Source organism: Erigeron canadensis, chromosome 7 (genome assembly GCF_010389155.1).
Source record: "Erigeron canadensis isolate Cc75 chromosome 7, C_canadensis_v1, whole genome shotgun sequence".
In the NCBI taxonomy this organism is placed as follows: domain Eukaryota; kingdom Viridiplantae; phylum Streptophyta; class Magnoliopsida; order Asterales; family Asteraceae; genus Erigeron; species Erigeron canadensis.
This window is the reverse complement of record NC_057767.1, coordinates 27,094,425-27,238,603: the sequence shown is the minus strand read 5'-3', so window position 1 is coordinate 27,238,603 and position 144,179 is coordinate 27,094,425. Positions and strand designations below refer to the sequence as shown.

The following is a 144,179-nucleotide window of genomic DNA, read 5'->3' as shown; positions in this document are numbered from 1 at the left end:
AAATATGTATATATTTATACATAATATTTATACATATATATATGGGGATGGTAATATAATGCTGTTAGGTATCTAAGCTTAGGTATGGAACACTCGCATATTGTTTTTTTATTTCATAAAATTCATGGGCCCAAACATTTATTCTTTACGAGTAATAAATAAATATTAAAAAATTTATATTCGAGGGGTTCCACACTTAAGCTTAAATGTCGTACAATCTTATATTCACATTTTCCTGTATGTGTGTGTGTGTATATATATATATAGGTTTTAAGTAAAATAAAATAAGTATTAAAGTAAAACAAATAAAACAATAGGTTTAAAATTCTCTGAATATCACCGTGCATCAATTTAATCATGATCTAAGGGTCAAAATCTTGTCTTATTTGTTTTAATTTAATGTTTTTTTTACAATACCTAACCCATATATATATATATATCAAACAACTTAATATCCATATGAAAACAAATAATTAAAATGAAATTAAAAAAAAAACAATAATCAATGAAGAACAAAAAACCTACCAAACAAAAATCTTTTTTTGTTACTATTCACATTCAATCCAATCAAACCATAGAAGAATTAAGAAACCTAAAAAATATAAAGGTTGACTATGATGATATAGATCAGAGAATGTACACCGAAACTAAACCTGAACCCTAGAAAAATAGAAGCTAAATCATGGTGATTTTGAGAAAGTTTAATTTGGAAATGAGAGAAAGTAACTTTTTTGTTTTATGTGAAGCGAGTCATATGCCTATGCAATGTGACGGTTTAATAAGTCTAGATAACATGAAGTTTGGGAAACTCGGGCCTTAGGATCAGATCAGTGAGGGAAAATAAAGAGTTGTAAAATTCATATCAGATCAGGGGGAAAAATCAGATTCAATTTTTTATATAAAAATTTATAAATGTTTGATATTGTATGAACATGAATAAAAAGAAAAACATAATAATTAGTGTTAAAATAATAAATTTTAAAAAGTTAGATAATCTATTGCTTCGTATATCTTAAATATAAAAAGACATTTTTAATGTAATAATATTAATAATAGTAAAAGTATTTCGCGTTTCCCCGCGTAAGATATAATTAAAACTATCATACTTAACACAAAACGTGAGAATCTAGAAGTTAAAAAGAAAAAAAAAGTTAGATTTATATGCAATGAAGTTATGATTTTTCAGATTAATCGATTAATTGTAAATGTCATTGTTTTTTTCATATATTTTTTTACTTTATTAAATTATCATGTTAAAATAGTAATGTGTTATGAAACTAAATAAATTCTATAAAGACTAAATCGCCATTAAAACTTAAAAATGCTAAGTAGAAGTGTTAACTATTAAGATAGTTGATAGGACAACAATTAACAAAAATCCAGAAGGAAAATAAACCTTTGATTTCTCATTGCCCAATATACTAATTTAGGAGTTATTTTTATGACTCAATTTACTTATTTAGGACTTTGTCTAAAATTCAAAGATCTGGTAAATGTAAACATCCCCAACCCAAGTCCCCAATGCCCCAACCTAAAATGAGATTAATAGATTAGAGTATTTATCTTTATACAATAATTGTTGGGATGAAATATGTGGATTGAGGAGTATCCAAAACCACGCTACATCTTATCCACAAAAAATCTTATCCAACCCCTCACTCTCAATTTCTCTCATCTCATCAATAGTATTCTCTCATCTAAAAATATTCCTTCTATCACTCTCAATTTCTCTCATCTAAATATATTTCATCTGGATATGTATATGTATATATATAAGTATATTTTACATATATATGTATATGTATGTTTTCTTTATATTTTGATTTTTAAAGTTTTATGTGTAAGTGTAAATGTTGGGTCACTGATTTGAAAGCATGATAATGTCAAATTGGTTTGACAGATCTACGCCGCGGCCGCCGCCAAAGCATTGGTGGTTGTTACCGGTGTTGTTTGTTTCGGATGGTGAAAGAAAACCCGTGGCTGCTCCCGTTTATTGTTACCGGCGGTTGTTGTTCTCGGTTACCTAATCCCTTTTCAGCACACAAAATAATGAAAAGATAAAAAGAATAATTCGAAGGGCTGATTGGTGCCGGAGGGTGGCTGCCGTTGAAGGAATTTTTGGTGAAGAGGTTGAACGCCAGCGGTAGGTGACTGGCGGAGGAGGTGGATGGTATGGTGGTATATGAAAAGAAAGATGGGGTAAATATGGTGGTTGTATGGTAGTGGTGAGATTTTTCGGCTGTATTGTGGTGGTGGGAATCCGGTGGTGGTTGGTGAATGTTGTGGTGGTAGTTTGAAATCTGCTGGATCGGCAGTGGTTGTTGGTGGTAAACGGCGGTGGCTGGTGGTGGTTTTAGACGGCGGTGGCTGGTGATGGTTGTAGACGGTAGTGGCTAGTGGTGGTTATAGACGGCTGTAGCTGGAGGTGGGTGTGGACGACGGTGGTTGGCGGTGGTTGTAGACAATAGTGGTTGTAGGTGGTGGTGATTGGAAAGGTTTTGGGGTAATGGTAATTATCTATTAAAGAAGAGGGGTATATTACATAGTTCAAATTATCTTTTCTTAAAAAATAGGGATTTCTGCAATATAATATATTATAAATTAAATCCACTTTAGATCTGATTTATGCATCCTCTCTCCATTCTCTGTCCACTCTTGTTCATTTTCAAAACTCAATAGGTCCGTCCTTCTCTTCAAAAAGCTGAACCAATTTTTTTTTTAATGTATAAATAAATCAAATTTATAACTCATATACACTCACCTACCAAATTCACTATTAAAACACACCAACACCATCAATGACGAAGCATTTTCACTTATTATACCCTTAAGTCCTATGTCATCCCCCTAACTCCTTTAGTATATTAGGGGAATATATCTATATGTTTCTATTTAATATTAACCGTAGAATTCAGACCTGACGTTTAAAACGATGGTAGTTAACGGCCGACCTATAAAACGTATGAAACGACGAGTAACGGGGGATCTAAACGACTTTCTGATTTTTCCGGCCGGCGAATAGACGACATCGGTACCTTTTCAGACCACGGTTAGAGAGTTTTTGTTACGTCACGCGATTTTCCCACCGCCGTCTTTGCTTTTACCCTCATCTGCTGACGTGACAGATACTATTTATGGTTGGTGAACACTGGTTGGTGATGATGTCATCATTGGTGGCAGTGGTGGGGATGACATGGCAGCATTCGTTTGTTTAGATGTGGTTGAAAAAGATGTTGTTAGATCTAGATCTGTCTACTGTGATCAGTGCTGAGTTGTGGGTGAGTTCACTCGGCTTGACTTGCTTATTTAATTTTGACTTTTTTTTAATATTTTTTTCAAATAACTATATATGTATGTTCTAGAAATATCTAAAATAAACCTGAGAGCTTTTTTATTTGATATAAGTTATTTACTAATAATAGTAAGGAAAAGTGAATATAAGGCTGTCCGACACCTAAGCTTAGGCGTGGAACCCGTCACATAACTTTTTTTTAATATTTGTTGAATTTAGTTAAAACATATGCCTCTGATTTTTATGGATTAAAAAAACAATATGTGAGTGTTCCACATCTAAACTTAGCTACCTAACAGCCTTATATTCTCATCCCCATAATAATAATAGTATACTTAGCTAAAAAGTAATGTATTATTTTGTTATTACTCATAATTTAAATATTAAATTATTAAAATATATCATAATAAAGGGATTAATAATATATGCATAAAATAATGAAAGAGAAAGGATGGGTCAAGTGGGGGCATTGACATATGAGGTTAACACATAGTTAGTAACTTTAACGACATTCTTGGGCTTTTAATTTGCTACAATGCTACGTGTTGATCATCAGATGTTATTTTTATTTTTTTAAATATATTGTTTAGTTTGTCCTTCACTGTCAGTGGTTGGACACCCAGACTTTTGTTCAAGAGGTCACATGTTCGATATTCTCGGTATGTGATTGTCCGCCAGGATTTTGTCCAGGCTTTCGTGGAGCTTTTACTGGGTGGGACGGGTGGGGATCGGGTAGGTCCACGGTATCCAGTTCGGATATCCGTGATCCGGCCCTTGCTATTCTATATATATATATATATATATTGTTTAGTTTTTTTTATAAAAATATTATGTTTAGTTAATCGTGATAACATTTATAAGCTTCTAAACTTAATCTCAATTTATATATTCATAGATTCTGTTAGAGATCTTATCATTAGCAAAAAGTGGCTGAGGATGAGTCGGTTCGGGTTGGGTTATGACTGTAAAAAGATTTAGGATCGAAATTTTTCATCGACTAGACTTATTGGCTTTGGTTAGAACCATAATTTCAACACACATTTTTTCTGAAGGAAAAATAACTAGAAAAGTAATTGAATTATGGGATTTGATTATGATACAAACTAAAATTTGGTGCTGCATCTCAACTAAAGCTGAGACAAAAACTTTCATAGTTGAGTCATTGATGAGAAAGAGCTTGAAACACTCGCAATGTTGATTCCCTTATTGCCCTTTTGACTATTGCTTATCGTTAATTCTCACTTGGTTTGCCATGGCTGAGAGAAGTGCTGTTTGAGTAATTAAGTCGTATGCGCCCCTTTTTGTTGCTTAATAATAGGAAAAGGATATATTTAACGAGTAACTGGACCGACTTTTTAAGTTACGTGAGTTATTTAAAACGAAACCCGATTATCTTAGTGGTATTGTATCAAATTAAAACTTTGCATTTTGCTGTAAAAATAAGCAAATCCTAGATCTTAACAATGCTGTTTATGTTATTCTTAGCCATAAGATGAAGAACTTTGTAGTTTGTACGCTGAAAGAGTTGGCTCTCTGGGGAGTTTTTTAAAAATTTTTTTTTTATTAATCTTAAATTTGCATATGCAGGATGGACAAGGAACCAGTATGTGGGAAGAGGTATCATCTATACTATATTATAAAACAGATTTATCTTACATTTTCAATATTGAACTTAAATTTTCAATAATGATTTTTAAGTATTTTCCTAATATGCCCCCTCTATCTATAATATATTTACCTAAAATAGCTATAATGTCCTTTCTTTTTTCTCAAATCTCAACCAATCATTTTTTTCTCTTTCTTCCATAAATCATTTTATTATTCTAATTCATTCAAAAAAATTTTTATTTCAAAAACCGTACATCGATAAATTATAAAAATTATACGGGTGTTCTTAAAATTTCATGTTTTTTCATTAGAGTGGTCAATCGATATACTTTCGACGAATTTTTAAATCCGATGACGGAGCCCGTACGGCTAAGGGCAGAGCCCGTCATGTAGACCATCCCATTATTGCCACCGCCGTCGCTGCCATTACATTACCACCCTGCTATATTATAAAGCAAATTCACTTTTCAACTTTTCAACATTCAACATTCATATAATAATATTCTTAAAAGAAATCTCAACTACTCATTTTTTTTCTCTCTTTTCAAATCAACCACTTATCTTTCCCTCTTTTTCGTAAATCATTTTATTCCTCTAATTCATTCAAAATCTTTTATCTCAAAAACCGTTTATTGATAAATTATAAAAATTATATGGGTGTTATTAAAATTTCATGCTCCTTCATTAGAGATGTCATTCGATATACTTTTGAAGAATTTTTAAATCCGATGGTGGAGCCCGGACGACTATGGCATTTGGCTATCACACTCTATGACCTATCCCCTCCTATGATCAATCATACCCTATGACCTAAAGGGCGATGGGGTTTCCATTGGTGGCTAACTAAGCCGTGTGCTGTTGCGGTGCTTTCCTTCATGTGTATGACTCAAGGCTTGCTGTCACTCTATATCTTCTGTTTTTACCGTATATATAAAAGATACAACAACTAAATTTACAAATGCTAAGTGCTAACTTCTACGTGCTAAACGTGGATTCGATTCCCGGCTCCCTTTTTATTTTGAAACATTTTTTTCCATTTCCCTCCGAATACTTTAATCGTAGATGAACAAATTTATATTATTTTGAGAACCCATATTTTTTTAAGATTCGTGAGAACTCCTACATTTTATATTAGATCACATGTTTTTTTTATTCACATGTGAAACGTTATAAAAATATATGTTGCAGAAGAATTTTTTTTTTTCAAAACCTTATATGTAGTCATTTGTTACATGTGAATGAAAAATGTGAACAAATTCATTCAAAAGTTCATAAAAGGTTACTTTGAAGGTTTTTTCAAAAAGTTTCTTCTACAACATACATTTTTATATCATTTCACATGTGAATGAATAAAAAAATAAACATGTGAACAAATATATAATTTAAGAGTTCTCATGGTTATTAAAAAAAATGATTATATATATATAAATTTACAGAAAATAAATAACAAATATTTACTTAGTTGAGATGGTAATAGGCCATACTTATGACCTTTTTGACGCGGGTTCAAATCTCGTTACCCGCTTTTCTTTTGAAACATTTTTTTTCTTTCTACTTCTTAAACATGTTATTAGTTCACAATAGACTCCTTTTTTTCTCTATTGTTTTCCAAGTTGTTTTTGAACACCAACAATATATTTTTTTTAAAAAAAAAAATCTTTTTAGATATAATAATTTATATAATTTCAAATTTATCATTGTGATTGCTTCAAAAAAGATTTTTTTTTTTTATAACAAATGGTTTTGTTTTTCAAATTAGTTATTAACACCAAACTTTAGTTTCTCTTTAACATCTTTTAATATATAATAATCTGATAAATTTTAAATTTATCATTATAATTGGTAATTTTTTTCTACATTTTTTCTTTTTATTAATGAATCAATGTTTTTAAGTGGTAAGAGATCCATTTATGCGTAGTTAAATGATTTTTTTTTCAAGTTATTTTTGAATACTAACATTTATTTTCGTTTTAGTATTGTTTAAATATAATGATTTTTAAAACTTCCAATATATTATTTATGTGCTTACTTTTATCTATGTTTTAATATAAATTTCATTCAAATAATGAACATGGTCTTACATAGTATGTGTGCCACTTTTTGTGTAGTTAATAATTATTTATTATTGACATTGTCAATTTATAACATTGTTTGTGTAGTTTTGTTTTATTAAAAGTTTCGATCAACCTTATAATTACGACTATAAACACGAAAATCTTAAACATAGAATGTGCATATCACAAATAGAACATCTCTTTCGGCAAGGTGAGGTAATATATCTCGTTTTTTAGAAAAAAAAATGAAAGAAAAAGGGTTGATGGGGAGGTTCGAACTCAAACCCCCTTCCAACACAAACCCCCAAGAAAATCATCGTTTTATTAGTTCTCCAAAGGAGGTTGTACCCGAGGCTAAAAAATGCTAATTTAATGTTGATGTCAGATTTCTTTTATTATAAGTAAGGTTGTGAAACTCGGAACTCGGGATCGGATCCGTGAGCAGGAGAGTCAGGAGTTTTTGAAGACTCGGATCAGATCGAAAAAAATCAGATTGAGTTTTTTATATGGTAAGTATATAATCTTTAAAAGTATTATGTAATGGAAAGGTAAAAAAATATAACAAACTTCAATTAGAAAGAATTCAAGTGTACTTATACATAATAATAAAACTGAAAGTACAGGAGTGCGTGCAAATCATTGTAATTGCATTTAAAACCGTATATATAAAAGATAAATCAAATAATATAACAAATGCTAATTTGGTTAAGATGGTAAGAGGCGCTACCTTCTACTTGCTAGACTCGGGTTCTATCGTCGACTCCTTTTTTATTTGAAACAATATTTTTCATTTCCTTCCGAATATTTTAATCGCATAGGAACAAATATATATATATACAAGGTTATATGTATAAAAATAAACTATAAACATAAATTAAAGTAAACATCACAAATATATTATATAAAAATAATAAATTTTGTAACTCATATAACATTTTAAACAAGATTTTACAAAGTTAGACATTCAAAAAAGAGAAAATAAACACTTGAGGGTTAAAATGAAAACATTGTCTTTGAACACTACAAAATACAACTGGTGGCCTCTTTTCATTTCCAATCAGATCTATCTATGAATCTATCTCTCTATATTGTCTTTTCTTTTCTTTATCTTTTGTTTGAACAACTCTGTATGTTTATATACGTTCATTTATATGTATCTTCATCTTCTCAATCGACTATCACCTCCACCGGCAAGTGTAGATAACATGTTTCTCTATAATTTCTCTCATTCTCCTTTTATCTTCTGAGTTCCGACGGTTTATAGTCGTTGACCGCTGTTGACAGCCATTGACTGTGGTTGACCGATTTTTGAAGCCGATCTGACGGACTCGAATCGGCAGTCCACCGATACACGATCCGATTATGGGAAATCGAGTGTATCGGTCGATTTTCACAACCTTATATATATATAATATATATATAAATCTATAGAAAATAAATAACAAATGTTTACTTGGTTGAGGTGGTGATAGGCCATACTTATGACCTTTTTAAAAAGGGTTCATATCTCGTTGCCCGCTTTTCTTTTGAAACATTTTTTTTTCTTTCTTCTTCTTAAACATGTTATTAGTTCACATTACACTCTTTTTTTCTTTATTGTTTTCCAAGTTGTTTTTGAACACCAACAATTTTTTTTTAAAAAAACATCTTTTTAAATAAAATAATTTATATAATTTCAAATTTATCATTGTGATTGCTTCACATGAGATTAATTTTTTAAATACAAATGGTTTTGTTTTCCAAATTAGTTATTAACACCAACATTTAGTTCTTGTTGCTGCCTTCCTCTCTGCCACCGCCCCACCGGTCCCTGTTGCTGCTCCCCTCTCCACCTCCCTGCTGCTCCCCACCCTCCTGCTCCTCTCCCTGATGTTGCCGCCCCACCCCTCTGGTCACCTTTCTACCATTACCTCTTCCCCACTGTCCACCTCGCTGTCGCCCCCCGAAAATTTCCATGATGCCCCCGCCCACCACCTCTCTAATGACCTACTTTTAGCTCCTTTTTGAGGACCTCATCAGGGCTCCGTCTTATATGCGGAATCCGGACCGCAACCCGCGCAAAGTAAGGCCCATCTAATGGGTCCAAAAGAGCTGCCTCTTCAACATTATTAAATTTTCATATAAAATCCCCTGGGATATTATACGGATACTAGCGAGCCTCATCATAAGGCTTTTTCGCTATTAATGAAGACTCAGCCCAACTCAGGGCGGCATCCATCATTTCATTGCTAATATGGATCCTTTTCTTGATGAGTATAGTCTAGAAGTCTATATATAGGCCTCGAGCAAATGGAAGACTGCCCATCCTCACATAGAGTGACAATAAATGTTTGGAGAGCCATCTTGATAATACCATTGGTAGCATCGGTAGGCTTTTTCCTCCACAACACTTCAAACTGGTCGTTCATCGCTTGGCGTCCAAGACGCATTTTGGTCAGGTTTTCATAATCGATACCCACTGGCGGCAATTTGGCGCCAACGTCGACATGTTTTAAATACATATAACTCTAATCGGTTTTCTTAATGGTGCTGGTTAGTTGATTAGTTTTTTGCCTTTATGTTTTTGCCTTTCTTAGTGGTGCTAATTGGTCTTTTGCTTTTCTTCCTGGCTGTGATTGCTATTTTGCCTCTCCAACTTCAGTTCTTAGACGGACTAAGAATACAACTCCGCTATTTGATTGGGTATCAATTTGGCAATGGAAAAATAGCGGAGTTGTAAAGTCAGTCCATCAAAAAACCTGAGTTGGAAGGCGAAGAACCAATCATAACCAGTAAGAAAGGCAAAAAACCAATCAACATGAGTAAGAAAGGTAAAAATAGAAAGGAAAAAAACCAATCAAAGCTGAAGAACCAATGAGCACCATTAAGAAAGCCGATCAAAGTTATATGTATTTAAAACATGCCGGCGTTGGTGCCGAACTATCGCCAGTTACTATCGATTATGAAAACCTCTCCCAAACCCGTCTCGGACGCCAAGCGAAGAACGACCAGTTTGAAGTGTTGTGGCGGAAAAAGCCTACGGATGCTACCAATTTATCAAGATGGCTCTTCAAACATTTATTATCACTCTATATGAGGTTGGGCGGTGTTCCATTTGCTGGAGGCCTATATATAGACTTCTAGAAAATACTCATCAAAAGGATATTCTTACTAGAAATGAAATGATGGATGCGACCTTGAGTTGGGTTGAGTCTTAATAGCGAGAAGGCCTTACGATTAGACTCGCAAGTATTCGGATAATATCCCAGAGGATCTTATACAAAAAGTTAATAATGGTGAAGAGGCGGCTATTTTCGTTCCATTATATGGGCCTTACTTTGCGCGGGTTGCAGTACGGATTTGCATATAAGTTGGAGGCCTAATGATGTCCTCAAAAAGGAGCTAAAAGCAGGTCATCGGATGAGAGGGGCCGGGGGTATCATGGAGGTTACCGGTGGGCAGGGAGGTGGACAGAGGGGAGGGTGCAGTATTAGCAGGGAGGTGAGTAGCAGGGTGGGGCGGCAACATCTGGGAGGGGAGCATCAGGGTGGTGGACACAGCAGCAGGGACCGGTGGGGCGCGATAGAGAAGAAGGAAACAATAGGAACAGAGATGGGACGACGGTATCTTATATCCCTAAGTTCTTAAAACCCTCCAAAACGCGTTTTGGACGCCAAGCGATGAATGACGAGTTTGAAGTGTTTTGGAGGAAAAAGCCTACGGATGCTACCAATGCTATTATCAAGATGGCTCTTCAAACATTAATTGTCACTCTATGTGAGGCTAGGCGGTCTTCCATTTACTCGAGACCTATATATAAACTTCTAGAAGATACTCATCAGAAGGAGATTCTTATTACCAATGAAATGATGGATGCCGCCCTGAATTGGGCTGAGTCTTCACTAATAGTGAGAAGGCCTTACGATGAGACTCGCAAGTATCTGGATATTATCCCGGAGGATCTTATAAGAAAATTTAATAATGGTGAAGAGACGACTATTTTGGACCCATTATATGGTGAAGAGTCTGGAGTGGTTAGGAGGTCAATATAGTCCTCACCAATAGTGGGATCACCCAAAAAAAAGAGTGCCACGACGAGTTTCCTAAAATGGGAAATACTTCTCATAGCTAGCGAAAGACATATTCTCATCGGGTGACACATCCTCATCCGCACAATTTACCTTAGAAGGATTAGGCACAACATTTACAAATCTTCATTAATCACTGTATTAACAATTCCATCAATGTCAAAGGAAGAGTCAAATGTTGAAGGACCACTTGCACCCTCAATAGCTCTTTCCTTCCCAGAGTTGACAACAATATCATTAGTTTCATTAGAAGCAGAGAACTTCTTATCTTTAGAAGTGAGGAGTTTCTTTCTTCTTTTGTTCAAAATTTAAGGCATATAAAAAGCTACTTGATTTTGCATGTTAAACTTTTGAATGTTTATAAATCAGACGAACCATTATTCTAGCCAAAATGCAATACAGATATAAATTAAGTATGTTTGGCAAGAATGAATCATTCTGGGCTAGTAATTACAAATAAAAAAAATAATATTTGGTTGTTTTTTTTTGATTTAACTTCTCAATATTTGATCGATGTGCAAGGTTTCAAAAGTCGTACTTCCATTTGGATCAGCCAGGGTCCTTGGTAAGAGTACTTGACTAATCGGGGAGTACTCGGATATGGAGTTTTTAAATCAACTTAATAAGTTTTTGTTGGTATGTGATCACGTTATGATAAATGCATGTCCGGAAATAATTTAAGCCTATGGGGTCACACGAAATGACACAGTAACTCCATATTATTAATTAGTATATTGAAGAAATATATTAATTAAAATATAATCACGAATTAATTAATTATGGATTTAATTAATTAAAGAGGAGGTGTTGTTGTGAAATTAAGAATTGGAATTGTTTCCTAATTCCTATAGGGGGCCGAAAATTAAAAGGTTTCCTAATTCCCCTCAAACTTGGTCACCAAGTTATTAAAACCCTAATAATTAAATCTGTATAAATAGGGGTTTAGGCTTAAGGGTTTTGTATTCCTATAAAATTACATAAGCAAAACTCTCCTTTCTCTCCTCTCTTCTATGTCGACCGAAACCCTTTAAGGGTGTTCGATTTTGTGAAGTTCGAATATATAGAATCTTGTATAATTAATGCTTTGCATTATTTGCAATATGTTGTAAAACTAAAGAAACAGAACAATAAAGAAGACAAGGGAGAATTTCATTCATTAACATTACCAATACAATGTTTATATAGATACATATAAGAGTCTTCTCCAAAAAACAAATCTCGCAATACAATACAAATATCTAGTTACCATATATGGACATCCATCTAATATTTATTCATAATACTCCCCCTTGGATGTCCATCTATTAAAGACATTATGCCTCGTTAAAACCTTACTAGAGAAAACCCAATGGGACAAAAATCTAGTGAAGGGAAAAGAGTACATAATTCTTTTGATACGCTTGGGGATGTTGCCTCGTTAAAAACCTTGATAGGAAAATCCAGTGGGACAAAACCTTGCTCAAGGGAAAAAGAGTGTAATGCGTATCTTCTCCCCCTCATGATCACAACACTTAAAATACTTATCATTCCTAAACATATTCGATGTTTGGCATATTAAGTGTCTGAATAGAATAATTCTCTTGCTTCAATTTCACTGCTTCAGTGACACTTTAAACTCAACATTGTGATCATTATCTTGAAAATCAAAAGGGGCATTACAGTATCATTTGACCTCATAAGCATGAATGTCATTTATCACTAAGATTCATAAACAAGGCAAACCTTGTCTTTTATTTCACATTTAATTATTTAATCATCATTGGACACTCTTTCAGAGTACATTAATATTCAAATAATCAAAATACATGAAACTTATATCATACTCATATCCGGATTTCTTTATAAGTTTCAAACATAAAACTTTATATTCTCGAGAACTTTTCACACGTGTTTCAATCATTCTAAATCCTGAGACATGCTTCCTTCATTTTGTATCTCTTATGGAATCTCAAAATCAAATGAGCTCTATTTTTATACTCTAGACGCGAATCAATATTTTCTCAATTTTGCCAGACTTTTAATTTAGTTGCTTCCACCATATAATTTCTGCACTTTCAAGTGCTTGGACTTCGTGTCCCAAACTACTAGCGTCTTTTCATCTTGGCCAATCATTCATAACATATCAATTGATGTGCATGCATGTTTTCAAGATCCTCACCATTATACATACTCTTAGCGCTTTCATATTCAATCAATCACGACGTCGTTTTTATTTTCGATTCCATAAGTCTCTAGACATGTCACAAATCATTGAGATCTCATTACTTCCAGGTACCCGGGGTTTCTCACAAACCTCCATGTCTAGGATCTTATCATCAATCTCTTTTTTAGGGTCTTTGTACCTTGACTTTGGCCATCTTAATTTAATGCTCCTTTTCATTCGAGGGTTTTTAATTGGAATCGACTTTTTCTACCACTTTCAAATAGGAGCATTAGCAGCTTATTGGTCAGTTAACATTGCTGGCAATTACAACATACTAAATGAATTATCTCACAAACTTTAAGCTTATATTCATTGGTGTGAGGATCTTTGATAATTCATTTTTACTTTCTTTAGCTGCTTTCCACTTTCCCTAATGTTGGGAACATCTTCCCCTAGTGTTGGGAAAACTAAATCATGTTAATGAAAAATTTAAGCCATAAACAATATTCCAATGATGGCTTTATTGAATACATACACCTCTTTCATGTTCCAACTCATACCCAAAACAGCCATACTAATGTCTAGTCTAATCAGACAGTTTCGAACTGAATCAAAGCATAAGCCTACACACTTCCAAGGCACGTCTATTTTCCCAACATTATTTCCAACATTATTTGAAGTCTCATCTTTGTGCATTGTGGTGGAGCAACTTAATCATATATTACACATTCAAAATTCTGATGAGACATATGTGGTTTCTGACCATAAACCAATTTCAATGGGGAGGAAACACAATAATCTTTTGGCATGATGCGAATTCAACATATTGCATGTTAAATAACATGGCCCCAACTATAAGTCATTCATTATGCTCCCAAATGATCATTTGCTTACAACAAACGGAAATACTTAATAAGCATTTCAACAAAAGTAAAAATCCAATGATCATCATAAAATTATTCATTATCTCCAATAAAATAGCCAAATATATAACATGCTCGCAATCTTATAAGATGAGCAATCAATCATGAAACTTCATAGCAAATTTTGTTACCCATTTAGACGATGCATCGATTTTAAACACTAAATGGTCTTTTTAGGATGATGTATAGGCCTACCTACATCTCCTTTGCATATGTTTCATCATAATAAAAGGATTGAATCCTTATCGCACTTGGCATATACTTTCCATGGAGCAAATGACCTCAAAATACATAATCATTCTGAAGAATCTCTTAGTTTATCTTCAATTTGCACATCATTATTGATCCGAGATGGTCCAACCGGTCATGCTAATCAATTAAGTAAATCTTGATTCAGAAACATCTAGTTTATGACCATATGTGCTTCAATTGCACTTGACATTTTAAATCACATTCGAGAATATTGTACATCGGCACTGGGAAACTTTAATTCTCCTTCAAATCGATATTAGTCTCAAGCAATATCAAACAAGAAAAATGTTTTATAACGGTAAAATAACAAAATTTGCTAAGCACGTATATGTCATTAAAAGATGTGTTGTATAAGCATATATATAACCACGTAATTTACACATACATGCAAAAGTCAAAACAATTATAGTCAATCAAGATATATTTTTCTCGTATTTCATGTATCAGTCATTCTTAGCAACTTCATTATATTTGATATACACATATATCATTTCCGTTATTCATGATTTGTGATTTGCATATTCATGATCATAATGCGTATCGATATATTGACACCTTTAACTTTTGCATAGTGTCATTACTATTCATCTTTTCACAATGAATGACATCTCGTCTTATCACCTTAATAATGTCACTAATGCAATAATCAAGGTCTATAAAAATATAATATATGGGTATAAATATGTGCTTTGATTTCAATCACAACACCAAATAGTCAGTGCCTAAACACTTTTAAATATGTGTTTTTTTTAATGACAAATCTATAGTAGCTCATCTAGAGCCTTTAAACAGCAACGCATTTGCCTCCAATTAAGCCATATAAAGTAAGCATACAATTTAGTTATATCAAGTACACATATTTTCTCTATGAGAACATGATCAAATTTATAATCAATATCATTCGATATATAACATATCATGAAGTTGCACAACTTTATCATTGATCAATTAATTAACGAAGCATGATACATCGAACTTTACTTAATTGCTATCATTTAAAGCACCAAAAAAAATTCATTTTTAATGGTGTATAAGCCATACAGTCACGGTGTATAAAGTCACAGTCATGTTATATGAAATAAAGCTATAGTATGATCACCATATCCAACAACCTATATTTTTATTTTGTTTATAACATAAAAGTTAAATTTATAACTGACTGTTTAAGGAAAAATCCACATCCCCATGTAAGCACATAACTATTTATCCGCTACAATCCTTAATAGTTTTCGTAACCATTTAATGAGCTTTCTAACAATATTAAATCACGCTAAACATGATCTATGGACGGTTTCTTTAGATATAATGAATACTTTGGTTATAAAGCCAACAATATTGAAAGAGTTGTGACCAATATAGATAAGATATCACAACTACCGTAGCATTCTACTCTATTCATGTCCGTATGAACTTTTAATCCCATTTTTTTTTCTTTTTAAATCCAAACTCACCTCACAATCGTTTATCAGTTAAACCAAATCACATCGAGCTAGAAAATATAGTAATTAAACTCAACCATGATCATTTTTAAGGGTAGATTTCGAAGAAAGTAAAAATATCTTCATAAAATCGATACATGTATACATTTATTAATGAGTTAAGTAAGATGCATGTATACATTTGTTTTCTTAAACTCGCTAGATTGGTAAAAATGTCAAACATAGTGATCTAACAAAAACTTTGTATAAAACGTGCATCTATCATCTATATATGTTTGATTTACTGGAAACCCTTATGCAAATAACTTCGTTGAAAACATACATACATAGGACTATTAGTTTGCAGCATAATACATCAAATAAGCACACATGGAACAATCAATTAATAACCTAATAATTTACCACTGGACCGATGATAATTAAAAGTTTCGTAATTTTATCCAAAATTTACTTACCTTATGTTTATTGTAACTCAAGATCGTCAGAGCCAAAAACTCTTAATTAATCACAATATAAAATATAAATTAAATATATCAAAGTACCATACATATATATTGTTAATTTTACTATATACTTTGTAATACAAGTAGCTAGATAAATATAATGCGCTATAATAAATTTAAGGCCGTGAATATTCAACAAATAGTCGATCGAATATACATATGTCAATATTCAAACTGATTCAATGTGCACGCATATCCGATTACTATTATTTTTCCTGATAAATCAAACAGGTATGAGATATAAGTGGAATGTTTTACCTGAAGCGTATCCGAATATTTTCTATTAAAGTCATCTGCTCTCCACCGGATCTTGGAACTCCGTCGCCAAGAACGAAACAATACAAACCTTGCAGAAAAACGAAACAAACTACTCCAAACAAACTAGAAACTACATCTATGACCATGGCGTAGTATCCTTAGTTCCCTTATGTATATGTTGCTTAATGCTCATCTAAGCAATCCGTTAATTCGGAGAGTATATTACTTTAACGGATGATGATAATTTATGTCACTAGATGACTATCAGTGAACAAACGACATGCGGTCTTCAAAAAAATAAAATTTTTTGTATACATTATTAAGCATTAATTCTCCCAACTTAGAAAAAACCATGCTCATTTCCGCGGAATTCAAATTCTATAGAAATTAGTTGAACCATATATGAATTTAAATGGTATTAAAATCAAATAGTTTATTTGGTAAACTCAAATCGATCGGTAAAACAAAATAATTAATAAAAAAAATCGAAGATCTTATAAACAATGTTGATTATTGAATAAAGGTATATAATAAATTAAACTGTACCTTCACGGAAAAATTTTTTTCTTCTGAATGGTAGTTTAATCAAAAGAAATTTTGTAGACCAAACTATATAAAAAAAAAATTATGGTTAGAGACTCGTGCTGATAACGTGTCGTAAAACTAAAGAAACAGAACAATAAAGAAAACAAGGGAGAATTTCATTCATTAACATTACCAATACAATGTTTATATAGATACATATAAGAGTCTTCTCCAAGAAACAAATCTCGCAATACAATACAAATATCTAGTTACCATATATGGACATCCATCTAATATTTATTCATAATACAATATATTTTGTTTCATAGCAACAAATAGTATTCGGTTCTAAGGGGTTTCGAAATAAAGGAGATACACAACGGGTTTGTGAGTTCGTGATCAGAGTACTAACATACGGTATAAAGGTGTCTAGTGTGCGATCGTAGAGGGGTTTACTTTAACCCCTAAATAATAATAATAATCTTATTAATAATATTAGAAGTTTTACACAAAGATATACGTTTCGATTCTCTCTTTGTTCAATAGTAGTATTGCATATACGTTTCTTTCTGTTGCGTACTCGTGAATTGTTATATGTTTATGTGCTCATATTCTAACCGTTTTGAAATTATATGCATAGAAATAGACTAAAACATAGATATAATTGTTTAGAAACACAAACATAATCCTTGTAATACTTAGATCCTTTAAAATAATAAAACGTTTGACTAATTTTGACCGAGTTTGACCCGCTGAACAATGTTTGAGTTGATTTTAGCCAAATCGCCTTTGCCACTGAACGAGTTAGAGTACTCTCCAATATGTAGGCTGAGAAAATCCCGAGCTTTACAATACCGTCAAAGTGGCATGTTACAAATGGCAATAACATGAAGATTGTTGATAGAGTGGAAATCACAGAAGAGATAATTTAGAGAAGAAGTTTTGTATCAAATCATGTCTGAGTATTTCTTCACATATGTATCGGTATATATCGTATACAACAACCGACTCACACATTTCTTTCCTATCTTGACACTTTCAGCCCCTCCTATATCATTTATTACACTTATAGCTAAACTATATTTTGATATGTAACAATACTCTCCCCTTATAGAATTTTTGCCCTAAAAATTTGGCTGTCTCATACCCAGCTTCCATAACCAGCATCGAGAAAGCGCATCCAATTCCAAAAGCCACATATACAAGAATGAGATGAAAGCCTCCATCACGGCTTTATTACTTCCTGATGTAAGAGAAGCCCAAGTCATCATGAACTTCGTCGATATTTGAAGTCGCTCAAATATATCTTGTGCTGACTTTACCAACGGAACAAATGCCCCCCTTGGATTCTGAAATCTCGCGGTAGTGGAAGTCGACACCAGTTTTGTATTCTCATTTGCTATAGGAGAATGAGATGAGAGTTTATCTTTAGGAGGCCATAATTGTTCAGAAAGTTGCCCCAACCTTGACTTTTCCGATTCTATAGCAGTTCGTTGTCTCTTACTCGTTGACATCTTTGCTTCTTCTATCAACAATTTCTTCTCAAATGTAACCAGTTTAAATTCCTTCATCATAGCTGACAAAATTTTGTCTATTTTCTCCCAAGCCTTGCATGTTTAGAAAGGTCCATTGACCATGTTTGTGTTATCAAAACATCATGTTCTTTTTTCTCTAAGACTGCACCAATCAGCATAGCAGTTCTTTTGTTGGTATCATTTTGGCAGACGGAATTTCTTAAGTATGCCCACATCCGTCTGGAGATGAAACGCACCTTCAAGGTTGACTTAGATGCAGCACAACCCAAAAGAGCACTATCAACATCGAGATATGTAGATGCCACAATGTCCAACAAAGTTTTGGAACCTGCTTCTATGGCTTTTAAGATGGTATACCCTCTATATCTCATGTTCTTGAGATACTCACAAAGCATATGTTCTGTATTGAATTCAGGACAACCTGGATCCACTACCATGGCCTCACCCCGAGGAACAAAAGCAACACTCTTGGAACTGATGTCATTTTTCCAAGACAAGTTAGGAAGCAATTTCGATGAATCTAAATGTAAACCTTCAACAACTAAAGGCCAAAGACGATTCCCACTTGGCTTTACACGAAGAAGCAAATCGAGACACCTTTTACTGTGATTCCTTTGACAATGATCTTCCAAAATCCCAACACTAGATACAAGGTCTCGTGTAACATAAACAGCCCCAACAAGATAACCAGGTCCAAAAATTGGTTCATCAACAACTTGGAAAACTTCCACTCAATCTCTCCAACTGATCCAAATCCAACTTGTTTCAAAATCTTTATCTCAGCAGGTCGTATGGAACATAGGATCCCAATGCTGTTCTCTTCTTGATCAACCCGTTCGATCTCAAACGTCACAATCTTTTCAAAGATTGCTGAATAGTTCTTCTTTGTCAAATCCTGATGAAATAACTTCACATTTTTTGTCGAAAATAACTTCTTGTTAAGTCCGAGAATCAGAGCATTCCAAGAAGATATTCCTTTTTTTTTCTTCGGCCATCAAAGAAGCCTGATCAAACTCTTCTTCACTAAAAACAAACACCTTTTTCACCATCTCATATTTACTCAACAATCCCATACTTTTAATAGTAGAATAAAAATTACCGACTTCCTCTATACCCCTAACAGTTTCTAATTCATTGACTACTAAAATATTTAAACAAGGTAGCCACCCCGGTTTCCAACCAAAAGTTTCAATAAGAGAAGATTCAGCCAACTTGACATACACATCTCCATAAAAGCCCATCATTTTTAGGTAATCAATCTGCCCAAAACTAACATTATCTCCATTCTTCTTATCCACAACACGTCCATATGAATCTATATGCATTTCATTCATCCATGGCCTTTGATTCAAAACAGATTTTTGAAACAAACACCAACAACTCTTATCAAAAACCAATGCTTTCACAATATCTTTACTCTCCAAACTCATAGACAAACAATCAACCCCATTAATACAAGACCTCATAGCAGAACTCCACATAAAACTCGTGTGCACCCCATTACCATTTCTCGTAAGACACATCCAACCTGGTTTCCAACCAAATTTTTGCATAACCATTTCCCTAATGCCAAAACCTCACCAAGACTATTCTCGACTTTTTTTTTTTGAAAGGTGAATTTCGCTTGAAAACTTCGTGTCGCGATTTGACAGCGGGAGGTCTAACATACGTTGTCTTAATCGGGTCCGCATTAGAGAGCTCCCTCGAAGTAGAAATGTCTATTTCAAATACCCGATGGGGGAAAACCCCCTACTAATCCGCCCGAAGGCACGACGATCAATAGTCAACACTATTCTTGACTAACACATCTAAACTTAAACTGCCCAACTCATCCTTAAACTGGCTAAAAACAAAAATCTTACTATTATCCATCTCAACAATCGCATCTGTAGCCTTATGAATTGCAATTTTCTGTGTAGGACGTTCACTTAAAATACTCTCACAAATATAGATATCACTAAATTGAGCTTGAGTTTCATCCCTAATTGGCTCAGGCATTTCATCAAACACCTTAGGTGCATTATTTATATTTTCCGATTTATCAATTAAATCTTCAACAACAGTCCTCTGTTCATTCTTTTCTAAATCTGTATCATCAATTACCTTATCTATAATGTTTTCTTGAATCATCCCATTCCTAAAAAACTCATTATTTTTCATCAATTCCTCAAGAGTAATATTAACATCAAACACCAAATCTTTGTTATAAAAAGAAGAACTAGAATCAAATGGAGAGAAAGAATCTTGCAAGCCATTAAAATCAATTTTTAAAGCCAATGAAATCACATCTTCAACCCTATTGCAACTATATTGATGCCAATCATCAAATATATCCTTAATTTCAGGTTCTAACCCACAGATAAAAAGATAGACACCATAAAAGTCACTAAATCCTTCAAGAATCTGAAGGAACCCGTTGGAACCAATCTTGAAAAAGATTACAGTATTTCTTCACATATGTATCAGTATATATCGCATACAACAACCGACTCACACACTTCTTTCCTACCTTGACACTTTCAGCCGCTCCTATATCATTTATTACACTTATAGCTAAACTATATTTTGATATGTAACAATTGTTGGTGTGCACAAAATAGAATTTGAATTATTCCCTTTATTCGACTTTTGGTTTCTTGATTGCGAATTTTTTTTTACAGATGTGACACAAACATGGTGTTATGCATCGTGATCTTAAACCCGAGAACTTTTTATTTGCGAACGAGAAATAGACCTCACCCTTGAAGCTATTGATTTTGGGGTATCCGTTTTCTTCAAACCAGGCACGAACTTTTAACATGACATAACTCTATTTGATATATAAGTCATTTGATGGTGCTTTTTATCTCTATATCTTTGCACTAAAGAAGGTCAATCTATATATATGCCGCAGGAGAGAGTTTTAATGAAATTGTAGGCAGCCCATACTACATGGCTCCTGAAGTCCTGAAACGAAATTATGGTCCTGAGGTGGATGTCTGGAGTGCTGGAGTAATCTTATACATATTGCTTTGTGCTGTCCCGCCTTTTTGGGCAGGTCAGATTAATATAATATCTTGATTAGAGGTGTTAAAGGCGGGTTTGGCGTTCATCCTGAGTAATGGGTCAAAACAGGTTTGATCAATGTCCGGGTCAAAATTATAGTCATAAAATACTTACTGACTATTTTATTACGAATGCTAATCGAAGTACTCTTAAATTGAATTTTAATCATATATATAACTACCTTTGAAAATGTGATTGTAATTCTATATTATTACAATGCCAATCAAATTTTAAGATTATAAAGAACACCATTAGCCCTAGGGAGGTTCTATGTATCTGAATGCACTTTGAATAACTTTCAACCCGGTTTCCAGGGTTTGCTTTTTGTTCATTGTTTTAGATTCAGAAACTACATTAACTTCCCCATCAGACGTGCTCTTCTTCACCTTCACATAAAAAAAAAAAACCGAGTTGACACGAACTGCAAGATTACGTGGGAGAGTCCATGGGGTGGCGGTTCACGCAACAAACGCGGAACCATGAAAGAAAACATAACTTTAGGATCCACAACTTCATTATAAATTCGAATGAGCTTCAAAAATTATACAATGCAGTCTTGTTTTCATTTGTGTAATGGGAGACACAAAAGATATACATATATATTTGTTTATGTAGTTTGTGTAGTTTCCCTGTCAACAATGCCTCTTAGTAACAAAGTTTTTGCCGTGTCAAGATTGTGTTCGGTGGGAGGACATATTACCTGTTTTACTTCAAAACAACAATTTTTGAAAATCACGTAACAAAATAGCGACTTTCAATTGTGAGTCGCTAAATTTGTCTCTAAACAACAATTTTCTTGTAGTGTGTACGGGTTCAGCCATCTTTCGGAAAGAGTAAATATCTTTATATAGCGGTTTAGGGGGGAACCTTTGTTAAAGGAAGCCACAAATCTTTGAAAATCACATAAGTAGGAACATCTCACATTTACCTTCTTCTCCCACTCTTGATTATATAGATTAAAGACCAATGGTTTAATATTTAATTGGTTTCACTGTTTTAGTAATGAGTACTGGAATGATATTCTAGATCAATGTTTTACCTTGTGGATCAATGGTTTAATATTTTTGAAATAGGGAAACTGTTTCCCTTTTTGAGGATGGCATTAAGAAATAAAAGGGTCGTTGACAATAGAAAGACCCTTGTGGAAAAGTATAAAGTTCAATCCCACGAATGGGATATATTTCATGTGGTTATTACCTACGGATGTAATTAACTATGACAAAATGTCTATGTTATGTAAAGATCTTGTAAAATGTCTATGTAATGTAATGAACTTTTAAATATTGTTATTGGCTGTATCCGGGTACATGTGGCAACCATATAATCTGTCACGTGTAAATTTGTGATTCGTCTAGTACATCAAATAATCGAGATTTGGAAGTTCATTACATGACATAGACATTTTACAAGATGTTTACATAATATAGACATTTTGTCATAGTTAATTACATTCATAGGTGATAATCCAATATTTCATTTCAAAAAAATAAATCAATGTGGTATATGGCCTTTGGTGCCAATAGATGACAACACAGATCTTAGGTGCTCCAGCTCAGTTACTACTTCTTTCATTGTAGGCCTGTTCTTCCCTTCAAGATCAAGGCAGTTAATTGCTATTTTAGCAACACCTTTTACCACCTCAGCATATACCTCACTCTTAAGCTGTTTATCAAGAACTTTAAACAATGTGTTTCTTTCCAACAACGAAGTAAGATATGCTGCAGCTCCCCTATATATATTTAATGAAATCTCTAAGGAATGAATTTTTGTTCCAGTAAGTAGCTCTACAAGAACAACTCCAAAACTATAAACATCACTCCTCTCATTCAGTTGCCCGTACAAAAGTACTCAGATCCACTAGCCTATAGTTCTTCTACATATGTTGATAGATGGCTTTGACCAAGAGGGACAAATCTTGAAATTCCAAAATCCGAAACTTTGGCAGAGAATTCATCATTTAGTAGTATGTTTGAGGGCTTGACATCTCTATGGATAATTTTTGTTGCCGAGTGCATATAAGAAAGAGCTTGAGCAGTTTCTGTGGCTATCTTTAATCGTGTTTCAAAGCTCATCATCGCTTCGTTGTGTATGTGGTGGAATAAGGTGTTATTGGTTATATACTCGTAGACAAGCAACGGAACGTGTGTCTCTAAGCAACAACCAATGAGTTTTACAATGTTTGGATGATTGATTTTTGATAGAATGATCACCTCATTCACGAACTGATTAATTTGACTTTGATCAATTAACTTAGACTTCTTGATGGCTATAGTCATCTTGTTTGCTAAGATTCCTTTGTAAACAACACCATAGCCACCTTGGCCTATAATGTTGGTCTCGCTGAAGTTGTCGGTGGCCTTCTTCAGTTCTTCATTGGTGAATATCATCGCATTATTGTTGACACGATTTTTCCCTGAAAATAATGCTTTTTGTAACATGATTCCACCATTTTGTTTGAAGAAGTCCTCTCTACCCTTGATTATTTTCCACTTCTTTATTCCGCAATATGTCAAACCCATGACTATAGTTGCTACCGCAACACCAAAAATTGTTGTCATAACTTTACCTGCAACAGCTAAAATGTTTCAGTTTTTGCCAAAAAAAATTGAATCCCTGCCAAATGCCCTGCAGTCCTCCACAATGGTCAAGACTGAGTAATGTCTTTTTTACTTACAATTTTTTTTGTCCTATCATTACCTTTGGTGAAAAATGCACCATTCGTACACGCTTCACCACTTTTTGCATCACCATGAAATCCCTTTGGACAAACGCAATTATAACTCCCTTCTGTGTTCTTACAATTATATCCTCGCGGGCACTTATTGAGTTCTGGAGATTCACACTCATTTACATCTGATAAAGAAAATGAGATAACATATTATACAATTTAATACATTTGATTGACGATTAACAACATATATAGCTTTTGCATGAAAATAAAAGTGTCAAACAAACCTTGACATCCATCATTGACGTATGGGTTTCCACTATATCCATCAGAGCATACGCAACGATACCCAGGGTGACCGTTTTCCCTTTCTCCATCTTGGCAAACACTTTTCCCAATGCACAAGTAGGTTGAATTGTCCAATATTGTGTCTTTACAAGAACTATTGCCGGCAAACCATTCAAGAACCACCGGGAAAGATATGTCATTGCTCATAGTGCTAAGATCCCCAACGTTGAAGTTATATTTGGTCGGGTCTACCATGAAACCATGACCACATTTACTATAACTGGATACCGTGTAATCACTAGCTGTATAGATAACTGTTGTTTCGCCTTTAGGAAAAGATGATGCTATGCAACACCCAGAGCCTTCGCATGACCCGTTTTTAATATCATTGTAGTGGTCACAATTCGTCACGCAACTTGTATCCATTGAGGATTTTCCAAGCCATATATGTGCTTCCATGCCACACCCGACTCCGATGAACTTGTTTTGCGTGCTTGAGAAGGGGAAATTAGATGTTTTAACTGATATTGTTGTGTACTCTTCGGAAAATAAACTTCCATTCTCTGCAGGGCAACCATACGCAGCTGGTAGAGCCACTATTAGATGGCCGTCAAGATTTATCTCAAAGACTTCTAGATAACCACTACTATCAAACTCTCCGTTTCGATACATGGTGGAGTTAGATATGTTTAGGCGGGGAATTTGTGTTACACTGTCACATTGTATGTAGTAAGACTCGTCAAGGTAGCAGTCATCTACAGTTGAAAAGGGATAAGGTATGATAACATTTCCACATTTATCAACCGTAGGACAGCTAGGCTTTGAATATGTATCATCTATAAAACTAAAGAAAACAAGATTCAGTAGCAAAATTTGTTGAGAAAATTTCTTCATGGATTTTGCTTCGTGTGGCAAAGTAAATTTTGGAGTTGAATCACAAGAAAATGGTATATATTCATTGATAGTATATATGATGAGGTACAAATGTCTATGCGTACATGACTCCTCGTCACGTATGTTTGAAAGAAACAACGTTTTTCTTTGGAAAAAGAATCCATGTGTTTATGTAACTTGTTTTCAGCTACTATTGTAAGAAAGAAGCTTTGTATTGATTCTTTTCGGCTACTATTGTAAGAAAGAAGCTTTGTTTTGATTCATTGTATGTAAGTTTGTCTCAAAACTGAACGAATTGTGTAAAAAATCGGCCGGATACTAACATGGCACCATCAAACATCTGATACGTGGCCCAATGAGAGACCACCACATAAACATTTATCATATTATTTACACGATTCGTTCAGTTTAGCAGGTTACTTATATACAATGAACCAAAACAAAGAATCTTTCATACAATAGTAGCTGAATACAAGTTACACACACATAGTTTTTTCCCTTTTTCTTTCTTCCTTTTTCTAAGTTCCCGTTTTAATCATTTTGTTTTACATTCTTGGTTTTGTTTCCACAACCGTCTTATAGCTAGGTGACAATCACTGACAAAAATATACTAACTAAAACAACTGCATATCAACTTTGTTTAAGAACTCCTTTGTTTAATTCACCATTTAAACATAGAAAAAAAGATGCTTGAAAAGTCCAAGAAATGTGTAGTAATGCTCTTTCCGGCACAACATATTTGTCGAAAGAGTACTTATCTTCTATATCTATATGACTATATCTATATACGTAGGAAATAACATATTTGGATAATGGGTTTGTTGATCCATTGCCCATTGGTAAGGTCTTTGATCTTAGGATGATCTATTTTGGTTCGAATCCCACTTACTACATTGTGAGAGTGGATTAATAGGGGATTTTTCAAGAGTCTTGGTTCCATTCCAGTGTAATTTAGGAGTAGATTTAGATTAAAATGTCATTAAAAAAGAAAAAAAACTATGGAGCCAGTTGGGAGCGACCAAAATTAATGATGATCGGGAGTCTCTCAGGCACAAGCTTGACAAGGTTGAAAGAAGATAGGAGGCTAAAATTAACCACCACTACCATCACTTCAGAGGGAAAAGTATAGTAGGTTTTTTCCAAAGTTTAACTAGCATACTATATGTGATGATCTTTCTAATAGCTATTAATCTTAGAAAATTTATATTAAATACAAAAATTAACAAATATTTATATAAGAAAAAAAATGTAATTGCATATTAACGATGACAGTGGACTGCAGTTGATATAAGAGAGGAGTAATGTGTGACCAATTCTTTGAACAGATTGAAGTTTTTTGTGGATTTTTAATTGGTTTACAGCAGAATTACATCCGCAAAGGAATTGAAAAATGAAAAACAATTGACTACTCCGAATTAAAACAACTGTCCCTTGTTTCTTTACAATTATTCTGATTATACTAATCCAAAAGAACACACTTCAATCGGTATACAATAGTTCATTTTGAATGGATTGTTAGTTTTCTAATACACATACGATATGAATATGGGGTGTTGGGGGTTGGGCCATGGCCATTCCCACATACCTCCCCTCTATATAACATACACTTGCACATGGTGAGTGAAACGGAAGGAAAGAGAGAAAAATGTATGTATAAGAATTCTTCTTTTGGTTTTTTTGAAAATCTAACTCATCCCTATACAGATATATACATTTAAGAGATTAAGTATAAAAATAAATAATTTCCGAGGGCTAAAAAAGCATTTGAAAAGTTAACTAGTTAAGGTTTCGAAAATAAGGTACAAAAAGATATAATTAGTTCACCAATTGTCTTTGCAAGAACAAGTACCACCAACAAATCTATGAAACCGAACTCTATCCCTAACAACAATCTCTCGCTCATATAACCTGCTGATAATTTTCGTCACATCATGGCAATCCCCACAAACTCTAAGGTTTTTCACTACTCTAATAACGACGGGCGCTTTAGTCTTCAAAATTCCATAAGCAATGGCTAATCTTTCACTATGCTCACAAAGAGCTTCTTCCTTCAATTCATGGCTTATATCATGTAGAACTTCCGAGACATTTGGTATATGGCCCATAGAGTTCACACGTTTTACAATATTGCTCAGTACTTCCCTTATCTCATTTAACTCGGGGTGAGACCAGTCCCCTAACACAAACTCGTGTATAACCCCATCAATTTCTATGGAGCTACACCCTGGTACAGTTTTTAACCCCTTGTCTCTCATTTGTTTCTTGATATGACCCATTTTAGACCATTCTGAACAAGTTGCATAAAAGCTCGACAACAAAACATAGTTTTCTGGGTTAGATGGTTCTAATTCGAGTAGTCTTTGACCAGCTAATTCTCCTTTCTCCATGTTCTTGCTTTTTTTGCATGCAACAAGAAAAGTCCTCCAGATTGCAGGGTCAGGGTCAACGGGCATGTTTTTGATGAATGTGCAAGCTTCATCAAATAAGTTGGCACGGAAAAATAAATCAACCATGCAACTGTAATGCTCCATTGATGGTTGAATTCCAGACTTGAGCAAGATATCCCAATGTCTTCGCCCCTCCGAGACTAGCTGAGCATGCGCACATGCTAGTAACACACCAAGAAATGCTACATGATTTGGTTTCACCTAGAAAGAAAAAAAAAATGGACTTCATACACCAGCAATAACAACTATACGAGAGAAATTCAATCCAGTTACTGATTAATTAGTCAATTTCGTTCTAGTTTATCGGTTTATCCATGACAGGTCAAATAATAATAATTTGGTAGCTGGGAAATGAGCTAAATGGGGCGCCCAGAAACAGAGGTCAGTCAAAGTAATTATAAGTCATCCAGAATTTCCAGATACAAAAAACTAAAGCATTCTATTTCCAGAAATGCAATATTAGTATAATAACATGGTTTTTCTTATCATATATAATGATTAACTATTCAAACAAAGGAATGAAAGATGTCAAATCAGGCCCATTTCAACTAACCTGTTTGGACCCTTTATCCATCCCATCTTACCCACCCATCTTGCCCCTCTGATAAGTACCGCAAAAAATGCAGCTAAAGGATAAAACAATAATTTTTGGTCTATATGATACCTTGGATTTTTCCATATCAGCAAATACACTCACAGCATCATCAGCATGCCCATGAATCGCAAACCCCACAATCATTGAACTCCAAGCTCTTGAATCTTTAGCAGACATTTCACCAAAAACTTCTTTAGCTTTTTCTATACTCCCACATTTTGCATACATATTAATAAGTGAAGTACTGAGCTTAGTATCCATCACAATCTTTCGCTTCTTAATATACATATGTACCCACCTACCAACATCAAGCGCGCCCAACCCACCACAAGCAGAGACCACACTAGCCATTGTCACTTCATCAGCAACAACACCCGCCTTCTGCATATCCCCAAACAAATCCAATGCCTCATTAAACATATCAACTTTCGTATATCCACCAATCATTGTACTCCAAACAACCATATTCCTCTCCTGCATGTCATCAAACACTCTCCGTGCAAATTCAATCTTCTCACATTTCGCATAGAAATTAACCAAAGACGACTGCAAGAACGAACTTGAACAAAACCCAGATCGAATGACACAAGAATGAACCTGCTGGCCTTCTAGAAAAGCAGGCAATGTAGCGCAGGCTTTTAAAACGAAGGCAAAAGTGAAAGTATTGGGGTTTGGGTGGCCTTTACGGATTAAAGTTTTGAAAATGGAAAAGGGTTGTGTTGGAGATAAGATTTGGGATTGGGAGAAACCTTTAATGACGGAATTCCACGAGAAAATGTTGGGGCTTGGGGTTTGATATAGCAGTTTTTCAGCGTATAGGATGTTGCCGAGTGGGGAAAGAGCACAAAAGGATATAACTTTCGAGAGACAAAAGCTTAGAGTCGAGATAGGTAAATCTCGAGTAAGGATATATGAATGGATTTGATGGAGAACTCTCATATTGGGACATTTTCGAATCAAACAAGCAACTCTCTCCTCTTCTTCCAGTGCTTTTGTTTGTCTTTAAATCTAAAAAACCTACGGATTAACATCTACTTATTATCATTTTCATTCATTACCGACTTGTTACTTAAAAACGTATAGCACAACCAACATATGAAAATATATAGAGAGAGCATTTAGTTACTAACCATTCAACAAAAAGCAAACCATACATCAAACCTTTCTGCTTTTTATGAACATTTCCGTGCCGATGAGAAAAGTGTCCACATGGAACACATTTACGAAAAGATTTTCATGCCGATGCACCTTTTTACACACCATGTAAAAAAGGTTCATCTGGCACGAAAATCCTTCCATAAGCACACTTTTCTCTCGAACCTCGCCCATATATAATTATAATACTAAACAACTAAACATCAATCACTATTTATTCGTTTCGAGCTTGAATAACTTATTATAACTAAACATCAATCTTTAGCTTGTTAAATGGTCGACTCGTGTTGGTTTGCCAAAATGCACACCAACTGTTTGTTAATATGCGAATGACATGTTATATACTCGTAGTAATATCTATATCTATTGGAGAATGTATATGGCTTTACATAGCTTATTATTATAAGTAAAAAGTGTAATTAAAAGTAATTTTAATTATGATAATAATACAGTAATAATTACCTGGTCGTCTGAGAACAGTGGTCACGCTGTCGACGGAGGATTAAGCGGGGAGTGATTAACTGTAGTTACTTTAACATTCTTAATACAGTTGAAAGATAATCTCTATATACATCTGTATATATATTTTTGTTAAATGCCTCTATGTTTTTTTTTTTTAAACAGCAACCTCTATGTGTTATCAGACACCAAACACCCATCGTAGAGGTCAGTAATAACAAACGGTAATCATATACGCGGTGGTGGGGATGGTGATGGCGGTGGTGGTGACGGTGATGGAGGAGGCATTGGAAAAATAAAGTTTAAGAAAAATTATTTAGGGTTGTCCGTGCATCGCATGGGGTCTAAGCACTAGTATTATATATATATATATATATATATGATATGGAAGTTTAAATTAGTGAATAAAGGAGAAGGATTTTTTTTATTTTTAAAATGTAGAACGTTTAAAATTATGTTTAACACATTTAATAAAAAAAAATATAGATGTCACTCATTCTTTTCTTAATCTCCACCTTTAATCATGTCATATGTTATCACTAGATTTTTAGGTATATCTTTAAGCCTATTATTTAAGCATATCAATCATTTTTCATAAAAATAACCAGTATAGCGGTTGTTTAAGGTAGCCTTTAATTTTTTTTAATTTTTATGCTTGCATATTTTTAGTATAGGCTATGTTTATGTTTTAAAAGTTCGTTTCAAGAAAGTAAACTTTATATAAAATATTTTGAAATTAAAAATTCACTTATAAAAAGTAGATTAAAATAAATAAGGATAAACAACTAAGTCATTCATAAGTTTTTATGTTTATTTTTATCATTGAAAGTTTGGATAAATTTTGTTCGTTGTAATATCATAATCCAATTAAGCATCTAATAACTTAATAATAATAACGGGTTAGGCATGTTAATAACTTCCACTTTTTTCTATTTTTGGGTTTAGATATCTTTAGTTTTGGATTTATGTTTACATTCTGGATTAAGAATTAGAAATATATATACTTCTAAAAAAGCTAGAAAAATATATTTTATATAAATATTTTAAACTTATTTTTCCACTTACAAAAAGTAGATAAAAAAAAAATAACTTAGTCATTTATAAAATTATTTTGTTCATTTTTGTCGGTCTCAAGTCTAGATAAATGAATGGGTTTTATGGTAGACTTTAAAACTATGCCCAAAAAAAATTAAGTCGGCACTGCCATCATACGACACAAATCGGTCAATACGCGGCGTTTTGATATTCTACCATGGTTTGACCGTATTTAGTGCCATCTGAAACACCTCCCATAGGCCTTGTTTTGTTAAATACGGATCATATACGACACGTCTGTATGTGTGGTGCCCGATAGAGGCCCAATGCTACTATACGGAGGGTATCAATGGTTAATAATTATCATATGTTCAAATATCTAGAGGTTTTTTTAAACGGCCAACCAGCCCTTTTTGAGGAGTGTCATTAGGAAATGAAACTAGTGGTAATAGAATGAACTTTGGGGAAAAGCATATAGTTGAATCTTTATCATGTATGATTTTAGTATTATTTGGGGTAGTATAGGAGTATAATAGATTTACCAATTAAAAAACACAATTGAATGCGGTATATATGCTAACTTGAACAACTTCAACTGCAGGATATATGGCCTTTGGCGTTAATCGATGACAACACACATCTTAGGTGTTCCAACTCTGTTAGTACTTTTTTTATTGTAGGTCTGTTATTCCCTTCAAGATCAAGGCAGTTAATTGCTATTTTAGCAATACCTTTCACCACCTCAGCATACACCTCACTCTTAAGCTGTTTATCAAGAACTTTAAACAATGCGTTTCGTTCCAACAACGAAGTAAGATATGCCGCAGCTCCCCTAAATATATTTAATGAAATCTCTAAGGAATGAATTTTTTTTCCAGTAAGTAGCTCTACAAGAACAACTCCAAAACTATAAACATCACTCTTCTCATTCAGTTTGCCCGTACAAAAGTACTCAGGATCCACATAGCCTATAGTTCCTTCTACATATGTTGATAGATGGCTTTGACCAGGAGGGACAAATCTTGAAATTCCAAAATCCAAAACTTTGGCAGAGAATTCATCATTTAGTAGTATGTTTGAGGGCTTGACATCTCTATGGATTATTTGTGTGGTCGTGTGCATATAAGAAAGAGCTTTTGCAGTTTCTGTAGCTATCTTTAACCGTGTTTCCAAGGACATCATCGCTTCCTTGTGTATGTGGTGGCATAAGGTGTTATTGATTATGTATTCATAAACAAGCAACGGAACGTGTGTCTCTAAGCAACAACCAATGAGTTTTACGATGTTTGGATGATTGATATTTGATAAAATGATCACCTCATTCACGAACTGATTTATTTGACTTTGGTCAATAACTTTAGACTTCTTGATGACTACGCTCGTCTTGTTCGCTAAGATTCCTTTGTAGACAACACCATAACCTCCCTGGCCTATAATGTTGGTCTTACTGAAGTTGTCGGTAGCTTTTTTCAACTCTTCATTGTTAAATATTAGCGCATAACGGTTAACACGATCTTTCCTTGCAAATAACAATTTTTGTAGCATAATTCCACCATTTTGTTTGAAAAAGTACTCTCTATCCTTGATTATTTTCCATTTCTTTATTCCACAATATGTCAAAGTGATAACTATAGTTGCTCCTGCAACGCCAAAAATCGCTGCCATAGCTTTACCTGCAATACCTAAAAGGCTAAAATCTATGAGTCCTATGTTTGCCAAAATAATTGAATTACCTCCATATACCCCCCACAGTGGTCTAGACTGAGTAATGTCTTTTTACTCTCATTTCTTAATTTGTGTTCTGTCATTACCTTCGGTGAAAGATTTACCATTCGTACACGCTTCACCACTTTTTGCATCACCATGGAGTCCCTTTGGGCAAACACAATCATAACTCCCTTCTGTGTTCTTACAATTATATCCTCACGCGCACTTATTGAGTTCTGGGGATTCACACTCATTTACATCTGATAAAGAAAATGAGGTGAAACAATCATGATGATGATAACATATCTCACATTTTAATACATTTTACTATTAACACACACACACATATATAGCTATGCATGGAAATAAGTGTCAAAAGAACCTTGACATCCATCGTTAACATACGGGTTTCCACCATATGCATCAGAACATGTGCAGCGATACGCAGGATGACCGGGTTTCCTTTCTGCATCTTGGCATACGCTTTTCCCTTTGCACATGTTGGTTTCATTGTCCATTTTTGCGTTGTTACAAAAACTATTGCCAACAAACCATTCAAGAACCACTGGGAAAGATATGTCGTTGCTCATAGTCATAAGATCACCAACGTTGAAGTTATACTTTGTATTGTCCACCATAAATCCCTGACCACATTTACTATAATTGGAAACTTGGAAATCATTAACTACATACATAGCTGATGTTGTGCCTTGAGGAAAGGATTTTGTACAACACCCAGAGCTTTCGCATGATCCATTTTTAATATCATTGTAGTGGTGACATGCCGCCCCACAGGCTACCTCCACAAGGGAATCTCCAACCCATAAAAAAGCATCAACGCTGCAACCGACTCCTATGAAATTGTTTTGCGTGCTTGAGAAGGGGAACCTAAATGTCTTAACTGATACCTCTGAATACTCCTTAGAAACTACGCCTCCATGCTCGTCGGGCAACTATATGAAGCCGGTAGAGCCACTGTTAGATGGCCATCTAGATTTATCTCCAGAACTTCTAGATTACCACTACTAATCAACTGCCGGCCGTTTTGATGCACGGTGTACTTAGATATGTTCAAGCGAGGAATTTGTGTTACACTGTCACATTGTATGTAGTAAGACTCGTCAAGGTAGCAGTCATCTACAGTTGAAAACGGATACGGTATCGTAACATTTCCACATTTGCTAACTGTAAGACACCTAGGCTTTGAATATGTAACATTTATGAAACTGAACAAAAGAGAATTTAGTAAAAAAATTTGTTGAGAAAATTTCATGGATTTTTTTTATGTCAAGGTAATTGTTTGAGTACAATTACAAGCATTTGATATTTCTATATCTGTACTTTATAAAGCAGATTTCTCTAGATTTTCAACATTTAACTTAAATTTTCAATATTGATTTTAAGTACTTTCCCAAAATGTCTCTTTTATCAATTCTATTTTTATGTAAAATAACTATAATACCCTTTCCTTCTCCTCAAATCTCAACCAATCATTTTTTTTGTCTCTCCTCCATTAATCATTTATTCCTCAAATTCATTCAAAATCTTTTATCTCAAAACCGTACATCGATAAATTATAAAAATTGTATGGGTGTTCTTAAAATTCCATGTTCTTTCATTAGAGATGTCATTCGATATACTTTCGACGAATTTTTAAATCCGAGGGCGGAGGCCGTACGACTAAGACATTTGACTATCATACTCTATGACATATCAACTCCTATGACCTATCACACTCTATGACCTAACGATCACCCCCACAAACATCTCACCGCCGCAACGCGCAGATACTTACTCTCGTATTTATTAATATATGAGGTACAAATGTTCCTTGCCACCTATGATTGAAAGAAAGAATGTTCTTATTATCCGGGTTTGTAACATTTTGTTTTATATTCTTTGTTTGATTTCCACAAACGTTTTATGGGTGATGATACTTACAATAAAGATAGACTAATCAAACAACTGCATCTTAACTTTATTTAAAAACTCCTTTGTTTTGTCGTGTATTACTAGGAAATAAGATTGTTGAAAAGTACTAGAAATGTATTGCTCCTTTCTGACACAACAAATTTGTAAAAGGAGTATATATCTATATCTATCTACCTATCTATATAATTATTAAAAGAGTAGTTAACCGAATGATTACAGAGCATCTTCAACTTAAACTACTTTATAATATTGCCACATATGATTTAATTTTACATGACATTTCCATATTTTTTTGACATTATTTATCTATCTTATTTATATATATCCCAAAAAAAAATATTAAATAAACATATATATAAATTTTAAAAGTCATATCAAGTATAAAATAATATTAAATAAAAATAAAGACGTGCTATATCTTTGAGAAATTATAGCTACTTACTTTTTAAATATTTGTAATAATTAATAGTATTAAAAGAAAAAATATGTTTGTTATGCTTTATGAAGAAAAATACTTTTACTTAGAATTAGATCGAATTTTTAGGCAAAGATAACAATGTATTTAAATTTATAAATACATGTGTAAATTGTAACTTACACACCATCATGATCATCTCCGACCACCACCATGATTTTCCGGCGACGGGGACCACCGGAAAATCATTTTTAGGTTAACTTAGACATGTGTACGTAAGTTAACTTACGCATGTGTAAGTTATATACAACTTACACATGTGTTAGTTACCTGAAACATGATTTTCCGGCGACGGCGGTGGTCGCCGGAGCCGGAGTTGGAGATGATCATGGTGGTTGTGGTAGTGGTCGGTGATGATGATTATGATGTGGTCCTAATTGGTCCTAAAATAAGGGGTGGTCCTAAAATAATTAAAAACCCCTCACATACTAATATTTTATTATATATTGTATAATGAATAAATATCTCGGCTCCCATGATTTTTATGGTTTAAAAAATTAGTATGTGAGTGTCCGACATCTAAGCTTAGGTACCTAACAGCCTTATATTCTCATCCCCTATATATATATATATATATCAAGAGTCAAAACTAGTCCCTTGACTTCCTTATGACTCATATTAGGCTAAAATTATCTATTGGGAATACTTACAACACATTAAACATTTCAAGTACCTCTAAAGGCATTTAAAATAAAGAGATAAGTATCTTGGAATGTAACAAACTTTGAACGAATGTCTATAGTAGGAAATAACTAAAGTTGTGTGTATTGTATGTAAACAACTCGAAAAATAATGTTTATTATATGTAAGAAAATGTATTCAACCAATTATAATCAAACAAATGGCACCTCTATATGGTTGCCACGTATGTTTTCTTACATACAATAAACATTTTTTAAAGTTTTTTACATACAATACACACAACTTTAGTTATTTCGTACTATAGACATTTTGTAACAACCGCCTTAGAAATAATTTAAATAAATCCATGATATGTTCTAGTTTCGAATATGTGCTCACATAAAAGTCTATTCAATCTTAAATCTTAAATTATAAGACGCGTCTATGGTCTATTGTGATAAGAATATTAGGTTTCAAGATGTAAGCGATTGTATTCAAGAAATTCTAGTCCGAAAATGTTCCATTTAGACCCTACATTTATTAGAATCATTAATTATGGGAGAACTATAAAAGGGTTAGAAAACCCCATTTTCCATTTCTTCACCATTTTCTCCCCATCTCACTTCTCTCTCTCTCTAAAAACACACAAACATACACTCACCATCTTCACCCACAAAAATTCATCATTTGATTTTGAGTTGTTAAACCAAGATTTCTTGCATTTTTAGCTTCCTTGTGATAATCAAAACATATTTCTAGCATCGATTTTCAGGTAACCACAACAAATTTTGAGATTTTCATCAAAATAAAAGTTTACTTTTCAAGTGTATGTTGTTGATGATTTGGTCCATTTTTGGTGTAAAAATCGTGTTAAAAGTTAGTGAGGTTTGTGTCTAAAAGTGGTTAGTAACCTTTTCATGATCAAATTTGGGTCATAAACATGTCTTAATCTTCAAAACCCTCGTTTTTGTTAGAACAGTCCCAAATTCGTCCTAAAAACACTTAAAACGAATTTAGTATCCTAGAAACGAATTTAAGTCTTCCAAAACGAAGTTAAGCTTCAAAACGAACTTAGCAAACGAACTTAAGCTCCAAACAAACTTAAGTCCTCAAACGAATTTAAAGTCTATCTTCGTTCAGATACACCTTACGAATTTAAGGTCTATCTTTGTTCAGATACACCTTACGAATTTAAGGTCTATCTTCGTTCAGATACACCTTACGAATTTAAGGTCTATCTTCGTTTAGATACACCTTACGAATTTAAGGTCTATCTTCGTTCAGATACACCTTACGAATTTAAAGTCTATTTTCGTTAGTTGTAGAAATCAGATTTTTATACTTAGTTGTAATCCAAGTCTATCATGTACAAGGAAACCTTAATTAAGGTATAATCAAGACATATTCGATCTTGTTTATCAAGTGCGAGTTCAAAGACGTTCATTACGAGTCTAGTGTATGAAAAACACTGTTGAGTCAAACGTTTAAAGATCTTTAGTGAACCAAATCATCAGTACATCAAGGACACTTAGTGAATAAATAATCACGAGAACTAATACATGTATCCATCTATGCTCAATGGTTTGTGATTAGGTTGACATCAAGACATACTTGGATTCAAGTAGATATATTTTACTATATCTCTGCTTATACTCTGTGCTCGTAGAACTACGTTGTAGCAGATCACTGTGAGTCTTCGTAGCCCCTTTTTCTTTACTTATTTCGGGGTGAAAGGAATACTACTCATGCTTTTATACATGCCGTAACTACTTTTACTACTCTTCGGCTATTTGACTACTTGATACTACTAACTGGTCCTATTGAGGATTGTGTGTGCTCTATTGATACTATTAGCCAGTCCTATTGAGGATTGTGTGTGCTCTATTGATACTATTAGCCGGTCCTATTGAGGATTGTGTGTGCTCTATTGATACTACTAGCCGGTCCTATTGAGGATTGTGTGTGCTCTATTGATACTATTGGCCGGTCCTATTGAGGATTGTGTGTGCTCTATTGGTATTATTAGCCGGTCCTATCGAGGATTGTGTGTGCTCGCTTACTTATGTGCAAGTTGGTCACTAGCCACTACATACTACTTTACACTTGAGATCTATTGACGGCATAAAAATGCTTTTATACTACTTGTTTATACTCAAACCTACGAACTCACCAACCTTTGTGTTGACTCTTTTAAGTATTCCTTTCAGGTAATCAGGCTAATCGTGGCTAGGAGTGGTAGCATGGGACTGTTAGCAGACTTCAGGATTTAGGGTTGGAGTTTGCATGCTTGTACTTTGTGGTTGGTGGCAATATGCCCAATCGTATCCCCTGCGTGGGACTTTTCGTACTTGATTTGATCATCTTTGTTGAACTTGTGTGTAATAACTACTACTATGCTTGTTTGGTTATGAAATTGACTATTTATGTTTATTCTAAGCACTCATTTAGTATTCCTATGTAACATCCATGTGTGCGTGTACTTTATCTTACATCCCGAGTTTTCCGCCGTTTTCGGGGTGTTACACATTTGTCCAAAGTTTGTTACATTCCAGGATACTTATCCCTAAAATAAACCTTAAACACCTTAGCACATAAATCATTAAGGCCTTAAAACCTTACACATAATGCACATTAATCACACATAAGCATTAAATTTCCATGAAACTTAACGGACACATAGTGTTGACTTAACGACTCAAGTCAACCTTTAATTTAAAGTTTGGGATGTTACATTTACCCTATTTTTAGGTGATGTGACATTTAGTTGATAATAACGTGGACTAATAATAAGAAGGTATAGATTTCGAATCACCAAAGATGGGGGGCAGGAGGATATGTTTTTTTTATATATATCTTTGTTGATTCTCAATTCATATCATATTTTTAAATAGTCCATGTCATTTTCTAGATCACCTAAATAAATATTGACCGATAAATATGTCAACAATTGATGAACCATGTACAGAATTTACAAGTTTGTTGGGCAACCATGTACCAATGGACAAGTTTAAAGGTAATCTGGTGCTTAAGAACTTTAATTTTTTTTTCCATGTAATATCCACTTCACAACTTTATTAAATGGAAAACGCATTCAACCGACTATGAAGGTAACAAGTTAAAAAAATGGTGAACTATGTACAAATTTTACAAGTTTGTGAGAAATATATATCAATAAAAACGTTTAATGGGCAGCCATATACACAAGGAAAAGTTCGTTGGTCATCTAATGATTAATCCCAATTTAAACTTTTTTTTTCACTAACAAAAAGTCAATTATAATTTTTTTTGTTTATTTTTGTCGGTCTCAAAGTCCTGATAAATAAGGTTTTACGGGGGACTTTAAAATTATGCCCCCAAAATTGGTCTTGCTTAAGCCTGTCAAAAAAATTAAGTCACCACTGCCATCATACGACACAAATTGATCAATATGTGCCGTTTTGATATCCTACCATGGTTTGATCGTATTTAATGTCATCTGAAATCTGAAACACCTCTAGGCCTCGTTTTGTTAAATGCGGACCATTTACAACAAGTATGTTTGTGTGGTGCACCATAGAGGTCCGATGCTACAATACGGAGCGTATCAATGGTTGATAATCATCATATGTTCAAATATTTGTATGGATGTAATTGCAAGTGGGGCTAGAGGTTTTTTCAAACGGGCCAACCTGCCCCTAGTGAAGAATTTCATTAGGAAATTAATAAAAAAAGGTGGCAATAGGAGGACGTTTGGGGAAAATACAGTTAGAATCTTTATTATGGATAATTTTAGTATTATTTGTGGTAGTATAGGAGTATAATAGATTTAGCATTTATAGAAAACAATTCAATGTGGTATATATACTAGCTTGAACAATTTCAACCACACTACATACGGCCTTTGGCTTCAATTGATGACAACACACATCTTAGGTACTCAAGCTCTGTTTTTACTTCTTTCATTGTAGGTCTGCTATTCCCTTCAAGATCAAGGCAATTAATTGCTATTTTAGCAACACCTTTCACCAACTCAGCATACACCTCACTCTTAAGTTGTTTATCAAAAACTTTAAACAATGTGTTTCGTTCCAACAGCGAAGTAAGATATGCCGCAACACCCCTATATATATTTAATGAAATTTCTATAGATTGAATCTTTGTTCCAATAATTAGCTCTACAAGAACAACTCCAAAACTATAAACATCACTCTTCTCGTTCAGTTTGCCCGTACAAAAGTACTCAAGGTCCACATAACCTATAGTTCCTTCTACATATGTTGATAGATGGCTTTGACCAGGAGGGACAAATCTTGAAATTCCAAAATCCGAAACTTTGGCGGAGAATTCATCATTCAATAGTATGTTTGAGGGCTTGACATCTCTATGGATTATTTGTGTGGTCGTGTGCATATAAGCAGGGACGGCTCCACAATGGGGGCAGTGTGGGCAACTGCCCCCATTCCAATTTTGGTACAATGTAATTTTTTAATGGTATATTTGTAATTTTGTTCTTAAAAAATATAAATAAACAAATACATACAAATGTCACCATCGTTGTCATACGCCTCTTCTTTGCAAGTATGTTACTTATGTTGGAAGCATTAGTTTTAAGATAAAATCCTCTATTAATAAAGTAAAAATCTTAAGTTATTTTGATTTTTAATAAAGTTTAAAAGGAGAAGTTGAAAAAAGTGTTGATTTTTAATAGTGTTTAAAAATAGAAGTTGAAAAAGTGTTTTATTTGTTTGAGTTAATGTATCATACATTGATAAATAATATAGCTATTTGTGAAAATGATATTTTATTTTCAAATTATTATATAATAGTAATCACAATAGTCAGGTGAAAATTTATGTAGAGGCTAAATTACATATCATTTTATGTTGTTTAATATAATGCAACCCCTCTTGCACATTTGCCAAAATTGCAAAGACCAATGTTCAAGTTCCCATAACTTGTACTCACACGAAATTATTTTAAGAGGCCATATTTTCTAATTCTCATGTGAGGGTCAATTTTTTTTTAAAAAAATTTCCTTAAAAACTGACTCTAATAAATATAACACGAGACTTTTAAATTTGCCCCTGTACAAAATAAGTTCGGGCTCTGTCCCTGCATATAAGAAAGAGCTTCTGCAGTTTCTAGAGCTATCTTTAACTGTGTTTCCAAGGTCATCTTCGCTTCCTTGTGGATGTGATGGCATAAGGTGTTATTGGTTATGTATTCATAAACAAGCAACGAACGTGTGTCTCTAAGCAACAACTAATGAGTTTTACGATGTTTGGATGATTAATATTTGATAAAATGATCACCTCATTCATGAACTGATTTATTTGACTTTGGTCAATTACTTTAGACTTTTTGATGGCTACGGTCGTTTTGTTTGCTAAGACTCTTTGTAAACAACACCATAACCCCCCCCCCCCCCCCCCCCCCCGCCTATAATGTTGGTCTGGCTGAAGTTGTCAGTAGCTTTCTTCAACTCTTCAATGGTGAATATCATCGCATCATTGCTGACATGATCTTTCCTTGCAAGTAACAGTTTTGTAACATAATTCCACCATTTTGTTTGAAGTACTCTTTACCCTTGATTAGTTTCCACTTCTTTATTCCACAATATGTCAGAGACATAACTATAGTTGCTCCCGCAACACCAAAAAACGATGCCATAGCTTTACCTGCAACACCTACATTTATGAGTCCTATGTATGCTAAGATGTATGAGTCAAAAGAACTTGACTGAGTAATTTTATTGTGTTCGATCGATCATTAATTACCTTTGGTAAAAGATGCATCATTAGTACACACTTCACCACTTTTTGCATCACCATGAAGTCCGTCTGGGCAAACGCAATCATAACCCCCATCTGTGTTCTTACAATTATATCCTCGCGGGCACTTATTGAGTTTTGGATATTCACACTCATTTACATCTAGTTAAAAAGAAAAAAAGATAGAAACAATATATCCCACATTTTAATACATTTGAATAACATATATAGCTTTGCACGGATTTAAAGTGTCAAAATAACCTTGACATCCATCGTTGATATACGGGTTTCCACTATATGCATCAGAGCATGTGCAACGATACGCAGGAAGACCGCTTTCCCTTTCTCCATCTTGGCATACGCTAGCTTTTCCCTCTGCACATGTAGGTCGTATTGTCCATTGTTGCATCTTTGCAAGAAACATTGCCGGCAAACCATTCCAAAACCACTGGGAAAGATATGTCAGTGCTCATAGTCCTAAGATCACCAACGTTAAAGTTATATTTGGTATTCTCCACCATGAAAGCATGGCCACATTTACTATAATTGGATAACTTATAAATAGTGGTAACAAATTGAATCGTTGTTATGCCTTGAGGAAAGGATGTTGTGCAGCACCCGGAGAATTCACATGTACCATTTTTAATATCATTGTAGTGGTCACAATTCGTTCCGCAACTTAAATCCGTAGAGGAACCTCCAACCCATATAAGAGCTCCAATATCACAACCAACACCGATGAACTTGTTTTGCGTGCTTGAAAAAGGAAAACTAGATGTTGTAACTGATATTCTTGTGTACTCCTGGGAAGATGAACTTCCATGCCCCTCTGGGCAACCATAAGCAGCCGGGACAGCCACTATTAAGTGACCATCTAGATTTATCTCCAAAACTTCTAGATAATCACTGCTATTCAAACGTCCGTTTCGATACACGGTGGAGTTAGATATCTTCAGACGGGGAACTTGTGTTACACTGTCACATTGTATGTAGTAAGACTCGTCAAGGTAGCAGTCATCTATAGTTGAAAAGGGATAAGGTATGGTAACGTTTCCACATTTGTCAACTTTAGGACAACTAGGCTTTGAATATGTAGCATCTATGAAATAGAAGAAAAGAAAATACAGTGGCAAAATTTGTTTGAGAAAATTTCTTCATGAATTTTGCTTCTTGTGGCAAAGTATATTTTGGAGTTGAATCACAAAAAAATGGTATATATTTATCTACCAATATATATATAACAACGTGCTAAATTTATTCCTAAACAAATAAGAACCCTTGGATAGATTTTATCTTTGATTTAGAACCATTAGATCAAATTTAATTATTTCATCTTTATTAAATGACAATATTAATACTTATACTTTTTATAACTATACAAAAAAATCCACCTTTATATTTAATTTACACTTTTTGATTTTCCATCACAAATTTACACTTTTTACCTAATAAATCTAATACAATATATTCAATAGATTAATAACTAATATATATCATAATAATAAAATAATACTATCTATCTTATATCTTATCCAATAGAATAATAGTTAATATCATATAAAAAAAACAAAGCATATCTTTGATTTAGAACCATTAGATCAAATTTAATTATTTCATCTTTACTAAATGACAATTTTAATACTTATACTTTTTATAACTATAAAAAAAACCCCTTTATATTTAATTTACACTTTTTGATTTTCTATCACAAATTTACACTTTTTACCCAATAATTCTAATACAATATATTCAATAGATTAATAACTAATATATATGATAATAATAAAATAATACTATTTATCTTATATATTATCCAATAGAATAATAGTTAATATCATATAAAAAAAACAAAACATATCTTTGATTTAGAACCATTAGATCAAATTTAATTATTTCATCTTTACTATATGACAATTTTAATACTTATACTTTTTATAACTATAAAAAAAAACCCCTTTATATTTAATTTACACTTTTTGATTTTCCATCACAAATTTACATTTTTTACCCAATAATTCTAATACAATATATTCAATAAATTAATAACTAATATATATCCTAATAATAAAATAATACTATCTATCTTATATATTATCCAATAGAATAATAGTTAATATCATATAAAAAAAATAAAGCATAGTCAATAGTCAATAATGTTTAATAAAGGAATAATTGCAAATTTTCTTATTTTTATATATGAAGAATACATAATCAAATAATGCAATAATAAATGAAAATGACGCAATAAAGTAGTTCCACATTGACTATATATCACATATATGAGAGAAATTGACAGGAGAATGAGAAATAAAGTTATAAATATATTAATGTATTTAAAGCTCTAAATAGATATGATACAATCAACTTTTCATTTGCTTTACACCTTCAAGCTCAAGAAATGAATTTTCTTTATGAAAATTGTTACGATATTGTCTAAGAGGAAAAACCATTATTAAAGCTAAAAATCTTATAAAATACACACAAATTTATAATTATATTCTTTTAGTTAAGCTACAATTTAAAAGAAATTAATATTTAAGCTACATAATGATAATAATTAATAACTATAAAAAAAAATCTTGGCATGAAATTTGTAGTACGAAGATTTGCTAGATTTGTCATTTATGAGAGCTATATTAGTTTGAAAAGGATTTAGTTTCCAAATTAAATTAAATTATAAAAAATCAAATGAAAAAAAAATCAAAATGAATTATGATGTCATGATTTTTTAAAATACTTGTAGGAAATAATATGAATTTGACACATAAAATTTTTATTTTAAAAAACTTCTAGAAACAATCTTCTTTTATTTATAGAAGAGATAGTAAGCTATATTTTAAACCATAATAAAATAAAATTAAATATTAATAATGTTGTAATACTCTGTATCTACAATAATAATAATAATAATAATAATAATAATAATAATAATAATAATAATAATAATGTCGGGATTATAAATTATCAACGATAGTGTTGAGAAGACGGAGTTTAGCTTCGGTGAGTGACAAATTTGGGAATGTCAACCTTTAACATTGATCTATAATTTTGGAGCATGTGATGACGGAAAATTTGCGCTTTATTAAACAACATAAAATAAATTATCGAAATTAATGATATATAAATTAGCTTCTAAATATGCATGACTATTGTGATTACTATTATAAAGGAATTTGAAAAAAATATAACGTTTTTACATACAGTACATTGATAATATAGTTGCAAAAATATGTATTCTTTATTTATTAATATTTTGTAGAAACAAAATTACAAAAATACCATTAAAAAACTTTACATTGTACCAAAATTGGAGTAGGGACTCCATTCATGAGTATATTTCATAAATTTTGCAAAGTTATTATAGAAAAAAAATCTAAACTCAATACTAATGCGTTGTCAATGATGGATTCTAACTCGACAATTCAAAGTATTTAGGATATATTATTTTTCTCTATTTCGATTATTTCTATTTCACAATAAGTGTTTTTGAAATTATCAAGGTAAAAAAAACAAATGTTAATAAAGTGAAATTGAATATTTTAATTTGTTAACTATTAATTAAGAAAATAGTATTTTAGATATATATAAATATAAAAATATATTTACCTGCGTATTACGCGGGACAATAATCTAGTTGATAATATATATGATGAGGTATAAATGTCTATACGTACATATGACTCCTTGTCACATATTTTGAAATAAATAATGTTTATTTTCCCCTTTTTCTAAGTTCACGTTTTTAATCATTTGTTTTTTGTTTCTACAACCGTCTTATAGCTAGGTGACGATACTTGAATAAAAATATACTAATTAAACAACTGCATATCAACTTTGTTTAAGAACTCCTTTGTTTAATTCGCCATTTATACATAGAAAATAAGATGCTTGAAAAGTCCAAGGAATGTGTAGTAATGCTCTTTCCGGCACAACATATTTGTCAAAAGAGTACTTATCTTCTATACATATGTATATCTATATACATAGAAAATACGTAACATATTTGGCCAAACGGAGTTGGTGATCAATTGGTAAGGTATTTGGCCTTATGATGATCTATATTTGTTCAAGTCTCACTTCCCACATTGTAAAAGTGGATTAATACGGGATTTTTCAAGTGTCTTAGTTTCACCCCGTATAATTTAGGAGTAGATTTAGATTAAAATGACGTTAAAAAAAGAAAAAAAATATAGAGCTAGTTGGGAATGACCAATATTAATGACGATCGGGAGTCCCTCGAGCACTAGCCTGAAAGGAGATACGAGGCCACCACCACCATTACCTCTAGAGGGAAAAGTAGGCTTTTTCCAAAGTTAACTAGCATACTATATGTGATGCAATATCGAGCGAATTTTTTAGATAGCTATTAATTTTAGAAAATTTATATTAAATACAAAATTAACAGTGTTTGTATAAGAAAAAAAATTAATTGCATAGTGGACTGCGGTTGATGTAAGAGAGGAGTGATGTGTGACCAATCCCTAAACCCTAATCCAAAAGAACACACTTTAATCGGTAAATAATAGTTCATTTAAACTGGATTGTTAGGCCGGAGCCAACCCCGGCGTGGGGTTCTCGGTGTGGGAGCTCCATGCTCTTCTTGGGATGGCAGCATGCTCATCTTGAGCTCTTCCTTCCCCTCCTTTTCTTTGTGGCGCTGAGCGAAAATGAGAGAAAGGAATAATGTGGGGTCCGGTTTATTTCAAAGAAAAAAAAACCTTTGGGTTTATATAATATTTTTTTGGTGAGGAAGAGGTGAAGAGGAGGTAGGGTTGGTAGTAACTAGTAAGTAGGAATAGGTGATTTAAGGAGAGAGAAAAGCTGACGTGACAGTAAGGAAGAGTCAGAAAAAGCTACAATGTTGATTGAGGCCTTACTTTTCTAAAGTAATACATGTAACATATGAATATGGGGGGTGTTGGGGAGTTGGGCCATGGCCATTCCCACATACCTCCGCTCTATATGACATATACTTGCACATGTATAAGTGAAATGAAAGAAAAGAAAATGAAAGAAAACTCTGTATAAGATTTTTTTTTTTTTTTTTTGTTTGAAAGAGGTGTACTCAATGTGACTCATCCCTATACAAATACATACATTTAAGAGATTAAGTAAAACAATAAATAATTTACGAGAGCTAAACAAGCATTTGAAAAGTTAAGATCTTAAAACTAAGGGTACAAAAAAGATATAATTAGTTCACCAAATGTCTTTGCAAGAACAAGTACCACCAACAAAGCTTTCGCTCATATAACCTGCTAATAATCTTTGTCACTTCATGGCAATCCGCACAAACTCTAAGGTTTTTCACTACTCTAATAACGACTTGCGCTTTAGTCTTCAAAATTCCATAAGCAATGGCTAATCTTTCACTATGCTCACAAAGAGCTTCTGCCTTCAGTTCATGGCTTATATCATGTAGAACTTCCGAGACATTTGGTTGATGGCCCATTGAGTTCAAAACTCTAAGGTTTTTCACTACTCTAATATCGCTCAGTACTTCCTTTATCTCATTTAACTCAGGGTGAGACCAGTCCCCTAACACAAACTCGTGTATAACCCCATCAATTTCTATGGAGCTACACCCTGTTACAGTTTTTAGTCCCTTATCTCTCATTTGTTTCTTGATATGACCCATTTTAGACCATTCTGAATAACTTGCATAATAGCTTAACAAAACATGCTTTTCTGGGTTAGATGGTTCTAATTCGAGTAGTCTTTGACCAGCTAATTCTCCTTTCTCCATGTTCTTGCTTTTTTTTTTTGCACGCAACAAGAAAAGACCTCCATATTGCAGGGTCAGGGTCAACGGGCATGTTTTTGATGAATGTGCAAGCTTCGTCAAATAAGTTGGGACGTCGGCAAAATAAATCAACCATGCAACTGTAATGCTCCATTGATGGTTGAATTCCAGACTTGAGCAAGATATCCCAATGTCTTCGCCCCTCCGAGACTAGCTGAGCATGGGCACATGCTAGTAACACACCAAGAAATGCTACATGATTTGGTTTCACCTAAAAAGAAAAAAAAATGGACTTCATACACCGGGAATAAAAATTTTATGAGAGAAATTCGATTTGATTAATTAGTCAATTTGGTTTTGGTTATCGGTTTATCTATGAGAGGTCAGATATAGATAACTTGGTAGTAGAGCAATGAGCTAAAGGGGTCGCACATACACAGAGGTCAGTCAAAGTAACTTGAAGTCATCCAGAATGTCCAGTTACAGAATCCTAAAGCATTCTATTTCCAAAAATGCAATATTAGTATAATAACATGGTTTTTCATATCATATACGAAGTATAAGGCATCAGATGTGGTTGTTCTATGCAGAACCATCCAGAATACCACCTTATATCAGGTTTCACCATTACATCAATTTTGAACCGTTACAGATGAAAAATGACACAGAACACAGAACACCAACTATTTTAATTATTTTATTTACTTTTTATATATTATATAAATTACTATTTTTTAACTACTTTTTATTTGATAATAACAATTAAATAAATATGTTAATAAATATAAGCTACTTTGTTTTCGCAATTTAAGTTCCGAATGTCCATTAAAAAAAGGGGTTTGCTAAATACAGCCCTTAGGGCTGTGTTTAAGGTGCATAAATTGTTTGTACATTTATCATAAAAATCAGGGGCGGACTTTTAATATGAAAGGCACAAGTTTTTTTATACACATTAAATATGATCCTAGGGACTGTATTTAGCATTTCCCTTAAAAAAAAAAAAAATTAGTTTACTGTAATTTAATAGTGTTGTACCCATACACCTACTCACCCAAATCTATTTTTCCTTTAAAACTCCCAAACGGCACATTAACTCTCCGATGAATCCAACACCACAACCACCATCATCTACAAAGCAGTCATCGCTACTAGCTTCTTCTCCAACATCTATGCTGCTGAGTGCTGAATCTATACTTTTTCATCTCTTCAAATTGCTTCACACCATCACTCTACCATCTATCATGGTGGCGCCACCGTGGAGATCCGGTATCTTCAAATCGCTTCATCTTCTTCTATCTAGCATTCTAGCTTGTCGGTCAGTTATATGTCTAAAATACAGAGAACACATTATAATATAGATATATATATATATATAGATATTGATATTAATAAAACAAAAATAATAAAGATAAACAAATGATGTCGAGCATCGGCGTTCAGACCAAGAACCCGGACCAAATGTCGGCGTCGAAAACGATTCTTGGTTGGGATTTTCCTTCCATACCCCATGCTCTAATGATTAATTTATGCAAATTCACTTTTCAACTTTCAACATTCAATTTCAACCATGTACACAGGATAATGCATGATATACCGTACATCAATGCATACAACTTTCTCTCTCCTCCATAAATCATATTATTCCTCTAATTCTTTCAAAAATTTTATCTCAATAACTGTACATCGATAAATTATAAAAATTACATAGGTATTCTTAAAATTTCATGCTCTTTCATTAGAGATATCATCCGATATACTTTCGACGAATTTTTAAATCCGAGGACGGAGCACGTACGGCTAAGGCGTTTGACTATGACACTCTATGACATATCACCTCTTATGACCTATCACACTCTATGATCTATTACCCTCATCATTTTACCGCCACATCACGCGGGTACTTACTCTCGTCATTTAAAAAGAAGGATTGAAAGATGTCAAAGTAAACCATGCCCATTTCAACTAAACTGTTTGGACCCTATATGCATCCTATTTAACTCGCCCATCTCGCCCCTCTGATAAGTGATAATATACCTCAAAAATTCACCTAAAAAAATAAAACAATAAATTTTGGTCTATGCGATAACTATCAAACTTTAGCTTATTAATTGGTCGACTGTGTAGGTTTGCTAAAATGCACACCAACTGTTTGTTAATATGCGAATGACATGTTACAGTATATAATATCTGTTAGAGACTGTATATGGCTTTACATAGCTTATTATAGGTAAAAAGTATAATTAAAATTAATGATGATTATGATATAGTGATAATAATAATATATAGTAATAAAGAATTACCTTGGTCGTCTGAGGAGTGTGGTCGCGCTGTCGAGGGAGGATTAAGCGGGGAGTGATTAACTGTAGTTACTTTGGCATTCTTAAAAGCTGTTGATAGATAATCTTTCGGGGTGAGTTATTTTGAGAACTTACAAATAAAAAATAATAATTCTGGGTCACATATTAAAAAGTCCTTAACACTATATCTAATTGCATCTCTAATGAAACAGGATGAAATTTTAAAACTACTCATACTTATGATTTGTGAAATAAAATATTTTAAATAATTTGGATGAATTTTCTTATTTAATTGGAGAGAGAAAAAGGTGAGGAAAATATGTGGCCTATAATTGTTCTCGCGTTCTTTTTTATTTTTGAATTCTTAAATAACCCTTCCTCAATCTCTATAAAAATATACATCTTTATATATATTTTTGCTAAATGCTTAAGAGTTATCCTTTATGCGTTCACAATTAATTACATATTTGTTCTTTGCTTATTTTGTTCGCCGTAGTGTTAGCATCCAATTAAGCATCTTTAGGATCAATAATAACGGGTTAGGGTTAGACTGTTGCTTAAGGCTTCTACTTTCTTTTATGTTAAAAAACCTCCACCTTTTCAATTTTTTCGATATTTTTAATTTTGGATTTATGTTTACCTTTTGGACTAAGAATTAAAAATAGGGTAATGATCAATCCTCCTAATTGTTTGACATGTGGAGAATCAGGGGGTGAAATTAGGAAATAGAATTAGTGGATTACATGTGTTAACAAGTGGATATATTAGGAGGATTTTTATGAGGATTGGTTAGGAGGATTTATCATTTTCCTTAAAAATATGCTTAGAAGAATAAAGTTTATGTAAATATCTAAAACTTTTTTTTTTCACTTACGAAAAATAGATTAAAAAAAAATAATAATAACAATAAATAACTCAGTCATTTATAAGTTTTTTTTGTTTAGTTTTCAGTTTTAAGTCCGGATAATTGTGGAGGTTTTATGGGAGACTTTAATACTCTGTCCTCAAAGTTAGTCTCGTTTAAGGTCACCAAAAAACATAAGTCGGCACTACCATCATATGACACAAATTGATCAATACGGGCCGTTTAGATATTCTACCATGGTTTGGCTGTACTCAATGCTATCTGATAGGCCTCGTTTTGTTAAATACAGACCATACACGGTAGGTATGTTTGTGTGGTGCACGATAGAGGCCCGATGCTACTATATGAAGCATATCAATGGTTGATAATCATATGTTCAAATATTTGTATGGATGTAATTGCAAGTGGGGCTAGAGGTTTTTTCAAACGGGCAACCCGCCCCTTTTAAGGAGTGTTATTAGGAAATGAAACGGGGGAAAAGAATATAGTTGAATCTTTATCATGGATGATTTTAGTATTAACTTAGTATTATTTGGGGTAGTATAGGAGTATAATAGATTTATCAGTTAACAAAACACAATTCAATGTGGTTTATATACTAACTTGAACAACTTCAACTGCAGTACATATGGCCTTTGGCTTCAATTGATGACAACACACATCTTAGGTGCTCAAGCTCTGCTTTTACTTCTTTCATTGTAGGCCTGCTATTCCCTTCAAGATCAAGGCAGTTAATTGCTATTTTAGCAACACCTTTCACCACCTGAGCATACACCTCACTCTTAAGTTGTTTATCAAGAACTTTAAACAATGCGTTTCGTTCCAACAACGAAGTAAGATATGTCGCAGCTCCCCTATATATATTTAATGAAATCTCTAAGGAATGAATTTTTGTTCCAGTAAGTAGCTCTACAAGAACAACTCCAAAACTATAAACATCACTCTTCTCATTCAGTTTGCCCGTACAAAAGTACTCAGGATCCACAGCCTATAGTTCCTTCTACATATGTTGATAGATAGCTTTGACCAGGAGGGACAAATCTTGAAATTCCAAAATCCGAAACTTTGGCAGAGAATTCATCATTTAGTAGTATGTTTGAGGGCATGACATCTCTATGGATTATTTTTGTGGCCGTGTGCATATAAGAAAGAGTTTCTGCAGTTTCTAGAGCTATCTTTAACCGTGTTTCCAAGGTCATCTTTGCTTCCTTGTGGATGTGATGGCATAAGGTGTTATTGGTTATGTATTCATAAACAAGCAACGGAACGTGTGTCTCTAAGCAACAACCAATGAGTTTTACGATGTTTGGATGATTGATTATTGATAAAATGATCACCTCATTCACGAGCTGATTTATTTGACTTTGGTCAATAACTTTAGACTTCTTGATGGCTACGCTCGTCTTGTTCGATAAGATTCCTTTGTAGACAACACCATAACCTCCCTGGCCTATAATGTTTGTCTCACTGAAGTTGTCGGTATTTTTCTTCAACTCTTCATTAGTGAATATTATTGCATAACTGTTGACACGATTTTCCCTTGCAAATAACAATTTTTGTAACATAATTCCACCATTTTGTTTGAAGAAGTCCTCTCTGTTCTTGATTATTCTCCACTTCTTTATTCCACAATATGTCAAAGCCATGACTATAGCTGCTATTGCAACACCGAAAATCGCTGCCATAGCTTTACCTGTAATAGTTAAAATGTTTCAGTCCTATGTTGCTAAAATAATTAATTAAATCACTACCAAATCCCCCAATGGTTTAGGATGAGTAATGTCTTTTTACTCACATTTCTTTGTGTTATGTCATTACCTTTGGTGAAAGGTGCACCATTCGTACACACTTCACCGCTTTTTGCATCACCATGGAGCCCTTTTGGGCAAACGCAATCATAACTCCCTTTTGTGTTCTTACAATTATATCCCCGAGGGCACGTATTGTGTTCTGGAGATTCACACTCATTTACATCTGATAAAAAAAATTAGATGAAACAATCATAATGAAGATAACACAACCCACAATTTAATACATTTGACTATTAACATATATAGCTTAAAGTGTCAAAAGAACCTTGACATCCATCATTGATGTAGGGGTTTCCACTATATCCATCAAAGCATACGCAACGATACGCAGGAAGACCGTTTTCCCTTTCTTCATCTTGGCATACGCTTTTCCCTTTGCACATGTAGGTTTCATTGTCCATTTTTGCGTCTTTACAAGAACTCTTGCCGGCAAACCATTCAAGAACCACTGGGAAAGATATGTCGTTGCTCATAGTCATAAGATCACCAATGTTGAAATCATACTTGGTATTGTCCACCATGAAACCATGACCACATTTACTATAATTGGATACTTGGAAATCATTAACTACATACTTAGCTGATGTAATCCCTTGAGGAAAAGATTTTGAACAACACCCAGAGCTTTCAAATGACCCATTTTTAATATCATTGTAGTTGTCACATGCCGCCCCGCAGGCTATTTCCACAAGCAAATGCCCAACCCATAACCTTGCATCAATGGCACAACCGACTCCGATGAACTTGTTTTGCATATTTGAGAAGGGGAACCTAAATGTTTTAACCGATACCCTTAAGTACTCAGCAAATATACCTCCAGCCTGGTCGGGGCAAGCATATGCAGCCGGTAAAGCCACTATTAGCTGACCATCTAGATTTATGTCCACAACTTCTAGATGATCCCTATGTTTCAAACGTCCGTTTCGATGCAAGGTGTACTTAGATATGTTAAAGTGGGGAATTTGTGTTACACTGTCACATTGTATGTTGTAAGATTCGTCTAGGTAACAATCATCTGTAATTGAAAAAGGATAAGGTATGGTAACATTTCCACATTTGTCAACTGTATTACAGTTAAACTTTGAATATATTAAACTTGTAATTGTATTTATTATTGTTTGTGATAATAAAAGATTACAAGGACTATATATAGATAATAAAGTTTCACCTAACTTCCTCAAATATAACAATATATATTTTTCTGTCTAAAATCCCCCTTCAAGCTAAGGCCGTGGAGTGACTAGTAGCTTGGATCGAAGAAGAAGAAATCTTGGTGTCGATAGAGGCTTTGTGAATACATCTGCAATTTGATCATCAGTCTTGATAAATTGAACGGAGAGTTTCTTTTGAGCTACCTTTTCCCTGACAAAATGAAAGTCAATCTCCACATGTTTCGTTCGAGCATGAAAGACTGGATTTGATGAAAGATAGGTGGCACCAAGATTGTCACACCACAAAACAGGAACATTTGTCATAGAAACATGAAGTTCCTTAAGAAGCGCCTCAAGCCATGTTATCTCAGCAACTGTGTCTGCCAAAGCTTTATATTCAGACTCAGTAGATGACCTAGAGATAGTACGTTGTTTACGAGCACACCATGAAATGAGATTGGAACCAAGATAGATGGCAAATCCCCCCGTGGATCGACGATCATCAAGGGAGCCAGCCCAATCTGCATCGGAAAAGGCTGTGAGAGACGTGCTAGCAGCATCAGTGTAGGCATGAAGAACAGCAGCTGATTTTTGTTGAATTAGCAGCCCGAAGTGAGATGTGCCTTAAAGATATCGAAGAATTCTTTTGACCGCTGACCAATGATTTTCTGTAGGCGAGTGCATAAACTAACAAACTTTGTTAACTGCAAAGGTAATATCTGGTTGGGAGAGAGTGAGATACTGTAAAGCCCCAACTGTTTGCCTATATTTCACCGGATCAGTAAATGAAGGACTATCACCAAGAGCCAGTTGTGAGTTGATTACCATAGGTGAGTCGACCATTTTAGATTGGGAAAGACCAGCTTTAAGAAGAAGTTCAGAGACATTTTTTCTAAGATAAAATCAAATCAGTACCACGTGGAATTACCTCAATACCTAGAAAGTATGAGAGCCAGCCCATGTCCTGGATTGCAAATGTAGTACTGAGCCGTTGAATGATGTGGTCAATGAACCTTGGATTGTTGCCGGTTAAGATGATGTCATCCACATAAACAAGCATGTATAATAAATTACCATTTTGTGAGTAAATAAATAATGAGGGATCTGTTTTGGACCCGTGAAAACCAAGTTGTAGCAAAACCCCTGAAAGACGATTGAACCAGGCCCGTGGAGCTTGCTTGAGGCCATATAAAGACTTGTGAAGCAAACAAAGATGATTTGGTTTTGTTGGTTCAATAAAACCTTGTGGTTGACGTAAATAAACTGTTTCCTCAAGGTCACCATGTAAAAAGGCATTTTGAACATCAAGCTGACGAAGAGGCCATTGTCTAGTAACAGCAAGTGACAGAACCACACGAATAGTTGTTGCTTTAACCACGGGGCTAAATGTCTCATTATAATCAATCCCCGGTTGTTGGTTAAAACCTTTGGCGACCAACCGGGCTTTGTACCGTTTTATATGTCCGTTTGCATCGCGTTTCAACCTGTACACCCACTTACTATCAACAACATTAGCATTAGAAACAGGTGGTACTAAAGTCCATGTGCCATTTCTCAATAAGGCTTTGTTCTCATCCATCATAGTTGCACGCCATTCAGGACTCTTGTTGGCAACAGCAAAAGTGGAAGGTTCAAAGGTGGAAATATCAGTAGAGGTGTGAAAAGCAGAGGCATTGTATGGAGTTCTTTGCTTAGGGTTTGGGCGAAGATTGGCTGGGACGGGTACGAGGTTGAGTTGTAGTGGTGGAAGTGGTTGAGGAATTTGAGAGTGTTGTGGTAGTGGGAGAGACATGGGTAGGTTGTCGGCGGCTATATGTAAATTGTATGGGTGGAAGTATAGAATTATCGGATTGGGATGGTGGTAACTCATTGTTGGATGGTGGCTGGGCCGAAGAAGAAGATGGTATGGTCTGGTCGGGTGGTTGTAAGTCCGTGGGCAAGGTTTGTAAGTGGGGTGACGGTGGTTGAGTTGTGTTAATAGTATTTTGGGTCATTGATGCGAGTGAATTAGGGGGTTCGATGGTTGGGCCAGGAGAAGGATAAGATGAGTAAGATGGATCAGGATGGGGAGCAGGGGAAGGTGGGGTAGATGATGAAGGTTTGAGTAAAGGAAAATAGGCTTCATTAAATCGTACATGTCGGGCAGTGTAAATACGATTGGAGACAGGATCAAGACATTCATAACCGTGATGAGTTCTGAGAGGAACTGTATCCTAAAAAAGATACATGGGATAGAGCGAAAATCCATTTTGTATGGATTATATGGACGAAGATGAGGAAAACATTGGCACCCAAAGACACGTAGAAAAGATAGGTCAGGTTTTCGTTTAAAAAGATGTTCAAAGGGAGAAATGTTGAATGAGGTACGAGAGGGCATGCAATTAATTAGATAAGTAGGAGTTTCAAAGGCAAAGTTCCAAAATCGCATTGGAACACCAGATTGAGCCAAAAGAGTGAGGCCAGTTTCTACTACATGACGATGTCGTCGCTCAACAAATCCATTTTGTTCACTTGTATGAGGAGTGGATAAGCGATGTATGATCCCAAGAGTTTTGAAGAAGGAGGACAGATTCCGAAATTCTCCCTCCAGTCTAATTGAACAGACTTGAGTTATGTTTGAAATTGTCGTTCGACCTTTGCATGAAATTGTTTAAATGTACTAAATGCATCAGATTTATGTTTGAGTGGAAAAATCCACATGTATCTAGTATAATGATCAACACAAAGTAAAAAATAACGATGACCATAAAAAGAAGTAACTGGTCCGGGTCCCCAAACATCACAAAAAACCAAATCCAAGACATGTGTACTCCTGTAATTGGAAGAAGACAAATGTAGTTTTGAAGATTTTCCCATAGGACATGAATTACAAAAATGAAAAACAGAATTTCTTGTAACAGGAAGATTATTTTGTGAAATGATAGGCTGTAAAAGTTGTTGATGTGGATGTCCAAGTCTTTGATGCCAAGTTGTCGGAGAAGCTCTAACAGTAGAAAAAGCAACGTTGGAAACTGGATGAATCTTTGGCAAGCAGAAAGAGTAGAGACCATCATTACTTGGACCCATGAGGAGGATAGTACGGGTAGCCGTATCCTTCACACAAAAAAAGTTAGAGTGAAACTCAAAGAAAACATTATTTTCTTGACAAAAACGTTGTACAGAAAGAAGATTCTGTTTTAGTTGAGGAACATGCAGAATTTTGTTGATGGAAAGAGATTTTGTTGGTGAATGAATGGATTTAGAAGCAATATGAAGAATAGGTAAACTGTTACCATTACCAACAAGAAGTGTGTCCTTACCATGATAAGGTTCAAAGTTGTCAAAACCATTGAGATCAGGCCCCGCGTGACTGTTTGCACCGGTGTCTGGCAGCCAAGATGATGCTGATTGTGAGTGATAGTCAGCAAAGTTTGCTTGTGGAGTCTGTCTTAAAGAGCGAACTGGTGCTGGATCACGCTTAGGACACTCCAATGGAACATGTCCAATGCCACACCTGTTGCAAGAACCATAGACGGTATTCTGATTAGATGCCCATGCAAATCTAGGATCGGTACCTGTAGTAGACCCATTGTTTCGGTTCTGATAGGATTGGTTGTTGTAGTTTCCACCATAATTTCGGTTCTGATAAGATTGGTTGTTGTAGTTTCACCCATAATTTCTTTTGTAGCTTTTATGAAACTAAACAAAAGAAAATTCAGCAGCGAAAGTTGCTGAGACAATTTCATGGATTTGCTTGTGGCTAAATAAAATGTAGAGTTAAATCACAAACATATGTTATATTTATTTATATATGATGTATAATAACACCTTGTCACGTGCGTTTGAAAAAAAGAATGTTTTATTAACCCCATTTTTTTAAGTACCTATTGTAATACTATTGTTTTATATTCTTTGTTTGGTTTTCACAACCATTTTATGGGTGATGATACTTACAATAAAAATAAACTAATCAAACGACTGCATCATGCATAAGTTTGTTTAAGAACTCTTTTATTTTTCGTTTATTCTTAGGAAATGCGATGTCGGGAAAGTCTTTCTGGCACAACATATTTGTCAAAAAAAAAGAGTATTAGAACTAATGCACGATGATTCATTACGAAGGTTTTCATGATTTTCAGTTGAAGGAGAATTACAAAACTAATAAATTTATAAGTTGAAATACAAGGAAGACGTGGAATAGATCGAGCAATGAATAAATTGTTATAACGTTAAGGAACACAGTAAACAACTTTGAATAAAAACATCTAAAAGTAATTCTTTTTCTAACCGTACAAAATATAGTATTAAAACTAGCATTGTACCCGCACAATGCGGCGGCGGTGATGGCGACGGTGGTTTAGTGGTGTCGGTGACAGGTGGTGATCGACAATTGGTGTCGAGTGGTTTAACCGTGTAAGTTAATACAATGGTGATAGTGATAATTTAGAAGATAAGGGTTTAAAGTGTAAATTAATTCATTAAGGGTAATTTTGGTAATATCTAATAACCATTTCCTGAAGGGTTGTTTATTAAGCGCAATTTAGAAATTTGTCATATAACTATTTTCTAACTCTTTTTTAAAATAGGAGGTGAATAATCATTATAAAGGAGTAGTAGATATGAAATACTGTATTCAAATTATCCAAAAGGCTACGTTTATAAGTTATTAAAAGGAAAAAATAACGTGAAATCATGCATACTAACCTATTAACAATTACTTAAAATCAGCTAACAAAGTCAGTTGAAAGTTACACAAAAACTGGATGTTTTGATTAGATGGGAAATGTACATCATGACTAGAGTACTTGTCGTTTATTTATACGTCCCCGGCCGGTTTGATTCGTGTTAAGCGTATGATTTTTTATTTTTATCTTGTTAAAAAGATAATCTTTACAATAATGGAAAAATAGATAATAATTGTCAAAAAAAATCACATATACATAACAAAAGAAAAAGAAAAAAGAAAAAAAAGGAATAATCACAAATGTTACTCTTATTATTTACGCACTTTTAGATACTAAATGATAATGAAATGCGCAATTGTCTAAAATAGTAAAGCCATTACTTAGAAGTTTGTACAAAATTTCTACAATAACTAATTAAGCTGATTTTTATACTACAGAATTTTATTCTTATATACTATAAAAGATTTGTTTTAACTTTTTTACCCTTAGTCTAACTTATTTTTAAACTCAATAATTGATTATTATATCCAATCTTCCCATTCAAACAACTTTAGATAAAGGGCAAATTGCACCGAAAAGTGTAGATTTCTTAATTTAAGGTATTCTATATAAAGTATTCAACTTTTCAAACATTAAAATAAATCCTTTTTTCTGACAATTACTAAACGTAGTTTTTGTTAAGATTTTCGTACACGAAGGAACCACAAGGTTGTTCAAAACTATCCCTAACCGAACCCGTATTTTAATTCGATTTTATTCGAAAACTCAAATATCCGAAGTTTTAAATATTCAAACTTCAAATATCCAACTGTTTGGATTTGAATTAATAAATAATCACAAAAAATAAAGTAGGATTCCTAAAACTTAAAATGATAAAGTCAAATATTTGAAATTTCAGATAATGAATTTCAATATTTGGATATTTAAATCCAAAAGTTGAATACTTAAAGTTTGGATATTCAAAATTTTGGTTAAAACAATTGTCAAAAATAAGGTTTTATTTTTATGCTTTAATAAGTTTGATATCTTTTATTAATGATAAAAAAGTTGAATGCCTTAACTTTAAAAATCAACAAACTTGAATACCATTATTTGCAATTTATATTTTGATAAAATAACACTAATAAGTAATTAATAATTACTTTATACTTATGATATCGAATATAATATAGTTCATTCAAGAATGCCTACCCATAATACGTTGCCCCAACCAACATTAAACTTTATATTGCTCACGCTGAATAGGTCCTTACCATGTTAGGTAAGGAGTGCGTCGGCATTTCTGTAATGTTCACGTGTAAAAAAAAACTTACTTCTATCAATATATCTTTGAACTAAAACCAAAAACTCTCTCCATTTATTTTGTTTTTTGTTAAATGATATTTATGTCCAGGGGTTAAGGATGAGACGTTTCCATTATTTGTGTTTGAAAATTGAATGAAACCAAAAATAGTCTCTCTAGGACTTCATCATTTCAAACTCCGTAATTGGTTACGGGCAAAATAGTCAAAACAAATCTTAGTATAGGAAAGAAATAAAAATCTCTAGTAAAAAAATCAGCTCCCCTACAAACATTTACTGATGTGAATTCCTAAATCCACATGGAGCAATCAACAATATCTAACCTCTAGCTTGAAGTCCAAACCTGAAAAGGCATATCAATCAATTAAATTGACCTATTGGATAAACCAATAAACAATAATGTAAAGGGCAATTTAAACCAAACTTGACTTGCATATACCAAGTATAAACACCTTAATTAGATCCTAGTTACGACTTACGAGTAATAATTAACTTAACGAATAACACGTGCCCTTTAGCCCTTATACGTTATGTTCATGTGTTGTATAACTTATAAATTGTAAATATTGCATGTAGTCGTAGCTTCTCGTTATATTCGTATAAAAACTGTAAAATCTCTTTTGATGTTCAAAAGATACATTATTTTTTCCTAATTATAAGAGTACTAATTAATGATTATGATTAACACAATATGTTTTATATGACAATGATAATTACTTATTAAAGAATCCGGTTATTTGTATGAGTTACACGAATTAATGATAGCTCTATATGATTAGCGAAATTCAACTTTCAAGTAATGTTCATATTTATCTATAATATTTTAATGGTCTATAATCAACCTCTTAAAAACTATGATTGATTAAGCTTGTAACATGAACATTATCTTTTACCCAAAAGAATCTGTGTCGACATTTGTTCTCTTTCGTTTTTGTCCATATCATCATGTTTCCCAACATTAAATTAGTTTAAAGTGCATTAATGTTTCTTTGTTCAATATTACTCTTTAATCATTACTGATCATCAATAAAGAAAAAGGATTCATAGTATTGATCATATATTAGTATATTAGTATGGTTTTCACTAGTTAATAAAATATTACCATACTATAAAACTTTCGGTAAATTAGTCTACCTGTTTACATAAAACATATCTTTATACAACAAACAGATCGACATGAATACAAATATACAATCATTCAAAAAATCGGATTAAATGGCATATAACTAACTAAATAAATCAGAGAAACAAATTCTTGCTATACATCAATAAATTAATTCCATTTAACCAATAAACCCTTAAATACTTTGAATCTGAAATTAAAGAACAAGAAAAAAAAAAAAAAAAAAGAACACCACATTATACAATTACACCTAAGCTTACTCACCACTTGTCTTAGTATTTCTTCACTTATTGGCTTCATCATTTGTTGGTTTTACTTCTTCCTTTGCTGATGGTGCCGGCGCCGGAGCAGATGGCACGCCGGAATCAATGCAACTTCTACATTTACTCTCAATCCATCCTTCAAGTTCATGATCTCCACCATGTCCACCATAATGTCTTCCACCACATAACCTTGCAATAAACCCTGCTATTACTACTATAATAATTATTACAGCCAGTACAACCACCAGTGTCTCAATAGACCGGTGTGTTGTGCGGCTTTGTGCTATCGCCACTGGTGATGGCGGATTCACCACCAGTGGCGGTAACTGATCATATTCGTCTCTTCTTTTGAAGGACATTAGTCTTAATGTGACCATCACTAGCTATATCAAATAATGTGTTCGTGTGTGTGTGAGTTTGTATATGTGTGTGTGAGACAATAACGTTCAAAAAACTAGAAAGTGGTAGTTGGTAATAAAGAGTGTTTGACTACTTTGGTCTTAAATTACACAATCAGCCACGTACTTTCATTAAACAGAAATTCTAAAAGAAACCAATTTAATTATTATTGTTAAAGAAAGTATCGACCTTCAGTTTCCTTAGCAAACACAACATATACGTCGTCGAATATATTTCTATACTTGGCTAGTAGTACTGATGGATTTGGAAAATCGTATTAGAGTAAGTGTATTTGCACTATTACTTTTTTACCGTAAAATTAATGCTAGTATTTGTTTTGGAAGGTAAGCGCCTCATTTGTTTATAAACTAGTTTTTTTTTTCTCGGGCATTGTCTTGGAAAACACAATGATACATAAAACTTATAATGTATATAAAGTCGATGATACATATAAACGATAAACGTACATTATTACAAACACCAACCCATTGTTTTCACTGACCAACTCACGTGGCACATGTCTTTCGACCAAACCACCCCACTAATTCCAAATTTCAACACTACCCATCTCCATTTTCGACACCGTTTCAAGAATGACACACACCACCTATGTATGTGATAGATAGATCTAGATTAGTTGCTTACTTAAATGAGTTTTACTCACTAACAATCCTTCAGTCTCACTCAAACACAAGTACCTATACATCCACATAAAACTGTATTTATCTATACCGATATCTTGGTGTTTTCAAGCTTTTACCTCAACAAAAAAAACCCTATGAAGATCCAAATTTAGTAATGGAATTTCTTAGTATCTAAAAGCATGAAGAAGATGGAAAAAAAATGAAAGCAATACATCTTAGGAACTTGTGTAATTTAAGAATGAAAGTATAATATTTTACCGTTAATAAAAATTCTGAGTACAAGGCCAAAACTAATTTTCTTTTAATTTTAGGAAACCAAATATAAAAATGTAGGTTGCCTAGATTGTGGCGTCTTATGAGGAATAAACCAACACAAAAAGTGAAAAAGCCATTGATGGATACGAGCACAACTTTTGAAAAGACTAGTGTGGGAATTTGACTAGTTTTGCTAGCTTCTTGCCTCTTTGCAATGCAGAAGCCAGTCAGCTGATCGTTGTTGGATTAAAATATTTGATAATTCGGGCATTTCAAATGACTAAGAATTTTTAAAACTTGAAAAGCAATACATTATCACAAAGATTAACATAGTGTTATTCATGTACAACTTTTTAATAACTGAAAACTAGTGGCTCGCCTTCATTGATGAGGTTTTTTCTCGTGTTTCGGGCAATTATAACTGACACTAGATTTTTTCAACCTTTTTAAAGTCTTAGCAATTAAAGTCACGGGTAAGATATAAATGTGTAAGTTTTGAATTCTAGATTGTATATTTGTACTCTTGACCGCTAACATCTTGTTAAATGGTCTGTAATAATAATATTTTTTTGCCGTTCTAATTAAAAAAATCAATTAATGTATACAAAGTTCAAAACTTCATATTTGCTAGAACTTTTTCCTGTCTGATACTATAACATTTGTACCGGTCTTTGGTATGGATGGCAATGGCATCAAAGATCACGAAACTGGCGTCGTGGCTGGTCAGTTGGCCCGACTTCGTGGAAACAATGACAAATTAATGAGTAAAAAACTATTTTGTATAATAATGAGTCATAATGATTAGAATGGTTTGCTGTGATATAAAAAGTTAATATATCTTTTTAAGCGACGGAAAAATAATATGTTAATAAAGTTCAGCTAGCAAGGTACTAAAGGAAATTAGAATGTACAATTACAATTACAGTATTCTAGATAACTAGTAGAAACAACATCTAAAATATACCAAGTTTGAGATATATCACGCACAAATTTATGCTTTATTTTTAAGGTTATTATTGAAAAGCCACCATGATACCGATATTGGTAAAGTATGTGATAACTAATAAGTACTTTGTCTATTTGAGACCCGTGTGGGTTTGGTGGTGATAATTTTGTCGAGTTATGTATGTTTGGCAAAAGTAGTTGTAGCTAGTAACTGTAGCGTGTAGTTAAAGCTGTAAGCTGTAGCTTTTAGTTGAAACTGTAAGCTGTAGCTTTTATTTTTTAAAAGTGTTTGGTATGGTAATTGTAGCTGCAACCTTAAGAGGCATTTGTGTACTTTTAAAGAGTAAAAGCTTCATCGAAAAGCTAAAGCTCCTGAAACGCTATTTCAACTAGCGTTTCATTTTGGAGCTTTTTCTTTTAAATAAAAGCTAACGCTAGTTGCATTCAAACAAAGCTTTTAATATTTTAGGAGATTTTAATTTAAAATGAAAAACTAAAACTCCTGAAAAACTTGTACCAAACATAGCCATGGTAAAAGACTAAAAGCTGCTAGAATTGACCAAGTAAAGTCAGGTTTCCATGATTAAAATATTATCACATCAACTCTCTAAACATGTAGGGCATGTATCTAGGATGTTCATCGATTCGTATTTGAGTTCTCTCAATTACTCGTACTTTGTTTTGGGTTTTCGGGTTGATAGCGTTTTCAAAACAAGTCAAAAAACAAACTAAGAACCGAATTTGAATTCTATTGGATGTCAAATTTAAATCAAATACCCAACTATTATCATTTACATTTGTAAACCAACATGTAAGCCACTTCTTATAGGAACCAACATCTTTCCCTATTCGTCAATTATTCATTAGTATAGGACGCGCGTCCCGTGCTAATAGCGTCTTCCCCCTCCTTGACGCCGGACAGCGTCGGGAGCGGGAGAAGACGCCCTATAAGACTATAAGTACCGGCCTAACATCAAACAAAAATGACATGAAAATTTCTCCTTGATTAAGGCCATTAAATCTACTTTTTCTAAACTTTTGGGACAAACTAATAGTACATTTCATTTAATAAAACTTTTAAGATTTAAATTCGTAGTAAAACACGAGAAGTTTACTTCATTTTCATGAGGTTGTTCTTTACAAGGTTCGTCCTCTTATGCACATGACTACATGCAAGGTCTTCAGTCTTTGGGTGGGTCTGAACCACATAACATAAAATCAAGCTCAACCTAATCTAAGCTAAATTTTAAAATCGGGTATTTCGTTTGGTGAACCTAAATTAATTTATTAAATTGCTGTACGGTTTGCTTTGGTTTACTGGATCAGGTTTTGGGCTAACCCGAATTATATATGAGATAGCATAAAACTTTTAAGCCCATTTATAAACCTTGAAGTTGTATCTGTAATCAAAGTGAGCATTTATTTTGTCCAAACTTTTGATGTAGTTTTTTGAACTTATACTATTTTGGTACTAGAATCTTTTTTGATAGTTAACAAGTATGGTTAAACTCTAAACATTTTACAAATAATGTATAAGAACAATTTTTTAATTCAAAAGCAAATGATACGTTGATTTGAAGATCAACTAGATGGATAGCACCCACTTAGATCTATATTATACTATATTATAAAGCAAATTCCCCATGTCTAAATTTTAAGTTTCAACATTTACTTTCTCAAAATACCCCTATCTATTCAATATTACTTAAACTAACTACATTACTCTTTCACTCTCCTCAAATCTCAACCAATTATTTTTTTCTATCTCCTCCATAAATCATTTATTCTTCCAATTCATTCAAAATCTTTTATCTCAAAAACCGTACATCGATAAATTATAAAAATTATATGGGTGTTTTTAAAATTTCATGCTCTTTCATTAGAGATGTCATTCGATATACTTTCGACGAATTTTTAAATCCGAAGGCGGAGCCCGTACGGTTAAGGTATTTGGCTATCACACTCGATGACCTATCACCCCACAATCTCATCGCCGCAACGCGTATGTACTTGTTCTCATTATTACAAACACAAATTTGTTGAACCTACAACAAAGAAATGTTTGAACCCAATATTAAACTTGAAAGCTACATTACTTCAATTGAAAACAACTTCAACTCATTTTGCATCCTAAATACGCTCTTTGATAATTGAAGTGTAGTGATAAACAATTAAACACCTAGTGTATGGATGAAAATGGATTGATGTAAATCTAACCAGGGTGGACCTTTTACCCAAAAATGGGTTGATGTTTGTAAGTCGAATGAACTTAACTTAACCCCTTATTCACTAGATATATATTAAAATAAAAAAAAAAAAAAGAAGATTTCTTGGTAAAAGTGTAAAACATATACTTGATATAAGATTTGAACGTATAGCCTTAATTTCCAAAACAAGAGCGTGCTACATCTCTACCAACTTGTCTTTTAAGTTAAACTTTTCAACTATCTTATTCATACCCGTTCATGTATCACATAATATAGAGAGAGAAAGAGAACAATTTTACTAATTTGATTTGACTGGTTCCGGTAGAATCGTAAACCACCTAACGGTTCGAGTTCCGGTCTAGTTTTGAGAACATTGACTCTAGAATTTTAAATAAAAACAAAACCTACTATCATAAATTAGTTATCATCTTTGTTAAATATATACAAGAAATTCTAACATTGTCTTAATACACGACTAGAAAATAAGAAATTCAGAAAACCATATCCAACTTAATGGACAGGCCAACCATTTACAACATCCAGCCCAAAAAAGCCCAATAAAAAACCCTAACCATTTCCAGCATATAAAATCCTCCATATAATATCTACTAGGGTTATCCCATCTCTATTTTCCATCTCTCTATCTCCCAAACCCTAAACCAACCAACCATGGCAGAAAGAGGTACAGGTGGAGACCGCGGCAGCTTCGGTAGGAGTTTCAGCGACCGTGGACGCGGCCGTGGTGACCGTGGTCGCGGCCGCCGTCGTGGAACCCGCGGAGAAAAGGAGGAAGAAAAATGGGTTCCGGTAACAAAACTCGGTCGTTTAGTAAAAGAAAAAAAAATCTCAAAACTCGAAGAAATTTACCTTCATTCTTTACCAATCAAAGAATACCAAATCATTGACCAAATCTTACCAGGTCTAAAAGATGAAGTAATGAAAATCATGCCTGTTCAAAAACAAACACGTGCGGGACAACGTACGAGGTTTAAGGCTTTTGTCGTTGTCGGTGACAGTAATGGGCATGTGGGGTTAGGTGTCAAGTGTTCTAAAGAAGTGGCGACGGCGATTAGGGGAGCGATAATTTTGGCGAAGTTATCGGTGATTCCGGTGAGGAGAGGGTATTGGGGGAATAAGATTGGGAAAGTACATACTGTTCCGACAAAGGTGACCGGGAAATGTGGGTCGGTGACTGTGAGACTTGTGCCGGCGCCACGTGGAGCTGGGATTGTGGCGGCGAGAGTTCCGAAAAAGGTGTTGCAGTTTGCTGGGATTGATGATGTTTTTACTTCTTCTCGTGGGTCTACCAAGACACTTGGAAATTTCGTCAAGGTCTATTGCTAACTTTTGTTTATCTTTAATTATATATATATATATATTTATGTATGTATAGGTGTTTAGATATGTTTGTTTTGGTGATATTTGTTTCTATGTTTTGGAAATGAATCAATGATTGTAGAGGTTTATTTTCATCATATTTATATTTATGTATGTATAGCTGTTTAGATATGTCTGTTTTGGTGATAATTATGTATATGCGATGGAAATGTATGAATGACTATGGGGATTTGTTTTGGAATGGATGAATGTATGCATATTGAAATGTTTGATACTAGTTTGTTTCTTGTATTTACTTGTCAAATCTATGTGTCTATGTATGTATGTATGTATATCGCTAAATGGTATAGCTGGTTAGATATGTCTGCTTTGATGATAATTGTTTACATATGTTTATTTTGATCATATTTATGTGTATATGTATGTATGTATGTGTACCTATTTAGCTAAGCCTGTATATGTATATTGGAAATGGATGGCTGACTATGGGGGTTTGTTTTGGAATGAATCCTTGTACGAATTTTGATATGTTTGATTCAAGTTGTTAGTTTCTTGTATTTACTTGGAAATTCTATGTGATGGGGTTTCTAAATGATATTCTGACCCAAAATAATGCAATAAAAGCTTTCAAAGTTAGCTTAATCGAACACCTTTTTGGTTCTTAAAATGTGATTACATTTATTAGATATCTTGTTTGACTGCTGATTTTGCAATCATATTTTTTGCTTTTGCTAATTATGTTTAGTCGGACTTTTGTTTGTGTATGTGTTACTATTTTTTGTTGATTAAATCTTACAAAATGTTTTATCCAAGTTTTTCTTCAATTGTTTTTTTTTTTAAAGGGAGAATGGTATGTACCATCCAAGGTTTGTTATTTTGTTGTTAGTTGGTGAGGTTTATATAATAAAAAAATATAGACATTTGAAACATTTCTGCAATTTCTTTACGGATTTTCATGTGTTCCGCCAAATCCAATATGTATCTTTCTATTTTTGAGGTTAACTTCTTTACTATAAAGCAGTTCTATCACTTCAATAGTTTGATATCGATGAGGCTGCAAGCGTGGGATCATTGTTGATCTGTTTTTAACATGCACTTGTGTTTCAAGAACCTTTATGTGTTTTCAGTTTGGTGGAAATTGTTGTAGGATTCAATTTTATTGAGAGGTTTAATTTTGGAAGAAGTTTTGGAGGTCATTTTTTGTTTTGGTTTGAATGATATATCAAAATGAAAGAATTTGAAAGTGTAGTTATGTTTTCATTGGGCTTTAATGATTTTGATTATTTAGGTATAAACGGAATTTGCAGAATTATGATTTTAAATATGTAATTTCAATGTCAAACATCATAGAAGTGCTTTTTTAAAAAAAAATAAATATATAGTACTATCCTGTCCTTTTATGTTTCTTTTCATGAGTTTTTTCAAAGACAGTATTGTTCTGAACAGCATAATGTGATAATGTATATATATGTTTTGCATTTGTTTTTTTGTGGCTCATAGGTCTTTTTACTTCCAAATGTACATTCTGCTTTCTGTATGTTATTGTGGTATGTTTGCAAAAAAATATTTTTTCCCTTAAACTATATATACGAACAGAGTTATCACAGATTTAAAGAAATTGCATAAATTAAGTGTAATGTTGATTTGCAGGCAACCTTTGACTGTCTCCTCAAGACCTATGGTTTCTTGACCCCTGATTTCTGGAGAGAGACAAGGTTTTCGAGGTCCCCATTCCAAGAGCACACCGATTTACTACAAAAGCCAACAACAAAGGCTATCGCCTATGTCGAGGATGCTGCTGATGTCGTTGCTTGAAAACTTTTAATAATTTTGGTGAGTATGTTCTGTTTTTAGGATGTTTTGATACAGATTACTGGTTTAATGTTATTTATTTTCTTTTCAGAGTATTACTCTTTTGGTTTTGGCTATGCAAGTACAATTTCTTATAATGCCATGTTTATCTATATGCTATGTTTCATGTCTCATAATTAGTTTTTTGCTTTTGGATGACATTACAATTCATTTCTTTCATTCTTTAATCTGGTATGCTTAGCTACAAAGGCAGGCATCGTTAAGTGACTACAAAAGTCTAAGATGCCATGTCTGACAACTTAATAAAGCACGTTTATTGTGTGCTTCAATCGGTTTTTGGTGAGTATGCAGGTTGTGTAGTATCTTGGGTTTTAACAAAGGTTGGTGTCTTGTAAACACCTGGTAGTTGTTGGTTTAAACTGATTATCTAACCTTTCTTTTCATTAAAAGTGAGGATTGAAGATATTGTAAACAAATGTATTCAAATGTATCTTGCAAATTTGATTGGTGACATTTGTGTATTAAATGTTATCTTTAGCAGAACCAAAATTTTATAGTTAGAAGGCTCACAGTTTGTGTGCTAATTGTGGATAACCTGTATAAAGAGCCAAATTTCACAACAAAACTTGTTTTGTTATAATTTATATGCCAGGCTAGTAAGCGCTGTTAAGTTCTTTTCAAATCTCTTTTTAGCGCCATGTATTAACATGGTAACTGAGTAGAACTAATCGATTCTGGTACCCTTTTACCTTAACTCTGCGGCCGTTTCAATCATTTCGATAAGGCATTAGACTCCAGTTTATGAATGAGTGTTTCCAATGTCCTCAACTTTGTTGAAGACCAGTGGTTTTAAAAGCTATTTATCATAGCCTTTCCACACATTAAATCTTTACAAGGGGTCTGGACGCCTAGTAATACTTTTCAACGTAAACGTCCTATTGATCATGTTTATTCAAAACGATAATTGATTCCATGTCTGATCATTCTTTTCAAAGTTTCATGCCATGTTTACAAGATGTGTCGAAGAGAACTCCTAGTCAAGTAGCAAGTATAATGTTTATAAGGTTACAAGTAAATAACTTCTTTGATTAGGAGGCAACTCATCTTAATGATGACAATGACAAACATGAAATTGATTCAAATAAAACAGTACAAGCTGGGCTAATGATTAATTGATTAATAACAAGTAAAAAACAAATATACATAATTAAGGCCTAACAGTATGTTGCCAATGAGGTTGATGATTCGTTGATAAGGTTTGTGACTTCAAGATCTTAACGATAGTAAAACCTTTACTTAACAATATGTTTAGTTAAGTATCCTGGAAATAATTGATTCAAATAAAACAATACAAGCTGGAAATTTTGACCTTTTATAAGTATACAACGTAAGTGAAATGTATATGTCCTAATTAGATGATCATGTTTTAGTAACAAACAATAAATCCCCAGTCACTTAATTTAACAAAGTTAAGTAAATGGTCACAAAGATTCCCAAATTTATTAAATAACCTTTTAAAACATGGTTAGGGTTATAAGATAACAATTAAAGTTAAAACTATCTTTTTTTTTTTTTATCAATGCACAAAGATATTAGAATATGATTATAGTTAAAATTTTGGACCGTAATATGAACACCATTAGTCAAAAATGTAATTTTTTTATTTGTTATTTTGGTAATATGAGAGTTGAAAAAATTCACAATTTAAACAAAATATATTAAAACGAAATCCATATATTTCAGCATGGAACACACTTTTCTCGTAAGAAGAGTCACGATTAGTATTAAGGTTAGCCAGTTGTTTAATCGAAAAGGATCAACTAAGTTTTCTTTTTGTTGCTTCAATCACGAGATTGAAAATTTAATTATAAAAGCCACACACACCCTTTAGTCCGTACTAATACTCCCTCTATTTATGACACTTATACTAAAAAACATTGCGTTTGATTTTTTTATTAAGTTTGGTTGTATAAAAAATGAATGAATTGTAAACATTTCCATCTGGTAAAATTTTCTTTGATTGTTGAGACCTCTATGAAATAAAGGTTAAGAAACGATAGACCACCTACTCACGGCTTGTACTTTTTCAGCAGAGGTATGAAATTCATGGTGCAACATCTCACTTATCTTCGCGTTTTCTACTCATGAATGTTCTCTCAGACACAAGACTAAAGATAATGACTGCATTTTCTCCAATAAAAAATAAAACCTGAGATAGGCAAGAAATAAAAAATTTAATTTTTGTGTTCATCAAGATCTAAGTTAAATAGTTTAGACATAAATAAACAGATTTCTTTTCTAGTTTTTCCATATATCTTATATTTTAACTCATATTTGTACTATCTTAGCTTTTTACTAGCTTATATATACTTCTATATCTATACCTTATTATAATAAAAACTAGGTATTTTAATTTTGAAATCTCTTAATTTCTTGAAACCTTTATATCATACATATTTTATCTACTAAAAATTACCTTTATTAACACTTTAAATCACATGAATTATTTTACATCAATTATCTATCTTATTTACCGCCGTTGCCACTACAAGTCGTCACCACCGCCACCGACACGCCGTCACTTACACCGTCACATACGGTATTCGTCTAGTTATCAATAAATATTGCCGTTAATTAACTTTTATATTTTTTTCCCTTGGGGTGTAAAATTTTCATTCTTGAATATTCAAAAGAAAAAAGAACATTCGTTTAAATTTAATTTCCTCAAATTCCAACTATTTTTAGCTACAAAAACACCGTAAACTTGGTGGTTTATAAGAGGCGGCTCAAGTGAAGAGGCGTATTATATAATCTTCGTTTTTTCCGTCTGTTATTGTATTCTCCAAAAGAAAAAAAAAAAAATTAATTCAAATTTCCTCAAATTCCATTTTTTTTTTTTCTTTTTCCATTCCAAAAACACCGTAAACTTGGTGGTATATAAAAGGTGGAGACAAGGAAAAAAAAATCCTTAAAAAAAGTGAAGAGTCGTTGAGTTTCGTTGACTTGAAGAAATGGGGACGCCGGCGATACCAAATCTTGGAAAACAATGTTGTGTTGATGATTGTAAACTTATTGATTTCCTTCCTTTTTCCTGCGATTCTTGTCACAAGGTCTAAACTCCCTCTTTATAATCAACTTATTTTAAATATTATATTGTTATTTTTTTTGTAATGTTTTTGTGTTGCTTCTCGATAATTAGCTACCCTCCGTCCCGTCCCATTAAAAGTGTCCAATTTTATTTTGTCAAAGTCTTTATTTTGTATCTTTGACCATAAATATTTTTTGTTATATTTTATAATATTTGATGAAAGTTATACTCAATAAAAACATATCGAAACCTCTATCAACTCATAAAACTTTCATCAAATATTACACATTATAAATAAAAATATTTAAGGTCAAAGTTGCGAGACAAAGACTTTGAAAATTCAAAAGTGGACACTTTTGATGGGACGGAGGGACACTTTTGATGGAACAGCTAATGTAACTTTGATGTTAAGTTGATATTGAATATGAATTGTGTGTATGAGTGTATCTATGTTTAGGATTTAAAAATGGGGAAAAAAAAAGGTTTCTTTTGTCCTTGTTTTATGGGCTTACCGGCTTATCGTAATTTTGAGGGTGTTCTGGACTGTTGATTACGTTTCATAGGTTGCGTTTTTCGGAAGCTAAAATGAAGTTCAAAGTATTTGGCTATTAGGTGTGTTTTCACTTTATATGAAGGGAAAAAAACACACACTTACTACAAGTGATGCTATGTGTACTTATGAGTTTAACTTGATGATATGGGCTTTAGTAATAAAAAACAAACACAAGTTGATAAAGTTATTATCTGTTTCGTTTAATTTAGTTGCATAGTTTGTAGCTTATTGTGTTATCTAGTTACAATAAGTACCTTTTTATACTCAAACAACTTAGAGCGTTTTTAGCGTAGTTGGGCTACATAAGCTGTTTAATCAAAAGCCAAGGTTGATATGTGTATCGAAAACCAAGTTGTCTAAAGCGCTTTATAACGTCATAAGCTTATAAGCCCTTTGAATTAACAACTTGAAACGATGGTGAAATTTTATAGCAACTCACAATTTGAAAAGGGTTATGAAGTGTTAAACGTTTGACCATTGTATTTATTTAGGACATGTTTTATAAGCTTGCATTTTTCCTTCTTACTCTTTTATGCAGTTGGGACCACTTGGTATATATAATCTTAATCTAAAATGTATGAATTTTTCTTGCAGGTTTTTTGTCTTGAACATCGGGGTTACAGTACGCATCAATGTCCCAATGCCAAGAAGAATGATCTCACGGTGGTTGTATGCCCACTCTGTGCAAAAGGGGTGCATTTAATCCCTGATCAAGATCCAAATATCACATGGGAATCACATGTTAATACAGATTGTGACCCGTCAAACTATGCGAAAGTCACCAACAAAAAGAAATGCCCTGTTCGTGGGTGTAAAGAAACCCTGACGTTCTCAAATACAATTAAATGTCGGGAATGCACCATTGATCACTGTTTAAAACACAGGTTTGGACCCGACCACAGCTGTCCTGGCCCTAAAAAGCCGGAACCAACTTTCCCATTTTGGCAGGCCTCAAATAACAATAAAAAAGACCCACCACCAAAGCGTGTGACCCATGTGTCTGGGTCAGTATCTTCATCTTCCTCCTCATCAAAATGGGCTACAACTTTCCTTAAGGCCGCCTCCTCTGTTAAAGCGTCGGCAGAGGCTGGATTAGCCAAATTGAGTGGTCCCAGCAGTGGTCAAGGTGTGAGTGCAGGCACAGGGGCAGGCACGAGCACAAGCAGTCAAGTGGAGGTGTGTCCAGTGTGTAGTGTGAAGTTTTCTCGGGTTGGAGATTTGATAGATCATGTGCAGAAAGTTCACGAGAAGAATGGGGTGATGAAAGCGACATTAGATGTATGCCCAAAGTGTAGTAAAGGATTTCGTGATCCGGTTGCACTTGTAGAGCATGTGGAAAGAGAGCATAGAGGAACTTTTAAAGCTTAATTTGTGAGTATTATTTGTGTTATCGAACTGTTCTGCACAAATTTTTCTACTCTTCCTCTTTTTCCCACATCATTATTTTGTGATTGAAACCTTAAAAATGAATGTATTTGTTTGTCTTTTTAGTTTTAAAAATGTTTATTGTTTGAATGGAAAGTACATTACGCTGACATATTAATTGTTCTCGTCGATATGAGACCTTTACTATTAGTTTGTGATACTCGACACTAACATAATTGCACAGTTAGCTATATATGACGTATGATAATGATAATGATAATATAGCTCATTTTATCATTGCATTTGTATCCAATTTTTACGACATGAAGTGCATTTTCTGAAAAAGTGAAAAACATTTGGTTGAGCCCATTTCAAATTGCAAATTGAACTTGAACCAAAACCGGCTCAACACATGTAACAGGTTAAGACGGTTATACAAAAATGCAATTAGAATAAATCCCTCTCAGATATTTCGTACATGTCTTAAGTATATATTACAATATAATCTTGTGAGTATGAAATTGCTATCAATATTATATAGGGTGAAAAATAAAATGCAAAGAAGAGAGAGAGGGAGAAAATTGAGGAATGGTTTGAGGAGAAAACACATAAGAGGAATGGTGGAGCAAATTTTGGAGATTTGGTACACCATTGTTGACATTCTTTAACCTTTTCCTTATTCTGTTAACCAGCCTTCTTGCCTAGCCTCTCTCTGTATAGGCTTTGACTCGAAGGTAATAAAATGAACAAAAAACAAATCTGTTAATGTCAGGTTACATAATTCAATCACACATTTGATTGAATTATGTTTTCTGACGTAAATCATGAATCTTTTTTATGTTTTCTTTTTCTTCTTTTGTTTATGATGTGAATCTGATTTGTTGATTCAGATCTTCTCTTTTTGTATTGCAGGCTGGTGGGGCAATTTAAGAAGTACCCCTCTTTTTGTTCCATAGCTTTTCTTCCCTTCTTGAATTACGAGAATATCGTGGTTTGGAAGGGAAGGAAGCTGTTCAATAAACAAACAATTCTAGAATAATTTGGGAAGGAAATTGTTATTATTTTCTTTAACTTTGAAAATGAGTGTTGTTTCCGGGGTGATATCAAGGCAAGTTTTGCCGGCATGTGGTAGCCTTTGTTGCTTCTGCCCTGGTTTAAGAACAAGGTCTAGGCAGCCAGTTAAGAGGTACAAGAAGCTGATCTCCGATATATTTCCTAATTCACTGGTTAGTGCTTTACAATTTTTCTTCAGATTATAATACGTGTATGTTATTAGCATTGCATTATTGATTCTGTAATTTGTATCATGAGACAGAAACTTTGTTGGTTTATTAATTTCTTGTTTACGGCTGATGTGGGGTTAGCCTACTTTGTAGAGGTTTATGCCTCTTGTGGAGAAGACCAATCTTCAAACCTTCGCATAGACATATTTGGGGTAGTTTTTGGAGTAGGAGTAGATTTGGTGTAATATTTAGCTGTTAAAAAAATATAGATATATTCTTGTTTACGGGTTGAAACTAAAGTTTTTAGTTAACTTTATTTGTTTCTCGATTTTCATAAAAGAACTGTGTCTTCTTGTGAGGAATGCATTCCACCATGCTTCTTAACATGTTCTGTTTTGGATTTTAATATAGGATGAGGAACCAAATGATCGGAAGATTGGCAAACTATGTGAATATGCTGCAAGAAACCCTTTACGGATACCTAAGGTATTTTTTTTTGCTTTTGATGTAAATGACGCGTTATTAATGCTCAAATTGATGTGGCTTTATTCTGATCCTTCAATATTTTCAAAATATTATAACTTGCATCGCTTGAAATGCAAATATTCACACACCACATTATTATTCACACATTTTGACCCAAATCAGAACCTCTTGGTTGTTAGGACTTAAGACACCGAAAATACTGCTAGACTAAAGGCTCTTTGGTAAATGTTCTTTTGTTAACTTTCAATACTGTGTCCAGATCACAGCCACCCTTGAGCAACGCTGTTACAAGGAATTAAGAAATCAAAACTTTCGAGGTGCAAGAATTGTCATGTGTATATACCGAAAGCTATTGTTTTCATGCAAGGACCAAATGTGAGCTCATTCCTATTATGCTCATCCAGTTCTTCAGTTTTATGTATATATATTATGTAATCCTGTTTTTTTTTCCATGGCCAGGCCCCTTTTTGCTAGTAGTTTGCTAACTATCATGCATACTTTGTTGGATGAGACACGACAAGATGAAATGCAAATTATAGGATGCCAAACACTATTTGACTTCGTAAATAGTCAGGTTTGGAGCTTCTCTTTTTTTATTTATATTCATGACTATACTTTCAGTTTCTATATCCTTAACCTGTCGTGATCTGCAGAAAGATGCGACTTATATGTTTAACTTGGAAAGATTTATCCCTAAACTTTGTCAACTAGCTCAAGAAGTTGGGGATGATGAGAGAGTGGAGCCACTACGTTCCGCTGGGCTGCAAGCTCTTTCTTCAATGGTATATTGATTCTTCCCATCTACCTTTTTTTCTTCATATTTCATAATAAAGATATGAAATATTTCATTATGTATTTGCTATCTTTTCTGATGTAACCCTGTTTCGTAGGTTTGGTTCATGGGTAGATATTCTTATATGTCACCTGAGTTTGACAACGTAAGCATAGTTTCATCTATTTTTTTGAGAGAATGACTTCTTAATCGGTACAGAAAATATACAAGTTAAAACCATACTAATGACTGACTTCATTTCCATCTCATAGATTATATCCGTGGTATTGGAAAATTATAGAGCTTTTGGGAAGGATTCAAATAATCTCAACCAGAATCGATGGGTACAGGAAGTGCTTAAAGATGAGCGTAATATCTCTCCAAATGCTTTAATGAAGGTTCCGTCATGGAGATCAGTTGTTAATGAGAAGGGTGAAATAATAGTGACACCGTAAATTCCTGCTCCAAAAACTGTATTGTCGACTTCAAATTATATGTGTTACAGATAATAATATTACAATCGTTAATGCAGGGAAGATGCTAATAGCCCTTGCTTTTGGTCTCGTGTGTGCCTTCATAACATGGCTAAGTTGGCCAAAGAAGCTACAACCATGCGGCGAATTCTTGAATCGTTGTTTCGTTGTTTTGATAATGAGAATTTATGGCCTTCTTCACGTGGGGTTGCATTCCCGGTACTCAAGGACATGCAGACCATTATAGATGAATCAGGTACTTCAATTTCATAATTTGTTCAGTGTTATTTCCTTATTGTGATTTTGGATGTGCCATATATAAGTGACTATCGATTAGGTTTTGGTAGTGGTCAATCGACTGACTAATATTCCTCTTCTAATTTTCAGGAGAAATTACACATTTTCTGCTGGCTGTGTTAGTCAAGCATCTTGATCACAAAAATGTCCTTAGAAAGCCTAACATGCAGCTTGACATTCTAGAGGTTACCACCGCACTTGCACGAGAGACAAAGATCAGGCCATCTTTTGCAATAGTTGGTGCTATAAATGATATTCTCAGACATTTGAGAAAAACATTCCACCATTCACTAACTGATGCAGGCCTTGGAGATGACGTGATCAGTTGGAACAAAAAGTTTCAAGAAGCAGTTGATGGGTGCCTTGTGGAGTTATCCTCAAAGGTCTCCAAGAACCTTGTCATCTTAGTTTAGAGCTTGCAAAATGGGCATTTTAGGTGGGTTGGGTAATGGCTCAAACATTTAGATTTTTGATATGGGTCGTAACTAATAGGGTTAGGTTTGATGCATAACACGTTTGATCCAGTTTTCAGTAATAAATAGTTAGTATGTCAGATGTTTTTACCAGGATGTATCATTTCTATATATGTATGTTTAAATGAAAATGATTCAACACTCAAGAGAATTTATACGTAAAATAACAGTTTTGTTGACTTTCAACGCCGTATGAACCATTTGACCTTTTTCTCTTTACCTATTTCGTTCTATATTCTTTTGAGCGTTCATCCATTAAAGATTACTCGTAAAACACAGCCCGAATCAACCCATTCCTAAGTAAATGGGTTGACCTTTCCACATTCTGTTGTAATTCTCCTTTAGTTTATATTGCTTATAAATAGTCTCTCTTGATAAATCAGGTGGGTGATGCTAGCCCCATTTTTGACATCATGGCTTCCATGTTGGAAAACATCTCAAGCATTAAAGCTATAGCACAAACTACAGTTGCTGCTGTTTACCGTACTGCTCAAGTTATAGCCTCATTGCCACATATGGCATACAACAATAAGGCAAGAACACACAAACTATATAATTTTGATAGCTTTACATGAGATTAATAATGTTTTCAGTTATTTTTCTCTTGTAGTTACTTACTAATGTTTAATTCTTGACTTTCCTACCCTAGGCATTTCCTGAAGCACTATTTCATCAGTTGCTTCCTGCTATGGTTCATCCAGACAATGAAACTCGAATTGGAGCTCATCGTATCTTCTCTGTGGTTCTTGTGCCATCTTCTGTTTATCCTCAACCAACTCCAGATATAGTCATTGATCTCAAAGATATTCCACGATCGCTGTCAAGAAACGTTTCTGCATTTTCTTCCTCAGCTGCCCTCTTTCAGAAGATGAAAAGAGACAAGTCTACTTTCATTAAAGAAAAAGCTCATAATGAAGGGGAACCGAAACCCAATAATGGTGGGGTGATAAACAGAATCAAGTCCACTTATAGCCGAACATATAGCATAAAAATTCCAGTGTCTCCAGCTGGAAAAAAGGATAATGTAAGTTCTTCGTTGGATGACTTTTTCTTTGTTCCTTTCGTATCATGTTTAAATGTCTTTCTCTTTATGCTTCAGGAGGCGGTTACACTTAGGCTCAGCACTAACCAAATATCCCTCCTCCTATCCTCAATATGGGCACAGTCTATCTCACCTGATAACACACCTGAAAATTATGAAGCAATTTCTCACACATATAGCCTGGTGTTGTTATTTTCTCGAGGAAAGGTATTCAATGGTTCAATCATGTTTGATGAAATATAAGGAATTATGGTAGATGTAATATAAGGAAGTGTTGACTGATGGTGTGTTGTCGGGGTGGCAATTTCAACACGTTTAAATTATGGAGTCATTCAAGGTTATGTTAAAGTAAAGAAAAAAGATTTTAGCTAAAAACGTATTTCAAAGTGCGTATTTGATGCATCTAACCTCTTAAATCATGTTATTCACAAACTAGATTATTGTTGAATTACTACATATTTGTAGTCATATTTGTCACTAATTATATATTAAAATTACAAAATTCTATGACCAGTTTCGGATCATACAGAAGTTACCCGCTTCATTACCCAACCCACCCATTTTCCGATCACGTTGTACCTAACCAAGGAGATTAATGAACCCCTATCCTCCGGATGCATATAATAAGCATATCTTTGAAGAGGTGTGCATTTATGCTATGTAAATCTTTTTGTGATTCTATTATTCTTTTGCCATATTGTGCAGAACTCTAGTCGTGAGGCTCTAATTCGAAGTTTCCAGCTGGCGTTTTCTTTGCTAAATATTTCTCTTACTGAAGGAGGTCAACATGCATACTACATTACTCCGTATTATACACAGATGGTAATTAAATTTATAAAAGCACACTGAGAATCTATTTGCATGGTATTTTCAGGCTCACTTCCACCATCACGTCGCAGATCTCTTTATACATTGGCAACCTCTATGATAATCATTTCCGGGAAAGCCTTTGGCATTGTCCCTCTTGTTCCGCTTGCTAAGGCTGCACTTGCTAATAAGATTGTATGTGACTTTTTTTTCTGGGCTCTATTAAGATTATTTTCCTGTTTTCCTTTTAACGGAAATATCGTATCATAGCTTATAATTTGTTATGGTGGCAGGTTGATCCATACTTGTGTTTGGTTGATGATTGTAAGTTGACTGTTGTTGCATCTGGTTCAGATCATACCAATAGTGGTTATGGTTCTAAAGAGGACAATAGAGCTGCCTTGAGTTCCCTTTTGGAAATAAAGCCCACACAAGACCAGTCAGCACTGGCTGCTGCAGTTGTGAAACACTTGGAAACCGTCATAGGGGTAAACTTGTCAAATAATTATCTTGTAATTTTTGAAGAAATATTTTTATTAACTCATCTTTACTCTAATCACCCTTGTCTAAATGCGGCAATGTCCATCCATCCTCACTCCAATCACTCGTCCACTTGGGGCAATGTCAACCCATCTACTTGCCTAAAATTGGGTGGAAGTTGCTCAAAGTGTATCAGTTGTCTTCAACCTCCTAAAGAACATATTAAATTTGATTTTAATATTAGTCAAAGTTAACACCTTAATATATATGGAGTATTAAGCTATAACAGAAATCGATTAGCAGGTCGACCCAGCCTGATGCACATGACCCTTTTGAACCAATTTAGTAATTTCCTAATTTGACCTGTTACCCAACCCATCCAATTTCCAAAGTGCTCATTTTTGCCTATTATACTCCTTTGGATCAAGTTATACATATCATTTGTTTTTGCTCATTTTGACACAAATTTTGTACTTGCGCAGTCTGAAATAATCAGCATAGAGGAGGAGTTGTTGCATAAATTTGTCCCTGATGATGTGTGCCCAATAGGCTATGGGTCAATAAGTACATTACTAAATAAGGGTCACCAGAAAGATGACGTAAGTGCTCTTAAATACTATATGTGTGTGTGTGTGATTTTTGAACTTCTAATTCACTCAATCTTCTACATATTTGATGTTGATTTTCTCCAGGTTTCTCCACTCTTTTCACTCGATGATGACATGACCAAACCAAATTCTGAAATGGCACTTGAAATGTCCGACCTCTTAAGTGTTGATCAGTTGTTAGAATCTGTAAGTGTTCTGTCTTGATGCAAAGTTAATTATGAAAATACTTTTACTACACTCGCAAAAATAATGACGTAAAAGTTCTGTATTCAAAGTAGTGTGTATTTCTAATTTCTAATTGTGTGCAGGTTATGGAATCGGCACAACAAGTTGGTAGAATGTCAGTATGCAATGCACACAATATGTCATTCTTGGAAATGACTAATCACTTTGAGGAGCTTGGAGTGGGAAAGCAAACAAAAATGTCCAATGTCATGGGCATGCAACATAAGGCTGTGTACCAAAACGTTGGAGTCCAATCGGTATCTTTCTTCTTTAAAGTATCAACTTTGAACAAGAGATATAAATATATAAAATATATATGTTTTCTATGTGCTTGCATATCTATTGGTTTTATTCTGCTACAAAGTATCAATTTAAGTAGCTTGTTAATTTAGAAAATGGACAATCTACATTGTCCATTCAAGGGTATTAGAATCTTAAAAAAAAAGGAATTTCTTTTTTTGTGAACAATTTGATCCGACCTCATCCATCTCTCTTTCTTCCCTTAGCAGGGTGGCAATCCTTATATGGAACAAAGTGCACCTGCTGCAAGTAAACCCGGCCAGGACGCATCTTCATTTAGGCTACCGGCAGCAAATCCGTACGATAACTTCTTACGAGCAGCTCGATCTTAATTTATTAAAACCATGACATGATTTTATTCTTGGATTGTATGTTATGAGGTTTGAGCAATGTGAGTTGTTCTTTTCGGCTCTTTTGTTGTAAAAGTTTTTGACCTTCTTTCTTCAAGGTAAGTGTAAATTGAGATTGTAGCTAATATAAACAAGTCGTGTCTTATCCTTTTTCAGTCTTGAGAAGATTTGAAGTCATTTCTAATGGCTTTGAGATATATTTCTTGATGTAGATGAAAATGCAAATAGCATGAGTATTGCATTAATCTTGTAAATACACCCATGGTAGTTTACTAGACAATATCCAAGTGTAAGAGTCGAACCAATACCTCTAGCTGGTGGCATAATAGGCGAGTTGGGTTATCTGTAGATATGATCAGGGTCAAATTGAGCCAAGTCGGGTGAAAACTATCTTTTTGTCCATTTTTTGGATTCGAAAGAAATAATGTCTTGTTGTAATTTTATTAATTAATTCACTTGTTAAAATATTAAATTATGATTAAAATCCGTTGGAGTTGATTTCTTTTAGCTAACTTAGTATTGATATTTCAATCTGATCTTCATTAAAATATAAAAACATAATAAAAATAGACCTTTCTTAAGAAATTATTGAAACTCGTCACCTTTCTCTATGGACAATTCCAAACGTTAACCTTCCTCATTACGGTTATTTCTATTTCTCAAATATTCTCGTATCAAATAAGTGGCATCCGTGGTCAAATTATCATTCCTACAAGCACACCAAAACTGCACATTGTGATATAATGTTTAACATAATAGATATGAAAGAAGGAACCAAAATGGTACTCGGGTTGATGAATAGTATAACCTTAGGTCGCGTTTGGTTCTCAAAATTTGATAGAATTTGATGGAATTGAAATTAAATTCCAATCCTTATAACGTTTGGTCTTTCAAAGAAAGAGGAATCACATTTCGTAGGAATATAAACATTCTATCATTTGATGAAATTTCTATTCCTTGGCGATGTCACTTGAATTTTCATAAATGCAAAAACATTCCTTCAAATTCTAATTACTTTGATATATTTCATTCCTTCAAAAAAAAAAAAATCTGTGAACCAAACGCGCACAAAATTTTGTAGGTTGCAAATTTATTAAAATTATCATGGATATAATGATGTCGAATTAGGATAAAATCATAAAAACATGTTCGCTTATGAAGTTTTTCATATTCGGATTAGTGGGGCCGAGTCTTTGACTCAGATAAACGAGTTTGAGTTCTTTTTTTCATCCTTATGACATTTTAAAACACGACCAATTTAATGATTTGGGGATATCTAATGAAACAAAAGAAACACAAAGTGCATATTAACAACATACAAATAAACAAAGGGCGTAACTGAAAAAACTAATCTAGGTTTATATCTCCAATTTCAACCCCTCCAGATCTTCATTTCGCTGTTATTTTTCGTTGCGTCTCATTTCTACTTCTTTTACGATCTACACCAAGAGGTATAAACTTTAATTTTTCCCAATATATATATATATATATATATACACACTCTGCAATGATATCATGATATTTGATTGGAATAGAGGTAGGGTTTTTCTGTCTCACAAAATCCACGAGGATAGAAAAATTAGGTATTTGAAAAATTGGTCAACACCGACAAGAACCAACTAACCCGCTCGAAACTCGGGCAAAATACTTTTAGATATAATTTTGGAATATATACGTAAATTTAGGATACGAGTACTCTCTGCCTAGGCCGATTACTCGCTGCAAGGTCCCAGCTGGTTGAGTATTGATTAGCGAGTTTTACAGCGATGCTAGTATTAGAACCGCCTAGGGCATGTTTAGGTGGTTTAGTTGTAGAAAAAAGGAGGCGATTGTTTTCGGAAAATTTTTTATGAAAAACACGGAAAATGTGTTTTGTCGATTTTTATTAATTTAAACTGTTTTGAAAACTCATTTTTATGATTTTCAACAGCTCTCTTCGTCGGTCCGTCTCAAAACAAATGTACAGTGGACACAAAGTTTAGCAAATGCATTAAATATTGCTTATTGTAAATGACATTTTTACATTTCCTTTGTAACGTATTTATAAATCTAGTTTGTGAATGTATAATACGGTGAAACGGTAAAATATTATTACATTTGAAAGTAGACAATTATCCGGGACAATTAAAGTGGAACGGTGGACATTTGATTTAGGACATGGGGAATGTTTTCCATTTCAAACATGGAATGACTAAATGCGTTTTCAAAATTTCAAGTTGTTTTTTACAAGAATTTGTCTTTGAGTGAACACACTTTAGTAAGCTCTTCTTATCATTCCTATTAAATGGGGCCGATGTTTACACACGGGTACCATTGCCAAGGGAAAAAGAAAATACAAATAATATATACTTTTGACCAGGATTGACAAATCAACGAATATACATTTTTACATATATTGTGTCTGATTGCAAGTTAAATCTTTATGCAGTTGTATGCAGTTATTGATATATGTAATATCTTCAGCAGATGCATTAAGTAGTTCATGTTAAGATGTATAGTACATGACTGCCAAAGTCTTAATTTGCCAATATTAGGGCTAAAATCACAAATTCACGTGATTTGTGAAGTGCTTTTTAATTTCAGATGAGCATTAGGCTACAAGTAAAACAGATATTAGTATAGACCAAAATAATTTGAGTAAGACACGGATGTGATTTTAGCGAGGATCAAAATCTCAATCCTGGTCTAGTTGGGCGAATCGTGTTTAACCTACTGATTAATCTATGATCGGTGTCTAATTGCTGGAAATGTTTTTGGATGCTGGCCTAGTTGGCTGAATCATGTTTAACCTACTGATTAATCGATGATTGGTGTCTAATTGTTGGTAATGTTTTCTTTCATGTTTCAGTTTAAAATATGACAGCAGGAAAGATTGTTGGTGCTCTTGCAGGAGCATTTGTGCTTGCATTCGGTTGTGACTATATTATTGCTGACAAAAAGATTTTCGGAGGCAAGAATTATACACACTTTTAAAAGAGTCATCTTTTCAAAATGTTCCTAAGCATAGGTTTAATATGTTATTTACATGTTTGAATAGGTACTACGCCATCTACGGTTTCAAACAAGGCATGGTGGGAAGAGACTGACAAGAAGTTCCAGGCATGGCCTCGCACTGCTGGACCACCTGTGGTCATGAACCCAATCAGTCGTCAAAATTTCATTGTCAAGTCTCAGGCCGAATCTTGAACATATCAAGCTGCAGTCTTTAAAATGCCCACATAAGGTGCTGGTTTGCTTTTCTTTTTTATTGTTGCTGTTAAAGGAGTAATTTTGTGCTGCAACTTTAAGTCAAAACTCCATAAAATCTTGCATTGTATGATCAGATGATCAAATTCTATCTGGATTCTACTTTACTGTTTATTAGTACTTTATCAATGCCAAATAAAAATTTCAGTTGGTTTTTACCAGCAAAAAGTTTCTTTTATTAAATGAACATACATAATTAAATTCTGACTACATATATATGGCAAGAACTAGACAACTGACTGCTGTTGCACCCCTAAGAGCATCTGGTATGAACCCTGAGGTGGCCTGGAATACCTCACCATGATGGTTTGCCTAGGGTGGCACACTACTTTTGTGAGGTGAATGATGCTCATGGTGTGATTATGCAAGGTTTTGTTTATTGTTCAGCTTTACCTTTAGTGTTATGTTTAGGTAGTGTAAAAATAAAAATGTGGTTCACGATTGTCCGGGGTGGAAATGAACCACAACAGGGTTACTTTTAGTGTTGAGAGAGAGGAAATGATATGACATTGATGTAGCATCTGTGATTTTCCCTAGCACAACTAACACTACTCTTTAAAAGAATAGCCTATAAGTCATTTGTTTTATGACATATATAAAAATAAAATAAACCCTTACTGGAACATATTGATCATGTATGTGGTTAAGATGTTTCTGTTGTAACCAAATCATGATAAGTATGGTTTTGTTTAACCCACACTTATCGGTCATGTATTAGGTAGGTTTGGAAAATCCTTAGTTTCTTGGGGCTTCTTTAACCCATACTTATCAACTTCAAACAAACACTGTCAATCACTTAGTCAAATTTTAACTATCCCAAACACGACTTTATGAAATGAAGTCTTACCTAGTTGTTCAACATCTACATATCTTATGCGCAACACATTACTCTTGGATTTAGAGGCACATAGTGGCCCTGTCTCCACTGCCAAGAGGGAGCTGCCGATAAATCTTTTGCCCCATTTACTCATTCCCTCATACGGAGATTTTATCAGAGTCATCATTATAGACGTGATTTAGTGATCAATCAATTAAGAATTCACAAATACTAAATGAGGAAGCTATTGAAAGTAGGTTTCATCACTTAGAGTACATGATCCAATTGTAGTAAGACATATAGTGATTAAAGATCTTCTAATCAAGGTAGCCATGAATCGTCCATTGCATTCAGAAACAATTTAAATTTATTTAGCACAAATTTAATCAAGTAAAAACGTTGAAAACCAATCCAATACAATTCATGATTTCTTATATATGGTTTACATGTGCTACTTAGTTCTAATCTAACTCCAAGAAGAAACATCCTTTGATTTTTTCTCTCGTTGCTCAATTATATTTTGCACATTTAGTGAGAAATAGGCAAAACCTTGACATCATCTAGGACAGGGCCACAAAAGTGACCATAGTCATTAAGCTTTGTATGATAAAAAGCACTATAGAATGTGATTCTTGTTCTAGCCGAAACAGCTTGAAACTTGAAGCTTGCAGTTTTAAATCCTCCATTTCCTACAGATTCAAATTTTACTTTTAGAGTTTCCTTTGCTGCAAAAGCCTCAACCATCATAGATCCATGGCAGCCATTCTTTGCGTCTCCAATAGTGAATGATAGTTTGTACAACTTCTTGGGGATGGTGCGAATGATTTGCGCGATAGCAGTTTCTCTCCCGCCAACCAACTCAACGGCTGCTAGCCCGTGTGGAACTTGAAAGTGTCTCGAGTCTATGTATTTTGCTGGTTTCAGCGACTCAATGATCCACCCGGGAAGTGGTGATATTATGTCATGTAGTTTGGGAAGCAGGAGGACTCCTGTTGAGAAGTTCTTGAACACATGAGGTCCAATCTCGAAACCACCATTCTTCACCAAGTTTTCTGCATTTGTGAATGCAAAACAGATTATAGACTTTGGGGTTTATTGAACAATCCCATAATAAGATGGATACATGCAGTAGACTTTGACTAACATTGAATAGTTTCTGTAAAACTCGTCATTTTCCAATAATATTATGGGAAAATGCTAGATGATGTTAACATCATGATGTTACACTCACATCATTTTTTATTATATCTATGCATAGCTAAAAAGTTTCTAACTTTGAACCATGCATGTAGGATCTGGGATATATGTAAATCTCATGAGAATTTTTGTAAGTTCTCTAGAAAGATGAGATTTTTACCCCGAGAATGAAGACAAGAAGTGTATACATACATATTATTAGTATATATATTACCTTTAGTGTATCTTAGAGCCAGCATTTCTTTGATTGCAATGGCATCCAATAGAGGTCCACAAGCAGGGTCCTCTTGAACACCAGGATTGTGGAAAACAACCTTTACTCTCTTATAACTTGCCTTGAATGCAAAAGCATAAGTGTCTCCTCCATCAGTACTATACAGAGTTTGAATCGGAAGGTCACCAGACCGACCAGAAGCCGAGACTCTTAGCACCTCATCTTGAGCACAAGTTCTTGTTGCAGCAAATGTGAGTGAGTAGGTTGACCCAACCTTCACATCAATCACTTGTGATATTGATGCCTCGTTCCCTAGCCTTGCCGCATGGGCTCCACGAGGGATCGCAAAGTAGAACCCACCTGGCTGTGGTCCACCAGAAACGTATTCCACCAAACCGGAGATTTCCCATTTTGGCAGTGAATACTTTCCTATGATCACTGTTTTCTGAAGGTTTGATGGTTCTGGTGCTTGTTCAAAGTTACCATTTGCAAGTAGTCCTATATTAGGAACAAATCAATAGATTAAAAAGAGTTGTTACTATACAAACCAAAGGTTTTGCAATATACTAAAAAGTACTAATTATGGGTGGAGTTTAGTACCACCCATATCCTATAGGGACTGCAGGCTATCTAGAGTATCTGTGTGTTTTATGTGCTTGAAATTGTATCTAAGCTACCTAGAATCTATAATATTTTATCAAACTACTTTTTGTAACAATCTTTCCAATTTATACTGTATATTCATTAATTGTTTGTTTTTTTTTTCCTTTCATATTAACTTATATGGCTGTCATGTCAGTAAAAATATAACCAAATACATACAATATATCATAAGTTTTTTCACACACAAACAAACAATAGAATCTATGCATATCTTATTTAAGCTGAAGTTAATTGAGTACACGCACAAACGCTATACTAAAAAGTTAAAAGTAAACTTAATTACCGTCAAGATATGGAGTAGTAGCTTGAGAGTATGAGAAGATGCAAAGAAAGATAAGAGATGTTAACAAAGCCATTTTTGTTTATGTCGAATGTCACAAGTAGTAAATCTTATTATATAAGTGAAACATTAACGTATGGAAACTTAAAAGAAGGGACAAACCACGTTAAAGTGACACAAAACTAGGAGCAAAATGCGTGTGTTGGGGGTCTAATTTGCTTTGGGTTCAACAAGGCTATATAGTGAGTGTTCATTGGTTATGGTGATTCTCATCACTTTTTAATGATTGAATTTAATGAACTTTGCCATTGATCCCTGATTGTTTGTAATTGATATGATAAAATAATAGTCACTTCTGCTTATCTATAATTGTATGGAAGTTGCTTTATGTAGATTTCAAAGTGTTGTCACTCTGTTATTCACGTGCTATTTAATAAAAGCACGTTGTGAAGTTAGTCAATTTGAATGGTCGTGAAGAACTGTATTTAAAAATGATGATACACAAAGTTTAACTAACGGTTAGATAACTTTTAGTACATTAATGGGCTGTTTGGTTCCTAAAATATAAGGAAGTTTGATGAAATGGAATTTGAATATTCCTATTTTTCATGTTATATTAACATAAAAATTTTAAATTCTATTTCTGTTCCTACATATTATGGAAACTAAACTAAGTATTCGAGTTGACTAGGGAATGATAAAATGTGAATTGATCTATTGTTTTTCTCTGTGTTGTCGAGTTTAAGCTTGGCTTAATTAGTTGAGAGTTCAGTCCTGATTATCTAGTTATTCTGTAGTAACTTGTATCGTGAAAAGGAAAAAAAAAACGTAGATGGATTATCTTCAAACATTCTTCATATTATATAAACTCAAATTAGAGAAGTATACATACACACTCTACATATGAAATGTACAATTCTCTTATCATCACGACATCACATTAGATTTATTGTTCTTTACTTATTTTTATTGGCAAATATAGACCTTTAGACCTAGTAAAACCAAACCTTAACATCATCTAAAACAGGTCCACAAAAATGACCATAATCATGAAGCTTTGTGTGATAAAAGGCACTATAAAATGTGAGTCGGGTTCGATTTGATATTGCCTTGAATTTGAGAACTCCTGTTTTGAACTCACCCTTTCCTTGAGACTCATGTTTCAATTTTAGCGTTTCCTTAGCGGCAAAGGCCTCAACCATCATTGAGCCATGGCAACCATTCTTTGCGTCGCCTATAACAAATGTTAGCCTATAGAATTTGTTAGGAATGGTTCGTATGATTTGTGCAATGGCTGTTTCTCGGCCTCCAACTAACTCAATGCCGGATAACCCTGATGGCACTTGGAAGTGCTTCGAGTCTACATATTTAACCGGTTTGAGAGATTCAATGATCCAACCGGGAAGTGGGGATATTATGTCGTGTATTTTTGGGAGGAGGAGGACTCCTGTTGAGTAGTTCTTGAAGACGTATGGACCGGTTTCAAAGTCACCATTTTTCACCAAATTACCTGCATTCATTGACATAAATGGATTATTACAAGCAATTTAATTATATTTTAACAGGTACCTACAAGACACACGTTTAAAAGCATTAAATGAACTAAAAAATTTTATGGATAAAGATAAATAATTTTTTTATTTTTTAGACATTAATGAAGTACAAATTTTATCATCTTACAGTTTAGGAAATATTAAATTCACTTAATGCTTTTAAACATGTGTCTTGTAAACAAATGTTAGAAAAACCCAAGTACTTATTAGAGATATTAAAAAAGAAAAACGTCAGTTTTATAAAGGAGTAAAGATGTATGGATATTGACTCTCTATTGCAAACCAGACATTTGAGTCCATTACATATGGATACATTAAGCATTGTGGTCTTGTGGATCCTATAAGTGGTTTATCTGTATGTCTATGTCAATTATGCTTTCATACCTAGACAAAACAAACGACATTTATAGTGAAACATGCTTGATAAACCTAAGAAAGATATAATACCTGCAACGTATTTCAAAGGTGCCATCTTTTTTATTGCGATGGCATCTAAGAGCGGACCACAAGTGGGGTCCTCTTGGACCCCACGATTACGGAATGTAACTTTCATTGTGCTCTTAATAGCTTTAAAAGCATAAGCGTAAGTGTCCCCTCCATCTGTACTATAAAGTGTTTGGATGGGAAGCTCGTCATGTATATTATCCACATGAATCATAAGCTTTTCGTCTTGAGCACAAGTTCTTGTAGCCGAAAATGTGAGAGAGTAGGTTGACCCTACCTCAACATTCACGTATTGTGATATAGAAGCTTCGTTCCCAAGCCTTGCCGCATGCGTTCCACGAGGAATCGCAAAGTAGAATCCACCTGGTTGTGGCCCTCCTGAGACATACTCAACTATGCCCTTAATTTCCCAATTGGGCAAAGAGTATCTTCCTATGATCAATGTTATCTTGAGATTGGATGGTTTTGGACTTTGCTCAAAATTGCCATTCGGAAGTAGTCCTATAGAAAAACAATGTACTAGAAGATCAAAATTTTGCACTAACTATAAGAAAACAAGATGTACATAATCTTTAATTTGTAGATCAACAAGCTTCAATCACACCTATGACAATGTATTTCCAAGAAACAGATATTAGCATAGCTGAATTGGAATTGGTTAGTGATAGTGGTACATCTCTATTCACGTCTCATTGACGACACAATAGATGGTTATGATTGCAATTTTTGCATTCCCAAAAGTTTGACAACGTAGTTCTAAGCGCCGATCTACACATGGCATATATAGCGATAACATTGTATAGGGAAATTATAAAAATTCGATTAAGCTACATAAAATAAACGACAACGCAAAACATTTAAATCAGCATACCATCACGAATAGGAACTCGAGGCTTGGCAGCAGCAGCAACAACAACAAAGGTTTGTGAAGATATATAACAAAAGACCATGAAAAGAAAGAATAAAGAAGGCAAGAAAGACATTTTCGATTGTAGTCCCAACAAATCAAGTACAAAAGGAGTACGGTTGAAATACCACCCCGCCTAGTTTTCACCATATATATATATAAGTATTTGTGCCTATCACCATTTACATTATTTATATTGATTAAATGTTTGTGAGATTACGAAATACGTACGTATCCTTTGCTAATGACTAGATTGTCCTTAATCTTATATGTGGTTTAATTTGATTAATGAAGTCAAACATTGAAGTAAACTCATAGGTTAGCACATGATGTAAAGAAATGGATTGAATTAATGTAGATGGAGGTGGTGAAAGAGCATTAATTAAAGTGGGATGGGTTGGCAAGAGCAACAGCCACGTTACGGCATAACATTATACGGCATATGTGTGGGTACATCATGTGCTTTTTGTGATAAGCACAAACTAAGGATTTTTCACTTATAAGGTTGACTTTAATCTCCAACCAGCGTGTGTAAGCGAGAGAGGAGTGGTGTTGTGAAATTTTCTATTCCTCTCAAATTCCATCAATCAAATATCTCAAACTCAATTTTCATTTTTAATCTTTCCAACCAACTCTTTCAACCATTTTCAATGACTTTCATCACCTTCTCAAATCTTCCTAAATTTTATTTATTTCTTTTTCATTTAATTTAATCAAAACATTTACTTCTTTTTTAATAAAACTAAAATATTTCATTAAAAAAACCTAAACATTACATAAACATAATTAAAAAGTAAATAACAACATATTATAAATTTAAATTCTACATAATAATAAGGACAACTAAATCAAACTCGCAACTGATGGTGGCTGCATCGCTAGATCGTCAAGGTATGATAAGTCTAAAGCCGATATATGCACCGTGAGATCATATCGGAGTCGGTGATGCACGTCCTCGTCCTGTAACTCCCGGTTTGCTTCCGGGTTATAAACTCTTGGCACCGATGGATCCATAATATGAACCGGTGATATTGTCCGTCCGTTGTCTTTTATGATCATGTTGTGTAGTATTGTACACGCGACGACTTTTCCGATCTTCTCTTTAGTCCAAAGCCGGAGGGGATGGTCCAAAATCTTTCATTTTCCCTTGAGAACACCAAACACCCGCTCAACATCCTTTCTTGCAGCCTCTTGTAGTCTTTTAAATTTCTTTTCATCTTGTTCCACTGGATGCGGATAAGCTTTAACAAACGCAGCCCACCTAGGATAGATTCCATCAGTAAGGTAGTAATCACGTTTGTAATCTCGTCCATTTACGGTGAATGAACTGTCTGGCGCGAATTTATTACACTCGTTTTGAAACAATGACGACTGCACCAAAACGTTGACATCGTTGTTCGATCCAGCAGGACCGAAAAACGAATACCAAATCCACAAGTCATAGGAAGCAATACATTCAATCATAATAATAGGTACCTTGTGATCAACCCTCTTGTATTGCCCTTTTAAGTGTTTAGGGCACATCCTCCATTCGATGTGTGTACAGTCGAGACTACCAGGCATTCCTGGAATGTGGTGTCTTTCTTCATGAGCTTGTGTAATGAGAGCAATGTCATGAGATGTCGGCCTACGTAAGAACTCCTTTTGATATAAATTGGTGACCGCATCACAAAAGTACTTCATGCTCTCGCGTCCCGTTCGGGCAGCCATACATAAATACTCATCATACACGTCTGAAGGTTCACCCATAGACAGTTGCTTGATTGCCGATGTGCACTTTTGAATAGCGGTGCAACTTTTTTTATCCCGTGCGTCGTACCCCTCTTGAAAGTAAGTAAATCTAGCTTCAATATCACCAACAATCTTCAAAAACAACCTCTTGCTCATGCGAAAACGATGACGAAAAAATGGTTCGTCAAACTTTGAGTCTTCAACGAAGTAGTCACGCATTAGTATCGTGTGAGCTTCTTCTCGGTCTCGATCAATATACTTACGAATGTCAGAAGAGGTGCCGGTATCTTCAAGCTCGGCGTACACTTGTTTAAAAAACTCAAAAGTTCTCCCCGTAGAAGAATCATCTAAGTCCGGTGGAACACAAAATGAAGAAAATGAGGAAGAGGAATCCATTTTTTTTTTAGTAAAGTGGTGTTTTTTTTGGTGAAAATGTGTGAAGATATGTTTTTGTTTGGTGATTTTTTTTGTTAAAAATGAAGTCTATATATAGGTAAAGAGTAGGGGAATTTTTTTTATTTTTTTTAATCATTCAAACGATCAAAACCACCTGGACCCCACTTCCCCACGCTCCTTTTAACGTTCAAAAATTCCCAGCCCTAGGCTGGCTTTAATCCCGCCCACATTCAACCCGCCTTCAAGCCGCAGGGATGGCGGCGATGTTCCTTCAACGGGTTGCTCAACCCGGCGGCCATGCCGCTGCCACTCCTCCCCCCCTAGTAAGTGTTATCGAGTCGGACTCACTCTATTAAATGTCTCAAAAATAATACCTTTTAGCATCAAATGGGGTTAAATTGTTGGTTACTTTTTTTTACGCCCTGTTTCGAATCAACTCTAATCTACATACAAATTAAGTTGATACCATTCATTGTAAGCTACATTGCTTTGATCGGGTATATATGCCTCATAAAAGTAAAAGTCTCCAGAATGCGTCATCAACTTACATTTAAAGAGAAAACCTTATGACTTAACTAATTAGGTTGGAATCATTGTTAAATTGTTATAAAAAAAAAAAAAAAAAGTAATATCCAATGTCATCTTTTACGGAAATAAGTCCTAATACCATATTCAGCTTAGTTAGACATTAAACTCGAACTTTTGATATCTGTATTTAGAGTTAAAGATTTCAGCCATATGATTCAACTCACATGATTCATTTTCAAATTGTTGGTTATAAAATTCCTTCTAGGAAATTAATTGTGGGCAGTGGAGCATTCAAGAGTCATGTTATTAAACAGCAAAATACGGCGCAAGATATGTCTGAGTACGGTACTTTGTACATCTTTGATAGCCACAACTACAAGTCTATAATCTATTCTTTCACTTATAATATAACGCTTGACCGTACTTTTACTATTATTTGTTCGGAGTGAACATTAGTTTTGTATAGTAATAAGTTTAAAATCCACGATTTTAACCGAATAAAAGAAACTGGTACGTCAAAACAAAAACAAAACAAAAACAAAAAAAAACAAAAAAAAAACTTTGCCAACGGTGTCTTTAAAGTGAAGAAAAGGGATGATCAAAGGTACAATCCAAAATCTTTAAAATTGTCATGCGTATAAAATCATTCTTAACCATTTATCTCTTTCATTTATATTTTTATATCGGAAGTCAGTTTCACCTACTCAACACTGACTGTTCATCTCTTTTATCTATATTTTTACATGACAAGACAGTTTTACCTACTCAACACCATTGCCATTTTTTTTCTTTAACCATTCACCTTTAAATTTACCTATAATACTTTAATATACCGACAATACATCACAATATCCAATCAAAATAAAATAAATAATATAAACCAAAAAAAAATGAACCCACACTACCTTAAGTGTACACATTCACATTTTTCTCATTTACTCTTTTCACCCAATAACCCAAACCCTTAAACCATTTTACCCACTTCACCTTCTCACTTTACCTTTCCTCTTTACTTACCTTCAATAATGGTCTAATAGCTTAGTATGTTTTAGTGTTTCTTAATATGTATCTACATTTCAAAGATTTTTAGACATATATTTTTACAACTTACCAATAAATATTTTTATTTTTAAAAAGAAAAAAGATGTTAACCATTTATCACATTTCCCTTAAAAAAAGTATCATCATATAAAAGAAGAGAAAATGATCTGTACTACAGACTTTACCTAAGTTTGGGTATTGTCATTTTAAAAAATGTTACAAATTAAACCTTTGAATTTGATAACATAGCCCCTGAATTTTACATAACCTCCCCTGAATTTTACATAATACTCCCCTGCTTTATCTAAGATAGGTACTACATGTTTTACCTAACCTTTTCCCATAAAAGAAATTATTTGGTTTCTTTTGTAAATTATCATGTATTTTTCATTTATAAAATGTCTACTTTTTGAAAAAGCCGCTCGAAAAATATGGGTCTGACTACTGAGTCCAATTGATCCTAAACGGGCCTTTGCTTATTCATGGGCTCATGGCTTTTTATAAGTTATACGAGTAGTTCTCAATGTTTCGTTTCTTTCCCCGTTTAGCACTCATCTTCGCAACCAAACGTTGTTATGAAGATTAGCTTTGATCTTTTAATCTTCCAAATCATCCTACTAGAACTATTTAATCCCTTTGCGAATTTGCGATATCTTGATGGACCTATTAAAAATTTCTAAGTTATGTTTTTTGGTGTTAGCTCTTTTCTTTTTTGCAATCAAAAGAATATATGATATCTTAGAAGGCAACATTTATAAAAATGAACCGTAGTTGGTGAAAATAGTTTCTAGTTACGAATTTTTCTCTATCTCTTTCGAAACATTTTTAATCATTAATTCTATGATTAATTTGTATAGCAAATTGCACATCAAAAATAATCGTTTATTAAAAATAAGGGTCATTAGGAGGGTAATACTTCGATTAATTATAGAAATCACAAGTCGGACTCCTAACTCACATGTCCCCTTGGTCTAACGGGACAAGCCCTGAAAAACCAACGAGTGAACAAATAACAAAAACAAAGTTAGATAAATACAATGACAGTTGCTCAAAATTTACTTTCTAAAAATCTTGAGGGAAACTCTATATCGTCATCTAATCTAATTTTGAGAGCTAATTTCACCTTTTTTTGATTTATGAGAGATTCCACAATTCAATATCTAGTTGCTTCGCTGAGTAGTTAAGTGTGAGGCTCATAAATATAAGTCGTACCGCTTGGTGTATGAGTTTTTTAAATACCTTATTTCTTGGTCTATGACTATTTTTATGCAAATATAGATTATATTTTTAATTGTCATATGTCATAGACCATGGGTGCAACAACCAAAATGACCCATCACGCTCCAAAGATATTTATTTTCCGATATAGCTTGAAGGCGGCCATAATGGCATTCAAATCTTTTGTTGTATTTTCCATCTTCACAAACTTCTTGAATTTGTTTCAAACCTTTTTAAGAAAATGCAAGTGAGAATCTGATTAAATTAGTAACTATAATAGAAGTGGCAGTTTTCTACATCATACGCGACACGACTCACGATATGAGATCGACATGACAAACCTCTTTATTAAATGGGTTAGATTTTGGTTCAAACTTTAGACACGATAATTAAATGGATTGAGTTTGGCTTGAGATATATGAACCCACAAATACGTCAACATGTTACAATAAGATTGCACAACGCGCATACCAATAATTTTAAAGTTAAAGTTTTTTGTTTAACTTTTAGGATGCGTAAATTATTGTATTTTTTTAGATTTAGATTTTGTACCTTGTTACTTTTCTTAATCTAGTTCCTTGCTAGAGGTTATTATCAATATTACATTTTTGTTGCCATTCGAAAAAAAAAAAGAAAAAAAAAAAAAAAAAAAAAAAAACCTCACTAGTGCTTAAACAATATATGAAGGTTATGGTTGACAAGCAGAGGCGTGAGGAGGACATTTTAATAGATGATGAAAAGGTTCAATATGTCCAATGTTGGAGAAGTAATGAAATTACGCTAAATTAAATAATTTCAAATAAGGATTGATGTAAATCAACACTTCGATCGAGCTCAACAGAGTTTTAATTGTGTTAACCACGGGTGGATGTAGTATAGTAATAATGGGGGGTAAAGCCCCCTATGGGCTGTCAAAAAATTTGTTATGCTAATGTAAAATTATGTGTCAAAGCCTAAGAATTGTTAAAGTTCCCCTCGGCTCAAAATTTCAATGCCCTCATTTAGCACAAGCAAATCTAATAAGAAGAAAGATTAATCTAATACAATCAAAACTAGAACAATACTCGTGCGTTGCTCGGATACACCAAATAAGACAACATTTATAACGTATACCATATATATCTTATATATCTTTCATCAACAATAAAAAAAATATTTACAGCATTTACTTAACGTTTAACATAATAAAACAATTCAAACAAATATAATTCATTGTTAATATGAACTCTAACATAACCACACTAAAATATATTTTAACTTAATCTTACAATACATTTAGCCACTATATTTCAATCCCATAAAATTCAAGTGTTACATTACGATAACTTATGAACACTTAGAAGCAGTTTTTGTAATACATTGTTAGTTAACTAATCACACTAAAATATATGATCTATAAACATAAAAAATTAGTTTCCATATTCAGTGGGTTCAGTTTCAATATCACATGTATGATATACACGTATACAAATCTTTCGCTACATGTTTAAGTATGGCAATATTATAGTATATACAACATGATGAAGAAAAAAAAGTTTATTACATCTATAAAGATAGACAAAATGTCAAACGAAAGACCCCCTAAAATTACTATATCTCAAAATATAGATAGTAGAATAACTAAACCCAAATACGTATTGAAGAATGATGAAAGAAATAACATCACAACATTTTATTCACCATCTTCATCAAAGATTTGATACATTCGGTTTTGACCTTGATTTTTTTTTTTTTGTGCTGCTTAATTTTTTCAATTAGAATTTCATCATCAACAATAAAAATCACCTATATAGCATATAAAAACAGAAAAGTTAAAACACGTAGAACAAAAAGACGAGCAAATATTGTAAATACAAATTACTTGATTAAGATTATCTTCCTGATGAATTGATGATGAACATCATTCAAGAGAATAATGTCATCCAATGGTCCAACCTTGATTTTATACACACTCTACTTTATATAAGGTAAGCAAATATCCTATCTCATAAGTGTAATCTATTAATTACAATTGTTTATCAACAGTTTTTTAAGCTGTTTGTACTGTTTCGAGCTAATTTTTGTTGTTGCAAGCTAATTTTTGCTCCTGTTTTTAGGTTGTATGTTGTTAATGATCATAATTTTATGTCAGATTGAGGTTATTTTGAGACTATTTCGTTGCTGTTTTACAGCCTTTTTATGTTATTTAATGGCTTTTGTGATGTTCATCACTCATCCTCAAGTTTTTTTTCCCCTAAAACAAATTTAATTTTTGAATCCGCCTCTAATGTATTTAAGTTCATTTAAAATTATGTTTTTATGATAATGATTGATTCTATTTTGTTATATGATGGAATATGCATTCGATACTACCATCTCAATATGAAAACAGAGAGAATATCAACATATAATTATGGTAGCTACGATGCCTAACACAAAACGTCACTAAAAATCTAATTTTGTTTCAACGTGGATTTATATATACACGTATGTTCTTATAAAAATATTTCATTTAAGATCTTTACTTATATGCATAAAGTTTGGTTGTTACAAAACAAGTATTAAATTAAAATAAATAAGACTTTTAGATCATGATAAAATTGATTCATGAAAATCACAAAACACAAGTATATCTATTGATGCACGATAATTTTTATGATGCATGGTGATTTTCAATGAAGAAAAACGTATTGCTTTATTTTAATACTTGTTTTATTTTTTACTATAACCTATATAGATGGTACCCAAGTACATAACACAATAGTTTTTTGTTGTTTTTTTTTCTAATAAAGTGAAACCTTTTCCAAATTTAATGGTGGCTAACATAATATTATTTATTTTTCCTTTTTATTCTTTCGTCTTGAGTCTTCGCATCAACAAGTTCAACGTCAATTGAAAGTGACATCCTTATAAAATGTAAATATTCCAACGAAATTTCTTCCTTTTTTCCTTAAAGACTCTTCTTATTTTATATCCTTTTACAGTCAAACACTCAAACATACGTTATTTTGAAATTTTGAAGATATCATTATTTTTATTACTGGTAAACATCATAACCTCTATAGATAGAATATGGGCGCAGCTATATAGGGGCGGGGAGGGGCGCCCGACCACAGTATTTTGAGTTTTCCGGCAAGTGTTGAATCTGAAATCTTTTGGTAATGATTAGTGCGGAAATTAATTTTGAGAAGTTTGGTGGTGGTTTCACGGTCTAATTCGAGGAAACGAGTGAGATATCGGCATTTTAAGTTTTCCGGCGAATTTTTCGGCCACTCAGCCGGAGAAGATGAAGATGATGATAATATATAAAGTACATTTCAGTTTTCATCCCTGAACTAGTCACCTTTTGCACTTTTAGTCCCTTACGTGTTTTGCACGTGTGGGACTTAACGGTTGAAACTTAACGTCATATGGTCAAGGGACGTCGATTGCAAAATTATGCCAAGTTTAAGGTCAAAATTGTAATTTTTTCACTTAACGAATGAAAAATGCAAAACGTTCCAACTTTAGGGATAAAAAGTGTAATTTACTCTAATATATATATATATATATGGTAGCTTTCCAGTAAGAACAAATTAAAAATAAGAACAGTGAGAACAGTTTGTAACTGTTAGATGACAAAATTGAAAGGCCAAGATGAAAGTGGGTATTTTTGAGATATTATACACAATGCATGAACTTCTATCTCCACATGTTTTGGTATTTATAAAAAAAAGCAATTACCAAGTTAGTGGTTTCAAACCACGTATGTACCACAATAGATGTTAAAGAAAAAAGATAATTAAAGTTAAATAATCAATCTCACATTTATTAATGTATATTAATAGAAGATTCTCTATATATGATTTTCGGGAAGCCATGTTTTACGAAAAATCAATGTATAAGACTATAAGGAATAGAAAACTTGAATATAAGAATCACTTGGATGCATAAAAACTAATACGACATGGATGCATAAAAAATAATTTGGATGCCAAAGATTTGACATGACTTGGATACATGAAAGATAATTTAATTGCAAAAATAAATAACATGAATTGGATGCATATATATTAATCTTATCTGGATGCATACAAATAAATTTGATACATAAAAACTAACATGATTTGGATGCAATAATAATTACCATGACTTGGATGCATAAAAGATAATTTAAATGTATAAGTAATTAACATGACTTAGATGCATATAAATTAATCTTATTTAGATGCATATAAATATATCGAATGCATAAAAACATGGATTAAAAAAAAGTCTAAAATAAACAAATGAGGATGTTAAATTAAGTAACTAGCAAAGAAAAAGATCGTTAAGTAATATTGGATAGAAACCAAAAAAACGTGTGGTACTAGTTTTGATGAACTACAAATTAAATAATTTAATATGATTGGATGCCAACATGTATGGTTACGTAGTGCAAATTGTAAAGTGAGAACTGAATTATGGTTTGTTTTGTTGGTGAGAAAATAACTGTTTGATTAACAATATAAATTAAAAGAATTATAAAATTGTCTAAGTTATCCTTTTTAATACTTAGTGATATGGAAGTTTTCTATTGGTTATTATTTGTACTTATTTAAATTTGGTTCTCATTGGATGACTCCCCTATATATATACATATATATATGAGTGAGATATTTTGAGACCACCTCTTATTTTAGAACCAACTAGGACCATTGATTTTTGTACACCATCACCATCTACTAAGTTAACTTTAAGTTAACTTACACATGATTTTTTGGTGGGCCCGTCGCCGGAAAGTCTTAGTGTTTTTACAAAAAAGTCTTGTATATCGTAGTAGATGATAATGGTGGTGTGTAAGTTACGAAAATCAATGGTCCTTTTTTGGACTTTTTTTAGTTGGTCTCAAATTATCTTTCCCCTATATATATATAGGGTAACTTTCTCGTACAAACAGGATTAAAATGAGAACCAGTACGAACCAGGGATACAATAGTAATTTTCGTCCTTTTTCTTTTTCTCTTTCCTCTACCACGAATCTGTCAAAACTTTTACCCCAGATATTTTAGATTCAACATATCATACAAATGAAAGCATTTGAATTTTAATAAAATACATCATTAAACTCAGAGTTTGATACTCTTTAATTTGATTACCATTTCATTAAGTTTTGAGAATCATTGAAATGGATGCACAAAATTATACTTGGGTGCGATATGCATTATTGCATCCATACAATTTGGATGCACAAAAAAGTGAAAACACAAATAACTTGGAACTTAATTGGATGCACAAAAAATACATACCATATATAGATGATTAAACAAAAGAACATCAATCGATATAATTTATATACAAGGAACTTGGATGCATACAAATTGGAAACACAATCATAAAAAGGAATGGATGCATATGCATCCATAAAAAATAAAGAATTGCATGGATAACCATCAATACATCAAATGAAAAACCATGAGCAACAATCTAAGAATATTTTTTATGGATGCTATTTTCAATATAATGTCCAGAGAGTAGATTCAAGAAATCAAACCTCCAAGCCACGGATGCACTTGTTCATTCTGGTTAAAAATCCTTTTAGTTTTTTTTATTTTTTCAGCTTTTCGATTCACAGAAAAAAAAGAAATAATCAGTGACTCGATGTCGTATTCGAAGCATCATCATTAAAACTGGATTTGTAGGATGCATCACTAATCAAAATCCAGGATGTGTGACCGTAAATCAAAATCATTGTTTGTTGTGGATTTTTATTTGTATTGTTGTATTTGTGTTAGTTGGAAAGAGAGAAAATTAAAATAGAATTTTGGGAGAAGATAAAGTTTTTGATAGAGAGAGATATTTGAATGAATGTCTGGAAATAAGATAAAGTTGGGATACTTGGGGAAGAGGGTAAAAAAAAATACGTGTGGTACTATAAGTTTAATTCCAAGTGTACCCTTTTAGCTATTTTAATATTAAAATAAAATATCAAAAAGTCTCAACCGTCGATCTAATTTATGTATGGATAAGATCTGTTCTTATTTGTTCCCATTTTTAATGTGTTCTTATTGGATGGGAAGCCTATATATATATATATATATATATATATATAGGATAACACTCCGGTGAGAACAGTCTTAAAATAAGAACGACGAGAACACTTAAAAAACATCATTTTGATGCATTAAAAGTCCACAAAACTAACATAGTGCAGAACTAATTATCATTATTTAAGTGTTTAACAACATATTGATCCGTCAAAATCGAAATAATCACGTTTTTTGTTTTGTCTAATCTTAAACTACTAATTATGGTATTTTGAAATTTTATCATGTTTATCTCGCGTATTACGTGGAGAAATAATTTAGTTTTATTTTAAGATAATAATAAAAAAAAACAACGTATTAACTTATTATGTTATCTATCATTTAATCGTTTTATCAAATTTGATTGTTAAAAACATTATTTACGACGACTTACGATACAATAATCCAAAAAAGTCACGAAATATTAAAATCTCTTTTAAGGCCAATTTCTCTATAAATTTCATAAACATCATTCTTTTCACAAAAACCGAGTCACCCCCTTCCACAAGCCAAGAATCTCTGAAACCACCATGGCTGCCGGATTACAAAACATGGGTGATGACTCGGCGGTGACAGAGATAAGAAAACCAAGAACAGATAAAAGAGAATACAAAAGAATTGTCCTTCCTAACTCTCTTCAAGTTCTCCTCATCTTTGATCCTGATACAGATAAGGTATATATATATTATTTGTTTAATCATATCCCAATTGATATTATGAGTAATAATTTTGATTTTTGTTGGTGGGTTTTCAGTGTGCAGCTTCAATGAATGTTGGGGTTGGTTCATTTAGTGATCCTGATGGTCTTGAAGGCCTTGCTCATTTTCTTGGTATATGCTATATCTATATATTGTGTGTGTGTGTGTATATATATATATATATTTTTTTTTTGTAGTTATACTCATGGGTGTCCCAACCGGTTTCGGGTAATGAAGTGAGTTAGTGAGTGTATCAAAGAAAAAAAACTGGGTATAAAACTTGCCTGTACTAAAGCTTAGACACTCTTTTGACTTAAAATTCATCTTAAAAGTAAAACATAAACTAGTTATCGATGGCACCGCACTGAAAAAGGTACATTTGTGTGTGTTAAGATAGTCGGTATGCTCAGTGGCGGAGCCAGGATTTGTATTTTGGGGTCGCCAAACAGTTTTCATGATACTAACAAGTGTAAAATTATACTACAAAATTGAAATATACCAGTCTGGGGTTGCCAATTACCTTTAAACTGGAAAAATACATAAAAATAGTACTAGAAAAATAAAGTTTTATAGAAATTGCGGGGTTGCCATGGCCACCCTTGACCACCACATAGCTTCGCCATTGGGTATGCTGCTTATATGGCATCGTCGTCGATTCAATCACATAATGGCAGCACTATACAAATACTTTATTTTGTTGTCTGTATTAAACCTAGGTTCGCCATGAGATTTTCTCATGCAAGTAGAGAAGCATAATTCTTACCTGTATATATTGTAGATTTAGGTGACTTGGATTGTTGTATAGCTTCCAACTTGATAAGACCATGAAGTTCTTCACAAATATTCAATCAAATAGTATACATAACAGATATAATACACTCGAGAAACATCGTTGATAAATTATATTACATTGTAATTGGACTTTAAAGTAATAGATCTCACGTTGGAGGTTGGTAAATTTTTAATAAGATCGCAAAGATTCTCTATGCTAAAAAGTTGTTTGACTGGCTTTTACATCTTTCTTGACGCGGTGTGTGTAAACATAGTTTGTTACTCATTTCTGAGTATGTATGATCACTTAAATAAAAGACACATTGTTGGAGCCCCTCACCAACTTGAATAGCTAAGGATGTCTCTGCAGTTTGAGCTGTAGCAAAGTTGGCAAAACTCGGTATTGTTAGCCCAAGCCAACACACCCTTTTAACGACATAATAGTAATTTTAGTTCATGTGATATATGTTCTCTATAATTTTTCTTAACTTATATATATATGTACTCAGTCATAGATTTCTTAGAATGATCTGAGACTTATGACTTTATGAGTCATGGCATCGTTGGTTCATTTATATTTTGAAGCTCATTTATTTCTTATAATTTGCAGAACACATGCTATTCTATGCAAGTGAGAAGTATCCTTTGGAGGATAGTTATTCTACATACATATCCGAGGTACTAGATATAGTCTACTTTTATTGTTTGTTTACTCAAGTTATTACATCAAAGATCAATTCTATGGTCCTGATCTGTTTCCCCGTTGTATGGCTATTGCAAATCCTTTCCTCAAAGATGTATTCATTTATAAATTTATTTCTAAAATATTTTGCAATTAAATGTCATTTATATATGATCTTGTATTTGTTACTGTTGTTGAACCTCTTTGTTATTTTACCTTTTAAAGTTTTTCTTATCTGATCAATCGAGGGAAATCTGTTAATTCTGAAACTTCTCTAATATACTGTAGTGTTGAATCAAAGTATTTCTCTCTTGTGTCTAACCCTCATACCACCATGATATTTTGCTAAACCTGTTTCAAATGCATGAGAGAATACAAAATGATCCAGTTAATTCTATTTAGTTTAATTTGGATTTTGAATTATTAGTAACTAGGTAGTTTCAATGGGATTAGAGAAGACTAAATGATCCAGTTAATCCGATTAGTGTGAAGTAGGTGAAATGACAGGGATGAAGTTGTTGTTGGAGTTATGTTTTACGTTTCTTTTCATTCTTTTTGTTACTAGCTAGCTATAACTTTAACTTCAAGAAGGAAAACAAAAGAAAACTTAAGAACTCCGTTTTCTTGGTGTATCATGTCTAATGCTGTTTAACTTGCACCAATGACCTTGGGTCTGTATGAAAAACAATATTGATTTAGGCATTGATAGACTTAAACATAGTCAAGGGATTGATAAATTTGTTCAAATTAGTTGTTATTGGTGCAAGACTCACCAAGACTAGAATATATACATGTACAATTTTCTAATATGCATATGAAGTATTCTTTTCTAGCTCGGTATTTGATCGAACTTTTACATTTTCTCATATATATATATATATATATATTACCAACTTCTAGCATGGAGGCCATACCAATGCCTATACATCCTCCGAGCATACCAACTATTACTTTGATGTTAATGCTGACTGTTTTGAAGAGGCTTTGGATAGGTACTTCTTCATTCGTTCTTGAATATTCTACAGATTTAGTATTGTGAAATATTAGTCATCCGTTTGGATTCACAAGTCTTTTCTTCTATAGATTTGCCCAGTTCTTTATCAAACCACTGATGTCAGCTGATGCAACTACAAGGGAAATAAAAGCAGTTGACTCTGGTCAGCATCATTTAATTATTTGGGTTTTCAGCTACTTTATATATTGATTGATAATGATGTTTGAGTCATACCCTCCTTCTACTTTTGTTATATAGAAAATCAGAAGAATCTACTCTCTGATCCTTGGAGAATGAATCAGGTAATGTTAATGGAATCTCTTTAGCCTACGTATTATTAAACACATTATTTGCACACACACAATATGTGTTTGTGGCGGTAACTGTAGAAAGTATCTATAGGTGTCCGACACAACACATTATTTGTAATGCCGCCCCAAATATATATAATCTGTATTTCCAATAAATATCGTTTATCTAACTTCAGCATTTGTATCTTTATCTAAGCTCAACATTTGTGTGTTAAACCTTCATTTTACTATCATTCTGCTGGTATTTGCGTCATTGTCTGCATGTTTTTCATTCTTCTGTAGGCTTCATATCATTTAACAGAAACCTTGACTGATTCCTTACATCAACTGTTTAATATGTGATAGAAGCCTAAAGTTCTAAGCTCTTTCTTTGGTTTTACCATTATTCGCAGCTGCAAAAACATCTTAGTGCAGAAGGTCACCCTTACCACAAGTTCAGTACAGGTTAGTATTTCAAGTTTTGTCTGGTGTTAAAGATTGTTGGTCTTATTTGTTATACTTGCCCTGGTTAGTTTTGTTCTCATATACGTCAGTTTTAGTTCAATTTTACCACTTCTGGTTTCAATTACAGCTCTGTTATCACGTTCCAAAGCAACCTACATTGTTTAAAGAAAATTGTTTATGTATTCTTAGTAGATGAATGATGCTCCTCACCGATTATACTTATTAACAAATTTTATGTCACAAAAATCAAGAACACTAAGAGTCTGTTTGTTTTTTAATTCATTAAGTGATGTGTGGATAAAGTGACGTTATCTGGATAAATGTGGTCTATGGCGATGACTTGATGGGTAACGAACTATACCTATGACTTTTTAAGCTAAGTTATTCTTTATGGATTACTTCTTGCGGTTTACCTGCAGAAGAGTGCTACCAAATGGTTGCCCACCTTAACTCGCACATCCTACATCTACACAGTACTAAACTACAATGCTTAAGCTTCAGTAATGCAACTGTCAACAAAACATCTTAACTGTGAACTTAATTATTGAAAATTACACAACTTGCATTGGATGTTCCATAACACATAGCCACTTATTTTTCAAGAACTTCATGATCTTTTCGTTCCACTTTTGTTATTAGTATTCGTGTAAAGCATAGCTTTTGTGAGACATTGTATGGTATCTGAACTTAGTTACTAAGAGGTTCTCTTCTTTAGATATATATCGGACTTTTTATCTGAATCTGTATAAAAAACGTAGCTTTCTGAAAATGCTAAATAGCAGTTGTTTTGTATCTTGTTGCATCAATAGGGAACTGGGACACTCTTGAGGTAAAACCAAAAGCACGAGGGGTAGATACAAGGGATGAACTCATCAAGTTTTACACAGAAAATTACTCAGCCAACCTCATGAATCTAGTTGTGTATGCAAAAGGTACGCTTGTGTTAATATAGCATTATTAAAGATTAATCATTATCAGCTCATTTAACCCATTGTTTTTAATATATAATATTTTTAGAAAGTCTGGATAAAATTGAAAGCAGTGTGCTGAGCAAATTTCAAGAAATTAGGAATATTAACCGCAAACAGCCCAGTTTCCCTGGCCAACCCTGCACCTCTGAACATCTTCAGGTATTTACAAAACTGATGTTTATTTTCTTATCTCTTTGATCTACATTTACAATAATCATCCTTCCTCCAATTTTCCATGTGTTTTAAGGATAGATTGGATATGATTATTGTCTAAAGTATAGTTTTGTTACCCTGTAAACATTTGTGTTTGTTATTTATGTGCCGTTTTGTATTTTCTTTTTCCAGTTTGAAGACTTATTGTGATATCTGGAATCTGGATAGAATGATAGAAATTATGTTCTAATCTTCTTGCACTTGTTACCCAGGTTATTGTCAAAACAGTCCCTATAAAACGTGGCAACAAGCTGAGAATTTTATGGCCGATTACACCTGGTATACATCATTATATGGAAGGACCATGCAGGTATCTTGGTCACTTGATTGGTCATGAAGGAGAAGGATCTCTATTCTATATCTTGAAGAAGCTTGGTGAGTTTTCAGCATTTTTAGAACTTTTTGCACATCTCATTTTTCCTTCATCTTGTGTGTATATGTTTTCGTCATGCTGCAGTATGTCGTTATACTTGTGCAGTAGAATTATCAACACATAGCTTTAATTAATACGAGCTTCTATAAAGTTAGGAAGTCTTTGATTTGCCCTTATGTAGCGTACACTGTAGTACTGTACAGTGTGAGTTCTATTCCTGTTAAGAGTGTTCAAATGAAGCAAATGTTAGAATGTACATAAAACATATTAATTCTTACCACCTTTCATTTAAGTTGTCCCAGAAAACCACAACATTTACTTTTTAGTATTTCGAATTCTCACATTTATTATCTTTAATAGTTACATGATATAGATGATATTGATTTTTGCCCACAAGCTTTGTCAAGCTTGTCTGTTGAAGGGCATCTTAGGAATTTTACTATCTACAATATGCTAAACTGCGAATTACATTTTTCATGTCTTTTTTGCCACGGAGTTGACGTTAGTTATTTGAAACATGCGTGAATTGTCACATGAAATGGTTGCAGGTTGGGCAACAAGTTTATCTGCTGGTGAATCTGACTGGACTATGGAGTACTCTTTCTTTAAAGTGGTTATTGATTTAAGTGATGCTGGTCATGGTCAGTATCTTTAGTCCTCTGTATATGTATGCATGTTCACTTCTTCGTTCCTACATTCCAGCGATTAATATTGTGGATAACCATGTGTTACCTAAAATCTGGCTATGGTTTCTTGTAAGTGTATTAGTTTTTGACTTTATTTGTATTGTATGTTTCATGAAACGCATGGTGGAACTATCTGTTTTCTCTGCAAAACACCAGAAAAGGTTGAACATATTATTGGGCTTCTGTTCAAGTACATTTCACTCTTGCAACAATCTGGTGTGTGCGAGTGGATATATAATGAGGTAAAGATGCAAACTTTAGAGCTATGTTGTTTCTAAAGTATACTCCTGCATGCAGGTCGGAATTAACATGATATGCTGAGATATATGTTGTTGAATAATGACAAAACTGAAATGACTTTTATATTAACTGGAACTGAAATTAATAGATAGCATTGATTTCATGCTGTATCAGGAGACTGTCTTTTCTAATGACCTATGAGGTACATCCACTCTCCAGAAGAGTTGATGGACAGAAACCCTAATCAAATAGTAATTTAAGCCCCTTATACTAATAATCAAGAGTCACATAAATATCCAAAATGTAATATAACCTAATTAATAATAATTCCTATCTGCCTTCAGATGAAACCGATATGTAGGATTAACAAATAACTTGTAGATAAGATTAGTTGCAACCATGTATCTGCTTCCAGTTTAGTTACTAGGGCATAAGTCTTGGTTGCAAACATAATTTACATCAAATTTTATTTATAGGCCATCAAAAGGGTCTTTGGCCTGGCGGTATTTTGGTGTCCCATCAGCCTATGTGTTGTGGGTTCAAGTCTTGCTTCATGGAATACTATAACATAATGATAATCCACTTCATGTAATTGCATCACATGCAACAATTTCGACGATCCTCACTTGTAGATTTTTTTACCTGGATTGTAGGATTTATTCACCTAATACCTTTAGAATTATAGATGTCCAGTGATCTGCTGGGTCTTGATCTAATTCATATATTATAGTTATATTGGGCTGTCATATCATGTTACATGTTTCTTCAAATATGTAGGTAACTCCTGGTATTTTGAGTCCTATATTTTTTTATTTACCTAGTTTTATTAAGGTCATCAGATAAAGGTGCATCATTTTCAATTTCTAACATTGTTCTTTTGATGTTATCAATAAAGCTTTCAACAATCTGCGAGATGACTTTCCATTATCAGGATAAAATTCCCCCAATTGATTATGTGGTGAAAATTTCATCAAATATGCAGGTATTTTTCACCTGGTAATATAGTGATTCTTTGCAATCAGTAAATTTTTATTCTCATAGCTATTCTATATAAGTGTTTATGATTGATGTGCTTACTAAAAACAAATTAAACACAATAACAATGTGGTATCTTATCACAATAAAGGATGAGTTAGACATGGAAACCAGAGCGTAAAAATGAGATGTAGTGTTGATGAAGAATGTAATTATTGTTCCAATGACCCGATATTAACTGCATTTTTTTTTATCTAAAGCGAAGAATTTGTTATTCTTTATATCCAAAGCTTGTAGCAAACTTTTTGCTGTCTTAATGTTCATAAGAAATTACCCAGTTGATTACTTATTAAATTAATCTCTTTGAACAACATGGCAGTTGTATCCTATGAAAGATTGGCTAGTCGGGTCATCTTTACCTTCAAACTTCTCCCCAGACGTTATTAAGTCCACACTAGCTGAGCTCACACCAAACAATGCCAGGTACAATAATATATACTATCTGCAGTAAAATGGTACTTCTTTATCGATGATTTTGTTCAGTTTCCTGATGTAACTTGGTAGCAGATTTAGAATAATAGTCATAGCAAGTTTTGCCATTCGCCAATTCACAAGGGATAGCTAATTTAATCTGTTAGAACTTATTGGTGTTGGTCCAACTTATGCAACTTTTTAATTATGCTTGTTTTACATAGAATTTTTTGGGAGTCAACGAACTTTGAGGGGCAAACCAACCTAACAGAGCCATGGTATGGAACTGCATATTCTGTCGAAAAAATCACTGGCTCCATCATTCAGGTGTGAACCTGTACATGTTTGTGATGTTATTTGACATTTTTGTTACTTGAACCGTCAAATTTTAAATATTTTGTGGGCATTACAGGAATGGATGGATAGAGCTCCTGAAGAAAACCTACACTTGCCCAGCCGTAATGTGTTTATCCCTGAGGATCTGTCAATTAAGAGTGTCAAAGAGAAGGTGTGATTGCTGTTATAATCCAAGTAAAATCTTATCTTATTTTCAATTTGACTCTCATGGTCTTTTGAATTTCTCAACAGGTGAATCTTCCAGTTATGTTGAGGAAATCAGAATTTTCAAGGTTATGGTACAAGCCGGATACAACATTTTTGACTCCCAAAGCTTTTGTTAAATTAGATTTCTACTGTCCATTCGGTGGCATTTCCCCTGAAGCAATTGTGATTACTGACATTTCAACACGGCTATTGATGGATTACTTAAATGAATATGGTTTGTCATAAAGCTTACTGAAATCAAGAAATGTTATGCTTTTTTGTTTGATGATACTTCTGGCTTATGTCGCATTTGGTTTTGTATATTTTATTCCTCATACTTCTTATTTGTACATTTCAGCTTATGATGCTCAGGTTGCTGGTCTTTACTATGACATTTCACATACTGATAATGGTTTCCAGGTAAATAATTTCTCAAACTTGTGCAAAAAAAGAGATGAGGATATCAAAAGTGATACAAGGATATTGTGTTGGACCAGCCTACTCTGTTCTGTCATTTTTACCATCATATCTCCCCCATGTATAGAGAAATGATCTAGGAAGATTAGATCTTTTGATATCAATACCTTATTGTTTAACTGGTTTTTTTATGTTTTTTATTTTTTTCTCATTTTAGTTTATATCGACACCTTTCTCCTCACTTGTGAACTTATTGTTTTTATAAATTTTAGGTGACTTTGACTGGATATAGTCACAAGTTAAATATCTTACTTGAGACAGTAATCGAGAAAATTAGAACTTTTGAAGTTAAAGCCGACAGATTCTATGTGATCAGGGTAAAGCAACTTCGTTAGTTATGTTGCTAATATCCACTGTTTTCATCTCTCATATGTCATGTACTTGTTTCCGCTTTTTGTAGGAATTGGTCATGAAGCAATATGAGAATTTCAAGTTTCAACAACCATATCAGCAGGCTATGTATTATTGTTCATTACTTTTAAAAGAACAATCATGGCCTTGGAGTGATGAGCTCAGAGTTCTTACTGCTCTTGAACCTGAAGATCTGTCAAGAATGTATCCTCAAATTTTGTCAAGGATCTTTATAGAGTGCTATGCCGCAGGTTTGTTTTCTACTGCACAAGAGTTGTTTTTTTTTCCACGTAACTTTAGCATTCAGCTTTATTTTCATATTCAGGGAATATTGAACCAAGTGAAGCTGAATCAATGATTGAACATGTTGAAAATGTACTATTTAAGGCTACCAAGCCTTTATCTCAAGCTCTATTCCCATCTCAGCATCTTGCGAATAGGATTGTCAACCTTGAAAGGGGGATTAAGTATCGCTACACAAAAGAGGGCCTGAATCCAAGTGATGAAAATTCAGCTCTTCTTCACTACATTCAAGTAAGTTTCAATGACTGATAGTTTAGAAACTTAATATATTCCTACAAAACAGTGAGCTATATTGTTTTAATAATTAAGAGCACCAATATTTTTGTGAGTTAAAATGTTACTATTTCCGCTACCGTGAGATGTAACAGTTCGGTAAATAGTGGTATTGTTCTTGCAGTAAGCTTCATGAGCTTTCGTATGAGCACCAGATCTTTAGTTTAGGAGATTTCTGTATATCATATAAACTCTTGGTACTCATAAATAAATTATTCATTAGCATGTCGTGTATGAATTTTTATATACAGGTACATCAGGACGATTTCAAGTTGAATATTAAACTTCAACTTGTTGCCCTTATTGCTAAACAACCAGCTTTCCACCAACTTAGATCAGTTGAGCAACTTGGTTACATCACCGTGCTTATGCAGAGGTATTTGAAGCACCTGCTACTTCAAAAGAATCTGTTATATTTTATATTTGAATCCAGTTTCATTTTGTATCTAACTGATAGCAATATGTCTGAATGGAATAATTTAGGAACGACTCTGGCATTCGTGGAGTACAGTTTATCATACAATCTACAGTAAAGGTGGCCCACATTATCATGTTCTATTCATATGATGTTTGATTTATGACTTAACTAATCCTGTCTATTTGTATCTGATAGGGCCCTAAACATATCGAGTCAAGGGTTCAGGCATTCCTAAAGATGTTTGAGAGTAAACTATATGAAATGCCAGATGATGAATATAAGGTCAGAAGTTTACATATGACTGGGTCAATTTTTTTTGTTATATTTGAAATCCCAAACAGGTCTAATTAAATAGTTTAGCTATAGATAAAATGACTTGGATGGGCCAAAGGGGTCAAAAGGTCCCCATAGTGAGGCAAAACCTCCTAAAATTGCTTTTATAAAAACATTTAATCATTGTTATTATGTATTACTTATTTTTTTTTAAATGAAGTTGTCAAAGTGTTACCTGGTCCACCCAATCCAGGTGACCTGTTTTGCATTAAAAAACCACATGCTTCAACCTGACCCTGTTTTGACTTGTCACCCAATGTGTACGACCCGCCCATATTGCTGCCTCTAGTGTGGTGTGATGCCGATGAAACAGTGTGTAATTGTAGTGTATGCAAACTCCTTTACCCAGAAGAACAATGCCTGCTTAGCTTAGTCATGAAATCGCCTTGTAATTCCTTGGAATATGAATTTACTCCAATTAGACATTATCAAGTCCATCATCGTAATTGAAATCCTGGTACAAAATGATGAAAAACATTATTGATATATTCATCTTTGTGATGGCACAGAGCAATGTTAATGCATTGATTGAGATGAAGCTTGAGAAGCATAAGAACTTAAGAGAAGAATCTTCACAATTTTGGCGAGAAATCCAGGATGGCACCCTCAAGTTTGATAGGAAAGACCACGAGGTATGAATCTTTTTTTTGTTTATAATACATTCACATATTTCCAAGTAGCTTTAAAGTTATTCGTAAATACTTTTCCGACAATTTGTCTTATTTTGGTTTATTTATTCCTTTTTTTTACATTATAAATCTACAAACACTTTATCAAAGAGTCATATTTCCAAGTACTTGTTTCTTTTCGTTAACTTTATACCTTTCAGACCATGATTGTGACAAGTTGTGATCTTAATTATTGTAATGAAACAGGTTGCGGAATTGAAGCAGTTGACAAAAGACGAACTGATCCAATTTTTTGATGAACATATAAAAGCTGGTGCCCCTCAAAAGAAGGCATTAAGCGTGCAAGTATATGCAACGACACAGTCTAGTGAAGATACACCCGACGAAACCAATGCTGTTGACATCGAAGATGTTTTTATTTTCAAGAGGTCAAGACCTCTGTATGGGTCATTCAAAGGAGGAATTGGCCATGTGAAGTTGTGACGTATTTGTATTTGCTCTTGATGAAGTTCATTTAATATATTTACTAGACGAAGTACTACAAGAATTATTATCTGTTTGAAATTTTTCTGGTTTCTTTTTTTTATTTATAATAGAAATAGAAATATTGTTGTAACAATTGATTGATATGACAGGGGGAAAAAAAAAGAAAAGAAAGGAAAATTCCAATAATAGATGCTCGTATTAGTGTATTTAAGTTGATTATGATTTATTTTTTGAAGTTGTCCGATAATTATATCACAAGATAATAACATGTGTTCATATTCAGCAAATGAGTTTTCTAAAGTTTATAACATTAGTTTGACTTGATTAGAAACAATAAGAAAAAACTCCATGCATTTTAGAGCATATCATGTCTCCTATATTTTAATTTATAATTTTATATTATCTTTTAAGTGTTTCCGTTGATCAAAATTCATAAACATATTTTTTTTACATGAAGTATTATTAAATCTCTTATATCTAAATAAAACAAGATTGTTATATCTAAATTCCATTGTCTCATCAGAATCTTTTGTCAAGATAATTGCAACTTTTAAAGTCGACTATCCCATTATTCTTGAAGGTAGCAGTATTGTTTATTTTTATTATTATTTTTTCATATTGATTATCATATATTAATTTAAACTAATAATTGAAACGTTATATTTATATCGTAACAAATCAAAACATGTCAATATTGGATTTGTTTGTTCATGGTTTGCCTTGCCATTAATTTATCCAAATATCTATTGATGTGTTAATTATTCATGCAACTACAGATTTTTTTTTCTCCAGTGAAGAAAATAAAACTATATAGATATGATTTTTACTTCTTAAGCGGTATTTTATTAAATTATTTATTTATTTATATGTTTATTTATTTTGTATTAGATTCATAATAATATTATACATCAATACTGTGTTGATAATGGCAGTTGAACTATAATTTTGTGTATTTTTGCAATAGTTAGATCGTTGTATTAAACAATTTATTTAAAGTGTTTGGATTTATATTTATAATGTCTTAAAAAAACAGATTTATATGCTTAATTTAGATTTTTAGGAATACAAAATAGGTATAAACTTTTATTAATATGCACAACAAACATTGAAAAATAAATTATGTCGGCCGTGCATCGTGCACGGGTATTAAAACTAGTATCTAAATAAAACAAGATTGTTTTTAGAAGATTTTTACTTATATGACATGTCATTATTTTTTCAACTATTTTCAAAAAGATATGATGTCATAATAGATTTTTTTTTCTTTCAAAAACTATTTTGTATATTAGGTAATATGTCATTTATTTATTTATTTATTTTTCATATTATTTTTTTAACCTTAATTTTTTCAAATAATATGAAATTTTAATTGACTTTATACTAACTCTTTATTTTTAGTTTCATATCTACCATTGATTTATGATAGTTGCTTTTTAATTTTTCATCACCCTAATCGGTTTATATATTAATGTTCATCTTTACATGTATGTTGCTATCTCCGTATTAAATTATAATATATTAACAACAAATTACATACATATATATTTTGATATATTTTTTGGTTTTAAATTTTTAATTAACTGTCCCGGGTTGAACCCGGGTTGATTAGCTAGTAACTTATATATGGAAAATAATAATGATAGCCTTAAGGGTTGTCATTAATAGCTTATTACATGCATAAAAAGTAGTACTTTATATATCAATAATCGCCCCCTGGATTTTCACAAGAAAAAGTACAAATTTTAATGAATCAAATTAATTAATAATGGCAGCCCTAAGGGTTGCCATTAACAAACTCCTTATATATATATATAAGCATGGTACTCCACATTGCGACTGATACAATTGACATGACAAATTATCTGATGTACACCTATTTTTTCCCCGAATGAAACATGTTTAAATCGTAATGTTATACATATACTAAAAAAAGGTGGGTTGGGTGTGTTCAAGTGATAGAGTATAATGAAGGTATAAGTGTAATTTTGTTATATGTAACTTTTAACATTTAGGAGAGAAAGTGTTATTCTTTTTATAAAGGAATATAGATATAGATATATAAGGGTTGTTATTATAAAACAAATATTAACGTAAAATAAATAAGACAAGATTTTGACCCTTAGATCATGATAAATTTGATGGACGAAGATTTAAGAACTACATGTATATATATATTGATGCACAGTAATTTACAGTTAATAAAAACTTATTGTTTTATTTGTTATATTTTAATACTTGTTTATATATACATACATCTTTCGAAACCAAAAGATTTTGAAATAATGTATCTAGATAAACTATTATCTATCTTATAACAAAAAATCAAATTGGGGGTACACTTGACACCTTTTAAAGCTATTTTTAGGACTAAAAATCTCTCCTAATTACTTTAGAACTCTCTTTCTTCTTTTTTTTAAGAGTTTTTTTTTTTTTTGCTTATAGATAAATAATTATATTTAAAACTTTATCATAAATCTTCTTATATCATAACAATTTTTTTTTTTAAATTTAAAGATATATAATATCTTCAAAACTCTTCCAATAAATTATTATATATACAACCTACATTCTCATTCATATTATTACTCGCCTTCCTATCTTTAATAAACAAACCAAGTTCAATAAATTTTTAATAAAAAAAACATACGGTGTTTTTTATATCACTTTAATTTTATTTTTGATTTTGTTCGTGTTTGTTTATTATTTCATATTGAATTATTATGTTTTTTTTTTAATTTTTCATTTGTTTTATTTTAGTTTGTTGACAATTGTAGTTTGATCATGACTTCTTTTACTATAAAAGGGTTTATTCTTTTAAATTGTTTTGTTCATGTTTTGTTATTTTTCACCTGTTTTGTTTATTGTCATGCTTTGAGACTATCTGTAGACTCTTCTTTTAAAAACAAAAATTATTATCATCAATAATTTCTTAAAAAGATGGTTTATTTGTGTGTTTTACGATAATTTTACTAATAACTTCGTGGTTATCGAAGAAGCCGTTTAGATATCAAATTCAGATCGGCGAATGTTGAGAACTTCAAGTTCGTTAAGTTGCTATAAGCTTTTGATTTATTTTTATGCCCATTGTGTCTTTCGGAATCATAAAGTTTGCCTTTTATTTTCGCCCCTTAATAAGTATGTTCAAGTTTTGTCACTGTCACTCAAAATGAAGTTTTATTTGTAATGAAACTAACCATAACTTTAAAAGTTGTCATTGATTCAGGAATAAACTATAAACTGGTTTTAACCAATTGATATATTCTTTTTTATATGTGATAGTATTAAGTATTTGTCAAATGTTCAAAAAAAAAAAAAAGTATTTGTCAATATTAAAAACTCGAGTAATGGGAGATTAAAAATTAGGAATGCAAAATATATAAATATATAAAGTACAAAACAACAAATTCAGAGTTAAGTAATGAAAAGCTAATTATAAGTATAGAAAATTAACAAATTCATGAATATAATTACTTAATGATGTCCACACATCGTTACCACAATAAGAAGTCCATAACTAAGAATTAATTTGCTTCCATACCTGCAATTTTGATAAAATAACAAAATAGACTTTAATGATGGCAAGACAGTCTTTACAACCTATATCGGAATCATCCATCTTGAATAGGATGGAACATAGATAAATCATCCGAGTAGAATAGTCTTTCGGTGAGTTTTCCATAATATAGATAAAGCTTAAAAACACGGCCTGAGGACATAAGTTTGTATATCATTTGAATCAAACAAATCCAAGTCACCCATGCCCCATGTAATTAGAGTATTATAAATGAGTAAAAATGACCTTCAAATTATATAACTTACAGCCAACACAAATAAATACCCGTATTAACCTTGTTGTAAGAAGATCTTACCCATTTTGACCCGTTACTTAACTTCTAACTGCCCAAACCGCCTGAGCCACCGTTTTGAGACATATAACGAAACAAAAAGAATTATACAAAGCATGGGTTATGTTTGGGGTAGAATTTTTACTGTCAGGATCTTGAATACGTTTTACAGTTTAAGTCCTTTTATAATAACTTCGTAATACTATATGGAATTAGAAGATCCTTGATCCTGTATTGATAATTATGGCCGTTAAATTTATGTTATCCTGACATGTAAGGATCTTGATCTCTTCAAGATCTATGATTGAACTAACGAATATACGTCCAGTATATTAGATCTTATTTGCAGGAATTAGGTCAAAAACAAGTTTTATATTAAGAACGTGTTATAACGGCTAGTCTACCACTTCATCCGCAAGAATCGGGATTGACAACAGAATTACTTGAAGAATAGTTCTCAACGGTCATGTCAAGTCAAATCAGCAAGGAAGAGTTATTCAAGGAAGATCCCGGATATTTCGGAGATACGGTTCAACGTCTAGCTCTATAAATAGGAGGAAGGATTGATCTGCACGAGAGGACGAACAAGCACATTAACACTCTCACTACAACAACATCTACTCAGCAATCACCAACAACAAACAACTTAGTCGATTAGCAATTTGTATTTATTCAGTTCTTCATTTCATTGTAATCACTTATTCATAAACGAATATCATAATAAAAGAATAGCTGGAGGGTCGATTGCATCCTCCCGGGGTTTTTTACCTAAGATCACTTAACTGGATTAAGGGTTTTTCCTCGTCAACAAAATTCTGGTGTCTTTACTTTTATTTGCATTTCATTAAGATCTTTACTTTTATTCGTATTTCGTTAAGATTTATACTTTATTTGTCACTATTTTACATTATCTGCAACCGTTTTCTTATTTACTCAAAGTATTTCGATCTCAAAGATCATTTCGAACTCATTTCTAGAACAAACTCTTAGTTTAATTATTTTTTATAAGAAAACTTTCCTTTTTAGTTGAAGATCCTTGAACACCAAACCCCACTTACAAATCTTCGGTTCATTAGTTGTCTAAAATTCTTTCTAAAATTATCTTAGCTAATTGTTGACCGAAACAGGTTAACTTACCATTGGATCGAACGACATTCCAACTATTGGTACAAGACTCTCAATTACTATGGGGAGAAGACTCTCAATTACTCCCCACCGGTATTGCTACCAATGTTAAGCCTCTCCTTCTCTGACCTCCTTTGAAAATATCAAACATCGCATGCAATCGGATATACCATTTTTTCCATGAACTTGTATCGGCTAAAAAAGCAAGTAGTCAGAGAAAAAACATGACCCTTCTGATTTGGCTAACATCCTTCGATGACAAGCCGACCGAAGGAAGACGCACCGGGAGCCTACTTCTATCTCATCATAAGCAGGCGCATAGGCTATAGAATATAGAATCCCACCTTCTACTCTATCAGCTACTAGCCTGGTTCCTATAGGCCGTGGTCAACGAGAACTTATAATCGGGGACCGACAAACTGGAAAAACAGCTATTGCTATCGATACCATATTAAACCAAAAGCAAATGAACTCAAGGAGCACCTCTGAGAACCCATCTCCTTCTTCCCTTACTAGCCTGAAGGCCTTTCATAGTGTTATAAAAAAAGAACTACGGGTGAAGGAGTAAAGAGTTTATGCAATTCACAATGACATAAAAGCCTCAGTACACAAAAAATTTATATATTAAAATAAAAAGGCTCAGTACCCTTGTTTTTTTCTCTTCATCGCCTCATTGTATACCCTTGATAGTTCGCAATCCTCACCTTTCGTGAGGCCAGCTAACACTGCTACTGCTGCACTTATGGGGTGGTCAATTGTCTTTCTATGGGACTGTCACTATGTTGCCAGGCCTCATTCTGTTCCACTTATCATGCTTTCGCAAGCTAGCCAATAACATGAACCTGCAAATGGCAACGCCATATGCTAACTAAGATTATTACAAAAATCATCTTTATTTTCATTAATATGATGCATTGGGAAGTTTTGAGCATTGTAAATACACTTGATGAAATTTTACCTGTCGGCCCATTGGCAGGTTTCCATTTAATCGGTTCCTCTCTAAATTACCCGTTTGATCCTAAGTGATAGTACATTATCAAAATTGACTGCATTCATTCGTACATGGGTCAAAAATTTGATCTCTAATCCCATGTTTACACCTGCAAAACTCGAATATTAGAGTCAATCAAAAGACCAATTTACAACATGAACTGAAATAACAATACTCAACTACTTCTTAATCACCATAACATATGTGATAATTTAGTCAGACAAATTATTTCGAGACTTCTCACAAAGTTTTTGAAGGCACATTTTAATGATATTATTATGGAGATGATAATGATAAAAAAAATGCACACAGGTAACTATCAAAACAATTTTGATTTGTAACAACTTTAACTTGTAGGTAATGTGATCATATTTGAAACCTAATAATACACATACACACTATATATTAAAACGAAAATAAGAGATTTTAAATTCATATAAGAGACATAGAACTGATCATTTGCATATCTGTTTCATCATCCGAAAAACATAGAATTAAAGAAATGTGAGAGATCCTTGATTTCAATTCCATTTAATTGATCAAATTCAAAGATTAAAAACATTCACATAAAATAATCAACTCAACAATTTCTTAATAAATAAAATCACCAGAAATAATAATACATAATGATCAAAAGAAAATAAAAATACCTTGGGTCTGATTGTTCAGGCTACACATGTCTCTCCTTTTTTATTCTACAACTGAATTGGAGATAAATAGAGACTATGGCCTATGGGCGGTGATGGCGAATTGGCGACCTATATGGTGGTGGTGGCGCAAATAGAAACCAGGATAAATTGAGATAAACTTGTTTTGGGGAACGGCCGGAGAGCTTTAGATGTGTGCGTGAGAATACATGCCAGTTGTAAATTATAGAGAGACCTGTTAAAGAGTTTAAACGGCTAAGATTGATTCTGATTATTAATTTAAATGGTTAAGATTAAAAGCCTAATTTATTTTTTTCTCAATGACTTTCCTTTTAATTTCAAACTAACATATTTAAAATGGAAAGGAGGGATCAAGTAATATTCTTATCGCCGCGACACGATAACTTAGTGTAATCCACTTATTTTTCTCAATGACTTTCCTTTTAATTTTGTCCAAGTGTCGATTAAGAGTGGTTTTTTTATTTTTAAGAATTAATTTGGATCACTAACTAGTCACTGGAGTATTAATGTGGTACTAATTGTACCATCCGATCATATCACTAAAATACCAATTTAAGAGAAAACTCATTTTATAATATTTCAACCCATGACCTTATGTTCAGCAAGTTTTATCTCCCCATCAAGATTTCGTTGGGTTGTTATATCTTTGACAAGTAGATACGTTTAAAAGTTTACATCATCACCCAAAAGAAATTTTATTTGTCATGCAACCTTTAAAAGTTATCATTGTTATGATTCATGAATAAACTATGGGAAAATGATTTATAATGTTAACATCATCTTTGTTGGATGATGTTGCTCTCACAGACTCACTTAAATCATTTTTCTATACATGTCAAAAAGCTCTCCATGATTTTAATGGTTTGTGAGAGCAACATCATCCAACCAAAATAATGTTAACATCATCCAAGTTATCTCATAAACTATAAGGTCGTTTTAAACATTTGATATAGAATTCGTTATATTTAAAACATATGGTACATCCGATTGATACATTTTTTTATGTAATAGTGTTAAAATTTTTGTTTGTTATTAATCAGAGTATAAGAACTTGAGTGAATAGAGATTAAAGTAAGAAAGAGGCAGGGAAAGTGGGGAAAGGAAACTAGGAAAGGGGTGATGAATGCGACAATAGAAGATTAGTCCATGGACTCACTACCAAGTTTGACTTAGCGCGATGGCTTTAATCGATTATTTATAAACTAGATTAGTGTCCGTGCAATGCAGCTGACAGTGATGGTGTGGTTATTAACAAGTAATTTCATTTTGGTCGGAGATGTGATGAATTGTTGCGTGGGACATGAAAGGGGGAGGAGGGGGCGAATTTTGAGTTAGAGTTTTTGTTATGCTTTTCTGCTAGAATAGGAGATATATGTTGAATTTTTTTAAAGGACATTTTAGTAACAGTCTATAAAATAGAAATAAGAATTTATTAAGATAGAGGGTAAATGTGTCATTTCAAGTTCTTAAAATTAAAAAGGAGGAGAGGAAGTTTGTTTTATAAAGGAGTATAGATATAATATAATATAGTAATTCCTTATTTAAACATAATAACTTTTATTATACTAAAACACAGTTGATCTAATAACTAATTTAACCAATCACAATTCTTGATTTCTAATGCTGACTTTATAGTTTAATTTTGACTTTAATTTATTTTTATTTTTCATCACAAATTTACACTTTTAAACCAATAATAATTCTAATATAATAAATAAGGAATAATAGCTAATATAAATCTAATAAAATAGTTTACACTTTTTAGTTTTTCATCATAAATTTACACTATCTAATCAATAATAATTCTAATATAATAGAATAAAAATAATAGCTAATATTTATCCAATAAAATAATCAGATAATATATATTTAATAGAATATTAGTTAATACACACATCTCAATTTATGTTCTATTATATAAAAATAAAACTAATTATTTACAAATAAATAAATTTTAATGTAAATATATCAATATTTTTTATTTTTCAAATATTGTTTAGTATGTCATAATCTACAACTTTGATAGATATATTATGATTTTATAAAACTCAAATATCGCTAAACATGTCACAACAAACAACTTTGATGATCAAATTTTTAAAAATTATTTGAATATCAAAGATAAAGTTTTAATATAATAAAAATAGTAAACTAAATTTTGAACCACAATAAGTAACTTCTAATCATAAGCTCGTACACGAGCCTAAAATGTAGTAATATAGAAATCCTTAGAGAAAAGATTGATGAAAGTTCTTCCTTATAGATACAAAAATTACGGGTAAAGAATAGTAAGTAGAGGTAAATAATACAAACTACGAGCACGTTGGTTAGACGTTTCATGTTTGAATCTTACCACGTAAACATCCTGAGTTATTTCGCGTACATTAGAGTTAAAAAGTCGTCCAAGTGAACAGAAAAATCATATCCATATTTGTTTTTTCAATGGCTGAAAAATCAAATCTTTTTAATACCAATAAAGTATATATAATTACATAAACGTAAATACACTACCTTGATCGAATTCGGATCCTATTCAAGCATATAATTGTGTAAATATATTATGTAGTGTTTTAATAAATTTAACCACCCAAAAATGTACGTAAATGACTTTAAATTGGATTAAACCACTAATTACACACCTTTTTTTGTGTTCATTCGTTGAAAGGGTACCCAACAAACCAGCATACTACCATCAAAAAAGAACCTAAGTATGCCAAAACTAATAAAATGGGAAACTTAGACGAATTTGACCCAATCTTTAAACGAATATGCAAAACTGAAATATAAAAGGAGAAACATACATCAATGATGAAAATAATTAAAATCTTATATTAAAGTCACCAAAAAGTATGAATAAAGAATGGATGTTTCCTAAGTATAACAATATAACTCAATACAAGTTCCTCAAAAATTACATAGCCGAAGAAAAAACAATCTCTCTAGTATTAAAACTCATGGTCGCTTGAAAGCACTTGTTTTTGTTGGATTCTTCAAGTGTCGGGGTTACATGAGATGCACAACTACTTCTTGAATCGACCGCGTTAGATGGAGGATGATAATACATACGAGCAGTTTGAGGACAATGAGAATGAAATCTAGCCACCATTCTCACACCTAAATCCAATATTTCTACATACTTTCCCATGACATATATAGAAATATATATAACTAGTGTAATACTCTTGTAATTTTTTTTTGAATTTTAATGGGCACTCATAAACAAAAAATTGAGAGTGTTAGGAAGATGAACTTAGAGAGAACTCTTGATAGGAGAAAATGTTTTGATGTTGGTTGTAAGGGTTTTGAGGGTGTATATATATATGGGACATATATGAGTGTAGATGCATCCACTATTTGACTTTGGACCATTTCGGCTATCGTTCGTGATGCTTTTTGACTTGACCCACTCTTTGTCTTTTTACTTTCCCATTGAGATTTGCTTCTTTAACGTTTCTAGTATTATATTCCAAGTTCATTGCATTTTGAACCCTTTTATTTTATGTATTGTTCTTACAATCTTTACTTTTTAAGAAACATTTAGTTTATAGTTTATTCATGACCTATCATTATACTCGGCTATTGGCTGGAGATAATAAATTATGTTCTGAAGAAAATAGATTCAGTAACTATATATTTAACTGCTTTTAATTGTGTTAAAAATAACAATTTAATATTAACCTTGTTTGTCGTACCTCGCATGTTAAAAGAGGAAGGTGATTTGAATTTAAGCTATTTAAGTGTAACTCAGTATCAGAAAAAAAAAGAGGAGGGTACATAAATCTACTGCTTTCGTTTGATTAGAAAAAAAAAAAAAGAAAGAAAAGAAAATATAGCTCCATGAGTATTGTCAATGTCTAATGAGTCACGAAAGGAAATCGAAAGAAAGAAGATAAAAAGTATGGGGATTGAGTTGTACTAGAAGCATAAATAAAGGGCATAAATGAAATCAAGAATTTGTCAGTATCAGAAATGTTGCAAGTGGGAAAGTTCATAATTCCGCGGATTCCAATCTGGAGTCTGCCTGTTATCATATGGGAAATGACTTTTCTCCATTTTATTTAGTTTGGGGTTTCATTTCTCTTTTAATTTTTCATTTTATTTATAATTTATAAAAATTAAACAAATATATACTAATTACACATAAATTTATTTAAAAATTAAGTTCATTATTGCTGTTTATATTTAATTGATTAAATAATAAACAAAGTAAAAGATTACGGTTTAACCTTCTGTTTATATATTTACTAGTCTTGATACTCGTGTACAATGCACAAACTGTCTATAATTTTGTTATGTTTCTCTTTTAAATTATATTTAACTTTATATGTTTATCTGATGCGTAGGCAATAGAATACTATTTGGAACATTTGTAAAATAATAACAGTGCGATTAAGCAAATAGAATAATTTATAATGCTTAGTATATTTAAAAAGTCTACTTATCTACATACTCTATCTTTCTTAGTCATTGAATGAATGAAACAAACATAAAGGTAATCCCAATCTGTCAATAATAACAAAACACCTACAAGAAAAATTAATGTGTAAAATATATAATGGTTAAAACATTATAGGATAAAATAAAACAAATAAGACATAATATGGTGATGACAAGTATACCATGTATTATTAATAATAATTTTAATAAATAAGGGTATTTTTGAGATTTTGACACCTAAAAAACGGTTTCCATCTTTTAAGCAGATTAACATTAACATTATTAACATAATAAATTAATAGATGCTTAATTAATTGTTATCTTTAACATTAACATTATTAACATAATAAATTAATAGATGCTTAATTAATTGTTATCTTTTCAAAAGGAATTGGCTGTTCTTTCATTGTCATCTTTTCTTCTTCGTCATTTTCTTTTCAGCATTTGCTATAATTATGTGATAACTTTCTTATTAATTACTTTTTTTAAATATAAATTAAGACCTATTGCATGTATTACATCATTGATGAACATAGTTTTGTAAATGTAGGAACATTAATTTCAAAGGTGCACTAAAATGTACCAACGTGCATCAAAGTTTATCATCATGCATCATTTGAAATATAAACACAAATAACAGTGTGCATCAATACAAACTTAAATAACAGTTGTGCATCAATATAAACACAAAAAATTTGTTGTATCTAATATTTGTTAATCTGTAAAAGATTGTTTGTGCATCAAAAATATTTGTTAAATTGTAAAAGATTGTTTGTGCATCAATATTACATTATAGCAAATTAAAATAAAAAGAAATCAGCAAATTATGTTTTATGTGATTTATAAATTTAAATCTAATATACCGTACATTTTGAACAATCTTGTTCATCGGTAACTAAATTTTAAATTAATAAATTAAGAAAGCTACAAACATGGAATGCATGTTTTTATGAATGTTACATGTCATTGAACATCCAAAAATTTACAAAAATGCCATCATTAGATTTATTTTTTTATCTGATCATGATAGAGGATTTAAAGGCTAATATGTTATTTTTTTCTTTTAGGTTAATAGTTATTTTACAATAACTAACCTCTCTATATAATATTAAAATATATTTATATAGGCATTGATATTCATGTGATATAGTACTTAGATATGTAACTATTGGGGAAGAGATGAAATTGATAATAGTTCCACCTCCTTAAAGGGAAAAGTATACGGATATAAAATTGAATTGAATAAACGAAGGTATATGGATATATATTTTCTTAATATTAATTATTATTTAATAGTTGTTTTTCTTTTGTATAAGGAAACATGAAAACTTATAATATAACAATTAGATATATTGTCAAAGACTAACCGGTTTTTTAAATGTATAAGGAAACATGAAAACTCATAATATAACAATTAGATATAATGTCAAAGACTAACTGTCGGATTAATTAATTTTTTTTATTTATTTTATTAAAATGACACTTGTCGCTTCAAGAAAGTGTCATGTGCCATTAAATAGGAGCTACAATGTTGTTTTAGTTTTTGGTAGATGCATTTATTAAATTACTAGATGTAGTCCCGTGTTAACACACGGACTCCGTAAAGTAAAATTATTGTAAACTAACCATTAGACATGATCTAATTTTAAATATAAAATATATGTAAAAAATAAATATTAAATAAAATTTTGGGGCAAGTGTGTAAATAAAAGAAAATTGGAAAGCTAAAGATATGTTAATTAGGTGACACATAAGCAATTGGAAAAAGAACCCTCCTCCTTTAATAGGTAGAGAGATTTTGTCTTTGTAAGTAGGGTTAGTTCAAGAGTTAAAAAATGAAACTGTTAGCCAAAAAAATGAGTAAGTCATTATTTGAGAGGATTTTTTTTTTTACAAGCAGATTACATTTTATACAAATAAATCAAAATCATGTCAAAACTCAAGCATGTTAGAGCATTAACAAGTAAATTTCTAACTGATAACGCCTTATTTTAAAAATTCGCTTTAGGTCCTTGAGTCGCTAGCTTAAACGCTTCGGTCTTTTAACCGACGGGAAAACTTCATATAACGGGAGTTCTTGCATTAAGGCTTGCTTTGATAATGGGTATTGGGTAGGCTTCTTGTGCTTTGGCCCTTATGTGGGTTTTCACCAAGGTCTCAGCGAAATAATTAACGTTTTTCTTTTATCAACATATTATTCTAATCTACTTTTAAGTTATGTGAATGTTGGGATGAAACTCTAAAACTTTTGAAATAAATACCATTAATAATGATCCCTACAAATACGGAAAGTTGAATTCAAACCTAGGTTGATTCTCCCTTTCAAGACTTTTTTTTGTGTGTGTGTGTGTGATAATTCATGTAAATTTAACCACGACACCAAATTGATAAAATGTCCAATATAAAATTTCATTAAATAAGCCAGACTTTTTTTTTTTGTGTGTGTGATATCCCTACTACCGTCTCTTTCTAACAAAAGAATATAAATTGAACCTACATAGTAAGTAGAGATATGATTTACTCAACGTAACAATATTCAGTTCTAATAAATAATAAAGACTGTATAAATTATAAGTCTACGTACCGAGCGTGTACGTCCGTATATACAACCCCTCCAAGGTCCAGAAAACTGGTTCCAGTTAAGTTGGCTATACTGTATTCCTAAAAGTCAAAATAAAATAAAAATGTTTAATTAGACACACAAAAGGCAACTTTAAACAAGTCAATGGTGATGAGAAGTAGTATCACAATAAAACTGCAGAAACCAACAAATAGATTTATATATAGTTATATATACCATGTTGGAATTGAATAAAAATTGTACATGGCACACTGAAGGTAAATGTACATATACAAAGTAAGTAACCATCTAATATCTTTTAGAGATATTGGTTCTTAATATTTCAACGGTGTATTGGGATGTTAAAATGTAAACAGTTTTACCTCTATTAAGGTAAAAGATCCTTTCAGGTTCTAACTAAATGATAGAAAATGACTTTCAACTTTTGCATAATGTGTGAGGATCAAACCTTCAATATCTATCTCTAAAAATAAAAATATCAACCACTTGTACCAACCATGCTACTTTAATATACATATATTTTTTGAATGACAAAATAAATACTATTATCCATAGAACGGTGATCTAACTGGCAAAATATCTAGAGATCAAAGTACAAAATTTAGAAATACAAAAAATTACACAAACTATAGATTCTACTTGGAACTTTAATTAAGTGCAAAGGTTGATTGAAAAAAAAAACTTATGCCAATTACAAATAATCAAGACATAAAAAAAAACTATCATTAAAGGCCAAACCATTAGTTTCTACTTCGAGATGTTTTTGTTGCTAACCCCATATAGTGTATCAACTTCAAATATATTGCCATTTGCCAAGTTGGCATCAAAGTAAAACGAAGACCTCCATTAAATAAAAAAATTTTCGGCTAAAACATTAATGTACATATACACATTCAACACCTCCATATAGGGTATATATATAAAACACGTATTTATTAAGTTAATGGTATAATTTTTTTAAGTTACGTGCAAGCTTCATTCAACTCGAATACTCAATCATAGGTAAGCGACCTAGTCCTCACATTACTTCCCACATTTATTCTTATATAAACAACCAAAGTTAATTTGACAACTCCATTATCTCAAGATCGATACAACATCACCCAAAGATGATGAACACCACGATGGACGCCAGAAAACCATTCTATAGCCAAGGAGCCATGCCATACGTCCTTGCATTCTTCTTATTCTTTCTAGGCCTACTAATCATCCTTTGGCTTGGTTACATTATCTATGAACGCCGTATAGCACCCTACATTCCTCCTTTTACCACTATCAGAAACTAACTACCATGCGGACACACGACAACCACCACTCTATACGAATATATTCTATAACATTTGTGACTTTTAACATTAGTGATATTTGACCCGTAGACTAATGAAATCATTATTTGTTAAACTTGTATGAAATTATGTTTCAGAAATAAATGTTTGAGAACGTTAGTAAATTTTATGCTTTTAGGTATTTACATTATATCCATTTCGAGGTAACTAGCTATTTGTGTGACATTAGTTGTATAACAACCCACCAAACTTTCTAGTCCCCAACCGGCCCCACACCCTCCCTCTTTTGTGGATCTTCTCTCTCTCTCTCTCTTTCCACTCATTTCTTATCTCCACCTTCTCTCTTATATATAAATTCCCTTATCTCTTTCTTTTTCACTATAGTTTTTGCAAGAACATCACCATCAACATCATCTTCGTCATAATATCTTCATTTTCGGATTAATTATCAAAGTAGTCAAGAAATCAGTAGTATCTTGTATAATAGTAATAATAATCATAAAAAGTTCAAGGTTTTCTTCCATTTTAAATGTTCATCTCTTCTTTTTTCTTCAATGTCGGGTTTTTTGCTTCAAGGAACTTTTGGTAAGTGTTTTTACTCTTAAAATACTTGATTTATGTTAGTGTATGTCTTACTTACTAGATCTTTGATGTATTGGTTAAAATCCCTAAAATCTCAGGTTAGGGTTAAAAGTTTCAAATCAAAAGAAGGGTTTCTCTTTGGCAAGTATATGATTATAAAATGGGCATGATTTTACTTGTTTTATGTTGTCGAATCAAAAATGATGTTTAATTGGTGTCTAGCTTGGGTAAATCCTTGAGTTTTTGTTGGAGTTAATTGGAAATTAGGGTTTGAGAAAGGGGTTTTGCGATTTTGAAAGTAGGTTTGTGAAACGAGGTTATATTTTGCTTAATTATACTCGTAACAAGTTGTGTAAATGAATCGGGTTTTGAATTGGTGTCTAAATGAAAGGACCCGACTCGATAAACTGAAAATGTAAGTTTTTTTTTTATATATAACCCACTGCGCCGCAGTAGGTCGAGAACTCCCCACTGCGCCGCAGTGGAAATCCTCGGAACAAAAAGAGAAGAAGTCCCACTGCCCCGCAGTGGGTTTGACACTCTCCCACTGCGCCGCAGTGGGAGGAACTGAAAATAAGGACGAGGAATCCCGCTGCGCCGCAGTGGGCTGATCAGCAACCCTAATTCATTTTTGACACTTGAACCATCTTGCAATCGTTACCATGACTCAATGAACTTCAAAGCTACATTCTGAAAGTTTCTAACAACATTATAAACACATTTTGACTATCACACAACAATAGTTAGTTTCAAAACCCATGAAGACCACCAAACGGGTCATTTACCCAAATTGACACAATTTTCGTCCAAATTTCAACTTCACAACTTTATAACAGTTTTGTACCTGCTCATTTATATAATTCAACAAGAAATAGGACCATTACACCAAAATGTACCAAGAGCCAATGGAGAGGGACAACTAGGTAACTACACCAAAAGATCGTCATCCATCCAAGGATGACCTAAATACCTTCACGAACTTCCAAAATTTACTTCAAGCTCTAATTCAATTTTCTTCAATTCAACAACACTAGTTCCTTCTTCCGGAACTACCTATAAAAGTGTAAACAACTAAAATATAAGCAAAGACTTAGTGAATATGCTTGCATACATTTACGAATAAGAAAGAAGGCAAGTGCAAAGACTTCCACATGTAACCTGTGACACCGTCGTGTCACATTTACATGCTCACTTTGCACACTATCAAATACATATATGGATCCATATAAGCTAAACAACATAATCATGATCATCTATCGGGGTTCTTAGGCCACCGGAGGTTCTTAGGCCTCATTCGATAACTAGAAAAAATCATCTTTTCTCATAAACCCAAATTATCACAAGAACTTATCAATTTCATAATCAAACACATTATATAACTCAATGACAACTAGGTTAACTAAGGAATTGGGGAAAAATTAACCACAATCCAATTTCTAGCAAACCCCCAAATTTGGGTTCCTTTATGAACCCTAATTTCAAAAGAAAAGATAAAGCTAAACAGGGGAAATTCCTTACCTCAACAAAGAAGACAATTACTTAGGGTTTTCAATACACAATTTCTTCCCCTTTTTCCTATTAAATTTTCGGCCCCCTCCACCACAAATCCACAAACCCTAACTTTTAATCTTGGTTGATAAGAGTTGTTAATGATGATTATTATTTTGATTTCTACCTTGGGCTTGGAAGATTAAACTTTGATTTAGTGAAAACAAGAAGAATGCATGAAGTGAAGAAGAAGAAGAAGAAGAAGAAGAAGAAGAAGAAGAAGAAGAAGAAGAAGAATGAGTGAAGTGGAAGGTGACTCAAAAGAAAAAAAGAGGGCTGACACTCTTTGGAGATGCCATGTCCCATATGATTTTCTTTGTATTAAAATACCCGCTATCTGCTAAAGTTCCAACTAAATTAACCCGATATCCAAAAATAAAATACTAGGAAATTAATTTAATGTTAAAACTATAAAAAAGGGTTAATTTCTTTTACCTTAAAATCTTGGGATGTTACACTAAAGTGGCCAATTTCGTGTCAAGGAGCCCTATATGTATTTTTTCAGCTAAATATGCACATTTTCAATTATATATGTATATTTTCAGCTTCATATACTTATTTGCATACTCATATGCATATCCTCATATGCATATCCTCATATGCATATTTTAGTTCCATATGCAAATCTCAGAAAAATCCATATGCAAATCTCAGAAAAATCCATATGCAAAATTCAGTGTCATATGCAAAATATGTTGGGATTTTATTAACCAAATAACATAAAATGGGTCGAATGACCGACCCGTTTCCAGTGATAAATTTAATTTTTCAAAAGTTCAATTCAAAGTATGCAGCGGAAGCGTGTTAATAAACTATTAAACCATTTTAATATCTTTTTTCCAAAATCCACATGCATTGCAATATAAGTAACTTAAATAAACACAAACTTACCTCGTTGCGGTAGAGAATATTCCTCACTAAAGATGGAAGATTCCGGAAACAAGATTCCAAGTGTACAAACCATCCATAAGTGTGTAGACGAACAACGTCTCAACCAAGGATCTGCTAGGCACCTTTAAGCTTACGACCACAACCAACCGAAACCCTTGTAAGCTCCTCAAAGTCAAATAATTATAGGCTAGGTGGGTCGGACTTGGCTTTTCTTATTTGATTTATTAACTATAAAATAATTATGGACTTTTATCTAAATAAAAGTCCAACCCATTAATTCATTTATTAGTTATTTATCATTTAATTAAAACTAACTTTAATCGACGTCTATAAATAACGTTTGTCAGTTTATTCATTTATCCTCAATTAACTCGCGTTAATGTATAAACGAATAATTTAATTAAAACTATTAAATTAAATGCGTAAATGATCAAATATCATTCTGTAACTTTAAGGTTAAACATTATAGATGTTCTATTGTGTATGACCCTATGGTCTCAAAGATCCGAAGACATACGGTTAGTCGGGTTTATGGAAGATTACACAATTTCAACGCTCCTACTTATGGACTCTTCGTAAATCATAATAACCATAATGACATACCTTGTATGCTAGCAACCCAAGATATACCCTCAAGAAATCTCTGAGGTTTGTTTTTCCGAAAAACTTCCATCATCAACTATATGATGGTTTCTTTAACCACTTTAAAGAACTTGATTCCTTTATGCGTTCACATTTGCAAGTACATCCGTGTCCCATTTACTTTTAATGATGCATTCTATTCTTGCACGAGGATTAAGTCAATTGTGAAATAAAATTTAAACCATTTTATGACTTCCTTGATCATATATAGTATTCTGAACTATTCATAGTTTGGCCATACATTTCATTACTATATCAAGCTGTCATTGGCTGACTTTACTATCAAACCAACGATTGGGATATGCCCTTTTTCATATCTCACATTCACCCAAAGTAGCCCATACTATGGTCGGTTAAGTGTCCCAGTTCGTGACTAAATCAAAGCAAATGACCGATATGGTCCAGGCCTACGCCTATGCATTTAACCAGTCGAAGGATACTCACGTATGGAATCACTTCGAGATTCACTTAATTGACATATAATCCACGAAGTGATCTCAAAGACGGGTTAGCCAATATTCGACTCATCGAATACATGTGAGTAAGGGTCGTATCTCTCTTACGATTACACCTCTATATCACCCAAAAGAGAGCAGTCTTGGCTCTCAAGCCAATATCAACCTTTCTCTCGCAATTACCTTTCTTTTGCACTATCATTCCCATGTGTGCAACCGGTAATGGCATATTTAGAATGATCACAGAAACCATTCATGGATAAAATATATTAAATTGGAACGTGGTATGATTGGACAATTTTACTCATCGAATACTTCCATAATAACTGTTCCGAATGTCTAGATGTTAAGTTGACATTTCTAAACTTCTTTCATATTTAGAGATCTAACGTTTTCACTTAATCACAAACCAATTTGTTTCCGTTTATAGAACTATGATCTAGATACCACAGTGTGGGAACTCTTCGTCCTAATACAAAAAAGAATCTTTTATCATAATAGGATTGTAGTAATAATGATATTTCAAGAAACTGTCCTTTCTTAACTTATAAGCATATTAATTCTTAAATCTATTTAAAAATCTCTGTTAGTCACATGATCGCGCAATTACAATCAAAAGTACATCTTGCAAGATTTCAACATATCCTAGATTCGATTTTAGTGACTAAGTTTGATGATATTGGAACAACGGAAAAAGAATAGTATATTAACTTTTGATGATGGTTCCATTTATGTCGGTGCTTCAATGTTTTGTTACGAATAAATTATTGTTCACAATGTTATAAAATATGTATCAAATTTTTTGATAACATAATATAGTTTTATTTTGTAGATATGAAACTCTAATGAAACAAAATTTGGTAATCTAATTGTTATTTCGAAAAGGATGATTATATTAATTAAAGGAGATTATAAAGGAAAGGGTAAAATTGACATTGAAAAAATCATTGCTAATTAATAAGCCAAATTAATGACATTGAGTGTTTTTTTGACAAATGCCTAGTGGGCACTTGTTAGAAAACCCCGCAAGCAACAACTAAAAGAGGAGCTAATTTACCAAAAAAAATAATAATAATAAAAAATCTGGAGCTGTAAGGTTTTTAGGGTCGCAATAATTTCAATCCTCATTCTCACTTCCCAACAACAATTAACACAGGCAAATCCACGTGCGCTTATACCACCTTCGGGCGGCGGCTCTACCTCCGGTATGTACTCCCGATTTTAGTAATTATTAATTAAATTTCTTATATTCCTGATTTCGTTAATTGATAAAGGATATATTTTTAAAAAGATTTATATTAATAATATATGTAGAAAGTATACATTTTACGTATGTATAAACAATATATATTCTGGTTTTATAAACAATATATTCTAGTTTTATAGGGGATGATATACCCCTCCGGAGCTCTACCTCAGTATGTAAATCTAATATTACGAAGGCTGCTTAAGGATGTTTTCTGCCAGAATTACAGAGCTCACCTCCGTCAGGATTACAGTGCTCACCGGAGCTCACTCCGTTAGAAAGGAGCTCCGCCAAATATGGAGGAAATCTCTTATTTTCTTCCTCCTAAAGAAAAGGTACGTTTCCTTATCTTTTACTATTATAATATATTTATAATATGGCATGTAAATCCCATAAACATGTCTATCATATCTTGTACCCAAAACGATAGGGTATCCCCCTAAAACCCTAACTTATTCCTAAAGATAAGTTAGTCCTATATAAGAGGTCATCCCCTCACGAATAAAGGCATCAAGTTCTCTCTACGAGATACTAAGCCTCATTCACCCAAACACCTAAGGTGACCGTCTCCTCTACGGAGTCGTCTCCACCGCCAACACAAATACACCCGATCTTGTGGCATTAAGCTTCTCAAAGCTTTACACCGATAGGGAATCGCCAATGAATCGGTCAAAACCCCCTCCTAGTTTCGATCAAAGGACCATGCGGTTCTTTGATCAAACAATAGGAAATAAAGATTTTATTTAGTGATATTTTTAAATAAAAATTGTGGAAAGAAAAGGAAAATTTAAAATAAATTGTATAATGTCTATGAAACGACCATATTTCGGGAATACAATTTATTTTCTCATTTAATAGAATTAAACTCTTTGAATTTTAAAATTGAAAAAGCCATCACGTGACATAGCCCCTGTCCCCTGACATATACTTTTGACTTTTATAATACACAATATGACTTTTCTTTAAAGTTTCTCAGATCTCATCTTTCTCTGTCTTTTATCTTTATCCCCTTCAACAAAACCCCTTTTGGCCGCAAGTTCCTCTCTTTCTTCTTTTTAGTTAGAAACCAAAATTGATTGTTGTTTTACAGCTTTGCTCCCATCTAAAAAACGATTGGAAGTTGGTGATTGATGTGGGAAGGTGAAAATGCGTGATGGTCTCCCTCCCCTCTCTCTCTCTCCTCGCTCTTTTCCTCTTCTCTTTTATCATCTCCGCCGAAGATGGAGTCATCGGAAGAAAAAAAAGATTAAAGTTTTTTAACTGGGTCAAACTTTTTTGTTGACCGAGTTTAACCGAAAAGAGCCGATATTGCCCGATAACCGCCAATACTGACCGAGATTTAACCAAGCCGAGATATTGCCCCGATAATAAGCTTTTCATATCGGCATACTCCCGATATCTGATATATCAGCGATATATCGGCCGAGATAGCTGATATTTATAACCATGGTTACCGAAACAAAGTTTCTTTCGAATAAGGAATGGCAGAGATTGGTGTTGCAGCAGCTCAGAAACTAGGGGACCTATTGTTTGGCGCGATTGTAAAACACATCGCCTACATGTGGAATTGCACAGATAATGTAACTACTTTGAAACAGACATTGGTGGAACTCCAAGATCAGAGGTTGAGGGTTTAACTCATGATAGATAGGGCTATGAGTAAAGGTGATGATCTCTTCACGGCCGTGGAAAAGTGGATGAAGGACACGGAAGAAGATATATCCAAGGCTCAAGCATTTATGGAAGAAGAAGCAAATGCAAAGAAGATGTGCTTTAATATAGCAATGTGTGGTAATTAGCATACCCTTCCTCATTACTGAATAAGGGAAACAAAGATGAATGTTTATCTACGCGAGCAAGTAAAAACTGGCAGGAGTTTTGAATATTATCATGATGTTTCTATTAACACTTCTGCACCTGGACCACTAGATGTTTGTGAAAAGAGAGATTATCATGATATTTGTAGCCACAAGTCAACTTTGGATGATATCATTGCTTCTCTTCAAGATGAAAGCATACAAATCATCAAAATATATGGCATTGGAGGTGTTGAAGAAATAACTCTAGCCAAAGAAGTCGCTAAGGTTGTTAAGGCGAATAACATCTCCTCAGTTGTCGCATTTACTATAGTGTCATGACATGTAAAACACCAAGAGGCTCAACAATATGTTATAGATGCCATAAAGAGGGCAGCAAAAAGAGATAAGGCTATAATAATTTTTGATGCTCAATGGGAAAAATTGATCTTGTAGATTTTTTTTTATTCCCATTAATCACCGGAACTGCAAGATTCTCTTGACATCGAGAAGTGAGAAAGTCTGCCAAAAGATGAACGTTCAAAGTAAGATCCATGTCAACCCTTTACCAATCAAAGAAGCATTTGTACTTTTTAAAAGAATTGCTGGTGAAAGGGTGGAAACTCACACTAAATTCCATGTAGTTGGATTGAAGATTGTTGAAGAATGTGGTGGATTGCCTCTACTCATTCAAGCTATTGGTAGTAACTTGCAACAAGAAAGCCTCCAGTTGTGGAAATATGCTCTTTATTAACTACAACGGCATGCACAACTCCACACTGATGAGGACATACAGAAAGCCTATATCCATCTTAAATTAAGTTATGATTACCTTAAAAGTAAATAAGTCAGGTCATGCTTGTTACTTTGCTATTTGTTTAGTGAAGGACAAAGTAACAAGCAAGACCTGGCTAAGATGGTGATGTGCTAAATCGAGCTTTAAAATTTATAAACTAGAATCACCTAAAAACTCACTACTACGCACTTACATGCAGTGGACCCGACCGTTTGTAATATAGTTAAGAGGTAAGACCGTGTTCGTTCTTAGGGATTGGATTGACTAGGTATTTGATGAAATGGTTTGGAAAAATGGGTGTTGCTTCGAAAATCCTTTTGACAATAAAATTGAAATAAATTTGAAAGACAAATTGCATAAAAGTAAAGAAAGTCTCAGACAATATGAATGAAATTTATCCACCTTGAATTCACTCGACTTCAAATGTGATTGCATTAAATAAAGACCAAATTCATTTGAGTTTAAAGATAATCGTGAAAAGATTAAGGTGCTCACGTGGTACCACCAACCGTTAACAAATTACCAAATCACCTAAGTTGCTAGTTAAATTACCCAAACCGGTACCACCGATGCCAAGGCAACTCTTCCAACAATTAGTTTTACTGACTATCAAATTGTCAATTGCTCCTATGTAAAAATAACGTGGTACCACCAACCGTCATAAATTACGTTGACAAAATTACTCTTTTCTTAAAATGATATTCAGTATCATACCATGAACTAGTGATAATTGCTCATAAACAAACAACCTTTTTAAAATCACATATACATTCAACTGGTACCTCCAACGAAGAATTTATATGCAACCAATATCATAATAATTATTAAAAAGAATTAAATCATCAAGATCACGGAACAACAATAATTAAATAAACCCCTTGAATTAAAAATATTGCAATCACATCATTCATCTAGTTTCATCAAGGTGGATGATAAAACGTTTAGCCACTCATGATCAATTCAAAATAATAATTAAAATGAAAGAGAAACATGATGTACCAATCGTTTGAGAAAATGGAAAATTGCAAGACAATAAAAGTAGATACGATCTAAATGGGTGCTCGTGAATCTTCAATGAATCCGCCTAAGAAAACTTGCTTGGAGATTGAAGAACCGTTGTAGAACAGCTCCTAGAAAGATTTTTGATAATCTGGAAAATAGGGTTTGTTTTCTATTTATACTCCCACGATATCAGATGCAAAAGTCGGTCCAGGACTTTAGATCCCGTGCAACCACTGCGGCGCAGTGGGTTGTGGCTTCCCTTCACTGCGGCGCAGTTAAGGCCTTTGATTGAGAACTCGTTGACTTCCTACAGACTACGGCGCAGTGGCTATGGATTACTCCTACTATGGCGCAGTCTCTCTTTTGCAATCCCCACTGCAGCGCAGTGGGATAAATTCACTTCGAGGCCATGGATATGGACTGTGGCGCAGTGGACTAGGTACATTCCCACCGCGGCGCAGTCATAAGCATGTGAACAAAATTCTTCTTTACAATCTTGAAACTTGCTGAACCTCGCCGTCTCTTCCACTTGAAACAACTCTCGGTAATACAAATCAACTTCTAGGCCAATAAATCTTCCGAAAATGTACCAAATGAACGTGTAACCTGTTTAGAGCCTGAAAACACTAACAAACACCATGAACGCGCCAAATGCACATAAAATCGACTTAAAATACTTAAATAAATTGCCAATAATGATGTGGGCGATGGATATAAATTGGTCACATCAGATGGTCTATTACTAAACATATTCCGAAGTAGTAGTGCAAGAAAAAGCAGGAGAATGTCTCGCTATTTGAATCACAAATCCATCAATTTATTCAAATAGCGAGACATTCTCCTGCTTTTTCTTGCACTACTACTTGGGAATATGTTTAGTAATAACCATATTAGCCAGGTCCTGCTTGTTACTTTGTCCTTCACTAAACAAATAACAAAGTAGCAAGCAAGACCTCACTTCTTTACTTTTAAGGTAATCATAACTTAGATTAAGATGGATATAGGCTTTCTGTATGTCCTCATCAATGTAGAGTGGTGCATGCCGTTGTAGTTGAGAAAGAGCAGAATTCTACAATCGGAGGCTTTCTTCTTGCAAGTTACTACCAATAACTTGAATGAGTAGCGACAATCCACCACATTCTTCAACAATCTTCAATCCAACTACATGGAATTTAGTGTGAGTTTCCACCCTTTCACCAGCAATTCTTTTAAAAAGTACAAATGCTTCTTTGATCGGTAAAGGGTTGACAAGGATTTTACTTTGAACGTTCATCTTTTGGCAGACTTTCTCACTTCTCGATGTCAAGAGAATCTTGCAGTTCTGGTGATTAATGGGAATAAAAAAAAATCTACAAGATCAATTTTTCCCATTAATCATTAAAAATTATTAATGCCTTATCTCCTTTTGTTGCCCTCTTTATGGCATCTATAACATCTTGATGTTTTACATGTCATGACACTGTAGTAAATGCGACAACTGAGAAGATGTTATGTAACCTAACAACCTTAGCAGCTTCTTTGGCTAGAGTTGTTTTCGAACACCTCCAATGTCATATATTCCGATGATTTGTATGCTTTCATCTTGAAGAGTAGCAATTATATCATCCAAAGTTGACTTGTGGCTGCAAATATCATGATAATATCTCTTTTCACAAATATCTAATGGTCCAGGTGCAGGAGTGTTATTAGAAACATCATGATAATATGCAAAACTCCTGCCAGTTTTTACTTACTCGAGTAGATAAATATTGACCTTTGTTGCCCTTCTTCCGTAATGATGAAGGGTATACCAATTACCACACATTGCTATATTGAAGCACGTCTTCTAGGCATTTGCTTCTTCTTGAACAAATGCTTGAGCCTTGGATATATCTTCTTCCGTGTCCTTCATCCACTTTTCGATGGCCGCGAAGAGATCAACACCTTTACTCATAGACGTATATATCTTGAGTTGAACCCTCAACCTCCGATCTTGAAGTTCCACCAATGTCTGTTTCAAAGTAGTTACATTCTCTGTGCAATTCCACATGTAGGCAATGTGTCTGACAGTCGCACCAAACAATAGGTCCCATAGTTTTGGGCACAATACCTTTATCAAATTCCTTATCCACTTGGAGAACAAGAGGCTAAGATGGTATATTACTAAAACATTTTCCCAAGTAGTAGTGCAAGAAAAAACAAGAGATTTTCGCGCTATTTGAATCAGAATTCCATTTAATATTTGAAAATTGAAAGTTTTTGGAACTACATCAACATCAGGTACTAAGAGAGACATGAAAGTGAGGTTTGGCAAGTTATTTATATCCTCAAACACACTCTTTGCACCTTTCGAACACCTACCTCAAGTCTATGAAGATTTCTTCTAAGTTGATGAGCTTTGATATCACCCTGGTTTTATATAAAGTAAATCTTCACAAGCACAAACTTCTAACCATCTTAGCTTAAAGAGCTCACCAATCTCTAGAGAAATTTCTTCAATTCCTGTAGCGTTTAAGATAAGTATTTCCAAATCATTGAGCTTCCCATGTAAAGATATATCTTGGACACATCTGTTTCCTTCTAGATTGATCATCCAGACTTTTGTAAATAGGTTAATTGATTGTGTAATCAGAGGGATCCCAATGCATGCCATATCGAGTACCTTCGCCTCAGTATCCCTAATGATATCATCTGAATTGTCTGGAAGTGCAACATCTTTGTTTACGATTAGTGCATCGATACTTGGCTGTTGAGTTTTACATCCGGGAATCTTAATGTACGTCAGCGAGATTTTGATTGAGCTTTAGGGGTTGTTGTGTTTGGGTAGCCACGTTGTCAGATCTTGACCACCATCCTCATGAAACTTCTCATCTCCTTCACGTGCTATAATCAAAGCAACGTCACTAACAACATCGTGGACTCTCGTGAAGTTTTCATCCCCATAGACACTTAATAAACTGGACAGTTTGAGGATACTTATGGCGTTTTCACGAGGATGGTGGTCGAGATCTAATGACGTGGCTACCCAAATACAACAGCCCCAAAAGCTCAATCGAAATCTCGTTGACGTACATTAAGATTCCCAGATGTGAAACTTGATGATATACCATATACGGAGCTTTAGCTCCGTACCCGAAGCAGATACGAAGCCACCTTCGCACAGGTAAATTTTCTTATCTATTTAACCCAGAACAGAGCTCATCCTCCGTTCCACATAATCACTTCGGAACTCCTAGGGTATCAAATACCCAGCTCCGAGGAAAGTATATCAAAAAGATCGGATATAGATTCTTTTTATGATTATCCGAATAAATAATATATTCAAGGTCCGATTACCTCGGACACGATTTGCAAGATCAACACAAATCTCCTCAAGAAGGAAATAAGATATATTCCTGAAAGAGAAAGAGATTTACCCTAATTCTCTTACCCTCCTCTCCAAGTTTCTACCCTCTATATAAAGAGGAAGACATCATACGGCATGATCATCTTTTACCCTCTAAAAACATATCACCTACATACTACACCGGCTTCCAAGGTCCGGTGACAATATATAACAATCAAGGCGTAAAGCGGCCGCAACCCTTTTACCGGAAGGGAATCGCCTACAAACCATCATTAACACCTCAACCCCATTACTCACACCTCTGGCTGAGCCATAGTGCGATTATTTGATCAAACAAAACTCAACAACCAAGCATTGATGGATTAATTGTAAACAACGATTCTGCACTTTCAGACAATTCAGATGATAACATTCGTGATATTGAGGCGAAGGTGCTCGATATGGCATGCATTGGGATCCCTCTGATTACACAATCAGTTAACCTATTTACAAAGGTCCAAAATATCAATCTAGAAGGAAACAGATCTGTCTAAGATATATCTTTACTTCAGAAACTCAATGATTTGGAAATACTTATCTTTAACACTACAGGAAGTGAAGTAATTTCTTTAGAGATCAGTGAGATCCTTAAGCTAAGATGGTTAGAAGTTTGTGCTCTTGAAGATTTATCTTATATAAAACCAGGGTGATATCAAAGCTCATTAGCTTAGACGAATTCTTCATAGACTTGAGGTGGGTGTGCGAAAGGTGCAAAGATTGTGTTGAGGATATAAATAACTTGCCAAACCTTACTTTCCTGTCTCTCTTAGTACCCGATGCTGATGCAGTACCAGAAACTTTCAATTTTCAAGATTTGAATGGATTTCTGATTCAAATAGCGCAACAATCTCCCATTTTTTCTTGCACTACTACTTAGGAATATGTTTTAGTAATACACCATCATAGCCGGCCTCCAGTTCTCCAAGTGGATGAGGAATTTGATAAAGGTTTTGTGCCCAAAATCAGTCCTCCTGTGGATATGCCTTATTTTACTTTATTCTTAAATTACACGAATGTTTGGGATAGAACTCATGACTTCTGAAATATGTATCCATTCCTCGAACATTAGCTTAGTGATTGAAATGACATCCCCCATTCAAGAGCTCTTGTGTTCAAGCCTTGGAGTGTATATAGGAAGTCCCTCTATGAGGGATTGAATTTGATATACCTAGGTTTAAGTCTGAGGGGCAGGATTTACCCCTATTAATCTCTGTTTCTTCGAGCGGATTAGTAGGGGGTTTTTCCATCGGGTTTTTGAAATAGGAATTTTTACTTCGAAGGAGTTCTCTAGCGTGGACCCAGTTAATAAAACGTATGCTAGACCTCCCGGTGTCGAATCACGACATGTAGTTTCAAGCAAAATCACCTTTGAAAAAAGGTACCCATAATATTTCATCCCTACAAAATACAGAAAATAGAATTTGAACTTAGTAGATTTCCCTTTAAAACCTTTTTTGTGATGATTCATGTAAATTTAACCACACTTCACCCAATTATAAGAGTGACTTTCTACTTTCTTTCCAGCAAAAGAATAGAACCTGAAAACACAACAAATAGAGATATGTTACCAGACGTAATAAAATTCAATTCTAATAAAGTAATAAAGACTTTATAAATCATAAGTATACCGTGCATGTACGTCCATACAACATTACAACCCCTACAAGGTCCAAAAATCTGGTTTCAGTTAAGTTGGCTATATTGATTCCTAAAAGTCAGAAAAACATAAAATAATGTTTAATTAGACACAAAAAGAAGGCAATGCTATACAAGTCCATGGTAGTGGAAAGTATCATAATGAGGGGTAAATTTGTTCATGGCATTCTGAAGATTAGATATACAAATACTTTATCAACCTCACATATTATATGTTATATATATTGCGGCATTTGCCAAGTTGACATCAAACTAAAACGAAGACCTCCATTAAATAAACAATTTTTTGGCTAAAACATTAATGTACATATACACCTTCAAAACCTCCATAAGGTATAATATAAGTTAATAGTGTTTAGGGTCAGATTTTCTATAACTGTGATCCTAAATAAAGATATCACTAACATGAAATTCTGTTGTATACGATAATATTTATATGTTTTGCAGGATCCTGGATTCTATAATCAAGATACAGGATATTCAGGAAATGGCTAACGGTCGAAAATGTGTATCAACACTTACGCAACGGGTTTCATGAGAGAGTCAATATGCAATCCCATGGATATCGGAACAAACTAGAAGAATAAACGTGTCAAAGGAGACTCAACGTCTATTTTCCCACTTCAACACGTTGACTAACAAGACGCGGAAGATCCCGGATATTTCAGATAGTTAGTTAGATGTTTACATTATAAATAACGAGTGATTGATCGAAGTCTAGGCACTTAGCATTTAGTACTCACACTTGTAATCACACACACTCATTCACTGCTTTACTTTCATAACTTCGATCAAAACCCGTTTAAGAAAGATCTATCATAATGTCACACGATTGAGCAATGTGTATGTGCTATGTAACAAACTTGTAATCACACGATTGAGCAGTGAATAAACTTGTATCATAATGTCACACTTGTAATCACACACATTGCTCATTCTCGGGTTTTGACATCTTAGTTTGTTACGTAGCTTTGACCAGAGACTACAAAACCCACTAAACGGTTCGCAATATATGTTACACGACTATATATTTATTGATGTCCAAAGTGGTGGAAAAATGCACTTTTTCCCAACAAATATCTCATTTAACGCGTATATTAATGACGTCATGGTTCTTAGAACATTTCCAGCGTTTGTTAATTTACTCTGAATTAATCTTGAAGCCTCACGAGGAAGACTTGTCCACAGATGATTGTTAGTTAATTAAAAGCAACAACAGTTCTGCCTTGTAAAATTTGTATGTGGTTCACCAATATATTTTTTCTTTTTTTAAATGATTGTCCAATACATTTTTTTATAGATATATATTCCATGCTTATAAAATTTGTAAATGGTTCACCAAATTATGACATGTTTACCAGTAATAGGCGGTTAAATTCATTTTTCTTTTAATAAAAATTATGACGTAGATATTACGTGTGAAAAAGTAAAGAGTTTAATTTGTACATGGTTATCCAATAAAGTTGTACAATTTTTACATGGTTTACCAATTCTTTACATGTTTACTGGTTAACATCTTTTTAAGTGATGTGATGCTTAGATGACAATGACATGGACTATTGATAAAGTTAAAATAGATTCAAAATCAGCAAAAAGAATCATATGTCCATTTTTTTTCTCCCCAAATTCAGAGTTGTTAGATGATGAAGAAGACATGTTTCAATTTAGGGTTCATGCCAATTTGAAGAAAAAGGAACGGGAATATGGTTTCCATATACATCTTTGGTGATTTGAAATCCATATCATTTTAATTAATTGTCCATGTCATTGTCAACTAAACGTCACATCACCTAAAAAGGTGTTAACTGGTAAACATGTAAATGATTGGTGAATCATGTACAAACTTTACAAGTTTATTGGACAACCACGTATAAAAAGAAAAAGTTCGTTGGTGATTTAATAATTAAACTCTTCACTTTTTCCACGTAAAATCCATGTCACAATTTTTATTAAAAGGAAAACGCATTTAACTGGTCATTTCTGATAAACATGTCAAAAATTGGTGAACCCATGTACAAATTTTACAAACTTGTAGGGTTTAAACTCTATTTTTTATACAATTATCTTAATTAACTATTAGTTTAATTTACTATAACTTACTTTTTTATAATTATTAATTTATCAGAATATTATCCAATATACTTTGCATCTTATAGCCGCTGCCGTCGTACGGGCATCCAATAAAGACGTAGCATCTTATCTTTTAATTCGATGTTATTTATTTTCGCCGCTGTTGTCGTACGTACGCTCTTTATCTCTTAATTCCTTGGCAAGTTCTCACGTGGATTTGACATGGCTTGCTATCTTACTTAGTTTTGTTGAATCAATCTTCTTTAA

The 144,179-nt window shown here is 33.1% G+C and overlaps 12 protein-coding genes, 1 long non-coding RNA gene and 1 pseudogene across 17 annotated transcripts; 5 read left to right on the top strand and 9 right to left on the bottom strand.

The window, feature by feature from the left end:
* Window positions 1–23,135: 23,135 nt before the first annotated feature.
* LOC122609201 (wall-associated receptor kinase 2-like) lies at window positions 23,136–25,494 on the bottom strand. Its single transcript, XM_043782258.1, has 4 exons — window positions 24,600–25,494; window positions 24,342–24,497; window positions 23,545–24,210; window positions 23,136–23,428 (listed from the first exon to the last, which is right to left on the bottom strand). The coding sequence occupies exons 1-4, from the start codon at window positions 25,492–25,494 to the stop codon at window positions 23,136–23,138; spliced, it is 2,010 nt and encodes a 669-aa protein (XP_043638193.1).
* A 1,727-nt stretch (window positions 25,495–27,221) lies between these two features.
* LOC122608303 (pentatricopeptide repeat-containing protein At5g48910-like) lies at window positions 27,222–30,294 on the bottom strand. Its single transcript, XM_043781394.1, has 3 exons — window positions 30,154–30,294; window positions 28,606–29,553; window positions 27,222–28,142 (listed from the first exon to the last, which is right to left on the bottom strand). Exons 2-3 carry the CDS (start codon window positions 29,473–29,475, stop codon window positions 27,315–27,317), a joined length of 1,698 nt encoding a protein of 565 aa, XP_043637329.1. The 5' UTR covers window positions 29,476–29,553; window positions 30,154–30,294; the 3' UTR covers window positions 27,222–27,314.
* Window positions 30,295–31,776: 1,482 nt separating this feature from the next.
* LOC122609200 (wall-associated receptor kinase 3-like) lies at window positions 31,777–33,587 on the bottom strand. Its single transcript, XM_043782257.1, has 2 exons — window positions 33,275–33,587; window positions 31,777–32,858 (listed from the first exon to the last, which is right to left on the bottom strand). Exons 1-2 carry the CDS (start codon window positions 33,585–33,587, stop codon window positions 31,777–31,779), a joined length of 1,395 nt encoding a protein of 464 aa, XP_043638192.1.
* A 17,681-nt stretch (window positions 33,588–51,268) lies between these two features.
* On the bottom strand, window positions 51,269–54,380 carry LOC122609199 (annotated as a pseudogene).
* Window positions 54,381–60,909: 6,529 nt separating this feature from the next.
* On the bottom strand, window positions 60,910–61,248 carry LOC122609198. The gene has a single exon (XM_043782256.1). It carries the CDS (start codon window positions 61,246–61,248, stop codon window positions 60,910–60,912), a length of 339 nt encoding a protein of 112 aa, XP_043638191.1.
* Window positions 61,249–65,952: 4,704 nt separating this feature from the next.
* Window positions 65,953–68,648, top strand: LOC122607581 (40S ribosomal protein S2-4-like). Its single transcript, XM_043780588.1, has 2 exons — window positions 65,953–66,671; window positions 68,328–68,648. The coding sequence occupies exons 1-2, from the start codon at window positions 66,009–66,011 to the stop codon at window positions 68,490–68,492; spliced, it is 828 nt and encodes a 275-aa protein (XP_043636523.1). The 5' UTR covers window positions 65,953–66,008; the 3' UTR covers window positions 68,493–68,648.
* Window positions 68,649–71,339: 2,691 nt separating this feature from the next.
* Window positions 71,340–73,667, top strand: LOC122607724 (zinc finger AN1 and C2H2 domain-containing stress-associated protein 16). The gene is made up of 2 exons (XM_043780752.1): window positions 71,340–71,599; window positions 72,725–73,667. Exons 1-2 carry the CDS (start codon window positions 71,501–71,503, stop codon window positions 73,496–73,498), a joined length of 873 nt encoding a protein of 290 aa, XP_043636687.1. The 5' UTR covers window positions 71,340–71,500; the 3' UTR covers window positions 73,499–73,667.
* An 889-nt stretch (window positions 73,668–74,556) lies between these two features.
* Window positions 74,557–81,186, top strand: LOC122608310 (protein SEMI-ROLLED LEAF 2-like). Of its 4 annotated transcripts, XM_043781404.1 has the most exons (19): window positions 74,557–74,721; window positions 75,130–75,204; window positions 75,464–75,579; window positions 75,664–75,778; window positions 75,858–75,986; window positions 76,095–76,142; window positions 76,249–76,427; window positions 76,509–76,705; window positions 76,837–77,129; window positions 77,603–77,752; window positions 77,869–78,243; window positions 78,319–78,468; window positions 78,967–79,042; window positions 79,136–79,263; window positions 79,362–79,556; window positions 80,031–80,147; window positions 80,241–80,342; window positions 80,465–80,638; window positions 80,888–81,186. In XM_043781404.1, exons 1-19 carry the CDS (start codon window positions 74,575–74,577, stop codon window positions 81,011–81,013), a joined length of 2,892 nt encoding a protein of 963 aa, XP_043637339.1. In that variant the 5' UTR covers window positions 74,557–74,574; the 3' UTR covers window positions 81,014–81,186. The 4 variants fall into 4 exon arrangements, with proteins under 4 accessions (XP_043637339.1, XP_043637336.1, XP_043637335.1 ...); XM_043781401.1 differs by having other exon boundaries at window positions 80,031–80,342; window positions 80,891–81,186; XM_043781400.1 differs by having other exon boundaries at window positions 80,031–80,342.
* A 1,190-nt stretch (window positions 81,187–82,376) lies between these two features.
* LOC122607993 lies at window positions 82,377–84,455 on the top strand. Its single transcript, XM_043781075.1, has 3 exons — window positions 82,377–82,482; window positions 83,880–83,981; window positions 84,069–84,455. The coding sequence occupies exons 2-3, from the start codon at window positions 83,888–83,890 to the stop codon at window positions 84,215–84,217; spliced, it is 243 nt and encodes an 80-aa protein (XP_043637010.1). The 5' UTR covers window positions 82,377–82,482; window positions 83,880–83,887; the 3' UTR covers window positions 84,218–84,455.
* A 1,144-nt stretch (window positions 84,456–85,599) lies between these two features.
* On the bottom strand, window positions 85,600–87,789 carry LOC122608300. Its single transcript, XM_043781389.1, has 3 exons — window positions 87,452–87,789; window positions 86,506–87,003; window positions 85,600–86,146 (listed from the first exon to the last, which is right to left on the bottom strand). Exons 1-3 carry the CDS (start codon window positions 87,522–87,524, stop codon window positions 85,623–85,625), a joined length of 1,095 nt encoding a protein of 364 aa, XP_043637324.1. The 5' UTR covers window positions 87,525–87,789; the 3' UTR covers window positions 85,600–85,622.
* Window positions 87,790–88,440: 651 nt separating this feature from the next.
* Window positions 88,441–90,428, bottom strand: LOC122609197. The gene is made up of 3 exons (XM_043782255.1): window positions 90,317–90,428; window positions 89,449–89,946; window positions 88,441–88,958 (listed from the first exon to the last, which is right to left on the bottom strand). Exons 1-3 carry the CDS (start codon window positions 90,426–90,428, stop codon window positions 88,441–88,443), a joined length of 1,128 nt encoding a protein of 375 aa, XP_043638190.1.
* A 1,061-nt stretch (window positions 90,429–91,489) lies between these two features.
* Window positions 91,490–92,302, bottom strand: LOC122609196. The gene has a single exon (XM_043782254.1). The coding sequence runs from the start codon at window positions 92,300–92,302 to the stop codon at window positions 91,490–91,492; it is 813 nt and encodes a 270-aa protein (XP_043638189.1).
* Window positions 92,303–101,766: 9,464 nt separating this feature from the next.
* Window positions 101,767–113,137, top strand: LOC122606886 (insulin-degrading enzyme-like 1, peroxisomal). The gene is made up of 26 exons (XM_043779772.1): window positions 101,767–101,963; window positions 102,044–102,119; window positions 103,369–103,436; window positions 104,341–104,432; window positions 104,524–104,597; window positions 104,693–104,736; window positions 105,138–105,189; window positions 105,999–106,121; window positions 106,207–106,319; window positions 106,586–106,748; window positions 107,295–107,387; window positions 107,589–107,674; window positions 108,568–108,654; window positions 109,027–109,130; window positions 109,343–109,445; window positions 109,531–109,626; window positions 109,707–109,896; window positions 110,020–110,081; window positions 110,351–110,455; window positions 110,539–110,740; window positions 110,815–111,023; window positions 111,317–111,441; window positions 111,549–111,600; window positions 111,679–111,765; window positions 112,326–112,448; window positions 112,692–113,137. Exons 1-26 carry the CDS (start codon window positions 101,820–101,822, stop codon window positions 112,926–112,928), a joined length of 2,910 nt encoding a protein of 969 aa, XP_043635707.1. The 5' UTR covers window positions 101,767–101,819; the 3' UTR covers window positions 112,929–113,137.
* Window positions 113,138–117,083: 3,946 nt separating this feature from the next.
* LOC122607656 lies at window positions 117,084–119,855 on the bottom strand. 2 transcript variants are annotated; one of them, XR_006325077.1, is made up of 5 exons: window positions 119,543–119,855; window positions 118,860–119,001; window positions 118,548–118,743; window positions 117,914–118,418; window positions 117,084–117,344 (listed from the first exon to the last, which is right to left on the bottom strand). It is a non-coding gene; the product is annotated as an uncharacterized LOC122607656 (long non-coding RNA). The 2 variants fall into 2 exon arrangements; XR_006325076.1 differs by lacking the exon at window positions 117,914–118,418.
* Window positions 119,856–144,179: the final 24,324 nt, after the last annotated feature.

Excerpts from the sequence above, each read along its gene's own strand:
- LOC122607581 (XM_043780588.1), top strand. The coding sequence starts at position 66,009 with ATGGCAGAAAGAGGTACAGGTGGAGACCGCGGCAGCTTCGGTAGGAGT. Across the intron at positions 66,672-68,327 it reads CACTTGGAAATTTCGTCAAG|GCAACCTTTGACTGTCTCCT; the intron begins GTCTATTGCTAA and ends GTTGATTTGCAG.
- LOC122607724 (XM_043780752.1), top strand. The coding sequence starts at position 71,501 with ATGGGGACGCCGGCGATACCAAATCTTGGAAAACAATGTTGTGTTGAT. Across the intron at positions 71,600-72,724 it reads CCTGCGATTCTTGTCACAAG|GTTTTTTGTCTTGAACATCG; the intron begins GTCTAAACTCCC and ends TTTTTCTTGCAG.
- LOC122609196 (XM_043782254.1), bottom strand. The coding sequence starts at position 92,302 with ATGCGTGACTACTTCGTTGAAGACTCAAAGTTTGACGAACCATTTTTT.
- LOC122609198 (XM_043782256.1), bottom strand. The coding sequence starts at position 61,248 with ATGTCCTTCAAAAGAAGAGACGAATATGATCAGTTACCGCCACTGGTG.
- LOC122608310 (XM_043781400.1), top strand. The coding sequence starts at position 74,575 with ATGAGTGTTGTTTCCGGGGTGATATCAAGGCAAGTTTTGCCGGCATGT. Across the intron at positions 76,143-76,248 it reads TGTCACCTGAGTTTGACAAC|ATTATATCCGTGGTATTGGA; the intron begins GTAAGCATAGTT and ends TCCATCTCATAG. Across the intron at positions 80,639-80,887 it reads AAAACGTTGGAGTCCAATCG|CAGGGTGGCAATCCTTATAT; the intron begins GTATCTTTCTTC and ends TTCTTCCCTTAG.
- LOC122609197 (XM_043782255.1), bottom strand. The coding sequence starts at position 90,428 with ATGTCTTTCTTGCCTTCTTTATTCTTTCTTTTCATGGTCTTTTGTTAT. Across the intron at positions 89,947-90,316 it reads TCGAGTTCCTATTCGTGATG|GACTACTTCCGAATGGCAAT; the intron begins GTATGCTGATTT and ends GTTTTTCTATAG. Across the intron at positions 88,959-89,448 it reads ACCTTTGAAATACGTTGCAG|GTAATTTGGTGAAAAATGGT; the intron begins GTATTATATCTT and ends CAATGAATGCAG.
- LOC122606886 (XM_043779772.1), top strand. The coding sequence starts at position 101,820 with ATGGCTGCCGGATTACAAAACATGGGTGATGACTCGGCGGTGACAGAG. Across the intron at positions 103,437-104,340 it reads ATTCTACATACATATCCGAG|CATGGAGGCCATACCAATGC; the intron begins GTACTAGATATA and ends ACCAACTTCTAG. Across the intron at positions 108,655-109,026 it reads AAATTTCATCAAATATGCAG|TTGTATCCTATGAAAGATTG; the intron begins GTATTTTTCACC and ends ACAACATGGCAG.
- LOC122607993 (XM_043781075.1), top strand. The coding sequence starts at position 83,888 with ATGACAGCAGGAAAGATTGTTGGTGCTCTTGCAGGAGCATTTGTGCTT. Across the intron at positions 83,982-84,068 it reads TGACAAAAAGATTTTCGGAG|GTACTACGCCATCTACGGTT; the intron begins GCAAGAATTATA and ends ATGTTTGAATAG.
- LOC122608300 (XM_043781389.1), bottom strand. The coding sequence starts at position 87,524 with ATGGCTTTGTTAACATCTCTTATCTTTCTTTGCATCTTCTCATACTCT. Across the intron at positions 87,004-87,451 it reads TACTACTCCATATCTTGACG|GACTACTTGCAAATGGTAAC; the intron begins GTAATTAAGTTT and ends TTCCTAATATAG. Across the intron at positions 86,147-86,505 it reads GGCTCTAAGATACACTAAAG|AAAACTTGGTGAAGAATGGT; the intron begins GTAATATATATA and ends TCACAAATGCAG.
- LOC122609201 (XM_043782258.1), bottom strand. The coding sequence starts at position 25,494 with ATGAAGAAATTTTCTCAACAAATTTTGCTACTGAATCTTGTTTTCTTT. Across the intron at positions 24,211-24,341 it reads TGGTGCATTTTTCACCAAAG|GTAAAGTTATGACAACAATT; the intron begins GTAATGATAGGA and ends TAGCTGTTGCAG. Across the intron at positions 23,429-23,544 it reads TTCAAGATTTGTCCCTCTTG|AGCTACTTACTGGAACAAAA; the intron begins GTCAAAGCCATC and ends TTGTTCTTGTAG.
- LOC122609200 (XM_043782257.1), bottom strand. The coding sequence starts at position 33,587 with ATGTATGTAGTTAATGATTTCCAAGTTTCCAATTATAGTAAATGTGGT. Across the intron at positions 32,859-33,274 it reads TGTTAACGATGGATGTCAAG|GTAAAGCTATGGCAGCGATT; the intron begins GTTCTTTTGACA and ends TAGGTATTGCAG.
- LOC122608303 (XM_043781394.1), bottom strand. The coding sequence starts at position 29,475 with ATGAGAGTTCTCCATCAAATCCATTCATATATCCTTACTCGAGATTTA. Across the intron at positions 28,143-28,605 it reads CTGATATGGAAAAATCCAAG|GTGAAACCAAATCATGTAGC; the intron begins GTATCATATAGA and ends TTTTCTTTCTAG.